Genomic DNA, 140912 nt, shown 5'->3' with positions numbered 1-140912 from the left:
GGCAGCAGGTACCATGTTATTTGTTTATATGAATTACTTTTTAACAAGGAATGATTCCTATTCATTAAATAAATTCAGCATTTTCCCTGTAAAAACAATAGTTTCAGAACACGAACTATAGAGAAGCATATGTATATATGTATAATGTACATAACTGTTACATTTGTAAAGAAAGTATAAAAATGTAGCTACAGAACAGGAATTGCTTATACTGCTCTGGGTTGTTGGATGACATCTCTTTTTGTCACGGTTAGAGAATGTGATTGACCAATGCATATTCTGCATTGAGTCCACAAATGGGACACAAACTCTTTGTAATTCTGCTAAATCTTTTATGAGGATTTATTTATGATCAGCCTATTAATTAAAAATATTTTGCTTGACAATATGGTTTGGTTGTTTTTTTAATTTTTGGTGTGGACTTTTTTTTTTGTATATAGTATATACTGAATTTACTTCTTGGGGGAGTGTAGTGATACTGCACTTTACTTAGTTATATAGATGAATCAATAAATTTTCATTAGTTTGTGGATATTACCAAGTACTTAATTCCATTTGTATCCTAAAGTGATGCTTTCAAAGTACATTAGTAAATATAACCTTGTTTTCATTTTTAAAAAAGTATATTTATAAGAAAATTTTATAAGCATATCAACTATGCTTTTTATTTAATTGACTTCAAGATTACCATCTTGAACTTTGCGAATGATTTTGTTGTGGTCCAAAAATCACTCATTCAATAATAGCATATTTCCCCAAAAACTGTATATCCACTAGAATATAAAAACAAATATTCATCCACATTACATAGAGAGAGCAAAAAAGCTCAAACAATATTATACTGAATGAGGCCGGCGCCGCAGCTCACTAGGCTAATCTCCACCTTGCGGCGCCGGCACACTGGGTTCTAGTCCCGGTCGGGGCGCCGGATTCTGGCCCGGTTGCCCCTCTTCCAGGCCAGCTCTCTGCTGTGGCCTGGGAGTGCAGTGGAGGATGGCCCAAGTCCTTGGGCCCTGCACCCCATGGGAGACCAGGATAAGTACCTGGCTCTTGCCATCGGATCAGCGCGGGGCACCGGCCGTGGCGGCCATTGGAGAGTGAACCAACGGCAAAGGAAGACCTTTCTCTCTGTCTCTCTCTCACTGTCCACTCTGCCTGTCAAAAAAAAAAAAATATTATACTGAATGAAAAATAAAATAATGTTTTAAAATAAAAAAAGGAATATAAAATGTAATTTTATGTTCTATACTGCAAAAGTCCCAATTAATGAACTTTGAAAGGAAAAGGACTCTTTGTGCGGTAAATAATTTTTACTGATTTTGTGAATCTATTTTCTTGGGATAAAGAAAAGTACTATCTCACACACCCTGATGGAAATGAGAATGACTCATCTTAAGTGACATTACTTACTATATAGAATCATGTCATCTGCCAATAGTGATAGTTTGACTTCCTCCCTCCCAATTTGTATCTAACATTGAAAAAGGAGAGAAAAAGTACCAACGTGATAACGTGCACGTAGAAAATGCCAAGAGGGACCTCAGACGCTACCTTTACGTATTCTATCGTGCTCTGTAGAAGACACAGTTTGTCCTAGTTCAAGCATGCTCCATCCGTTAAATGCAGGCCTAGACTGTGGAGGGCGGAGGTTGGGGAGCAGACCTGTGTTCAGTGGAGAACTCTGTAGATGTCTCAAATCCCTGTGCGAGTGGGTACCCAAGTGTCTGAATGAATAAACTACATTGATTTCCTCATACGTAAGTCATAGATAATACCACACGGAACGTTTCTAAGGCAGAAGAGAAAGAATGGGTACCAACACCTTTTCTAAGAGTGAGTTAAATTTCTTTTCAAATTCTGTGTTAATAGGGTAGGGTAATGCATAGAATATAAAATTCTAAATGAATTGTAGTAGTTGGCCTTGATGTAGTATTTTATTTATAGCTATGTCTTCCTTTTCTTAATTTTTTATTTTTTGTGAAGATCTTATTTATTTGAAATTCAGAGAGAGAGAGAGAGAGAGAATATCAAGATCGAGAGGTCTTCCATCTGCTGGTCTGCTACCCAATTGGCTGCAATGGGCGGGCCTGAGCAGATCTGAAGCCAGGAGCCAGGAGCCTCCCCCGGGGTCTCCTGCATGGGTGCAGGGGCCCAACCTTGGCCCCTCTTCTACTGCATTCCCAGACCACAGCAGAGAGCTGCACTGGAAGTGGAGCAGCTGGGACTCGAACCGGTGCCCATGTGGCTGCAGGTTCTGCGGGCAGTGGCTTTACCCACTCCCCCACAGCACCGGCCCCTCCTGGGAGCCTTTCCCCGTGGGATCCAGCTGTCTGCTGACATGCCTGGGAAAGCAGAGGGAGACGGCCCAAGGACTCAGGCCCCTGAACCCACAGTAGAGCACCGGATACAGTCCCCGGCTTCTGCTTCGGCCTGGGCCAGCCCCGGCCTTAGTAGCCACCTGGGGGTTGAACCCCCAGATGGACGATCCGTGAGAGAGAGCAAGAGGCAAGAGGGCTCGCGATGCCTGGTGCTCTGCTTCTCTCCCCAAGCGGCTTCAACGGCCAGCGCCGGGCCAGGCAGAAGCCAGGAGGCTTGACCTCCATTCAGGGTGCCCAGGAGGCAAGGAGGTGTGGTAGTCTTTCGGAAGCTGCCGAAGAAGTGGACCGTGCCTAAAAATTTCCAGAAGGGCAAGGTAACTGATGCAGCTGTCTCGGACTGCAGTGTCTCTGATTCAGGCCTGACCCCGGAGGCACTGGGTCTCACTCAGGCTCCGCCAGCAGCATCGAGGACGGCTCCTCAAGGCTTGAACAGGCTTTTGGGCAGGAACAGATGAGAAGCAGACTTCCATCTGAGGATGGCTGAGCAGGAGATGTACCTACGGGTACAATTCCTGGTCACAGTGCAGGGCGCAAATTCACTCCCCACAGGCGGCCGCCATGGGACACATCTGCATGCTGCTACGTCCAGTGTGGGGCACCCAAGAGCCGATTCCAATCCCGCTACTCCAGGTTGGGAACCAGGGAGGCAGCCGCTGATGGCCCAGGTACTTGGATCCTGCCTCCTTCCCTCCTGGGAGTCCTGAATGGAGTTCTTGCCTCCTGGCTTCTGCCTGGCCCAGCGCTGGCCTTTGAAGCCGCTTGGGGAGAGAAGCAGTGCATGGGGCATCGCAAGCACTCTTGCTCTCTCTGTGATCGCCCATCTGGTGGTTCACCCCCCTCCCAGGTGGCTACAAAGGCCAGGGCTGGGCCAGGCTGAAACAGAAGCCAGGGACTTTATCTGGTGCCCCATTCTGAGAACCTGCCACCGGGCCCCTGGCTCCTGAATACTGGCTCCGGATCTGCTCAGCTCCCATCATTGCGCCAATTTGGAGAGGACCTGCAGATGAAAGACTTACTTTCTCTTTCTCTCTCTCTCTGCATGTAACTCTGAATTTCAAATAAATGAATAAGAACTTTATAAGAAAAAAGGAAGGCATAGCTATAAATAAAATACTACATCACGGCCAACTACTAGAGTTTATATCGAACTTGATACTATATGCATCACCTGGCCTATTAACACAGAACTCCTGTGTGAAGGATAGTTAAAACCCGTGATTTGCAAACCCTTCCAAAAAGGAGACAAAGGGGAAAAATCTTCCATCTTATCCCATTGGACCAACTTTTTCCCAACATCCAAAAAAAATGCATCAAAAAGAAAACGGCACATACGTATCTGTCATGACTGCGCTGTCACATTCCTCAACAAAATATTACCAAACGCGCTCCTGAAGCACAACCAAAGCTTAGCACGCTGGGTGCAACTGAGAGGTACTCCAGGAATGCAAGGATGGCTACCATACCCAATCAATATATCACAGAACAGAATAAACATGGGGAAAGCCCACAAAGTATCCCTATAGACACAGAAAACCTAGTTCACAAAAACTCCCACCACTTTGGCCATATCAAAATAAAAAGGAATCATCAAATCAGGAACAGAAGCTAAACCTCGGCTTGACAATGGCCTCTTACTGAAAACCCACAGAGCGCTAACATCACACCAAATGCCAGTTAACCGGAAACTGTCCTCCTAGACCAGGAAACAGACGAGCGTTTTCACTCTTATTCCTCCCCGTCAACAGTCTCAGGGGTCTCGAGCAGGGCGGCTGGGCCATCAAAACGCAAACAGATGGGAACGCGGGGCCGCTCCGGGAGGAGACGGAGCCCCCTCTGCTCTGGCACAGCTGCTCGCACACTGGGGAAAGTTCCAGACCGACCGTCCGCACAGCAAGACCACGACTCCACCCGCGCCTTCGGGACCCGAGAGCAACAGGCACGCCGGCAGCGAAGACTCGCAGCGGGAAACCCCAACAGCCCCCGCATCACTCACCGCCAAGGGGGCCCGGTCTGCTGGCGGCACAGGGGCCCGCGAAGGCCGCTGCTTCCACGAGGGGCCGAAGAAGAGAACCGCGCCCGGGAAACGGCGCGGCAGCCTCGGGCCGCAGCCTCTCTGAGCCCGGCCTGACCCCGGAGGCGCTGGGTCTCCCGCAGGCTCCGCCGGCAGCGTCCAGGACGGCTCCCGACGGCTCGCGCGGGCTCTCCGGCAGCAGCGGACGGGACCCGCGAGGACTCCTACCTGAGCGCCGCGGGCCACAAGGGGCCACTTCCGGGGCACAAGGGGCCACTTCCGGGGCACAGCGCCGGGCGCAGGCGCACTCCCCGTGGGCGGCCGCCGTGGCGCCACGGGACGCACCTGCGCGCTGCCTGCCGCGTCCAGCGTCCGACGCCCCAGGGCCGCTGGCAGTGCAGCCTCTCCAGGCTGTGACCTAGGGACGCCGGTTCGAGTCCCGGCTGCTCCACTGGCGATGCTTCTCCACAGCCGCCGTCTGTCCTGTAGGGTGCCTGGTGAAGCTGAGCTCAGCTCCAGTCTCCTTGCCCCAGAGGGAAGGGACTCGGCAGCCTGGGCCATGGCATAGCTGGGGACACCTCTGGCTCCTCCTGCATAGCCCCACGGGCTGCACAGGCCCTGATGCCTGCCTCACTCTCCCATCTCTGGGGACCACTGGCACCAACTCCGGGTCCCATGCTGTTCCTGTCACCTACCCCACCTGACTTCCTGACCCTAATGGTGCATTGGCTGGAGCCGGCGCTGTGGCACAGTAGGCTAATCCTCTGCCTGCGCTGCCCGATCCCATGTGGGTGCCGGCTCTAGTCCTGGAGGCTCCTCTTCCAATCCAGCTCTCTGCTGTCGGCTTGGAAAGCAGTAGAAGATGGCCCAAGTGCTTGGGTCCCTCATCTGCATGGGGAACCAGGAAGAAGCACCTGGCTCCTGGCTTCTGATCGCTGTAGCTCCGGCCATTGTGGCCATTTGGGGAAATGAACCAATGGATGGAAGACCTTTCTCTCTGTCTCTCCCTCTCACCCTAACTCTACTCTCAAATAAATAAATAATAAAATAAAATAAAAAATAGTGCATTGGCTGATTACCAGCATCTTAGTCCCTCCTTAATGGCTGGAATGGATCCTCACCTAAGGTGATGGTGAGGGCTGGGGCTGTGGGGCAGACATGAAGTCTGGGCCAGGCACTCGGGGACAAGGAGTGCTGTTTCTAAAGAGGTGGCAGGGGTGCCCTGTGTTTCCTGTCCCTGGGCCACTGGCCCCTTCCCCATGAGATTCGGCTGTCCCGATTCTGTCCCATGAGCATCCAGGGGAGGCAGCAGCTGGAAGCACAGTGCAGCCTCCCCAGAGCTTGAACAGCCTGCACCTGGGCCTCCACTGCGAGCCTCTAGAGCTGAGACAAACCCATCTCTGCTCTGCATGGGGACCCAGGTGCTCATGTATGGCAGTCACAGCAGGGGATGAGAACAGGACCCCCCCCCCCACCAGAGCCCACAGGTAACAATGCTCTGGGTCCTGCTGCCCCTCTGTTGGCCCGAGGCTAGGACTGCAAAACCCCACACTCACTTGCACTTGAGTTCTGCCCCTGGGACCTCCAGAACCTGCCTCTGCACCCACCCCTACTCACAGGAGTCAACCCGGCCCCCACAAATGGGCTCAGGGCACCTGGGCCTTCCAGGTGTCCTCAGATCCAATGCCCGGCTGGCTTTGGCCTTCACTGTGCAGGGTCTCCCACAGCCCCACCTCCCTATAGCCCTGCCCTTATACAGGTGGGAGCCCCGCCCCCCAGTCCTATGAGGGTCTTGTCTGAAGACAGCTGTGGTCATCAGGCCAGGAGCCTGTGTGGGGTCATTCAGGGAGAGGCCCCCTGGGCAGGCAGGGATGCAGCTCATCTTGCCAGAGTGGGGGGGTCCAGCTGTGCTCTGGGCTCCTGGAGCCAGAGCCACATGCAGGGCCCTGAGGACAGCTCCACAGCCTGGCCCAAGAGTCATGGCGGTTGAGCCAACACCCGCCCCCATCCCACAGGAGGATTTAAGGAAGCTCCAGTCGGCTGGTGCCGTGGCTCACTAAGCTAATCCTCCACCTGCGGTGCTGGCATGCCGGGTTCTAGTCCCGGTCGGGTTGCCAGATTCTGTCCTGGTTGCACCTCTCCCAGTCCAGCTCTCTGCTGTGGCCCAGGAAAGCAGTGGAGGATGGCCCAAGTGCTTGGGCCCTACACCTGCATGGAAAGCCCAGGGGGAAGCACCTGGCTCCCAGCTTCAGATCAGCACAGCGCGCCGACCGTGACAGCCATTTAGGGGGCAAACCAAAGGAAGGAAGACCTTTCTCTCTGTCTCTCTCTCTCTCTCACTAACTCTGCCTGTCAAAAAAATAAAAAAATTAAATATGGCCAAATGAGCCACTGGGCCAGAGCATTTCCCAACCCTAGAGACCCACCGGCTCTTTCCCCTAAATGTTGCCAGAAGGGCCATTGAGGAATGGACTGTCCTCTTGCCCATCCTAATTGAGTCAGTAGGCCATCCACCCCACCTATGCCCTGGGTTGACCTTTTAGGGCTAGCTGTTGAGGACTGAAGGAGCCTGGACTCCTACCACCAAACTATGGCCATCACTCCATGGGAGGAAGCCCAGGTTAACTGTGATGTCCTCTGTTAACTGAGCTGTCCTCAGAGCCCTGAGGTAGGCCAATTACATTTTTATTGACATGGGGGCAACCTTCTCAGTCCTGACCCAGTATTGGGGACCCACCTCTGTTGCCTCAACCTCCATGGCTTCAGCATGGCCCAGCCTGACATTGTGGCAATATGGTGAGTGAACCAGTTGGTAAAAGATTCTCTTTCTCCCCATCTCCCTCCCGCTCCCTCCTGCTCTGTTCCTCTCCCTCCCTCTCTCCCTCTCCCTCTCTCCCTCTCCCTCTCTCCCTCTCTCTCACTCTTAACTCTGCCTGTTAAATAAATAATCTTTTTGAAAATATTAAAGCAGTCAAATAATTGCCACATATTTGTTATATACCAGGTAGTTCCATTTTCAAAAAATTATGAAATAAATGGGGATTAATGGAGAGAGTCAATGATTTGCTGTGCGAACATAAGACAGAGAATTCAGAAACCTAGCAAGGAGCAGAGGTGTGTTGGTGTCATCAACTGATTCTCTAGGGTTAACAAAAAGTTCTGACTTGTGGCATTTAGCAACTTACGTGGCATGAATATGAACAGATGGATGTGGTTTGAAGCTACCAACTGGACACATGGAATTGCCCACAACTATTGCTCTTGATGCTTGTGAGCCCCCTCTGGCATGTCATTGTTAAGTCCCTGCCAAACAATGACTTTCTAGGGCCACCCTAAAAGCCTTTTTATGATTCCACAGGAAGAAGCATGGGGGCTTGAATAGCTGTGCAGTGGCTTATAGTTCCCACAGATACCTTTATCTATTTCTCCAGTAACTGCATCTCACGTGTATGGATGGCAAGCATCCACCCCCACACCCTGTCTCACTTCAGCACCTGCCCTCTGCTACCAGAGAGAGAAAAACAGCTTCCACCGCAGGAAACTGACACTGAGCTGCTTCAGCAAAAGGTTTCACCGTTTCGTTACACACAGTGTTGAAAAGATGCAGACTCAGAGATGAAATTTAGTAAAGTTAATGACTATTTCTACTTTGTAGAGGATATACTTTTGTTTTTTAGCTCTTGTTTATACTCCTGTGGAACTGTGGTCTTTCTACTTTTTACTTGTTCTATATTATGGTTAGTGGTGCATTAAGCCTGTGATTATAAAATGTATTAAAATTATGTTTTTGCAAAAATTAGCAAAAAAGGAAGAAAGGAAGAGGATTGAGGGAGGGAGGAAGGGAGGGAAGCAAATCCCCAGAACCATGACTCCTGTGCCATCAGTGTACCTGTGAAAACAATGTAAAGGGCACCTAATGTCTTAGTATTATGAGGGAAGTAATTTTTACCTGTAGACCCTATTAAAGGATCTATACAACCATTAGGGCCCACAGGCAGCACTCTAAGAACTATTGCCCTAGTCCAAAGTCACAAGTGTTCTTTTTCTGGTTATTGCAAACTGTTCAAATCTTTACTGAGTATATACTAAGTTGATGTTCTGTATATAAAGATCATTGAAAATGAATATTAATGTTTAAAAAAGATGTATTTATGTATTTATTTATTAGACAGACAGAGTTACAGAGAGAGAGAGAGAGAGACATCTTCCATCTGCTGGTTCGCTCCCCCAGGGGCCACAATGGCCGGAGCTGGGCCAATCTGAAACCAGGAGCTTCTTCCAGGTTTCCCATGAAAGTGCAGAGGCCCAAACACTTGGGCCATCTTCTGCTGCTTTCCCAAGTCATAGCAGAGAGCTGGATTGGAAGTGGAGCAGCCAGGTCTCAAACCGGCATCCATATGGGATGCTGGTACTGTAGGAGGCAGCTTTACTGCTATGCCACAGTGCCAGCCCCCAGATGCTCCACTTCTGAACCAGCTCCCTGCTAATGGCCTGAAAAGCAGCGGAAGATGGCCCAAGTATTTGGGCCCATGCACCCACATAGGAAACTTGGAAGAAGTTCTTGGCTCCTGGCTTTGGCCTGGCCCAACACCAAGCATTGTAGCCATCTGGGGAGTTAATCAGTGGATGGAAGTGCGCTCTCTCTCTCTCTCTCTTTTTCTCTTTCTCTCTCTCCCTCCCTCACTCCTTCCCTCTCTCTGTAACTCTGACTCTCAAATAAATAAATATTTTTTAAAATTAAAAAAAGATAATTAAAGCCAGACCTGCATGGCTACCTTAAAATTAGAATTCAGGGCCAGAATTATGGGTCAATGGGTTAAGCTACTGCCTGTGACAACGATGCCCCATGCATGAGTGACCATTCAAATGCCAACTGCTCTCTTTGATCGAGCTCCTTGGTAGTGTGACTGCAAAAGCCACTGGAGGATGACCAAAGTGCTTGGGCCCCTGCCAACTACTTGGGAGACTGGATGGATCTCCTTGCTCCTGGCTTCAGCCTGGTCCAGCTCTTGCCCCTGCAGCCATTTGGGGATTGAAGGAGCAGATGTCTCCCTGTCTCTGTCTCCCTGTCTCTGTCACACTGACTTCCTAATAAGTAAGATAAATCTTTTGATACTTGATGATAATAATCAAGGCTTTCTTACAGTGATAATTTTGTTGTGCCCAAATCTCTCTTTTCTGTAAGAGGACAACAGTAGCAGGTGGTTCCTAAATTCTTCATTCAAAGAGATTTCAGACAATCTATAGTCATGTCCAACAAATAACTGAAATCAGGCACTAGGCAGAGTTAGTCTTAAGCACTGCCTTCCACTACCCTTTGCTCACTCCTTTTATTCTGTCATTTATTCCTGCATCCCAGTAAAAAACATGGAATTCTTACTCAAGCTTGAGTCAAGTCTGTAACTTATTGATTTTCTGGGAAAAAAATTATTATGCTCCCAAGTTCAATGACATAGTAAGTCTCTCATCTCCAGAAAATAATGTGACACTCTTTCTGTTCAAGAAAAATGAGCCAGAAATTAAGTAAAACCAGGAAAGCTTAGTGCTCTTCTTTAGATTATAGCCATTACAGCTTGCATGTGCCTACTGTCAAATGACAACCTGCTGGTGACTGGCACAGTAGCCTAAAATGGAATCGTTGGAAAGTATAACCCTTAGTATTAATTTCTTACTCAGTTCAATCAAAGACACAAATGTTCCAAGACTTCCTGAAATATGCTTATAGATATTCTCCGTTAGTTTTTTTCAGGATAAAACTGGTGCATCTTACATGATTATGTGTATGGACAATTCATAGAAAGTTACGGAGCTCAGGATCGGTTGGTACTGAAAACTGAAAGTTTTGGCTAAATTGCTAAATATTTGGTCTTCAATGCCTCACCTACATTTATAAACAAATATGAGACATTGTTTCCTGCAATATTTCTTTCTAAGCCAGAGTTTATTTAAAACAAAACAAAACAAACAAAAAAAAAAGGGTAACCACTGCAGTGAAGTATGTCTGCACTGATGTGCAAATACGTTTTTTCTTTGTACTCATCTTTGTGAATGTATGAAACCTAACATTTATTATATTGTGCTTGAAAAGAAGACAGATTGAAATGCAGCTTTAGAAAGAAAAGATGGTGCTGAGGCAAGCTCTAATTTCACTGATGTACCGCAACTGCATCAGCAAGAGCATGAGACTAAATGCATTCTCAGCGGAAGTGAGAAACGGCCTGGACACCGCCGGTACTGTGCCGTCGCATTCAGGTGGAAGCAGTCATTGATTCAGACTGCGATTGAGAAAGGAATCCCAGATGGAACCATCCGGAGCCGGAGGCTCCTATCTGAGAGTCGGCAGTCCTGTGTGTAAACCAAGAAATCAGGAGACGGCTGAATGCTGAAAGGAAGCAAGCACCGGAGTCCCAGCTCTCTCAACGTGAGACCATCACGGGAATCTCAGTCCTCTGCAGCAGCTAAGGGACATGGCTATGTAAGGGCTTGCTAGTTAGCTACATCCATCCATGTTTCCTGTTTCTAGGTTTCCTTTGTATGTGTATTACTTAATTTCTGGTTAACCACTCAACTGATGAGTCACATAGTTCACAGGGCCATCCTAGTGCCTTCAAGGAAACTTATATTCACCAAAGCTGTACAATGGAATCACTCGTCCATAGGGTGTCCTGGGCCACTTCCTTAGTCACCTGGATGTGGGCTGCATGATTTTTGGATGTCTTTGGTTTAGCTGTCCTTCCTTCCATTAGCCTTGACCTATCAATAATCAGTACCTTCTCTGGAACTAGGGGAAGGGGAAGGTAAGACCTCAGATTTATTGCAGTCATGGTAGTGATTACTGAAAGATTTTGCAAAGGATACAGAAAATAAGAAATTGCTGCCAAAAGTGAGTGTTGCACATTGCTAATTAATTTTTCATATTATAAGTTATCATTTTCTTTAGAACAATGCTGTAATGGAACTTTGTGTTTCTGAAAACATGCTGTAGGTGTACAATTGAGTAACTGAGTTTTCAATTCTCTATCATTTTAATCAATTTAAATTTAAACTCAACTGATCACCTGTAGCTAAACACCATCACACTGGTCAGCCCAGACCAGCAACATAGCTCCTCAGTTAGTATATCTTGCTGTACAATATAATTTCATTAACTCCAAATCCATGAATTCAGAAATTATGAGCACCTGACATAGATTGAATGACTCTGCCATTGACTTTTGCACTGTGATGAAAATATCAACTAATCTCATTCATAAGGTTAAAAGGATTATAGATCAACAGTTTGACTCTCCTAGTGGCACAAACTAGTTATGAGAACTAGTTTAGAATTATTTAGCCACTAATATATTGAAAATAAATGTGTTAGATGATGAATTATTTTTTAATTGTTTCTTATTTTTAAATTAGTTATGACAAGCAAGTCTAAAGAAAACTTTACTAGGAAACAAGTGCTCACAAGGTGTACCAGACACTGGACTGGTCCTGGAGACTATTTTAAAATGAGTTTTGGACCTGCACCCCACATCAGAGTCCCTGGGTACACTGTCTACTCTGGCTCCAGACTCCAGTTCTGCCCACATAAATAGATTCAGCTTGTGATACAGAGAGGGAGATGAATGTAGCCAGGTTTTGCTCTCTTTGTCCCATCTGATAACCTTCCTTGAAGGGTACACCTGGGTTCGGGGTTGGCACATACTTTTTTTTTTTTTTTTTTGACAGGCAGAGTGGACAGTGAGAGAGAGAGACAGAGAGAAAGGTCTTCCTTTGCCGTTGGTTCACCCTCCAATGGCCACCGCGGCCGGCATGCTGCCGCCGGCGCACCGCGCTGATCCGATGGCAGGAGCCAGGTGCTTCTCCTGGTCTCCCATGGGGTGCAGGGCCCAAGCACTTGAGCCATCCTCCACTGCACTCCCTGGCCACAGCAGAGAGCTGGCCTGGAAGAGGGGCAACCAGGACAGAATCCGACGCCCCGACCAGGACTAGAAAAACATGAGTGTTTTTGAACGGAGGGTCCAATCTTCCTACTGAGGTGTGTGAATGCTGATCTTGCTTCTTAAAAAAAAAAAAAAGTTGTCTGTTGTCTTCCTTTGCTTTGTCCTCAGCCTCATGACCCTGTCATGCAGGAAGTTGTAATTTTCATATGGCATTTTTGCAATGTCCTTATTTTGAGAGCAGAAGTACATCTGCAGTTGTATGTTGCACAACGTGTACATTGACAACATATCAAAAGTGATTCGAGTGCCACACTTTAAGCAAATTCCCACTTGGCAAAATGTAAGGCATTCCTCACTGCATAGAAGCACAGAAGTCCTAGGTCCACGTTGTCACACAGCTGGTTAAGCCACCACCTGTGGTGCAGACATCCCATATGGGCACCTGTTCGAGTCCCTGCTGCTCCACTTCCTATCCAGATCCAAGCTAATGTGCCTCCAACAGTGGAAGATGGTCCAGTTGTTTGGGCCCCTGCATCCACATCTCCTGGGGATTGAACCAGCTAAGGGAGGATCTCTCCCTTTCTCTCTCTAACTCTACCTTTTAAATAACTAAATAAATCTTTTTTTTTTTTTTTTGGACAGGCAGAGTGGACAGTGAGAGAGAGAGAGAGAGAGAAAGGTCCTCCTTTTCCATTGGTTCACCCTCCAATGGCTGCTGTGGCCTGCACGCTGCAGCCGGTGCACTGTGCTGATCTGAAGGCAGGAGCCAGGTGCTTCTCCTGGTCTCCCATGGGGTGCAGGGCCCAAGTACTTGGGCCATCCTCCACTGCACTCCTGGGCCATAGCAGAGAGCTGGACTGGAAGAGGGGCAACCGGGACAGAATCCGGTGCCCCGACCAGGACTAGAACCCAGGGTGCTGGTGCTGCAGGTGGAGGATTAGCCTAGTGAGCCGCGGCGCTGGCCAATAAATCTTTTTAAAAAGGAAAAAAATTGGGGCAGCACTGTTGTTTGGCAGGTGAAGCTGCTGCCTGTAGCACTGGCTTCTCACGTGGGTGTTGGTTCCAGTCCCGGCTGCTCCCTGCTAATGTACCTGGAAAAGCAGCAGAAGATGGTCCCTGTCCATGGGTCTCTGCACCAATGTGGGAGACCTGGAAGAAGCTCCTTGCTCCTAGCTTTGAATCTGCCCAGCTCCAGCTGTTGTGGCTATTTGGGAAGTGGACCAGCAGACGGAAGATCTCTCTTTCTGTCTGTCTCTTTTTCTCTCTCTGTCTTTCAAAATATAAAAAATTTAAAAAAAGTTTTCCTATCCCCTACTGTAAGAGTTTATCTTGCCTGCACTGAACAATTGCCCTACTGTAGGAACTTCAGTTTCTCCAGAATGTTACATTTGTATGCAAATAACTACAACCAATAAAAAGCAACCAATAAAAGAGAATGTGAAACAACTTATTAAATTCTATCAGATTTCTTTAAATGATTTATTTTATTTATTTGAAAGGCAGAGTGACAGAGAAAGAGGAAGAGAGAGATCTTGGTTCACTTGGCACATGATCACATTGGTCAGAGTTGGGTCAGGCTGAAGCCAGGTGCCTGGGACTCTATCCAGGTCTCCCATGGGGGTGCAGGGTCCCTAGTACTTGAACCATTTTCTGCTGTTTTCCTAGACTCATTAGCGGGGAGCTGGATCAGAGGCAGAGCAGACAGGACACAAACAGATGCTGTGCTATTGGGTGCTGCCTGACAGATGGTGGCCTAACTCGCTGCACCACAACACCCACCTGGTATCAGGTTTTGTTTTGTTTTGTTTTTTGTTTTTTGACAGGCAGAGTGGACAGTGAGAGAGAGAGACAGAGAGAAAGGTCTTCCTTTGCCATTGGTTCACCCTCCAATGGCCGCCGCGGCCGGCACGCTGCAGCCGGCACACCATGCTGATCTGATGGCGGGAGCCAGGTGCTTCCTCCTGGTCTCCCATGGGGTGCAGGGCCCAAGCACTTGGGCCATCCCTCACTGCACTCCCGGGCCACAGCAGAGAGCTGGCCTGGAAGAGGGGCAACTAGGATAGAATCCGGCGCCCTGACCGGGACTAGAACCCGGTGTGCCCATGCCACTAGGCGGAGGATTAACCTAGTGAGCTGCGACTCCGGTCTGGTATCAGGTTTTAAAATGACCATTTTGTTTCCTGATTTGCTACCGGTATGGTGATTACTAGTCTCCTGAAACACAGACTTTTTTTTTCGGGTGCTAATTAAAGAAAAAAAAAGATGTATTTATTTGAAAGGCAGAGTTAGAGAAAGAGAGGTAGCCTGATATAAATTATTTCCATTTTTAATGAAGAATGGGATGGGAGAGGGAGTAGGAGGTGGGGTGGGAGTGCGGGTGGGAGCGCAGGTGTGAGGGGAAGAACCACTATGTTCCTAAAGTTGTACCTATGAAATCTGCATTCATTAAATAAAAGCTTTTTAAAAAATGATTGTTAACTCCCAAGCAATAGATTAAAGTAATGTGCATAAATCTCATAACTTCCTCATCTTAAGGTCTCCAAAGAAAGGGGTAATTGGTGTTGATGTTTTATTTCAACATAATATATTTCCTGCCCTCCATAAATTACAAGACCATATAAACTCTTCTGAGAACTAAGGTATGCAAAATACACAAGAATGACTCTATTCAAATGATAAAATCCACCTGGATGGAAACTCTGCCAGTGTTTTCCCACAGTCTTTTTTCTAATCTTTTCTTTGCTATGCAAATACTGTTGCTAGTTTTTTATTTTATTTTATTTTATTTATTTATTTATTTATTCATTTTGACAGGCAGAGTGGACAGTGAGAGACAGAGAGAAAGGTCCTCCTTTTTGCCATTGATTCACCCACCAATGGCCGCCACGCCACAGCCAGCGCACCACGCTGATCTGAAGCCAGGAGCCAGGTGCTTCTCCTGGTCTCCCATGCAGGTGCAGGGCCCAAGTACTTGGGCCATCCTCCACTGCACTCCCGGGCCACAGCAGAGAGCTGGCCTGGAAGAGGGGAACCGGGACAGAATCTGGTGCCCTGACCGGGACTAGAACCCGGGGTGCCGGCACCACAGGTGGAGGATTAGCCTAGTGAGCCGCAGTGCCGGCCCTGTTGCTAGTGTTTAAATCATTACTTATCTATGCTCCAAAATTTAAATCTGTTGGTTACCCTGTTATCTTCTTCTTGGTTATTTTTACTTGTGCAAAGATAATTTTCTTACCTGTACAAAATTAATTTGATTTCTATAACTGACAATCAGACAAATGAATATCAAGGACATTAATGAGAGGGAAAACAAAAAGGCAAATTTCAGAAAATATTTCAGTTTCATAAGATTCTAAATTCTAGATAGTTTGAACTTTGCTGAAAACTCTACTGAAAGCAACCCATCAGAAAATGTGATAGGAAAACAAATTAATGATAAGTTCAAGGCTGGTGCCGCGGCTCACTAGGCTAATCCTCTGCTTTGCAGCGCCAGCACACCAGGTTCTAGTCCCGGTCGGGGCGCCAAATTCTGTCCCAGTTGCCCCTCTTCCAGGCCAGCTTTCTGTTGTGGCCAGGGAGTGCAGTGGAGGATGGCCCAAGTGCTTGGGCCCTGCACCCCATGGGAGACCAGGAGAAGCACCTGGCTCCTGCCATCGGATCAGCGCACGGTGTGCCAGCCGCAGCGCACTGGCCGCGGCGGCCATTGGAGGGTGAACCAACGGCAAAGGAAGATCTTTCTCTCTGTGTCTCTCTCTCACTGTCCACTCTGCCTGTAAAAAAAAATAAAAAATAAAAAAAAATCCAACTGAGCCTTATAATGGCATAAAGATGATAATAATAAAACACTATTTCCTGGGGCCAGCACTGTGGCATAACAGGTAAAGCCACCGCCTGCAGTGCCAGTATCCCATATGGGCACCAGTTCAAGTCCTGGCTGCTTCACTTCCAGTCCAGCTCTCTGCTGTGGCCTGGGAAAGCAGTAGAAGATGGCCCAAGTCCTTGGGCCTCTGCACCCACATGGGAAACCTGGAAGAAACTCCTGGCTCCTGGCTTCAGATTGGCACACCTCCAGCCGTTGCGGCCAATGGGAAGTACAGCAGAAGATGGAAGACACCTATCTCTCTCTCTTTCTCTCTCTCTCTGCCTCTCCTTCTCTTGGTGTGTAACTCTGACATTCAAATAAATAAATAAATCTTTTTTGTTTGGTGTTTGTTTTTTAATGACAGATAGAGTTAGACAGTGAGAGAGAGAGAGAGAGAGAGAGAGAGAGGTCTTCCTGGTTTCCCATGCAGGTGCAGGGCCCAAGCACTTGGGCCATCCTCCTATGCCTTCCCCGACCACAGCAGAGAGCTGGACTGGAAGAGGAGCAACCAGGACAGAATCCGGCGCCCCGACCAGGACTAGAACCTGGGGTGCCGGAGCCGCAGGTGGATGATTAGTCTAATGAGCCACGGAGCTGGCCAACAGTATTTTTTTTTAAGATTTATTTATTTATGGGCCTGCGCCATGGCTCACTTGGTTAATCCTCTGCCTGTGGTGCCAGCATCCCATATGGGCGCTCTTTCTAGTCCCAGGTGCTCCTCTTCCAGTCCAGCTCTCTGCATGGGAGACTAGGAAGAAGCACCTGGCTCCTGGCTTCGGGTCGGCTGAGTTCTGAGTGTAGCAGCCATTTGTGGAGTGAACCTGTAGGACCCCAAAAGCGGTGTCCTCTTGTGACGACCCCAGAAACACAGATTCCGGACCAGACGATGCAATAGAACAGGAGGTAATTTATTTCATTTGTACAAATGGGCCCTCTACTGCTGCAAGCAGCAAGCAAGCGAGAGGAGCCCCGAGCAGCTATCTCACACAGCTTTTAAAGGGCAAAACCACAAAATTAACATATTATAGGCTGGCGTAAGTTCATTGGATAATTTTCAGTAGCGGGCCTTGTATGGCAGTCTAAAAGTGGTAATGTCGGTGGAAAAGTACTAGGTCAAAGGGATACATTAGGGGAGGGGGTCTCTAGGAGAGAGGAATAGGTTGCTACGTGCCTTGCAGCTTTCTTTGTTAACCTTGAGCAAGCGTAGGGAAGGGGCTTATCTACAAGGCAGGTGTTCTGTGTATCTCTGGTTAGTAGCTGACTGCTTTCTCTGTGAACCGGTTTACTCCCCATTTTCCAAGGCCGTCTCTGGAACAGTTTGTCTCAGGAGTCTTATTATTTTATTTTTAAGAGGCTATTTGTATGGTGGCTCACAGCCGCCTCTTTCATTCCCCCATTTTCTCTTTGAACTAATTTTAATCCTAAAATTGTGTGCCGTTAATGAGGGGTTTCAATACGGTCACTGGTGGCCAGGGCTTGATACTGTTGCATGAGGACTAATGCCAATGATCAGCAAGCCAGGCCTTAGCATGTGGGCCCATGGCCAGCCATGGGTTTTTATATATATTTTTTTTTTATTAAATTGAGAATGGCCTCTGTCTTAGGTTGCCCTCAGTCATCTCTGTCCTTACCCGTCATCGGTAACTCTGGCAGCTTGGCCTAGAGCCCTGTCTTAGGTTGGTACAGGATGCTGAGCGTCTTACCCATCTTTGAGTACCATTCCAGCCCAACATTAGGTGAGAGATGAAACATACAGCCAAATATCAATTATTTTGATTACAAAGGAGGCTTGGTACGAAGTTTTAAATGATGAATCTCAGTCCATTCATACTGTAGCGAAGTCAGCATAAAATGCAGAACACACAGAATACATCCCATACAAAGCAGGAAAAGCAGTAGCAGTCCAGCCAACATTAATAACCAATGAATCCATTGAAACCCTTCAAATGAATAGTGGGTTAGTAATAAACATATGTTGCATTTTACTCTTAAGTTTATCAATAACAGACTCTATATATGGCACTGTTAGTAATGTTAAAGCAATATCCCCCAGGTACAGGTTTACAACTTAAATGATCTTTTTAACAGCAAGTAATTGTTAGCTGCATGGCTTAAAAGCACTCCTGAGTGAACTTGATCCAATTCTTTGGCTATATTGGATAGCACAGTAGCAGTAAGATTGATTGCTTTGGTCACCAAACATGTAAGCCTTCATAGTCCACGATTATTTCCAAAAGCCAGTCCAGGAACACTTACTACTGATGCAGCCATGGCAAGGGCAGTGTCCTCTCCTATTAGGATGACGTTGTTATTGTAGTCTTCAGGTAAAGCACGCCACTGACGTACTCTATCTGCTGCTGTAAATACAGATGTTAGCATCAGGGCCACACGGCCCAGGGAGCAATTGCAGAAGTTATCAGAGGCTAATGATGTAAAGGCATGTTGGTTACATAGAAAAACCCATCCCTTAGGAGCCCTTGTCCCATACCAGTACTGGATCAGGTCCATTCCATTGATTGGTGATAGGATCCCTCCATTTCACCACTGCTCTTTTTACAGCTGTTTTTAAGCAGTTAGAATTTAACAGAGACATCAAGAGAACATAATAGATTACTTTAACTCATTGCTTTAACAGAGAATCAGATTTTGATTTTATGTCAAAGAAAATAACCAAAGATTTTTTTTTATAATATTTTGTGACTTTTTTACACCTTCTGTAACTTGCTCAAACCTTTCTCTTTTCTCCCCCCCCCTTTTTTTCATTCCAGTATAAACCAGCCATTAAGATAAACAATTTTTACAAATCATATTTTTTTAAAAGTATCTCTTTTTTTAATTTTTCTTATCAAGAACACGCTTTTATGTTTGTGACCTTTTACATTAAAATGATGGTATCTGGGACTGTAGCAGTCAATGGGAGAGTAACTTTGTTTAATTCCCTGTAATCCACAGTCATTTTTCAGGTTTTATCTGATTTCTTAACATGCCAAATTAGATAATTCTTTTTAGTAATTATGGGAATCATCACTCCAGCACTAAGATAATTTTTTACTGTTTTAGATTTTTTTTTTATATCCATCTGGAATTCTGTATTGTTTACACTGAATAACCTTAGTTGGCCCTGGCAGCAGTACAGGAGCTTGATATAATTTTTTTACCACTACCTAGCAGTTTGACTCCAAAGGGCAGCATTTTTTTTTCCAATTTACATTTATCTTATACTGTTTTTTCCAATTGCTTACACATGCATCAGTATGCAGATAACAAAATCCATTCTCACCTCCCCAAAGCCTATAGTTTATCCCCCTTTTCTACCGGCACTGATAGCAAAACCTCAATAACTTGTGGAGGCTGTGCACTCCGTAACTTGCCATCCCAATTCTCACTCGATTCTGAGCAGAGAGCCCATTCCTTCACCAAAGAGGCGAACTGAAGGTCTTTTCAGCCAGGAACATCACAGGTTACACATGCAACTTCAGTTTTTCTTTTAAAGAAAGGCATTGCTTTGCATACTTGCAGATCCCGCCAACTACGCCAATTTGTGACAGTAAATTACTTTTTAGCTGTCTGCTGTGCAGACTTAGTTACTTTTAATCTGCAAGAAATACGCTGCAAGCCTTGTAGTGCACACTAAAATTATTTACAGGAAAGATGGTAAAGGAGCATAGATTAACAGAATGTTGCAATAAACATGGCTCCATTGCTTTAATGATACTATGGCAAGATGGTCCACTGATCCCTGTAGGGAGGGCCTGAGGCTAGCCCCGCTTCCAGTTTCCTGAACTCTTTTTTAATGAATTACCTTCCTTATCAGTTTTGGAGTGACATTTATTGGCCCAATGCCTTCCCCTTTAGCACTGGAAGCAAATCCCAGGAAGAGCCTTATTTTGATTTTTGACTTCTGGACAATTTTTGTACATGTCCCTGTTGCCCACATTTATAGCACCCTCATTTATCAGGCATAGCCCTCCTTGATGATTTTTGTAATGACATACCAAGCAGAGCGTCAGGTCCTGAATGTCCTGTTATTAATCCATTTTGTTAATTTTTCATTAAAGGGACTGTCACAGAACACCTCAATCACAGTAGCCAATTGATCATGTCCACGTTGTACTTATGTTTTGTAGAATTTACAGTACTGTGGGCATCACTAGGCAATCTTCACACAGCTCCGGAGAAGGATCCATACTGAGGATTAAACATTATTAGTAATCATCACGGGCACATTTAACATTCAGCTTGACTGCGTGTTCCCCCCGAAACGAAACAGCAGCAACAGAGGCTTGCTCCGTCTCCCCCTAAAAGCCCCCAAGGACAAGGGTGGCTCATTGCCAAGATGTTAGGCAAGCAGTGCGTCCCATCTCGGGTCTTGGCCAGAGAGCCGAGACATGAAGCATGCCCACCTGTTTATCAGAAAACATTCCTTTATCCTCCTCCCTGGGAGCTGGCCAGGCTCCCAAGGAGCAGGAGAAGGTCATTCGGCAGCAAAGTTTCTTGGTTACCAGAGCCAAATCTAGGTACAAGCCTCTCCAGCCCAAAAATTTGTCCTTACATTTGGCCCTAGAGTTGCATTGAGAGGTAGACATAATTAACATATTATAAGAATACAATACACATTTTTCATACAAGTATACATCTAGCAATCAAACACAACAATAAAAACAGATGGGGGAGACAGTAAGAGATAAAGGACAACAAAAACAGTGACACACAGAACACAAATCACAAGCCGCGCGGCAACAGACCGAGACAAAACCGAAACTATCAGAAGGGAGCGGCAGTCTAGCCAGGCTCTCCCCTGGAAGAAAGGAAATTCCCTCTTTCCCAGGGGTCTCAGGACACGTCTGAAATCACAAGCCGCGCAGCAACAGACCGAGACAAAACCAAAACCAGAATTTCAGAAGGGAGCGGCCGTTTGGCCAGGCTCTCCCTTTGAAGAAGGGAAACACTCTCTTTCCCTCCTTCCCAGACCACCACTGGAGCGTCCTCCAGGGTTGGACCAGGGGCCTCACGACACGTCTGTCTCCCCTTTGGTCCAGTCAGTACTGAGCCTGTACAGGTGCCCCAGGACGGATTCCACGTCGTCCTGGCAGACAAGGACAAACAGTACAAACCACAGTTACAATAATACACAAGTAAGCAAACTTACCTCCGTCTGGCCGATGGAGTGTGGGAGTCTGGGGTCCCCCAAATCCCGGACGAGCCCCCATATGTAGGACCCCAAAAGCGGTGTCCTCTTGTGACGACCCCAGAAACACAGACTCCGGACCAGACGATGCAATAGAACAGGAGGTAATTTATTTCATTTGTACAAATGGGCCCTCTACTGCTGCAAGCAGCAAGCAAGCGAGAGGAGCCCCGAGCAGCTATCTCACACAGCTTTTAAAGGGCAAAACCACAAAATTAACATATTATAGGCTGGCGTAAGTTCATTGGATAATTTTCAGTAGCGGGCCTTGTATGGCAGTCTAAAAGTGGTAATGTCGGTGGAAAAGTACTAGGTCAAAGGGATACATTAGGGGAGGGGGTCTCTAGGAGAGAGGAATAGGTTGCTACGTGCCTTGCAGCTTTCTTTGTTAACCTTGAGCAAGCGTAGGGAAGGGGCTTATCTACAAGGCAGGTGTTCTGTGTATCTCTGGTTAGTAGCTGACTGCTTTCTCTGTGAACCGGTTTACTCCCCATTTTCCAAGGCCGTCTCTGGAACAGTTTGTCTCAGGAGTCTTATTATTTTATTTTTAAGAGGCTATTTTTATGGTGGCTCACAGCCGCCTCTTTCAAACCAACGGAAAGGAAGACCTCTCTCTCTCTCTCTCTCTCTCTCTCTCTAACTCTGCCTATCAAAAAAAAAATACTGTTTCCTGTTAAAGGCTTTGGTGTCTCATCTCTGTTCATGAATTCTGCTACAGTAAGACACTGAGGGACATTCTCTGTCTCTTTGAGTTTTAGATGTCTCATCTACAGAATTATTTGCCAGTTTTATACATGGAAATAATAAAAAAAATATAGCATGGAGTACATGCTAAGTGCTCCAGAAATAGGAACAATTATTATTTTTACCACAGGATTTCTCCTTATTTTGAAAGGAAACATGTGCTACTAATTATGGTGGTTTGTGTAGTTTTTTCTTTTGTGCCTAATGCTCACATAGCAGAACTATAGCTATGCCTGTTGTGTCTATATTATATGTGCGTGTTGTTTGCAGACACGAGGAGTCCATCTCCAGCTTCAAGCTGGATTTTCTCAAAGGAAAACTTAATTCGATTCACTTCACTTCAATTACCACTTTACCTGGTAAAGGCCAGGTAAAGGGGACAGCTAAGGGACAGTGCCCTAAAGAAACTTTACCCCTGAGAAGCAGTTTGCCAGGGTTTTTACAGCAAAGGTTAGGAAAGAGTCCAGGAGGTAGAAAAAGGCACCAGGAGGGCCCTTCCTGCTGAAGCAATTTCCATCTCCATGGATGCTATCATTACAACTCAGACTCAGCCTGGTTTCTTGCAGCTTTCCTTCTTTGTGGTGGTCTGGCCCACTGTGAGTACAATGTTGCAAAATCGGCTTGCCTGCACACCAGTGAAAAACAACCTCTGCTGACTAAATGTTTCAGGAATTCTGGCTCCTCTATTTGTGCCTCCCTCTTGCCTAAGACAAATTCTTCCTTGGAATATCAACTCTCAGAATGTCTGCATTGGGAAGGCCAGTGTTGTGGTGCAGTGGGTTAAACCACTGCCTGTGATGCCAGCATCCCATTTTGGAACACCTGTTGGAGTCCCAGCTGCTCTGTTTCTGATACAGCTTCTTGCTAATGTGCCTGGGAAAGAAGCAGAGGATGGCCCAAGTACTTTCACTCCTACCACCCATATGGCAGACTCAGATGGAGTTCCTGGCTCCTGGCTCCAGCCTGGCCCAGCACCAGCCATTGTGGCCATCTGAGTGAACCAGCAGATGGAAGATCTCTCTCTCTCTCTAACTGCCTTTCAAATAAATACATCTTTTTTTAAAGTCTGTATTTTGTGCTTAGAAAGAACTCATATACTTTCAGCCACTATAATTTTTTGTTGTTTTATCCTGATTGACCAATTACAACAGCACCACAATGCGGAGCATACATGTGAACATGCACACACATGTGCACACCCTCAGGCATGCACACACAGAAGAAATGGTACCTAAGGTTAGTGCAAATTTTTTTTTCTTTTCACAGGCAGAGTTAGCGAGAGAGAGAGAGAGAGAGAGAGAAAGGTCTTCCTTCCATTGGTTCACCCCCCAAATGGCTGCTATGGCCAGTGCTGCACTGATCCGAAGCCAGGAGCCAGGTGCTTCCTCCTGCTCTCCCATGCTGGTGCAGGGCCCAAGCACTCAGGCCATCCTCCACTGCACTCCCGGCACACAGCAGAGAGCTGGCCTGGAAGAGGAGCAACCGAGACAGAATCCGGCGCCCCAACTGGGACTAGAACCCGGTGTGCCGGCACCACAGGTGGAGGATTAGCCTATTGAGCCACCACGCCAGCCCCTAGCTTTTTTATTAGCTTAGAACAATGGAAGTGTTTACGTGGTACCACCCCCACATCCCAGGTGAGAGGAGGTACTTCCTGGGGAGGGGTCTCCTGATTGACAAGTAGGTGAACATGGCAGCACATAGCAAAGGAGGTGCAGATTCCAGCTCATGAACTTAAAATGATCTCTCTAAGTTGTTCTACATCATAACAGTTTAAGGGAGTCAAAGAGACTAAAACCATATACAAAGAAGTACCTCTCTTTTTGGGGCTCAGGATTCTGGCTAAGAAATTCCACATGGGCCTTATGCCAGTATAAAAGACTATTTCCTGGCCAGCGCCGTAGCTCACTAGGCTAATCCTCCGCTTTGCAGCGCCGGCACACCGGGTCCTAATCCCGGTCGGGGCGCCGGATTCTGGCCTGGTTGCCCCTCTTCCAGGCCAGCTCTCTGCTGTGGCTAGGGAAGGGAGTGCAGTGGAGGATGGCCCAAGTGCTTGGGCCCTGCACCCCATGGGAGACCAGGAGAACTGCCTGGCTCCTGGCGGCGGCCATTGGAGGGTGATCCAACGGCAAAAAGGAAGACCTTTCTCTCTGTCTCTCTCTCTCACTGTCCACTCTGCCTGTCAAAAAAAAAAAAAAAAGACTATTTCCTGTTAAAAGTACCTTGTCTTGATACACAAATCTTGCTACAACCTAGGTTCAGGAATATGAGCAGTTAGGAATAGAGATGGCATTTGGATTAAATTTGCACAGTATAGAACTGGGATTCCGCATGATACAGTTTCTGAAAGGAATCGCAAAGATAATGTGACTGATTTTGATAAATAATACGTTGCTATTATGAGCTTCCTATAATTCCTCTCCATATATCTTCTGTCTCCAAAGTTACCTACTCATAATAGCTGCTGAAATCCTCCTTCTCTTCTTTGAATCCCATAGCTCTCTGCGTTGTTCTTTCCTGGTTTGGCTTCTGCCCGTTCTCTCCCTTCCCCTCACACGGTATGTAAGTGAGATCTTCTTTTACCCCTGCCCCAAAACCACACATAACATTATAGAACTTGAGCTCCATGAAACTTGAGGTGGGAAAGCGTTATTTTTTTTTTTTAAGAAGCTCCCAGTTCCATCCCTCTTCTTGTGACCCATTAGAATGTTTATTTCTTACTTCCTGAATGTTTTTCTCATGATACATTTTATCACAGAGAATTCCTGGGGAATAACATTCTCTACTTTGTTATATTTAAAATTAAAGGAGAAAAAAAATTACATGAGTTTATGTCCCTCTCTACTTCTGATTGCAGCTTCCTGTTATTGCACATCCTTCAGGAGGCATGTAACAGCCCAAGTACTTGGGTCCCTGCTACCCCCATAGAAGACCCAGAGTTGAGTTCTGGTCTTCTGGCATTGGCTTGGACCAGCCCCGGCTGCTGTGGGCATTTGGGAAGTAAACCAGATTTGCTAAATGGGGGTGGGATCTCATAGGAAAAAGTTCTCTCTAAAATAATGTTTTCTGGGAGCCAGATTTGTGGCAGAGAGTGTGAGCTGCTGCTTGTAATACCAGCATCACTATTGGAGTGCTGGTTTGAGTCGCTGGTGCTCACGCTAATGCTCCTGGGAAAGCAGTGGAAGATGGCCTAAGTACTTGGGCCCCTGCCACCCATGTGGGAGACTCAGATGGAGTTCCAGGCTCCTGCTTCTATCTGGCCCAGCCCTGGTCATTGGGGCAGTTTGGGGACTGAACCAGCAAATAGCAGATCTCTCTATCTGTCCCTCCCTCTCTCCCTCTCTAACTCTGTCTTTCAAATATATATATAAAATCCTTTTTTGAAAAAGAAAAAGTGTTTTTCAAAGACATGGTGAATCAACCAGCAAAATAGAGAAAATCAAATTCCATATTTGAGTTTAACACAGAGAAAATGAAAGACCACACAGGAAAGATATTTAAAATTATAATGCCAGAAAAGTTGGATATTCCTTTAAAAACTTTGAGGCCATTGATAAAAATGTTTATAATTACTCAACATATCAAACTAAATGAAATCCAAATATCAAGTAGAATCACTGATTATAGAAAATGTAACTGAAGGAAACTCTGAGAGCATGCTGTGGAACTTCCCTCTCACTGTGGGATGCCTTTTCCAGTAATCCCAGCATAAGTAAATCCATCTTATGCTTCAACATATCTCATGTGTCAAAAAACAATAGACTTGGCCGGCGCCGTGGCTCACTAGGCTAATCCTCCACCTGTGGTCCTGGCATCCCGGGTTCTAGTCCCGGTTGGGGTGCCAGTTCTGTCCCGGTTGCCCCTCTTCCAGTCCAGCTCTCTGCTGTGGCCCGGGAAGGCAGTGGAGGATGGCCCAAGTGCTTGGGCCCTGCACCCACATGGGAGACCAGGAGAAGTACCTGGCTCCTGGCTTCGGATCAGCGCAGCGCCAGCCATAGCGGCCATTGGAGGGTGAACCAACAGTAAAGGAAGACCTTTCTCTCTGTCTCTCTCTCACACTGTTCACTCTGCCTGTCCAAAAAACAAAAATAGACTTCACCACCACTCCTCAGTAGATAAGATTCCAAAATTTAAAGACATTTATCATTTTCCAGTGGTTTTCTCTTTAATACAAATTCCCCAATTTCTTAACACTTCTCAGATCACAAGCTTATTCTTAAAATATGTTTAAACTTTAAAAAACATGTATTTCAGAGACAGACTAAGAGAGGTGGAGATGGGGGGCAGAAAGAGAAATCTCCCATCTGCTGGTTAACTCCCCAATTGCCCACAGCATCCAGAACTGGGCCAAGCCAGAGCTAGGAGCCCAGAACTCAATCTAGGTTTCCTGTGTAGGTGGCAAGGACCCGACCACCTGAGCCATTCTCTGGCTATATCTTAGAGTATGCTTTAGCACAAGGCTATAATCAGAAGCAGAACCAAAACTTGAACTCAGGCAGTCTGATATGGTACGTACATGTCCTAAGAGGTATCTTAAGTGCTACACCAAATGCCTGCCCCTATTCTATTTTTAACTGATGAATAATACTTGTATGCATTTATGGGGACAATGTGATGTTTTCATATATGTTTACATGTAATCTTACTAAGGCAAGCTAATTAACAAATCTTTCACCTCACAGGCTTGTCATTTTTTGTAGTAAAATTATGTGGACAAAGGTGTATTAATTTTGCTCAAGGTTCTTTTTTTTAAAAAAAAGATTTATTTTATTTATTTGACAGGTAGAGCTACAGAAAGAGGTAGAGACAGAGAGAGAGGTCTTCCATCTGCTGGTTTACTCCCCAGATGGCTGCAATGGCCAGAGCTGCACCGATCCAAAGCCAGGAGCCAAGAGCTTCCTCCGGGTCTCCCACATGGGTGGAGGGGCCCACAGACTTGTGCCATCTTCTACTGCTATCCCAGGCCATAACAGAGAGCTGGATCAGAAGAGGAGCAGCCGGGACTAGAACTGGCACCCATACGGGATGCCAGTGCTTCAGGCCAGGGTGATAACCCCCTGCACCACAGCGCCAGCCCCTGCTCAAGGTTCTTGTCTCACACACAGACAAGCATTCTAAGTGCAGACACATATAAAGTGCACAAAGTGGTAACAAAATGTATTCAAAAGTTGAGAAAATGAATACACATACACACGAGTGTGGATTGCCCCATTTGGAAAAATACTCATCATGAGTGACCAGGGGATTTCCGGAAGGGAAGAGGGGTGGGGAAGGGGAGAGAGAAAAAGCAACTGTGTAGCACCTCTAGATGTGGTCATGGCCAAAGAAGACAGAGAGGGAGATCCTCATATTGGCCCCTTGTATGGCAGCGGGTAAGGAGCGGCACCTCTACAGACATGAAGTCACTTGGGAATGTTGTGATACCTACACAAGTTCCTCATGGAGCTTGATCTTCATAGTGGCCCCCCTTAGGTCCCAGATGAAGCCAGGGCATCCTAAGAAAGGGGCTTTCGGATTGACAAGTAGAAGGATAGAATTACATTTGGAGCCTTACAGCAACTTCCAGCTCTTGTGGGCCTATCTAGCTGCCTCTCTATTCACCCCACCTCAAAACAATTACACTTTACTGTTTTGGCCGGTGCCGTGGCTCAATAGGCTAATCCTCCACCTGTGGCACTGGCACCCCAGGTTCTAGTCCCGGTCGGGGCGCCAGATTCTGGCCCGGTCACTCCTCTTCCAGGCCAGCTCTCTGCTGTGGCCCGGGAGTGCAGTGGAGGATGGCCCAAGTCCTTGGGCCCTGCACCCCATGGGAGACCAGGGGAAGCACCTGGCTCCTGCCTTCGGATCAGCTCAGCGTGCTGGCCGCAGCGGCCACTGGGGGGTGAACCAACAGTAAAGGAAGACCTTCCTCTCTGTCTCTCTCTCACTGTCCACTCTGCCTATCAAAAAAAAAAAATCTACTGTTTTATCAACTTGGATATATACAATACATTGTTCCTTATTAGTCCCTAAGCTTACTCCTCCTAACTGAAACTTTGCACCCCTGACCAACACTTCCTCTCTCCTCCATTCACCTCCTTCCCCCAGCCTTCTGTTCTCTACTCCTATGAGTTTGACACATGTGAGATCATACAATACTTGTCTTCCTGTGTGGCTTACCTCTTTTAACATAATGTCCTGCTGTCCTATTCACATTGCTGCAAATCACAGAAATGCGCTTCCTTTTTAAGGTTGAATCACATTCCATTATCACATGTGATAATGGGCTCTTAGGTTGGTTTCCTGCCTTAACTATTGTGAACAAGGCTGTAATAAACTTGAGAACGCAGGTCTCTCTTTGACAGACTGATTTTAGTTTTTGGATATATACCAGTAGTGGAATTGCTGGGTCATGTGCTAATTTTATTTTTAATTTCTGTGGATTCTCCACACTGTTTTCCATAATGGCTGTGTGAATTTACATTCTCAACCACAGGCATAAGAATTCCCTTTTCTCTGCACTCTTACCAACAGTTGCTATCTTTCATCTTTTTGCTAACTGCCACTAGAACAGGTGTGTGATGCTATCTCATTGTGGTTTTAATTTGCATTTCTCTGGTGATTAGTGGTGGTGCGAATTTTTTCATACATCGGTTGGCCATTTGGATGTCTTGTTTTGATAAATGCCTATTTAGTTCCTTTGCCCATTTCAAGATTGGATTATTTGTTTTCAGGCTATAGAGTTGATTGAGTTCCTTACGTACTTTGGATAGTAACCCTCTATCAGATGTGTAGTTCGCATGTATCTTCTGCAAGCCTGTGGCTTGTCTCTTCACTCTATTAATTGCTTCCTTTGTAGCACAGATGCCCTTTAGTTTAATGCAATCCCATTTGCTTATTGTTGCTTTTGTTGCCATATCCCAAAAAAACCTTTCCCAAATTATTATGGAGCTTTCTCCTTGTGTTCCAGCTGTAGGTCTTACTTCTGTCTTTAACCCCCTTTGTCTGACTTGTGTACATGAAGCACCACAAGGTTTTTTTTTTTGTTTTGTTTTGTTTTGTTTTGTTTTGTTTTGTTTTGTTTTGTTTTTGACAGGCAGAGTGGACAGTGAGAGAGAGAGACAGAGAGAAAGCTCTTCCTTTACCGTTGGTTCACCCTCCAATGGCCACCGCGGCTGGCGCACCGCACTGACCCGATGGCAGGAGCCAGGTACTTCTCCTGGTCTCCCATGGGGTGGGTGCAGGGCCCAAGCACTTAGGCCATCCTCCACTGCACTCCCGGGCCACAGCAGAGAGCTGGCCTGGAAGAGGGGCAACTGGGACAGAATCCGGCGCCCTGACCAGGACTAGAATCTGGTGTGCCAGCGCCGCAAGGCAGAGGATTAGCCTAGTGAGCTGCGGCGCCGGCCACCACAAGGTTTTTAAACAGCTTACTTCCTAGCAGGGCTCCAGCTTCTCAGTATCAGTTCAAACTTGTCCTAACTGAAGCAGTATGCTAATTTATTTTTTAGTTTGGGTTTTTTTTTTTTTTTGAGGATCTGTGCTTCACAATTCACAATTTTTAATTTTGAAGTTTCTCAGGTAGTAAAATAAAAAATTAACCAAGTCCTGTTATACAGGACTTTTAGCATACATAGCTTTGTCAGTAAAAATGGTGACTTTCTGGAGCAACTTCTCCTGCTTCCAGCAGATGGCACTGGAGATCACGCACAGTAATTTAATCTACGCGGCCGCTTTCCATCTCCTCAATGTCATAGCATAGCCAGAAAATAGGGGCATTTTTAAGGGGCCAAAAGATAAGAATGCTTATCTGAGGATGGCGTAAGGACCCCTTCCTTCAGCTGTCCTGAGGCCCAAAGGAGCTTGCCAGTTTGCCACGTCTTCCAGAGAATTATCTACACCGTGCCCTGGGAGGGTGCTGCCCCAATCTCGGGCACTTCTGATTCACTTGGAGCCTATTGTAAATGTACATTTTGAAAATATATTTCACAAACATTGGTCCCAACATCTGTGTCAGTGAAAGAGCATCGAGAACGTTTGTGGCAACAAGAACAGTGATTTGAAGAAGATGAAAAAAGCAGAGATTTCAACACAGAAATTTATACTAAATATGCAGTAAAATGAGATACACCACCCAGGGTGAGGTAGCAACAATTCTGAAGGCATAGAGGGAATCATGCTCTTTGTGAAAATGTTTTGGACTGAACTGCTCCCCCTCCCCCTGAAATTCAAATGGAAAAGTCCTAAGTCCCCAAGTAACTCTATTGGAGGAGATAAGGCCTTTGAGGAGCTGATTAAGGACAAACGGAGACAGAAGAGTGAAGACCTGATCCAACAGCATGGACTCCCTTACACAAACGACACCAGAAACCTTGCTGTCTCTTTTGCCCTGCCATATGAGGACTGTCTGCAAGCTCTCACGAGAACCCCAACCATCCTGAAACTCTAACCTTGGGCTTCCAGCCTCTCGAATTGTGGGAAAATCCATTTCTACGGTTTATGCCACCCAGTCTATAGCAGTCCTAGCAGATGAATTTACCATTTTCCTATAGCACATCATAATAGGCAGAAAAGTAACTGACAAAGTGGAAGCACTGTAAAATATGTGACTAGAAGATCAATGTTAATACCAGGCACCCATTAACCCTTAGGACAAGTTCAAGTATATTAAAGGCATATGAAAATACTGTTGCATAAAAAGCCAGGGAAATGGTAGGTACATTTTTTTTTCTTTTTGACAGGCAGAGTTGGACAGTGAGAGAGAGACAGAGAGAAAGGACAGGTCTTCCTTCTGTTGGTTCACCACCCCCCCCCAAATGGCCTCCAGAGCCAGCGCGCTGCGCGGATCCGAAGCCAGGAGCCAGGCACTTCACCCTGGTCTGCCATGCGGGTGCAGGGCTCAAGCACCTGGGCCATCCTCCACTGCCTTCCCAGGCCACAGCAGAGAGCTGGACTGGAAGAGGAGCAACCGGGACAGAATCCGGCGCCCCGACCAGGACTAGAACCCAGGGTGCCGGTGCTGCAGGCGGAGGATTAGCCCAGCGAGCTGCGGCACCGGCTGGGAAGTACATTTTATTTATTTGAGAGGCAGTGTGACAGAGAAAAGGGGGAGGTGACATCTCCCGTCCTCTGGTTCACTCTCCAAATGCCTGTGACAACTGGGGTGGGGCAGGCTGAAATTAGCAGCAAGGAACTCATCTAGGTCTCCTAAAGGTGTCAGGAATCCAAGTACTTACGCTATCACCTGCTGCCTCCCACGGTGCAGATCAACAGGAAATGGAATAAGGAACAGAACCAGGGCTTGAATTTAGGTGTGTGTGTGTGTGTGTGTGTGTTGCTTACTCTCTGTACATAACTGTGCCTTTCAAATAGAAAAATCAATCTTTTTTAAAAAGAGATAATCTAAATTCACTTCTCCCAAATAACCTCAGAAGCCAGAGAAAACACACAAAACCTGAAGAATACAGGAAACATATTTGCTCTTTATGATGTCACTGGTGCTCAGGTGCACAAATATGTATCTGCGTGCTTAAACAACACTGCTGATCACCACTCCTACTCGCCAGTGTATGGAGCTTAGAAGAAGCTCTTATTCAGGCTAACAATCCGCTTTTCCGGAATGTGTGGTCCAACACTGTTACCATGATTATATTCATTTTACAAAGTGAAAATATGTTGCTGTGGGTGCTTTATTTTACATTTGGTTTCAAGATGATTTTCCATCTTGATTCCCTCATTTTTTATTATTAAGTATTTTATTATTAAGCATTGAGTATTAAGTATTAAGTATTATATTATTAAGTATTAAGTAGTTTATTATTACGTATTTTACTATTAAGTATTAGGTATTTATTATTAAGTAATCACATACTTGTATTTCACATACAGTATATCAAACAACGTATAATTCACTTTACCAAATGTAAGATTTATTTCTATAAGCAATTCATGCAACATGTTAAAATGAGACACTGTTTAAAAATCAAACCAAATTCACTTTGTTAGATGTATTCATACTGAAGTTTTGACAATAGAAAAATTTCAGCTTATGTCTGTATTTAAATTAAGGAAATGATCTAAGTAAGACATATTTATAATCTGAAATCATGTTTAAAGCACAATGAAAATAAAACAAGAAAAAACAGTCTCACCATGGGAAAAACTGCATGTGACAGCAGCTGCTATCTGTGAGGACACGACCCACCCTGTCAGACGTCTTTCTCACAAAACAGTGTATGTTCTTCATCTCCACAGCAATGGAAAGTGCTCCAATGAATGGGAATGGGGCACAGCCCAGAAACTGTCATGTTTTGTTACTCCTTTTGCTCAGAATTTTGGTGATATAGATTATATTTATTAGGCAAAGTTTCACATCAAAACAATTGCACCTTGAAAGATGAAATAATAAAGACGAATGTGAAAAAGCAGCACAGAGGACCACCTGAGTTTCAAGAAAATCAAACATCGGTTCAGAACTCGAGTTCACTTGTGGCAATCATTTTTATCCCTCACATACCTTTAAAAGTTGTCGCTGATTTGAAGAAAATGGACATGTACCACAGACATAAAAGTGCGTCTGTGTGGACTTGAGCAACAAAATGTTATGAGGCCCAGCGAACCTGAGATTCTGATTTGGACTCAGCTAGAAGTCTCTCTGAGCTACAAGTCTCTGAAAGTTTCTGCCTTCTAATGTGGGAACCAAGAAGTTTAGATACTTAAAGATTCTTCCAATGCCAATTTTCTGGACTAGCATATTCAATATTATTGTTTTTCCAATTTGTGTGCAATGTCAAAAGAACCAGCTCATTTAAAATTCTTAAATCTAGCATTTGCTAACAAGATCCGGAAACCAATTAGTAAAATCACCTGCAGATGGGCTCTGCTTTTAGCTCATCTAAGGTCATAATTTTAGAGATAAGCTTTGATGTATACAAACTGGTAGTGAATTTTAAAAAGATTCAGCACTCATCTGATTAGCATGGTAATCTCTACAGTTGTCTCCACGGCTACAGCTACCATCAAGCAAATCGTGAACAGCTGGAATGTATCTAAAATATCAAGTCCTTACACAATAAAGCTGCGTGGCTCTGCTTTACTGTGTAATATTTTAATGGACTATTGAGAGATGATATAAGCAGTATCACTGACTTACCTGATTTTCATCTACAGAATAGTAGTGCACATTCCCTCATCAATCAAGATTAGCAAACACACTGTAGTTCACAGGTCTACTTGAGTATGCTTGCTCTCTTTATGTATCATAGCAAGTGTTATTTTTCATTTTTTAAACTTTTATTTAATAACTAAATTTTGAAAGTACAACTTCTGGATTACAGCGGACCCTCCCCTCACAACCTCCCTCCCACCCACAACCACCCCATCTCCCACTCCCTCTCCCATCCCATTCTTCATCAAGATTCATTTTCCATTATCTTTATATACAGGAGATCAACTTGGTATATACTAAGTACAGGTAGGTATGGATGTAAAGGGAGACACTTTCCCCACATCCAAAGATTTTACACTTCCTATTCCTCAAAGGAAAATCATCAAATCAGCATTCTTTATGATCTGCCCACCTGCTAATGCCTAAAAGTCAATTCAACATTGATGGGGCCAGCGCTGTGGTGCAGCGGCTAAAGCCTCCACCTGCAGTGCTGGCATCCCATATGGGTGCTGGTTCACTTCTGATCTGGCTCCGCTTTGGCCTAGGAAAGCAGTAGAAGATGGCCCAAGTCCTTGGTCCCCTGCACCAGCATGGGAGACCCAGAAGAAGCTCCTGGCTTCAGATCGGTGAGGCTCTGGCCATTGCGGCCATCTGGGGAGTGAACCAGAGGATAGAAGATCTCTCTATACCTCTGTCAGTCTCTCTCTCTCTCTCTCTCTGCCTCTGCCTCTCTGTAACTCTGCCTTTCAAATAAATAATAAATCTTTTAAAAAACATACATTGATAATATCAGTAATTAGGACTGGCATTGTGACACATGGATAAAGCTGCCACCTGTGATGCTGGCATCCCATATGGGCACCAGCTTGAGTCCCAGCTGTTCCACTTCCAACCCTGCTGATGGGAAACCTATGGCACAAGGCATAAAGATGCTCAAAATGGTGGGAGTCAGTAGACACTAAATCATTGTTCTTTTTTTTTTTTTTAATTTATTTGACAGGTGGTGTTATAGACAGAGAGAGACAGAGAGAAAGGTCTTCCTTCCATTGGTTCACTCCCCAAATGGCCACTACGGCCGGTGCTATGCCGATCCGAAGCCAGGAGCCAGGTGCTTCCTCCTGGTCTCCCATGCGGGTGCAGGAGCCCAAGCACTTGGGCCACCCTCCACTGCATACACTCCATACACTCTTAGTGACCAGAGAAAAACCATATCCTGGAATCCAGAGCCCAGCACCTTGCATAGAAACTGTCACCTGACAACTCCACAATCAAGCAGCTGTGCTAACTGAAATCACAGTACCCATACAGTTTACTCATAACTCTTTGGCAGCCCCATCACACCCCTCAGGGCAAATCCAAGCCCCTCATCTGTCCCTCTCCAAGACACCCCTACGCCCACCCATGACAGGCTGGCCTCCCGGCAGCCCCAACCTGCCGCCACCGCTGACCGGAGGCCCTCACCTTGTCGGCAGTCTCAGCAGCCTTGGTGAACGTTGCAGGGGCATCCCCATGGAGAAAACAGGGGCTGCTCCCACAGTCCAGGCTCCATTAAAAATTGTGGCAGTATCCTCCCAGTCCTGGGGGTGTGACCACTCTAGGCAAGGTGTTCTCTCTGTTCAGCACACACATGGGGTGCAGATGCCCATCAAGTTGAACCCTGGGGATGACAGGGCAGACCCTGGGATGCGGCCAAGATGTGTGGCCAGCCGGGGTGGGGGGGAGACATGTAGGTACAGGACAGGAGGGAGCGGCCACCATCATGAGGGAAGGGTCAACCAGGGGTGGCAGAGGCGCCCTCTGTTGCTGCTGCAGGTCAAGAAGACAATATTGATCCTGTGGCTCCAGAGAGGGCTGATGGCAGTGGCAGCAGTGGAGGGGTTACCTGAGGACCAAAGCTGGTCACTGCCGGGAAGAGCACTAAAACCTATCGTCCAGGCTATCGTCCAGGTGCCAGCGCTGCAAGGTTTCAGCCATGCTCCACAGACCCTTGGGCTCGGGAGAAGGGGGTGGTGGATTCTGGACTGCAGCCTCAACTGGCATGCACAGCTCTCCCTGCCTCACTGCGCCTCCGCCCTGCTTGCCCAGGTGGCCAGGTCATTGCAATCCTGTTTGGCCAAGATCCAGGTCGCAGAGTGGACCCAAAAGTGTGCTGCCCAGGCCAGAGTGTTGGCCCAACCTGGGGCATGGCACTGCAACTCTGCCCTCTGGTGGTGGGTGCCAGGCATGCAGTGCCCTAATGGGACCTGGGCTCTGTCCCTGCAAGGCTCCTGGCTCCCAACCTCCCCCTGTAAGGCACGGGACTGCCCTGGCTCCGGATGCAAGAGGCAATCCCTATGGTGCCAGTGCAGGGGCCTGGCTTGGCAGCCTCTTGCCCACAGGCAGCACCACTACTGCCCGAGGTCTGGCTACTCCCACGTCTTCACAGGTCCCGCGTCATCCCTCCTGCATCACCAACCCATGCCTTTTTTTCTGTGTTGCACCCTTCAAGATTCAAGAAAGGATTACCAATTTCAGTCTTTGCTAATTTCTTCTTACCATCACTCGGGCTGCAGACAAGTAAAACACAAAACAAAAATTAGAAAAGAGGGTCACTATCTACTACAGATCTTCAGAATACTGGCTCATTTGCCTAGCATGGAAGGAGCTGAAGAAAAATATCCAAGACATTGCCCACTGCTCTGTAAAGACGTTGTTTTTTCACTAACATATCATCCATTCCCCAAATTCTAACACGGTGCTTGTGTGGAGCAGGAAGTGAATGAATGTGCTTGTGTAAATACAAGGGTACTTCAAAAAGCTCATGGAAATGAATTCCTTGGGGCAAATAATTTTGAAATCCATGCACAGTTTTTTTTTTTTTTTAAAGCTATATGTTCATGAGTAAACCTTGTATACATGGATTCAGAATTTCGGTGCTGGTAGCATGGGTGTGTTTTCTTTCCGGAATAGCATAATTCATCCCAAGGGCCTTTATTTTGTTGATGGAAATGTTTAATCTTATCACATCACTAAGCATAGACTGCTGATTATACTATCTTTCTCACAGCTACCATAAAGATGATAAACTGAAAAACTCATTGCCTTCTAGTCACTGTAAGTCAGTACAAGAGTTGTGCCCTTTTACAGTTGTTCAGGCCCTAGGATCTTTCTCCAAAATGAAGATGTAAGTTACTTTCCTCAAGTCTCTACTGTGTGAGTGCTGAGAGAAAACTATTAACTGTTTCCCTATAGCAAGAATCGTGCCCATGAGTTGCATTTGACAAATTCCTTGAATCTCAGATTTTCTTTACCTCCTTTTCTGTCCCTTCTTTTGCAACTGGAAGGATTGACTTTAGGGTATTTCTTTCCTGATTCAAAACCTAGATGCATTGTGAAGGCATATATTTTTGTCCCTTTTATCCTGCAATTGTTGTCATCTCAGATTTTTCACACAACCATGCAGTCATCTCTAATGAGAAGAGATCCCATTAGTATCCTTCACTTTAGCATCATGAATGGAAATGCTTCATGTATTTCAGAATTTCAAAATAATGCTGCAATTAATCTAAAACATCATGCATCAAATGGATGTCTTACTGCTACCCTCTGAAATCCCATATGTGCTCTCTTATCTCTTCAACTTTCAAATGTAAAGATATTACCAACACATATGAAATCCTTTTATTCCAAGAACTATGCACATCTTCATTCCCCCATAGATAGCTGTCCCTCAGCATCTGTGGGGAATTGATTCCATGATCCCAAAAGATAACAAAATCCACAGATGCTCCTACCCCAATATCAAGTAGAACTGTATTTGCATATAATTTATGCCACCCTCACATATCCTTTTAAGTGACCTCTACATCTCCTACACTACCTCCTACAAATTAACTGTTCTGTAAGGAATGGAACTTATACTTCAGAGAATAATGATAACGAGAAACTTTGCATCTTATATTCTCTTTCTGGATTTGGCTGAAACCACAGGATATGAAGAGCTGCCTGTACATTTTAGTGGGCATTAAGCAGAATAGAACTACCACAAAACATGATCATTTACCACAGAATTTAAAATTTTCCAGAGAATACTGAAAGCACCAGTGTAATTCCAGGTAGTGGAAAAAATATAGGAGCCAAGGTCTAGTGAGCCCAAGTGTTTATCTGTAATAGGGAATAATCAGATGGAGCTGCAATATAGGAAAACTTTATGAAATTTGTGTGAGAAAAGATCTCCAATCTCCCCCCTGGTATATGGCTATGTAGCAATCAAAGGAAGCTGAGAAATACACAGTTGTCTTCTGGCCCCCGAGTGACCCAGTGAGACCAGAAGAATGACCCAACTGAGCTGGGCCTCCCTCAAAGCCTTAATCATGTACAAATGACTATCGAAGCCAAGAAGTCACAGCGTAATTCTTTAGGTGAACAAAGATAGAAGTGCACAGATCACTGGGTATGTCTTCTATAAACTAAGCAAAGTAATGTGCTCTGCGTGTGAGAACAAGATTTTACATCATTCACTGGATTTACAGATTCACTAATATGGGCCGTCAGTAAAATATGTTTAAAACAATAGAGATTTCCAATGAGAGACCTGAGCCTGGATCAAGGTGCAGCTAGTTTAGAGTAGGCCTCCATCTCGTAACTCGGGCCTGAACCCTAAGCCAAAAGCTCCTGAAAAGAGAATAAACTTCCCCTGCGATAAACTCCCCTAGCAACAGCCAATCAGCAGATAGCAGGGAAATGCCTAAAGTTCCAGGTGTCTTTTCAGGCAGTTAAGGTGCTTGATGACATCCCGAAACCCTGCGGTTTGCCACCTACACCCAAGCGGCTCAGACCCTATACTTTAGCCAATCATTTTAAAAAGCATCAACCCCAAAGCCATCTTACCACCTTTACTAGGTCCATTCCCACCCTTGGATGCACTAATCAATCAGAGAATTTATGGTGACTTAAGAATATTTCAGATGATTTTGCTTACAAAATTGTTGATGGAGCTCAGATGTTCTGAAAATTCCCATTGAGTTCTGGAATGTGATTTGCATATTGAAGGTTTATGGGCATCATTCGAAGGACTGTAGTACTGAATTTTTCCTAAATGACTTCGCATTGATGAAAATAAGATAGGAATTAAAATCGAGAAGACATATATGGAAAGATGCTATGATTCACGTTTTGCTCTGGACACAGTATAATGCCAAATTTTCCTACATAACAAATTAGTGGAGTGTGATCATGGCACTCTACAGTCAGGTAACTGAGCTTACTCTCTTTTAAAAGTGGGTGGGAACTGAGAATCACTTATGTTCTTTATGTCTTCAAGTTATAATATTTCATTATTAATGTATGATTTTCTGAAGATTCTTATAAAAGTAATATATGGTATAATGAACATCATCTTCAGGATATCCAGAATATTTTTTTTTATTTTTTTTTATTTTTGACAGGCAGAGTGGACAGTGAGAGAGAGAGACAGAGAGAGAAAGGTCTTCCTTTGCCGTTGGTTCACCCTCCAATGGCCGCCGCTGCAGCCGGCGCACCGCACTGATCCGATGGCAGGAGCCAGGAGCCAGGTGCTTTTCCTGGTCTCCCATGGGGTGCAGGGCCCAAGCACCTGGGCCATCCTCCACTGCACTCCCTGGCCATAGCAGAGAGCTGGCCTGGAAGAGGGGCAACCGGGACAGAATCCGGTGCCCTGACCGGGACTAGAACCCGGTGTGCCGGCGCCGCAAGGGGGAGGATTAGCCTATTGAGCCACGGCGCCGGCTCAGGATATCCAGAATATTGAAAATAGTTATTTGTCCAGGAGACATCAACCATTTCATAAATGGTATAAAAACATAAATGTCAAAATAGGAAAAAAATGAATAATTACAAAACAAAAAATAAAAAGATATAAAAAGAACAAAAGCCCCTCAAAATGAAAAATGAGAACATAAAACTCAAAAAACATAGGGACTGGCACTGTGATCCAATGGGTTAACGCCCTGGCCTGAAGTGCCAGCATCCCAAATGGGCACCAGTTCAAGACCTGGCTGCTCCACTTTTGATCCAGCTCTCCACTATGGCCTGGGAAAGCAGTAGAAGATGGCCCAAGTGCTTGGGCCCCTGCACCTGTGTGGGAGACACAGGAAAAGCTCCTGGCTTCAGATCAGCACAGCTCCGGCCATTGCAGCCAATTGGGGAGCGAACCACCAGATGGAAGACCTCTCTCTGCCTCTCCTCTCTCTGTGTAACTCTGACTTTCAAGTAAATAAGTAAATCTTTAAAAAACTCAAAAAAATAGATGGAATTAAAATGTGATTTGGTATGAACACGATTTTAAATCCATTCAAAGGATTTTATGGTATGCATCTTTATCAAATTTTGATGAGATTTCAGAATATGCGCTTTCATGAACTTTCTGTGACTTCATGATGGAAAAAAAAATGTATGAAAATGCTACCATGAAAAAAACTATGTGTGGGTTTAAATTTTTTGTGTCAATATCAGCTCATATTTTCATTCTGTTTTTATATATTTCACTGTATTCTTAAATACTGATTTTATAGTAACTGTTGCATGTCCCCTTGAACAATGGAATTGGAAATTCAAGACTGAAATGGGTTGAGCTGAAATTTTGGAATCAGATCATTCCATATTCCTTTTTGAATAATTTTGTGAAGTGTGAAGTGTACAACATGATTTCCCCCAGTAAGAAAACATGACATGACTCCTTTGAAGTCAGTTGCAAGCCAATTTGTTTATTTCTGGACAGAAAGAAAAATCTGTCAATTTTTTTTCTAAAAACACTCTTAGCTTCATGGTAGAGTGTAGGGAAATTAGTGATGTCCAGCTGTGAATATGCTACCACTAAATGAAATAAAATGATTCATTTTGGAGAGTTGGGCGGCCCCCTACTAGATGTGAGTTTTGCAGCTTGCTTTATATGGTCGATTACTGTTGTTCCAAAGCACCAGATATGATGAGATGGTTCCATTTCTGTTGAAAAAAAAAAGTGAAATAATATTCTCAGATTCTGGAGATATCCCAATTCCTGATTAAAGAACTGCCCTCAAGATTTCCCCTAAGAAATGAGGTAAACATCATTAAACCAAAAGACACACATGGGAAGGAACTGATAATACATGTCTCCAGGTTATGAACCAAACTTCACCCTGTAAAAAAATTGCCTTTTGCCAATAATAACCTAGGTTTGCAGAGTGCTTGCTGGCACTACTGAGGAGAAGTTAAGAGGAAGCCCTGAGAAACCATGCCAATGGAGCTCTTGAGTAACAGCGGACAGAGGACACAGCTGTGCCCTGGAATCCTCTTCCAATGCAGGATTCCGGTCAATCGCCCTACTTGACATGGGGTCAGATTCCAGGAGTGGCATTATTTATTTCACTGAAGATAAAACCTAAGTTTTCTTAGGACATATTCATAAAGTAAACTCAGTATGAGAGAGAGAGTGGCAAAAAAAGTACTTTAAAGCCAAGTGTCACACACTCATAAAGGAGTGTTTTCATGAGGTTTCTGAGACTTCATGCAGACAATTTAAGGAAAATATGTGTTATGAAAAAACCATAGATATTATACTTTCTGAACCCAACAAATCCCCACTCTTCATTTTTAGAAGATTTACCTTTATCTTTGAATACTCTTTGTGTACAAAGCATTGGAATTAACCCCTGATGAAGCAAAAGAATAAGGGCAGGTAAACTGAAAGGACCTGGTAGCTTGGAAAGTGTCCATTCAGTGTGCAACTGCGAACACACATGGAACCACTTGATGCACAATGGTTGTCTTGGTGTAGGTGCCTCTTGGGCAATTTTCTACTCAGGAATTCCATCCATTCTTGGACAGAAATTGAATGTGTCAAGCAAAAACAGAAAACTTGTGCAAGCAGTCCTTCCTGTGAGGTTAAATGAAGTGCATGGGGAAAAAAATCCTAAGCAGTCATGGTAACTGTGCTCTTCTGTAACTCAGAAGTCAGAGGACAGTGCACTGGATGGGCCCATACCAAGCGCAGGCTTGGCATCCTCTCCGGCTGGAGAATTCACTTGGTCATTATAGTGGACACTGGTCTGGTCTGCAGTAGCAGGGTAATTTGTTCTGCTGAAGAAACACCAGGGAGCAGGAAAAATAATGTTAGGTGAGAGCATGATACACTCATGGTGTGGATTTCAGGAGGTTTGAGACAGCTTAGAGATAAGCTTATGAAAAGATACAACTGATGAGCAAATTGATACCTAGAGTAATTGCTTTGTTGGACCAAAACAACTTCCTATTGTACCTTGATTCTTATATTTTAGTTTTTGTCTTTGAATACCAAATTGTCTTGCAGCATTAGAACTACTTTTAATGAAGGCAAAGAAAAAAATGAAACAAACTTGTAGCTTGGAAAATGTGAATTCAGTGTTGTACTGCCAACAAGTGTGAAGAAAACATGAAGACTATGTGGTCTTAGTTTATGGGCCTCATGGGCAATTCTCTACCAAGGAACTTCACCCACCAGGGGAAGAAACTGAAGATATTTCAAGCAAAGTTTAAAAACAAACATTTTGAAACAGTAGTCCTTAGTCTTATGTTAAGTAAAATACAGAGAAAAGAAAAGAAAATCTTAAGGAAAAGAGATCCTAACTCAGCTTTCCAGCCACTTGGAATGCAGAGGACAGAAGACATAGGTGGGCCCATCTAGGCTCAGGCGTGGCATCCTGTGCCATTTCGAGATTTTGGCCATTCACCCTACCTGGTATTGTGTCAACAGCAGCGGTAGCATCAAAGCACCTGTAGAATGACAAACAAAAGTTGTCAAGATATTTCAGACAACAGACCCATCTCAACATCTGATGGCAGCAAAAAAATTTGAAATCCAAGCAAATTGGCTCCTATTGTGGACTTGAATGAGTTTTCTGATACATCATTAAAATCAGTTTCTTAAAGTATGGATAATGAAAAAAAGCTCATAGTTTAATAATTTTAGAACAAAATTCTTGTTTAAATTCATTTTTAGTTTTTTTCCCCTTTTATCCTTGACTATTATTTGTATCTTAACAATCGCAACTACTCTTTCAGAAGACAAAAAGATTATGATAAAAATCAAAGGTCTGGTAACTTGGAAAGTGCCCATTTGGTGTTTCTCTAGGAGTCGAGGATAGAATAGGAGGAATACAAAATGGAGTAGATGAGGTTAAGTGCCCCACGGGAAATTCCCTGGCAAGGAACTCCATGCTTCCTGCACAGGATCGGAAGAGTCCAAGCCAAGTTAGAAAACTTCTACAAACATTTCTGCACAATAGTTCTTAGTGTAAAGTTTAAAGATTTGTACAGAAAGATAAAATCCTGGTGCTTTGGCACAGTAGGTTAACCCTCCACCTGCGGCACCAGCATCTCATATAGGTACCGGTCCTAGTCCCAGTTGCTTCTCTTCTGGTCCAGCCCTCCACCATGGCCTGGGAAAGCAGTAGAAGTTGGCCCAAGTGCTCTAGCCCCTGCACCCATGTGGAAGGCCTGGAAGAAGCTCTTGTCTGCTGGCTTTGGACCGGTGCAGCTCTGGCTAGTGTGGTCATTTGGGGAGTGAACCAACAGATGGAAGACCTTTCTCTGTCTGTCACTGTCTGTAATTCTACCTCTCAAATAAATTTAAAAAATCTTTAAAATAAAGAGAGAAAACCCCAAGGAATCAGGCCAGCTGTCCTCATAAGTAAGAAAAAGAGGAGAGAAAACATCAGTAGGCCCACTGCAAGGTTAGGCCTGATATCCTCTCCCAGTGGAAGATTTTTGTCAGTCACCATATTTGACACTGGGTGGGCTTCCCCTGGAGTGTCATTCATTCCGTTGCAGAAAAAAATAAAGCTCTCTTAAAACATTTTCATAAGACAGACTCATCTCAGTACCAGATAGTAATAACAAATTACTTTAAATACCAGCATCCTACACTTACAATGGGGATTTTCATGAGGTTTCTGAGACTTCATGTAGAAAAGCTAAGGAAAATATATGTTCTGGATTCATTTTTAGGTGTCTAATTTTACCTTTGAACACTATTTGTGTAGAAAGCACTGAAATTACCCTGCATTATGGCAAAGGCATAAGGAGATACTGATACTATCTGGTAACATGAAAAGTGTCCATGCAGCGTGCAACTGTGAGGCAACGATAGAATAACAATGCAAAACACTTTTCTTATTTTAGGTGCCTCTTGGGCAGTTCTCTACCCAGGAATTCCATCCATTCTTCATGCACAGAAACTGAGGATGTCAAACAACATTAGAAAACATGCGCAAGCATTCTAGAAAATGTAGTTCATACTGTGAGGTGAAATGAAGTTTATCGGGAAAAAATATCCTAAGGGATCATGTCAACTGTGCTCTCCAGTAACTCAGAAGACAGAGTACAGTAGACACGGGTGGTCCCATAGAAGGTCAGACTTCTCACCTTCTACCACTGGAGGATTTTGGTCAGTGAATATACGTGACACTGTTCTGGTTTGGAGTGGTGGGGGAAATTTCTTATGTTGAAGAAAAACCAGGAGTTATCTTAGTATATTTGAAGACAACATATTCATTTCAACATGGAGCAACAGTAAAAGAAAAAATATACTGAAACATAATACACCCATGATGTGGACTTCATGAGGCTTCTAAGAGGTAAGTTTATGTAAATACAATGAATGAAAACTTGATGCACAGGTTTAACAATCTGGGGGAGCAAAACAAGTCCTCATGCTAACTTCCTTCTTACATTGTTTAATTTTTGCCTTTGAATGCATTGTGTACTGACCGTTACACTACCCCTTGGTAAAGCCAAAGGAAAAGGATGGAAAAAAATGAAAGCAACTGGCAAGTTGGAACATTCCCACTCAGTGTACTCCAGCAAACAAATGATAGAAAAACAAGAAGCAAAACACTAGTCTTAGTTTAGATACCTCAATGACAATTCTCTACTAAAGTACTCCTTCCTGTGAGGAAACTAAGGTTTTCAAGCAAAGTGAGAAAACTCAAAGATATTTTTGAAAAGTAGTCCCTAGTGTTAGGTTAAAGGAAGTGCATAGAAATGAAGAAAAATACTAAGGAATGATGCTAACTCAACTCTCAGTAACTCAGAATGCAGAGGACAGAAGGCTTCAGCTGCCATTGAAAATTTTTTTTACTCTGTCATCATACCTTACACTGATTCGTACTCCAGGGTAGCATTAAATCACCTGTGGAAGGTAAATCAAAAGTTTTCTTAGGATATTTTCAGAACACAATCATTTTATCAACTGACAACAGGAAAACATTATTTGAACCCATAGAAATACATGCTCAAAATGTGGATTTTCATGAGTTTTCTGACACAAGATAAACATAGGTTTATTTTTGTTTATTTATTTATATATTTTTGACAGGCAGAGTGGACAGTGAGAGAGAGGCAGAGAAAGGTCTTCCCTTGCCGTTGGTTCACCCTCCAACGGCTGCTGCGGCCGGCGCACCTCAGTGATCCTATGGCAGGAGCCAGGTACTTCTCCTGGTCTCCCAAGGAGTGCAGGGCCCAAGCACTTGGGCCATCCTCCACTGCACTCCCTTCCCTAGCCACAGCAGAGAGCTGGCCTGGAAGAGGGGCAACCGGGACAGAATCCGGCACCCTGACCAGGACTAGAACCCGGTGTGCCGGCACTGCAAGGGGGAGGATTAGCCTAGGGAGCCGCGGCGCCGGCCAGACATAGGTTTATAAAGATAGGTACAATGAGAAAGCGGCTCATAGATTTAATAATTCAGCGACAAAAATGCCAATTTCAAATATATCCTTAGATTCCTTATTTTTATCCTTAAATATCGTTTGTGACTTACCAATTGCAAACACCCCTCAATAAAGAAAAAGCCAGGTATAGACAAAAGGAAAGGATACGGTAACTTGGAAAGTGCCCATTCCGTGTTCTGCTGGGAGCCACACAGAGAACAACATGAAACAAAAGCTTTGCCTTAGATTAGAGCCCTCAAGGACAATCTCTGCTGAGCAATTCCATCCTTCCTGGAGAACAACCGAAGAGACCGAGTCAAGTTAGTGGTCACATGAACATTCTGAAAATGGATTCTTTGTGTAAACTTAAAGAAACTGTATGGAAGTAAGAAGAAATCCTAAGGAAATACACCAAAGTGCTTTTCAGTAACTAAGAAGATAAAGTGCAAAAGGAAAGTGTGGTCCCACTCTAGATTCGGACTGAATATTCACACAGTGAAGATCATGGTCAGTCACACACCTTGACACTGATTGGATTTCCATTGTGGTGTTACTTATTCTGTTGATGGAAAGAACTAAGGCTGTCTAATGATGTTTTCAGAAAACAGACCCATATCAATACGCACATGGTGTAAAATAAATTATTTTACATCCCACCATGTTTAATTCATAATGATGATTGTCATGAACTTTATGGTACCCCAAAACAGAAGTAAAGGAAAATGCATGAGAACAAAACAGATAGATAGGAGAGTTGTTAAACAATTCCTATTTTAAATTTCTTCAAGATGTTTTATTTGTATTTGAACAGCAGCTGAGAACAAAGCATCAGATGACCTTAGGCTATAGCAAAGGGGTAAAGATAGACAATCGCCAAGTTTCTGGTAACTTGCAAAGTGCCCATAGAATGTGCAGCTGTTGGCCAGTGAGAGATGATGCGCTTCCACATGACGGTCTTGTACAGGTGTCACATGGGCAAATCTCTATCGAGGAAATACGTCCTTCCGTGGCAGAAACTAAAGGTTTCAGGAACATTAAGAAAACATAGCCAAACATTCTGGGAAAAGCAGCTCTCAGCATTATCTTGAAAGCATGGCAGACATACTGAAGAGGAGTTCTCAGAACTTATGCCACGTGAAATCTTCAGCATCTCATAGATCAGAGGACATAAAACATATGGACCCCTACTGAGCTGAGGCATGGTATCATTTGCCACTGGAAGGCTCTGCTCAGTCACCACGCCTGATTCTGGGTTTGACTCCAGTGAGACTATCATACTTCCTGTGGAAGAAAAAACAAAAGTTGCCTAAGCAGATTTTCAGATGCAGATCCAACTCCATGTCAGAAAGCAGGAACAGAAGTGATCTCCAACCCAAACAACACATTCTCATAATGTGGATGTGCACAAGTTTTCTGAGACATAATAAGGGTAAGTCTACAAAAATCCAAATTAGGAGAAAATGGGGAGATGTTGTCATGTTTTGAGAGAAAAACAACTGGCAAGGTGAAAATCATTCTTAGAGGTTTATGTCCTTGGCAATCATTTGAGTTTAAAGAATTTCCCTTCCACTTGGAGAAAATGAGACAACAGTCATAGATGAAAAGAAAGGATCCAGTAATTCAGAAAGTGCTCTCTCCATGTCCCAGTGGGAGCCACGAAAGAACAATATGATGCACAACCCACTGTCCTAGTACAGGAGCCACATGGATAACTCCATCAGGGATCGGGTCCCTCCTGGACAGCAACTGAAGACTTAAATTCAACATGACAAAGTCATGCAAATATTTAGGCAAGTTTATCCTTCATGGAGGGCTCCAGAAATGTAGATAGGATGCGACAAGCTACTAAGCAACCATGCCGACTCTTCAGTAAAGCAATAGACAGAATACAAATGACACGGTTGACACATGCCAAGCTCAGGCATGCCCTTCTCTTCGCATGGAGGATTTGGACCAGGTATATGTGTGGCAATGGTTAGGATTTCCAAGTTGGTTAGATTGACTCCGCTGCAGATGTACCTAAAAGTGTCTTCGGATAGGTTGAGAAAACACACTCAACCTGCTATTACAAGCAAATCAATGATTTGACATCCCAGCAAATGGCACTCAAAATCAACACTTTCTGGAGGTTTCTGAGACATCATAAACTAAGAATCAACTACATATCAGAAGTACCAAATGCAAAGCTAGAATACTACAAGGAAAAAAGTGTGTGGCACGTGGTGGTATAGAACTTGTGTACCAAGCATTGCAGTGACCATAAACAGCTGCAAAAGCATAAGGAGAGAGAAACTGAACATCTTTGTGATCTTGGGAAGCGCATACTGAGTGTAGAGCCACAGGAAGCAAACTGGCTGTCTCAGTAAATGTGCCCCAGGGGCAGTGTTGTACCTAGGAACTCTATCCTTCCAGGCCAGAACATCAAAGGTTTCCAGCAACCTAAGAAACACAAAGGAAAAATTGAAAAAGCAACCCCTAGTGTTCAGAGAAAGGATCAGCAGAGAATATCAAAGAAACTTGTAAGGCATTCTGGTATTTGAGCACATCAAGTGCTCAAGAGAACAGAGGTTAGAACAGAAGTGTACCCAAAGGGAGACTGGTGCTAGCATCATTGGACACATTTGGAGTTTGATCAGTTATCAGACCATCCTAAATGTCAGATTCCCATGTAATCATCAGGTCTTTCGGTAAGGGAAAGAAAATAAGTCCTCGGTGATTTTTCACATCAGAGAGGAATAAAATCAGTATTTCTGAAACACAGAGATGAACACACTCACAATGGATGTTCCTGACAATTCTGACTCATGTTCCTGTACATGCAAACATACATTATGGGAAATGGCTCATGGATTTCAAACAGCTAGAGTAAAATCATTTCCTGCGCTCCACTCATTCTTAAAGGTTTTCTTTCTGTCCAGGGACATATCTTGATACTCCTAATTGCAAAGACAATTCCAGACAGCCAAAGAATAGAGAAAGATGTAATGAGAGATCTGGTAACATACAAATGGCACAAATGGTGTCTACCTGGGAGACAAGTAAAGTCACAGGTAGTCCAAGAGTGTTTTTTAGTTTGGTACCATCTCAGACAATATCTGAAAAATTTTCTACTATATTTACAAATGTTCGAATGGGGAACACAGGAATGGAACAACATGCAAATATAGGTGCAGGTTGGCTCCACTGCACACTGGAGCATTAGGTTCAGCGAGAAGACTTGACACTTGATTAGAGTTCTGCTATTATTTCATCCATGGAAGGATCCAGGCATACTGAACTGAGTGACTGAGAAGACAGATTTCATTCAGCATTAGTATAGAGTAACAAAAAATAACTTCCTAACTAAAGAGTAAGGAAGAAAAACTAAAAGGCTCTGCGAACATTCAAAAATGCCGAGTCGTTATGCAGCAGTGTTCAGCCAATGATAGGACTCACGAGGACAAAAGGCAGTCATGGAGGACACGACTTGCACACGAGCACTTCTACACTGAAGAAACGCATCCATGTTAAGCAGAAGGATGAAGATTCCAAAACAGGTAGAAAACACAGACATATTTTCAGAAAAGGAGACACTTAGCAATAACATTCCACCACAAAAATGTCACGTCAAAAAGGAACAACAGCAGTAACTCTAAAGCACAAACCACACATGAGCCAAACAGATTGTTCCTAAGTTCAAATGGGGGCGCTACAAGTTTGGGGACAACGATCTGTAACAAGATTACAGAGACCACAGAACCTACAAAAAACCAGAATGAAACAGAAAATCTTGGATTCACAGAAAGAGGTCACTGAGAAAAATGTCCTGAATCATGGCAAATTACAGGAAACAAAGTACATATTACAGTGCAAAGGCAAAATGGGCACAGAGAGACAGAGAAAACTGTACCACTCAGAGACAAAAAAAAAAAAAAAAAAAGGGAAACCTTTAAGGAAGGTGAAGAAAATCGAAGCAAAACAGACTGAAAAAGCAGCGTTAAAGGCAGTTCAAACACTGGAGGAAAAAATGAAAGATCTATGTAATCAAAAGACAGAGAAATCCTAGGTCACAGGACACCTTCTGGTAACAAGGAAGCACTTTGCAGAAGCTTCCCAGTCCCGGAGGCAATAGGAAAGCCCGTTCTCGCTCAAGGAGCCCCGGCAACCCAGCGGGCTCCCAGGGGCAGAGGACACAAGGCACACGGGCCCCTACCGTGGTCGTGGTCGTGGTCGTGGTCAGCCTCCTCGGTGCTGGGAGTCATGGTTGGGAGCGGCACGTCCGGAACAGGTTCCCGGGTGCCGGGCTCGGCGTCTGCGGAAGAAGAAGAGACATCACGCACTTGGCCTGAGTGAGGGTCTCTGCCGACAACACACCTGCCTCCGCCTAGGAAACCAGGCAGAGCAATGTTCTCCCGGCCCCACACCTCCCGACGCCTCATGTGGGTGGGTGCCTAGGTCAGTGCGGAGACAGCACGGGCGCCTGCCTGCCTAGGCCACAAAGAATCCCGGCCAAGGGAAACTGGTGGCACCGGGGCCAGGGCGAGGGCCCGCAGCAGGGCGCGCCGTCCCCCCTTGTGCGTTGGGCCGCGCAAGGCCTTGGTGCCACCCCACCCTCCGAGTGGGTTCCCCTCCTTGGCCAGGGCTGGCGGGCTAAGAGCGGCCCTTCCCTTCCACACGGCAAGGCGACGAGGAAGGGGAAGTGAAAGGATCCAGGAACCAGGCAAGGGCCACCTCCGGGTTCCAGGGGCAGCCAAGAAAGAACCTGACGGCACCCAGCCCCCTGTCTCAGGGGAGGGGCCTGGTGGGCACACCTCGAGCAATCCTCTGGGCCCTCCAGGACGGCAACGGAGCACCGTGTCCGGCACGGGCTCAGTCCAGCCAGGCCTCGCTGGACGGCTCCCCGCATGGGGGCGAGAGGGGAGAAAAGCGGACGGAGCAACCGCGCCCTCTCTCATCTGCGCCCACTCAGGGCACGCAGGACAGACGGGCCCGCGTGGCTGGCTCCACACACCAGCCCGGGTCTGGTCTGGGCCACGAGCGCACGACTGGGAACTGGCCCATCCAGGACACTGGGTCAGATTCTCCTGGTGGCCCGCCGCACTACAAGGCAGACAACTCCCCAGCTGCCTGGGGGCACGGCACGGGTCCAGAACACGCTCGTGCCAGCGTCAGAGGGCACATCGAGGACTTGTCCTCAGGCAGCGGCCACGCCTCCTGGACGCTGTCCCGGGAGCTCGGAGACCAGCCAACGCCAAGAGGAAGGCAAGGACGTCTCAGGAGAGGCAGAGGCACAGAGCACCACCCTCGCGGAGCCCAGCGTGCCCGCGCCTAAGTCCGCTGCGCACACTGGGCCACCAGGGGCAGTGGGGCACTCCACGCCGGGTCCCATGAGGCTTCTGCACTCGCAGCCTCCGTGGCCACGCCAGGCATGCGGGCTGGGAGTGCTGCACCAGACCCCCGGGGTGGGTCATGGCGGGAGCAGACGTGGGGGGCGGGGAAGCCTACGCCCCTCCCGCACGGGTCAGCAGACCACCACGCAGAGAAACGGACAACCTGCGGACAGGCCCAGGCAGCGTGCAGCCAACCAGAGCACCCGGGAGGACACACGGCCCCGTCTCGGAGCGCCTGACTCGCACCGCGGCCCCTCTCTCCCCAGGGAGCACATCCTTCCCGGGCAGAGCCCCGAGGACGTCCCCGCAGCTCCAGAGCACAGGCCAGCGTTTCGGGACAAGGAATCGCATGGCGACACCTTCCCGGTCCCGGAGGCAATAGGAAAGCCCGTTCTCGCTCAAGGAGCCCCGGCAACCCAGCGGGCTCCCAGGGGCAGAGGACACAAGGCACACGGGCCCCTACCGTGGTCGTGGTCGGGGTCGTGGTCGTGGTCGTGGTCAGCCTCCTCGGTGCTGGGAGTCATGGTTGGGAGCGGCACGTCCGGAACAGGTACCCGGGTGCCGGGCTCGGCGTCTGCGGAAGAAGAAGAGACATCACGCACTTGGCCTGAGTGAGGGTCTCTGCCGACAACACACCTGCCTCCGCCTAGGAAACCAGGCAGAGCAATGTTCTCCCGGCCCCACACCTCCCGACGCCTCATGTGGGTGGGTGCCTAGGTCAGTGCGGAGACAGCACGGGCGCCTGCCTGCCTAGGCCACAAAGAATCCCGGCCAAGGGAAACTGGTGGCACCGGGGCCAGAGCGAGGGCCCGCAGCAGGGCGCGCCGTCCCCCCCTTGTGCGTTGGGCCGCGCAAGGCCTTGGTGCCACCCCACCCTCCGAGTGGGTTCCCCTCCTTGGCCAGGGCTGGCGGGCTAAGAGCGGCCCTTCCCTTCCACACGGCAAGGCGACGAGGAAGGGGAAGTGAAAGGATCCAGGAACCAGGCAAGGGCCACCTCCGGGTTCCAGGGGCAGCCAAGAAAGAACCTGACGGCACCCAGCCCCCTGTCTCAGGGGAGGGGCCTGGTGGGCACACCTCGAGCAATCCTCTGGGCCCTCCAGGACGGCAACGGAGCACCGTGTCCGGCACGGGCTCAGTCCAGCCAGGCCTCGCTGGACGGCTCCCCGCATGGGGGCGAGAGGGGAGAAAAGCGGACGGAGCAACCGCGCCCTCTCTCATCTGCGCCCACTCAGGGCACGCAGGACAGACGGGCCCGCGTGGCTGGCTCCACACACCAGCCCGGGTCTGGTCTGGGCCACGAGCGCACGACTGGGAACTGGCCCATCCAGGACACTGGGTCAGATTCTCCTGGTGGCCCGCCGCACTACAAGGCAGACAACTCCCCAGCTGCCTGGGGGCACGGCACGGGTCCAGAACACGCTCGTGCCAGCGTCAGAGGGCAGGCACATCGAGGACTTGTCCTCAGGCAGCGGCCACGCCTCCTGGACGCTGTCCCGGGAGCTCGGAGACCAGCCAACGCCAAGAGGAAGGCAAGGACGTCTCAGGAGAGGCAGAGGCACAGAGCACCACCCTCGCGGAGCCCAGCGTGCCCGCGCCTAAGTCCGCTGCGCACACTGGGCCACCAGGGGCAGTGGGGCACTCCACGCCGGGTCCCATGAGGCTTCTGCACTCGCAGCCTCCGTGGCCACGCCAGGCATGCGGGCTGGGAGTGCTGCACCAGACCCCCGGGGTGGGTCATGGCGGGAGCAGACGTGGGGGGCGGGGAAGCCTACGCCCCTCCCGCACGGGTCAGCAGACCACCACGCAGAGAAACGGACAACCTGCGGACAGGCCCAGGCAGCGTGCAGCCAACCAGAGCACCCGGGAGGACACACGGCCCCGTCTCGGAGCGCCTGACTCGCACCGCGGCCCCTCTCTCCCCAGGGAGCACATCCTTCCCGGGCAGAGCCCCGAGGACGTCCCCGCAGCTCCAGAGCACAGGCCAGCGTTTCGGGACAAGGAATCGCATGGCGACACCTTCCCGGTCCCGGAGGCAATAGGAAAGCCCGTTCTCGCTCAAGGAGCCCCGGCAACCCAGCGGGCTCCCAGGGGCAGAGGACACAAGGCACACGGGCCCCTACCGTGGTCGTGGTCGGGGTCGTGGTCGTGGTCAGCCTCCTCGGTGCTGGGAGTCATGGTTGGGAGCGGCACGTCTGGAACAGGTACCCGGGTGCCGGGCTCGGCGTCTGCGGAAGAAGAAGAGACATCACGCACTTGGCCTGAGTGAGGGTCTCTGCCGACAACACACCTGCCTCCGCCTAGGAAACCAGGCAGAGCAATGTTCTCCCGGCCCCACACCTCCCGACGCCTCATGTGGGTGGGTGCCTAGGTCAGTGCGGAGACAGCACGGGTGCCTGCCTGCCTAGGCCACAAAGAATCCCGGCCAAGGGAAACTGGTGGCACCGGGGCCAGAGCGAGGGCCCGCAGCAGGGCGCGCCGTCCCCCCCTTGTGCGTTGGGCCGCGCAAGGCCTTGGTGCCACCCCACCCTCCGAGTGGGTTCCCCTCCTTGGCCAGGGCTGGCGGGCTAAGAGCGGCCCTTCCCTTCCACACGGCAAGGCGACGAGGAAGGGGAAGTGAAAGGATCCAGGAACCAGGCAAGGGCCACCTCCGGGTTCCAGGGGCAGCCAAGAAAGAACCTGACGGCACCCAGCCCCCTGTCTCAGGGGAGGGGCCTGGTGGGCACACCTCGAGCAATCCTCTGGGCCCTCCAGGACGGCAACGGAGCACCGTGTCCGGCACGGGCTCAGTCCAGCCAGGCCTCGCTGGACGGCTCCCCGCATGGGGGCGAGAGGGGAGAAAAGCGGACGGAGCAACCGCGCCCTCTCTCATCTGCGCCCACTCAGGGCACGCAGGACAGACGGGCCCGCGTGGCTGGCTCCACACACCAGCCCGGGTCTGGTCTGGGCCACGAGCGCACGACTGGGAACTGGCCCATCCAGGACACTGGGTCAGATTCTCCTGGTGGCCCGCCGCACTACAAGGCAGACAACTCCCCAGCTGCCTGGGGGCACGGCACGGGTCCAGAACACGCTCGTGCCAGCGTCAGAGGGCAGGCACATCGAGGACTTGTCCTCAGGCAGCGGCCACGCCTCCTGGACGCTGTCCCGGGAGCTCGGAGACCAGCCAACGCCAAGAGGAAGGCAAGGACGTCTCAGGAGAGGCAGAGGCACAGAGCACCACCCTCGCGGAGCCCAGCGTGCCCGCGCCTAAGTCCGCTGCGCACACTGGGCCACCAGGGGCAGTGGGGCACTCCACGCCGGGTCCCATGAGGCTTCTGCACTCGCAGCCTCCGTGGCCACGCCAGGCATGCGGGCTGGGAGTGCTGCACCAGACCCCCGGGGTGGGTCATGGCGGGAGCAGACGTGGGGGGCGGGGAAGCCTACGCCCCTCCCGCACGGGTCAGCAGACCACCACGCAGAGAAACGGACAACCTGCGGACAGGCCCAGGCAGCGTGCAGCCAACCAGAGCACCCGGGAGGACACACGGCCCCGTCTCGGAGCGCCTGACTCGCACCGCGGCCCCTCTCTCCCCAGGGAGCACATCCTTCCCGGGCAGAGCCCCGAGGACGTCCCCGCAGCTCCAGAGCACAGGCCAGCGTTTCGGGACAAGGAATCGCATGGCGACACCTTCCCGGTCCCGGAGGCAATAGGAAAGCCCGTTCTCGCTCAAGGAGCCCCGGCAACCCAGCGGGCTCCCAGGGGCAGAGGACACAAGGCACACGGGCCCCTACCGTGGTCGTGGTCGTGGTCGGGGTCATGGTCGTGGTCGTGGTCAGCCTCCTCGGTGCTGGGAGTCATGGTTGGGAGCGGCACGTCCGGAACAAGTTCCCGGGTGCCGGGCTCGGCGTCTGCGGAAGAAGAAGAGACATCACGCACTTGGCCTGAGTGAGGGTCTCTGCCGACAACACACCTGCCTCCGCCTAGGAAACCAGGCAGAGCAATGTTCTCCCGGCCCCACACCTCCCGACGCCTCATGTGGGTGGGTGCCTAGGTCAGTGCGGAGACAGCACGGGCGCCTGCCTGCCTAGGCCACAAAGAATCCCGGCCAAGGGAAACTGGTGGCACCGGGGCCAGGGCGAGGGCCCGCAGCAGGGCGCGCCGTCCCCCCTTGTGCGTTGGGCCGCGCAAGGCCTTGGTGCCACCCCACCCTCCGAGTGGGTTCCCCTCCTTGGCCAGGGCTGGCGGGCTAAGAGCGGCCCTTCCCTTCCACACGGCAAGGCGACGAGGAAGGGGAAGTGAAAGGATCCAGGAACCAGGCAAGGGCCACCTCCGGGTTCCAGGGGCAGCCAAGAAAGAACCTGACGGCACCCAGCCCCCTGTCTCAGGGGAGGGGCCTGGTGGGCACACCTCGAGCAATCCTCTGGGCCCTCCAGGACGGCAACGGAGCACCGTGTCCGGCACGGGCTCAGTCCAGCCAGGCCTCGCTGGACGGCTCCCCGCATGGGGGCGAGAGGGGAGAAAAGCGGACGGAGCAACCGCGCCCTCTCTCATCTGCGCCCACTCAGGGCACGCAGGACAGACGGGCCCGCGTGGCTGGCTCCACACACCAGCCCGGGTCTGGTCTGGGCCACGAGCGCACGACTGGGAACTGGCCCATCCAGGACACTGGGTCAGATTCTCCTGGTGGCCCGCCGCACTACAAGGCAGACAACTCCCCAGCTGCCTGGGGGCACAGCACGGGTCCAGAACACGCTCGTGCCAGCGTCAGAGGGCAGGCACATCGAGGACTTGTCCTCAGGCAGCGGCCACGCCTCCTGGACGCTGTCCCGGGAGCTCGGAGACCAGCCAACGCCAAGAGGAAGGCAAGGACGTCTCAGGAGAGGCAGAGGCACAGAGCACCACCCTCGCGGAGCCCAGCGTGCCCGCGCCTAAGTCCGCTGCGCACACTGGGCCACCAGGGGCAGTGGGGCACTCCACGCCGGGTCCCATGAGGCTTCTGCACTCGCAGCCTCCGTGGCCACGCCAGGCATGCGGGCTGGGAGTGCTGCACCAGACCCCCGGGGTGGGTCATGGCGGGAGCAGACGTGGGGGGCGGGGAAGCCTACGCCCCTCCCGCACGGGTCAGCAGACCACCACGCAGAGAAACGGACAACCTGCGGACAGGCCCAGGCAGCGTGCAGCCAACCAGAGCACCCGGGAGGACACACGGCCCCGTCTCGGAGCGCCTGACTCGCACCGCGGCCCCTCTCTCCCCAGGGAGCACATCCTTCCCGGGCAGAGCCCCGAGGACGTCCCCGCAGCTCCAGAGCACAGGCCAGCGTTTCGGGACAAGGAATCGCATGGCGACACCTTCCCGGTCCCGGAGGCAATAGGAAAGCCCGTTCTCGCTCAAGGAGCCCCGGCAACCCAGCGGGCTCCCAGGGGCAGAGGACACAAGGCACACGGGCCCCTACCGTGGTCGTGGTCGTGGTCGTGGTCAGCCTCCTCGGTGCTGGGAGTCATGGTTGGGAGCGGCACGTCCGGAACAGGTTCCCGGGTGCCGGGCTCGGCGTCTGCGGAAGAAGAAGAGACATCACGCACTTGGCCTGAGTGAGGGTCTCTGCCGACAACACACCTGCCTCCGCCTAGGAAACCAGGCAGAGCAATGTTCTCCCGGCCCCACACCTCCCGACGCCTCATGTGGGTGGGTGCCTAGGTCAGTGCGGAGACAGCACGGGCGCCTGCCTGCCTAGGCCACAAAGAATCCCGGCCAAGGGAAACTGGTGGCACCGGGGCCAGGGCGAGGGCCCGCAGCAGGGCGCGCCGTCCCCCCTTGTGCGTTGGGCCGCGCAAGGCCTTGGTGCCACCCCACCCTCCGAGTGGGTTCCCCTCCTTGGCCAGGGCTGGCGGGCTAAGAGCGGCCCTTCCCTTCCACACGGCAAGGCGACGAGGAAGGGGAAGTGAAAGGATCCAGGAACCAGGCAAGGGCCACCTCCGGGTTCCAGGGGCAGCCAAGAAAGAACCTGACGGCACCCAGCCCCCTGTCTCAGGGGAGGGGCCTGGTGGGCACACCTCGAGCAATCCTCTGGGCCCTCCAGGACGGCAACGGAGCACCGTGTCCGGCACGGGCTCAGTCCAGCCAGGCCTCGCTGGACGGCTCCCCGCATGGGGGCGAGAGGGGAGAAAAGCGGACGGAGCAACCGCGCCCTCTCTCATCTGCGCCCACTCAGGGCACGCAGGACAGACGGGCCCGCGTGGCTGGCTCCACACACCAGCCCGGGTCTGGTCTGGGCCACGAGCGCACGACTGGGAACTGGCCCATCCAGGACACTGGGTCAGATTCTCCTGGTGGCCCGCCGCACTACAAGGCAGACAACTCCCCAGCTGCCTGGGGGCACGGCACGGGTCCAGAACACGCTCGTGCCAGCGTCAGAGGGCAGGCACATCGAGGACTTGTCCTCAGGCAGCGGCCACGCCTCCTGGACGCTGTCCCGGGAGCTCGGAGACCAGCCAACGCCAAGAGGAAGGCAAGGACGTCTCAGGAGAGGCAGAGGCACAGAGCACCACCCTCGCGGAGCCCAGCGTGCCCGCGCCTAAGTCCGCTGCGCACACTGGGCCACCAGGGGCAGTGGGGCACTCCACGCCGGGTCCCATGAGGCTTCTGCACTCGCAGCCTCCGTGGCCACGCCAGGCATGCGGGCTGGGAGTGCTGCACCAGACCCCCGGGGTGGGTCATGGCGGGAGCAGACGTGGGGGGCGGGGAAGCCTACGCCCCTCCCGCACGGGTCAGCAGACCACCACGCAGAGAAACGGACAACCTGCGGACAGGCCCAGGCAGCGTGCAGCCAACCAGAGCACCCGGGAGGACACACGGCCCCGTCTCGGAGCGCCTGACTCGCACCGCGGCCCCTCTCTCCCCAGGGAGCACATCCTTCCCGGGCAGAGCCCCGAGGACGTCCCCGCAGCTCCAGAGCACAGGCCAGCGTTTCGGGACAAGGAATCGCATGGCGACACCTTCCCGGTCCCGGAGGCAATAGGAAAGCCCGTTCTCGCTCAAGGAGCCCCGGCAACCCAGCGGGCTCCCAGGGGCAGAGGACACAAGGCACACGGGCCCCTACCGTGGTCGTGGTCGTGGTCGTGGTCAGCCTCCTCGGTGCTGGGAGTCATGGTTGGGAGCGGCACGTCCGGAACAGGTTCCCGGGTGCCGGGCTCGGCGTCTGCGGAAGAAGAAGAGACATCACGCACTTGGCCTGAGTGAGGGTCTCTGCCGACAACACACCTGCCTCCGCCTAGGAAACCAGGCAGAGCAATGTTCTCCCGGCCCCACACCTCCCGACGCCTCATGTGGGTGGGTGCCTAGGTCAGTGCGGAGACAGCACGGGCGCCTGCCTGCCTAGGCCACAAAGAATCCCGGCCAAGGGAAACTGGTGGCACCGGGGCCAGGGCGAGGGCCCGCAGCAGGGCGCGCCGTCCCCCCTTGTGCGTTGGGCCGCGCAAGGCCTTGGTGCCACCCCACCCTCCGAGTGGGTTCCCCTCCTTGGCCAGGGCTGGCGGGCTAAGAGCGGCCCTTCCCTTCCACACGGCAAGGCGACGAGGAAGGGGAAGTGAAAGGATCCAGGAACCAGGCAAGGGCCACCTCCGGGTTCCAGGGGCAGCCAAGAAAGAACCTGACGGCACCCAGCCCCCTGTCTCAGGGGAGGGGCCTGGTGGGCACACCTCGAGCAATCCTCTGGGCCCTCCAGGACGGCAACGGAGCACCGTGTCCGGCACGGGCTCAGTCCAGCCAGGCCTCGCTGGACGGCTCCCCGCATGGGGGCGAGAGGGGAGAAAAGCGGACGGAGCAACCGCGCCCTCTCTCATCTGCGCCCACTCAGGGCACGCAGGACAGACGGGCCCGCGTGGCTGGCTCCACACACCAGCCCGGGTCTGGTCTGGGCCACGAGCGCACGACTGGGAACTGGCCCATCCAGGACACTGGGTCAGATTCTCCTGGTGGCCCGCCGCACTACAAGGCAGACAACTCCCCAGCTGCCTGGGGGCACGGCACGGGTCCAGAACACGCTCGTGCCAGCGTCAGAGGGCACATCGAGGACTTGTCCTCAGGCAGCGGCCACGCCTCCTGGACGCTGTCCCGGGAGCTCGGAGACCAGCCAACGCCAAGAGGAAGGCAAGGACGTCTCAGGAGAGGCAGAGGCACAGAGCACCACCCTCGCGGAGCCCAGCGTGCCCGCGCCTAAGTCCGCTGCGCACACTGGGCCACCAGGGGCAGTGGGGCACTCCACGCCGGGTCCCATGAGGCTTCTGCACTCGCAGCCTCCGTGGCCACGCCAGGCATGCGGGCTGGGAGTGCTGCACCAGACCCCCGGGGTGGGTCATGGCGGGAGCAGACGTGGGGGGCGGGGAAGCCTACGCCCCTCCCGCACGGGTCAGCAGACCACCACGCAGAGAAACGGACAACCTGCGGACAGGCCCAGGCAGCGTGCAGCCAACCAGAGCACCCGGGAGGACACACGGCCCCGTCTCGGAGCGCCTGACTCGCACCGCGGCCCCTCTCTCCCCAGGGAGCACATCCTTCCCGGGCAGAGCCCCGAGGACGTCCCCGCAGCTCCAGAGCACAGGCCAGCGTTTCGGGACAAGGAATCGCATGGCGACACCTTCCCGGTCCCGGAGGCAATAGGAAAGCCCGTTCTCGCTCAAGGAGCCCCGGCAACCCAGCGGGCTCCCAGGGGCAGAGGACACAAGGCACACGGGCCCCTACCGTGGTCGTGGTCGTGGTCAGCCTCCTCGGTGCTGGGAGTCATGGTTGGGAGCGGCACGTCCGGAACAGGTTCCCGGGTGCCGGGCTCGGCGTCTGCGGAAGAAGAAGAGACATCACACACTTGGCCTGAGTGAGGGTCTCTGCCGACAACACACCTGCCTCCGCCTAGGAAACCAGGCAGAGCAATGTTCTCCCGGCCCCACACCTCCCGACGCCTCATGTGGGTGGGTGCCTAGGTCAGTGCGGAGACAGCACGGGTGCCTGCCTGCCTAGGCCACAAAGAATCCCGGCCAAGGGAAACTGGTGGCACCGGGGCCAGGGCGAGGGCCCGCAGCAGGGCGCGCCGTCCCCCCTTGTGCGTTGGGCCGCGCAAGGCCTTGGTGCCACCCCACCCTCCGAGTGGGTTCCCCTCCTTGGCCAGGGCTGGCGGGCTAAGAGCGGCCCTTCCCTTCCACACGGCAAGGCGACGAGGAAGGGGAAGTGAAAGGATCCAGGAACCAGGCAAGGGCCAACTCCGGGTTCCAGGGGCAGCCAAGAAAGAACCTGACGGCACCCAGCCCCCTGTCTCAGGGGAGGGGCCTGGTGGGCACACCTCGAGCAATCCTCTGGGCCCTCCAGGACGGCAACGGAGCACCGTGTCCGGCACGGGCTCAGTCCAGCCAGGCCTCGCTGGACGGCTCCCCGCATGGGGGCGAGAGGGGAGAAAAGCGGACGGAGCAACCGCGCCCTCTCTCATCTGCGCCCACTCAGGGCACGCAGGACAGACGGGCCCGCGTGGCTGGCTCCACACACCAGCCCGGGTCTGGTCTGGGCCACGAGCGCACGACTGGGAACTGGCCCATCCAGGACACTGGGTCAGATTCTCCTGGTGGCCCGCCGCACTACAAGGCAGACAACTCCCCAGCTGCCTGGGGGCACGGCACGGGTCCAGAACACGCTCGTGCCAGCGTCAGAGGGCAGGCACATCGAGGACTTGTCCTCAGGCAGCGGCCACGCCTCCTGGACGCTGTCCCGGGAGCTCGGAGACCAGCCAACGCCAAGAGGAAGGCAAGGACGTCTCAGGAGAGGCAGAGGCACAGAGCACCACCCTCGCGGAGCCCAGCGTGCCCGCGCCTAAGTCCGCTGCGCACACTGGGCCACCAGGGGCAGTGGGGCACTCCACGCCGGGTCCCATGAGGCTTCTGCACTCGCAGCCTCCGTGGCCACGCCAGGCATGCGGGCTGGGAGTGCTGCACCAGACCCCCGGGGTGGGTCATGGCGGGAGCAGACGTGGGGGGCGGGGAAGCCTACGCCCCTCCCGCACGGGTCAGCAGACCACCACGCAGAGAAACGGACAACCTGCGGACAGGCCCAGGCAGCGTGCAGCCAACCAGAGCACCCGGGAGGACACACGGCCCCGTCTCGGAGCGCCTGACTCGCACCGCGGCCCCTCTCTCCCCAGGGAGCACATCCTTCCCGGGCAGAGCCCCGAGGACGTCCCCGCAGCTCCAGAGCACAGGCCAGCGTTTCGGGACAAGGAATCGCATGGCGACACCTTCCCGGTCCCGGAGGCAATAGGAAAGCCCGTTCTCGCTCAAGGAGCCCCGGCAACCCAGCGGGCTCCCAGGGGCAGAGGACACAAGGCACACGGGCCCCTACCGTGGTCGTGGTCGGGGTCGTGGTCGTGGTCGTGGTCAGCCTCCTCGGTGCTGGGAGTCATGGTTGGGAGCGGCACGACCGGAACAGGTACCCGGGTGCCGGGCTCGGCGTCTGCGGAAGAAGAAGAGACATCACGCACTTGGCCTGAGTGAGGGTCTCTGCCGACAACACACCTGCCTCCGCCTAGGAAACCAGGCAGAGCAATGTTCTCCCGGCCCCACACCTCCCGACGCCTCATGTGGGTGGGTGCCTAGGTCAGTGCGGAGACAGCACGGGCGCCTGCCTGCCTAGGCCACAAAGAATCCCGGCCAAGGGAAACTGGTGGCACCGGGGCCAGAGCGAGGGCCCGCAGCAGGGCGCGCCGTCCCCCCCTTGTGCGTTGGGCCGCGCAAGGCCTTGGTGCCACCCCACCCTCCGAGTGGGTTCCCCTCCTTGGCCAGGGCTGGCGGGCTAAGAGCGGCCCTTCCCTTCCACACGGCAAGGCGACGAGGAAGGGGAAGTGAAAGGATCCAGGAACCAGGCAAGGGCCACCTCCGGGTTCCAGGGGCAGCCAAGAAAGAACCTGACGGCACCCAGCCCCCTGTCTCAGGGGAGGGGCCTGGTGGGCACACCTCGAGCAATCCTCTGGGCCCTCCAGGACGGCAACGGAGCACCGTGTCCGGCACGGGCTCAGTCCAGCCAGGCCTCGCTGGACGGCTCCCCGCATGGGGGCGAGAGGGGAGAAAAGCGGACGGAGCAACCGCGCCCTCTCTCATCTGCGCCCACTCAGGGCACGCAGGACAGACGGGCCCGCGTGGCTGGCTCCACACACCAGCCCGGGTCTGGTCTGGGCCACGAGCGCACGACTGGGAACTGGCCCATCCAGGACACTGGGTCAGATTCTCCTGGTGGCCCGCCGCACTACAAGGCAGACAACTCCCCAGCTGCCTGGGGGCACGGCACGGGTCCAGAACACGCTCGTGCCAGCGTCAGAGGGCAGGCACATCGAGGACTTGTCCTCAGGCAGCGGCCACGCCTCCTGGACGCTGTCCCGGGAGCTCGGAGACCAGCCAACGCCAAGAGGAAGGCAAGGACGTCTCAGGAGAGGCAGAGGCACAGAGCACCACCCTCGCGGAGCCCAGCGTGCCCGCGCCTAAGTCCGCTGCGCACACTGGGCCACCAGGGGCAGTGGGGCACTCCACGCCGGGTCCCATGAGGCTTCTGCACTCGCAGCCTCCGTGGCCACGCCAGGCATGCGGGCTGGGAGTGCTGCACCAGACCCCCGGGGTGGGTCATGGCGGGAGCAGACGTGGGGGGCGGGGAAGCCTACGCCCCTCCCGCACGGGTCAGCAGACCACCACGCAGAGAAACGGACAACCTGCGGACAGGCCCAGGCAGCGTGCAGCCAACCAGAGCACCCGGGAGGACACACGGCCCCGTCTCGGAGCGCCTGACTCGCACCGCGGCCCCTCTCTCCCCAGGGAGCACATCCTTCCCGGGCAGAGCCCCGAGGACGTCCCCGCAGCTCCAGAGCACAGGCCAGCGTTTCGGGACAAGGAATCGCATGGCGACACCTTCCCGGTCCCGGAGGCAATAGGAAAGCCCGTTCTCGCTCAAGGAGCCCCGGCAACCCAGCGGGCTCCCAGGGGCAGAGGACACAAGGCACACGGGCCCCTACCGTGGTCGTGGTCGTGGTCGGGGTCAGCCTCCTCGGTGCTGGGAGTCATGGTTGGGAGCGGCACGTCCGGAACAGGTTCCCGGGTGCCGGGCTCGGCGTCTGCGGAAGAAGAAGAGACATCACGCACTTGGCCTGAGTGAGGGTCTCTGCCGACAACACACCTGCCTCCGCCTAGGAAACCAGGCAGAGCAATGTTCTCCCGGCCCCACACCTCCCGACGCCTCATGTGGGTGGGTGCCTAGGTCAGTGCGGAGACAGCACGGGCGCCTGCCTGCCTAGGCCACAAAGAATCCCGGCCAAGGGAAACTGGTGGCACCGGGGCCAGGGCGAGGGCCCGCAGCAGGGCGCGCCGTCCCCCCTTGTGCGTTGGGCCGCGCAAGGCCTTGGTGCCACCCCACCCTCCGAGTGGGTTCCCCTCCTTGGCCAGGGCTGGCGGGCTAAGAGCGGCCCTTCCCTTCCACACGGCAAGGCGACGAGGAAGGGGAAGTGAAAGGATCCAGGAACCAGGCAAGGGCCACCTCCGGGTTCCAGGGGCAGCCAAGAAAGAACCTGACGGCACCCAGCCCCCTGTCTCAGGGGAGGGGCCTGGTGGGCACACCTCGAGCAATCCTCTGGGCCCTCCAGGACGGCAACGGAGCACCGTGTCCGGCACGGGCTCAGTCCAGCCAGGCCTCGCTGGACGGCTCCCCGCATGGGGGCGAGAGGGGAGAAAAGCGGACGGAGCAACCGCGCCCTCTCTCATCTGCGCCCACTCAGGGCACGCAGGACAGACGGGCCCGCGTGGCTGGCTCCACACACCAGCCCGGGTCTGGTCTGGGCCACGAGCGCACGACTGGGAACTGGCCCATCCAGGACACTGGGTCAGATTCTCCTGGTGGCCCGCCGCACTACAAGGCAGACAACTCCCCAGCTGCCTGGGGGCACGGCACGGGTCCAGAACACGCTCGTGCCAGCGTCAGAGGGCAGGCACATCGAGGACTTGTCCTCAGGCAGCGGCCACGCCTCCTGGACGCTGTCCCGGGAGCTCAGAGACCAGCCAACGCCAAGAGGAAGGCAAGGACGTCTCAGGAGAGGCAGAGGCACAGAGCACCACCCTCGCGGAGCCCAGCGTGCCCGCGCCTAAGTCCGCTGCGCACACTGGGCCACCAGGGGCAGTGGGGCACTCCACGCCGGGTCCCATGAGGCTTCTGCACTCGCAGCCTCCGTGGCCACGCCAGGCATGCGGGCTGGGAGTGCTGCACCAGACCCCCGGGGTGGGTCATGGCGGGAGCAGACGTGGGGGGCGGGGAAGCCTACGCCCCTCCCGCACGGGTCAGCAGACCACCACGCAGAGAAACGGACAACCTGCGGACAGGCCCAGGCAGCGTGCAGCCAACCAGAGCACCCGGGAGGACACACGGCCCCGTCTCGGAGCGCCTGACTCGCACCGCGGCCCCTCTCTCCCCAGGGAGCACATCCTTCCCGGGCAGAGCCCCGAGGACGTCCCCGCAGCTCCAGAGCACAGGCCAGCGTTTCGGGACAAGGAATCGCATGGCGACACCTTCCCGGTCCCGGAGGCAATAGGAAAGCCCGTTCTCGCTCAAGGAGCCCCGGCAACCCAGCGGGCTCCCAGGGGCAGAGGACACAAGGCACACGGGCCCCTACCGTGGTCGTGGTCGTGGTCGTGGTCAGCCTCCTCGGTGCTGGGAGTCATGGTTGGGAGCGGCACGTCCGGAACAGGTTCCCGGGTGCCGGGCTCGGCGTCTGCGGAAGAAGAAGAGACATCACGCACTTGGCCTGAGTGAGGGTCTCTGCCGACAACACACCTGCCTCCGCCTAGGAAACCAGGCAGAGCAATGTTCTCCCGGCCCCACACCTCCCGACGCCTCATGTGGGTGGGTGCCTAGGTCAGTGCGGAGACAGCACGGGCGCCTGCCTGCCTAGGCCACAAAGAATCCCGGCCAAGGGAAACTGGTGGCACCGGGGCCAGGGCGAGGGCCCGCAGCAGGGCGCGCCGTCCCCCCTTGTGCGTTGGGCCGCGCAAGGCCTTGGTGCCACCCCACCCTCCGAGTGGGTTCCCCTCCTTGGCCAGGGCTGGCGGGCTAAGAGCGGCCCTTCCCTTCCACACGGCAAGGCGACGAGGAAGGGGAAGTGAAAGGATCCAGGAACCAGGCAAGGGCCACCTCCGGGTTCCAGGGGCAGCCAAGAAAGAACCTGACGGCACCCAGCCCCCTGTCTCAGGGGAGGGGCCTGGTGGGCACACCTCGAGCAATCCTCTGGGCCCTCCAGGACGGCAACGGAGCACCGTGTCCGGCACGGGCTCAGTCCAGCCAGGCCTCGCTGGACGGCTCCCCGCATGGGGGCGAGAGGGGAGAAAAGCGGACGGAGCAACCGCGCCCTCTCTCATCTGCGCCCACTCAGGGCACGCAGGACAGACGGGCCCGCGTGGCTGGCTCCACACACCAGCCCGGGTCTGGTCTGGGCCACGAGCGCACGACTGGGAACTGGCCCATCCAGGACACTGGGTCAGATTCTCCTGGTGGCCCGCCGCACTACAAGGCAGACAACTCCCCAGCTGCCTGGGGGCACGGCACGGGTCCAGAACACGCTCGTGCCAGCGTCAGAGGGCACATCGAGGACTTGTCCTCAGGCAGCGGCCACGCCTCCTGGACGCTGTCCCGGGAGCTCGGAGACCAGCCAACGCCAAGAGGAAGGCAAGGACGTCTCAGGAGAGGCAGAGGCACAGAGCACCACCCTCGCGGAGCCCAGCGTGCCCGCGCCTAAGTCCGCTGCGCACACTGGGCCACCAGGGGCAGTGGGGCACTCCACGCCGGGTCCCATGAGGCTTCTGCACTCGCAGCCTCCGTGGCCACGCCAGGCATGCGGGCTGGGAGTGCTGCACCAGACCCCCGGGGTGGGTCATGGCGGGAGCAGACGTGGGGGGCGGGGAAGCCTACGCCCCTCCCGCACGGGTCAGCAGACCACCACGCAGAGAAACGGACAACCTGCGGACAGGCCCAGGCAGCGTGCAGCCAACCAGAGCACCCGGGAGGACACACGGCCCCGTCTCGGAGCGCCTGACTCGCACCGCGGCCCCTCTCTCCCCAGGGAGCACATCCTTCCCGGGCAGAGCCCCGAGGACGTCCCCGCAGCTCCAGAGCACAGGCCAGCGTTTCGGGACAAGGAATCGCATGGCGACACCTTCCCGGTCCCGGAGGCAATAGGAAAGCCCGTTCTCGCTCAAGGAGCCCCGGCAACCCAGCGGGCTCCCAGGGGCAGAGGACACAAGGCACACGGGCCCCTACCGTGGTCGTGGTCGTGGTCAGCCTCCTCGGTGCTGGGAGTCATGGTTGGGAGCGGCACGTCCGGAACAGGTTCCCGGGTGCCGGGCTCGGCGTCTGCGGAAGAAGAAGAGACATCACACACTTGGCCTGAGTGAGGGTCTCTGCCGACAACACACCTGCCTCCGCCTAGGAAACCAGGCAGAGCAATGTTCTCCCGGCCCCACACCTCCCGACGCCTCATGTGGGTGGGTGCCTAGGTCAGTGCGGAGACAGCACGGGCGCCTGCCTGCCTAGGCCACAAAGAATCCCGGCCAAGGGAAACTGGTGGCACCGGGGCCAGGGCGAGGGCCCGCAGCAGGGCGCGCCGTCCCCCCTTGTGCGTTGGGCCGCGCAAGGCCTTGGTGCCACCCCACCCTCCGAGTGGGTTCCCCTCCTTGGCCAGGGCTGGCGGGCTAAGAGCGGCCCTTCCCTTCCACACGGCAAGGCGACGAGGAAGGGGAAGTGAAAGGATCCAGGAACCAGGCAAGGGCCACCTCCGGGTTCCAGGGGCAGCCAAGAAAGAACCTGACGGCACCCAGCCCCCTGTCTCAGGGGAGGGGCCTGGTGGGCACACCTCGAGCAATCCTCTGGGCCCTCCAGGACGGCAACGGAGCACCGTGTCCGGCACGGGCTCAGTCCAGCCAGGCCTCGCTGGACGGCTCCCCGCATGGGGGCGAGAGGGGAGAAAAGCGGACGGAGCAACCGCGCCCTCTCTCATCTGCGCCCACTCAGGGCACGCAGGACAGACGGGCCCGCGTGGCTGGCTCCACACACCAGCCCGGGTCTGGTCTGGGCCACGAGCGCACGACTGGGAACTGGCCCATCCAGGACACTGGGTCAGATTCTCCTGGTGGCCCGCCGCACTACAAGGCAGACAACTCCCCAGCTGCCTGGGGGCACGGCACGGGTCCAGAACACGCTCGTGCCAGCGTCAGAGGGCAGGCACATCGAGGACTTGTCCTCAGGCAGCGGCCACGCCTCCTGGACGCTGTCCCGGGAGCTCGGAGACCAGCCAACGCCAAGAGGAAGGCAAGGACGTCTCAGGAGAGGCAGAGGCACAGAGCACCACCCTCGCGGAGCCCAGCGTGCCCGCGCCTAAGTCCGCTGCGCACACTGGGCCACCAGGGGCAGTGGGGCACTCCACGCCGGGTCCCATGAGGCTTCTGCACTCGCAGCCTCCGTGGCCACGCCAGGCATGCGGGCTGGGAGTGCTGCACCAGACCCCCGGGGTGGGTCATGGCGGGAGCAGACGTGGGGGGCGGGGAAGCCTACGCCCCTCCCGCACGGGTCAGCAGACCACCACGCAGAGAAACGGACAACCTGCGGACAGGCCCAGGCAGCGTGCAGCTAACCAGAGCACCCGGGAGGACACACGGCCCCGTCTCGGAGCGCCTGACTCGCACCGCGGCCCCTCTCTCCCCAGGGAGCACATCCTTCCCGGGCAGAGCCCCGAGGACGTCCCCGCAGCTCCAGAGCACAGGCCAGCGTTTCGGGACAAGGAATCGCATGGCGACACCTTCCCGGTCCCGGAGGCAATAGGAAAGCCCGTTCTCGCTCAAGGAGCCCCGGCAACCCAGCGGGCTCCCAGGGGCAGAGGACACAAGGCACACGGGCCCCTACCGTGGTCGTGGTCGTGGTCAGCCTCCTCGGTGCTGGGAGTCATGGTTGGGAGCGGCACGTCCGGAACAGGTTCCCGGGTGCCGGGCTCGGCGTCTGCGGAAGAAGAAGAGACATCACACACTTGGCCTGAGTGAGGGTCTCTGCCGACAACACACCTGCCTCCGCCTAGGAAACCAGGCAGAGCAATGTTCTCCCGGCCCCACACCTCCCGACGCCTCATGTGGGTGGGTGCCTAGGTCAGTGCGGAGACAGCACGGGCGCCTGCCTGCCTAGGCCACAAAGAATCCCGGCCAAGGGAAACTGGTGGCACCGGGGCCAGGGCGAGGGCCCGCAGCAGGGCGCGCCGTCCCCCCTTGTGCGTTGGGCCGCGCAAGGCCTTGGTGCCACCCCACCCTCCGAGTGGGTTCCCCTCCTTGGCCAGGGCTGGCGGGCTAAGAGCGGCCCTTCCCTTCCACACGGCAAGGCGACGAGGAAGGGGAAGTGAAAGGATCCAGGAACCAGGCAAGGGCCAACTCCGGGTTCCAGGGGCAGCCAAGAAAGAACCTGACGGCACCCAGCCCCCTGTCTCAGGGGAGGGGCCTGGTGGGCACACCTCGAGCAATCCTCTGGGCCCTCCAGGACGGCAACGGAGCACCGTGTCCGGCACGGGCTCAGTCCAGCCAGGCCTCGCTGGACGGCTCCCCGCATGGGGGCGAGAGGGGAGAAAAGCGGACGGAGCAACCGCGCCCTCTCTCATCTGCGCCCACTCAGGGCACGCAGGACAGACGGGCCCGCGTGGCTGGCTCCACACACCAGCCCGGGTCTGGTCTGGGCCACGAGCGCACGACTGGGAACTGGCCCATCCAGGACACTGGGTCAGATTCTCCTGGTGGCCCGCCGCACTACAAGGCAGACAACTCCCCAGCTGCCTGGGGGCACGGCACGGGTCCAGAACACGCTCGTGCCAGCGTCAGAGGGCAGGCACATCGAGGACTTGTCCTCAGGCAGCGGCCACGCCTCCTGGACGCTGTCCCGGGAGCTCGGAGACCAGCCAACGCCAAGAGGAAGGCAAGGACGTCTCAGGAGAGGCAGAGGCACAGAGCACCACCCTCGCGGAGCCCAGCGTGCCCGCGCCTAAGTCCGCTGCGCACACTGGGCCACCAGGGGCAGTGGGGCACTCCACGCCGGGTCCCATGAGGCTTCTGCACTCGCAGCCTCCGTGGCCACGCCAGGCATGCGGGCTGGGAGTGCTGCACCAGACCCCCGGGGTGGGTCATGGCGGGAGCAGACGTGGGGGGCGGGGAAGCCTACGCCCCTCCCGCACGGGTCAGCAGACCACCACGCAGAGAAACGGACAACCTGCGGACAGGCCCAGGCAGCGTGCAGCCAACCAGAGCACCCGGGAGGACACACGGCCCCGTCTCGGAGCGCCTGACTCGCACCGCGGCCCCTCTCTCCCCAGGGAGCACATCCTTCCCGGGCAGAGCCCCGAGGACGTCCCCGCAGCTCCAGAGCACAGGCCAGCGTTTCGGGACAAGGAATCGCATGGCGACACCTTCCCGGTCCCGGAGGCAATAGGAAAGCCCGTTCTCGCTCAAGGAGCCCCGGCAACCCAGCGGGCTCCCAGGGGCAGAGGACACAAGGCACACGGGCCCCTACCGTGGTCGTGGTCGTGGTCGGGGTCATGGTCGTGGTCGTGGTCAGCCTCCTCGGTGCTGGGAGTCATGGTTGGGAGCGGCACGTCCGGAACAAGTTCCCGGGTGCCGGGCTCGGCGTCTGCGGAAGAAGAAGAGACATCACGCACTTGGCCTGAGTGAGGGTCTCTGCCGACAACACACCTGCCTCCGCCTAGGAAACCAGGCAGAGCAATGTTCTCCCGGCCCCACACCTCCCGACGCCTCATGTGGGTGGGTGCCTAGGTCAGTGCGGAGACAGCACGGGCGCCTGCCTGCCTAGGCCACAAAGAATCCCGGCCAAGGGAAACTGGTGGCACCGGGGCCAGGGCGAGGGCCCGCAGCAGGGCGCGCCGTCCCCCCTTGTGCGTTGGGCCGCGCAAGGCCTTGGTGCCACCCCACCCTCCGAGTGGGTTCCCCTCCTTGGCCAGGGCTGGCGGGCTAAGAGCGGCCCTTCCCTTCCACACGGCAAGGCGACGAGGAAGGGGAAGTGAAAGGATCCAGGAACCAGGCAAGGGCCACCTCCGGGTTCCAGGGGCAGCCAAGAAAGAACCTGACGGCACCCAGCCCCCTGTCTCAGGGGAGGGGCCTGGTGGGCACACCTCGAGCAATCCTCTGGGCCCTCCAGGACGGCAATGGAGCACCGTGTCCGGCACGGGCTCAGTCCAGCCAGGCCTCGCTGGACGGCTCCCCGCATGGGGGCGAGAGGGGAGAAAAGCGGACGGAGCAACCGCGCCCTCTCTCATCTGCGCCCACTCAGGGCACGCAGGACAGACGGGCCCGCGTGGCTGGCTCCACACACCAGCCCGGGTCTGGTCTGGGCCACGAGCGCACGACTGGGAACTGGCCCATCCAGGACACTGGGTCAGATTCTCCTGGTGGCCCGCCGCACTACAAGGCAGACAACTCCCCAGCTGCCTGGGGGCACGGCACGGGTCCAGAACACGCTCGTGCCAGCGTCAGAGGGCAGGCACATCGAGGACTTGTCCTCAGGCAGCGGCCACGCCTCCTGGATGCTGTCCCGGGAGCTCGGAGACCAGCCAACGCCAAGAGGAAGGCAAGGACGTCTCAGGAGAGGCAGAGGCACAGAGCACCACCCTCGCGGAGCCCAGCGTGCCCGCGCCTAAGTCCGCTGCGCACACTGGGCCACCAGGGGCAGTGGGGCACTCCACGCCGGGTCCCATGAGGCTTCTGCACTCGCAGCCTCCGTGGCCACGCCAGGCATGCGGGCTGGGAGTGCTGCACCAGACCCCCGGGGTGGGTCATGGCGGGAGCAGACGTGGGGGGCGGGGAAGCCTACGCCCCTCCCGCACGGGTCAGCAGACCACCACGCAGAGAAACGGACAACCTGCGGACAGGCCCAGGCAGCGTGCAGCCAACCAGAGCACCCGGGAGGACACACGGCCCCGTCTCGGAGCGCCTGACTCGCACCGCGGCCCCTCTCTCCCCAGGGAGCACATCCTTCCCGGGCAGAGCCCCGAGGACGTCCCCGCAGCTCCAGAGCACAGGCCAGCGTTTCGGGACAAGGAATCGCATGGCGACACCTTCCCGGTCCCGGAGGCAATAGGAAAGCCCGTTCTCGCTCAAGGAGCCCCGGCAACCCAGCGGGCTCCCAGGGGCAGAGGACACAAGGCACACGGGCCCCTACCGTGGTCGTGGTCGTGGTCGTGGTCGTGGTCGTGGTCAGCCTCCTCGGTGCTGGGAGTCATGGTTGGGAGCGGCACGTCCGGAACAGGTTCCCGGGTGCCGGGCTCGGCGTCTGCGGAAGAAGAAGAGACATCACGCACTTGGCCTGAGTGAGGGTCTCTGCCGACAACACACCTGCCTCCGCCTAGGAAACCAGGCAGAGCAATGTTCTCCCGGCCCCACACCTCCCGACGCCTCATGTGGGTGGGTGCCTAGGTCAGTGCGGAGACAGCACGGGCGCCTGCCTGCCTAGGCCACAAAGAATCCCGGCCAAGGGAAACTGGTGGCACCGGGGCCAGGGCGAGGGCCCGCAGCAGGGCGCGCCGTCCCCCCTTGTGCGTTGGGCCGCGCAAGGCCTTGGTGCCACCCCACCCTCCGAGTGGGTTCCCCTCCTTGGCCAGGGCTGGCGGGCTAAGAGCGGCCCTTCCCTTCCACACGGCAAGGCGACGAGGAAGGGGAAGTGAAAGGATCCAGGAACCAGGCAAGGGCCACCTCCGGGTTCCAGGGGCAGCCAAGAAAGAACCTGACGGCACCCAGCCCCCTGTCTCAGGGGAGGGGCCTGGTGGGCACACCTCGAGCAATCCTCTGGGCCCTCCAGGACGGCAACGGAGCACCGTGTCCGGCACGGGCTCAGTCCAGCCAGGCCTCGCTGGACGGCTCCCCGCATGGGGGCGAGAGGGGAGAAAAGCGGACGGAGCAACCGCGCCCTCTCTCATCTGCGCCCACTCAGGGCACGCAGGACAGACGGGCCCGCGTGGCTGGCTCCACACACCAGCCCGGGTCTGGTCTGGGCCACGAGCGCACGACTGGGAACTGGCCCATCCAGGACACTGGGTCAGATTCTCCTGGTGGCCCGCCGCACTACAAGGCAGACAACTCCCCAGCTGCCTGGGGGCACGGCACGGGTCCAGAACACGCTCGTGCCAGCGTCAGAGGGCAGGCACATCGAGGACTTGTCCTCAGGCAGCGGCCACGCCTCCTGGACGCTGTCCCGGGAGCTCGGAGACCAGCCAACGCCAAGAGGAAGGCAAGGACGTCTCAGGAGAGGCAGAGGCACAGAGCACCACCCTCGCGGAGCCCAGCGTGCCCGCGCCTAAGTCCGCTGCGCACACTGGGCCACCAGGGGCAGTGGGGCACTCCACGCCGGGTCCCATGAGGCTTCTGCACTCGCAGCCTCCGTGGCCACGCCAGGCATGCGGGCTGGGAGTGCTGCACCAGACCCCCGGGGTGGGTCATGGCGGGAGCAGACGTGGGGGGCGGGGAAGCCTACGCCCCTCCCGCACGGGTTAGCAGACCACCACGCAGAGAAACGGACAACCTGCGGACAGGCCCAGGCAGCGTGCAGCCAACCAGAGCACCCGGGAGGACACACGGCCCCGTCTCGGAGCGCCTGACTCGCACCGCGGCCCCTCTCTCCCCAGGGAGCACATCCTTCCCGGGCAGAGCCCCGAGGACGTCCCCGCAGCTCCAGAGCACAGGCCAGCGTTTCGGGACAAGGAATCCCATGGCGACACCTTCCCGGTCCCGGAGGCAATAGGAAAGCCCGTTCTCGCTCAAGGAGCCCCGGCAACCCAGCGGGCTCCCAGGGGCAGAGGACACAAGGCACACGGGCCCCTACCGTGGTCGTGGTCGTGGTCGTGGTCAGCCTCCTCGGTGCTGGGAGTCATGGTTGGGAGCGGCACGTCCGGAACAGGTTCCCGGGTGCCGGGCTCGGCGTCTGCGGAAGAAGAAGAGACATCACGCACTTGGCCTGAGTGAGGGTCTCTGCCGACAACACACCTGCCTCCGCCTAGGAAACCAGGCAGAGCAATGTTCTCCCGGCCCCACACCTCCCGACGCCTCATGTGGGTGGGTGCCTAGGTCAGTGCGGAGACAGCACGGGCGCCTGCCTGCCTAGGCCACAAAGAATCCCGGCCAAGGGAAACTGGTGGCACCGGGGCCAGGGCGAGGGCCCGCAGCAGGGCGCGCCGTCCCCCCTTGTGCGTTGGGCCGCGCAAGGCCTTGGTGCCACCCCACCCTCCGAGTGGGTTCCCCTCCTTGGCCAGGGCTGGCGGGCTAAGAGCGGCCCTTCCCTTCCACACGGCAAGGCGACGAGGAAGGGGAAGTGAAAGGATCCAGGAACCAGGCAAGGGCCACCTCCGGGTTCCAGGGGCAGCCAAGAAAGAACCTGACGGCACCCAGCCCCCTGTCTCAGGGGAGGGGCCTGGTGGGCACACCTCGAGCAATCCTCTGGGCCCTCCAGGACGGCAACGGAGCACCGTGTCCGGCACGGGCTCAGTCCAGCCAGGCCTCGCTGGACGGCTCCCCGCATGGGGGCGAGAGGGGAGAAAAGCGGACGGAGCAACCGCGCCCTCTCTCATCTGCGCCCACTCAGGGCACGCAGGACAGACGGGCCCGCGTGGCTGGCTCCACACACCAGCCCGGGTCTGGTCTGGGCCACGAGCGCACGACTGGGAACTGGCCCATCCAGGACACTGGGTCAGATTCTCCTGGTGGCCCGCCGCACTACAAGGCAGACAACTCCCCAGCTGCCTGGGGGCACGGCACGGGTCCAGAACACGCTCGTGCCAGCGTCAGAGGGCAGGCACATCGAGGACTTGTCCTCAGGCAGCGGCCACGCCTCCTGGACGCTGTCCCGGGAGCTCGGAGACCAGCCAACGCCAAGAGGAAGGCAAGGACGTCTCAGGAGAGGCAGAGGCACAGAGCACCACCCTCGCGGAGCCCAGCGTGCCCGCGCCTAAGTCCGCTGCGCACACTGGGCCACCAGGGGCAGTGGGGCACTCCACGCCGGGTCCCATGAGGCTTCTGCACTCGCAGCCTCCGTGGCCACGCCAGGCATGCGGGCTGGGAGTGCTGCACCAGACCCCCGGGGTGGGTCATGGCGGGAGCAGACGTGGGGGGCGGGGAAGCCTACGCCCCTCCCGCACGGGTCAGCAGACCACCACGCAGAGAAACGGACAACCTGCGGACAGGCCCAGGCAGCGTGCAGCCAACCAGAGCACCCGGGAGGACACACGGCCCCGTCTCGGAGCGCCTGACTCGCACCGCGGCCCCTCTCTCCCCAGGGAGCACATCCTTCCCGGGCAGAGCCCCGAGGACGTCCCCGCAGCTCCAGAGCACAGGCCAGCGTTTCGGGACAAGGAATCGCATGGCGACACCTTCCCGGTCCCGGAGGCAATAGGAAAGCCCGTTCTCGCTCAAGGAGCCCCGGCAACCCAGCGGGCTCCCAGGGGCAGAGGACACAAGGCACACGGGCCCCTACCGTGGTCGTGGTCGTGGTCAGCCTCCTCGGTGCTGGGAGTCATGGTTGGGAGCGGCACGTCCGGAACAGGTTCCCGGGTGCCGGGCTCGGCGTCTGCGGAAGAAGAAGAGACATCACACACTTGGCCTGAGTGAGGGTCTTTGCCGACAACACACCTGCCTCCGCCTAGGAAACCAGGCAGAGCAATGTTCTCCCGGCCCCACACCTCCCGACGCCTCATGTGGGTGGGTGCCTAGGTCAGTGCGGAGACAGCACGGGCGCCTGCCTGCCTAGGCCACAAAGAATCCCGGCCAAGGGAAACTGGTGGCACCGGGGCCAGGGCGAGGGCCCGCAGCAGGGCGCGCCGTCCCCCCTTGTGCGTTGGGCCGCGCAAGGCCTTGGTGCCACCCCACCCTCCGAGTGGGTTCCCCTCCTTGGCCAGGGCTGGCGGGCTAAGAGCGGCCCTTCCCTTCCACACGGCAAGGCGACGAGGAAGGGGAAGTGAAAGGATCCAGGAACCAGGCAAGGGCCACCTCCGGGTTCCAGGGGCAGCCAAGAAAGAACCTGACGGCACCCAGCCCCCTGTCTCAGGGGAGGGGCCTGGTGGGCACACCTCGAGCAATCCTCTGGGCCCTCCAGGACGGCAACGGAGCACCGTGTCCGGCACGGGCTCAGTCCAGCCAGGCCTCGCTGGACGGCTCCCCGCATGGGGGCGAGAGGGGAGAAAAGCGGACGGAGCAACCGCGCCCTCTCTCATCTGCGCCCACTCAGGGCACGCAGGACAGACGGGCCCGCGTGGCTGGCTCCACACACCAGCCCGGGTCTGGTCTGGGCCACGAGCGCACGACTGGGAACTGGCCCATCCAGGACACTGGGTCAGATTCTCCTGGTGGCCCGCCGCACTACAAGGCAGACAACTCCCCAGCTGCCTGGGGGCACGGCACGGGTCCAGAACACGCTCGTGCCAGCGTCAGAGGGCAGGCACATCGAGGACTTGTCCTCAGGCAGCGGCCACGCCTCCTGGACGCTGTCCCGGGAGCTCGGAGACCAGCCAACGCCAAGAGGAAGGCAAGGACGTCTCAGGAGAGGCAGAGGCACAGAGCACCACCCTCGCGGAGCCCAGCGTGCCCGCGCCTAAGTCCGCTGCGCACACTGGGCCACCAGGGGCAGTGGGGCACTCCACGCCGGGTCCCATGAGGCTTCTGCACTCGCAGCCTCCGTGGCCACGCCAGGCATGCGGGCTGGGAGTGCTGCACCAGACCCCCGGGGTGGGTCATGGCGGGAGCAGACGTGGGGGGCGGGGAAGCCTACGCCCCTCCCGCACGGGTCAGCAGACCACCACGCAGAGAAACGGACAACCTGCGGACAGGCCCAGGCAGCGTGCAGCCAACCAGAGCACCCGGGAGGACACACGGCCCCGTCTCGGAGCGCCTGACTCGCACCGCGGCCCCTCTCTCCCCAGGGAGCACATCCTTCCCGGGCAGAGCCCCGAGGACGTCCCCGCAGCTCCAGAGCACAGGCCAGCGTTTCGGGACAAGGAATCGCATGGCGACACCTTCCCGGTCCCGGAGGCAATAGGAAAGCCCGTTCTCGCTCAAGGAGCCCCGGCAACCCAGCGGGCTCCCAGGGGCAGAGGACACAAGGCACACGGGCCCCTACCGTGGTCGTGGTCGTGGTCGTGGTCGTGGTCGTGGTCAGCCTCCTCGGTGCTGGGAGTCATGGTTGGGAGCGGCACGTCCGGAACAGGTTCCCGGGTGCCGGGCTCGGCGTCTGCGGAAGAAGAAGAGACATCACGCACTTGGCCTGAGTGAGGGTCTCTGCCGACAACACACCTGCCTCCGCCTAGGAAACCAGGCAGAGCAATGTTCTCCCGGCCCCACACCTCCCGACGCCTCATGTGGGTGGGTGCCTAGGTCAGTGCGGAGACAGCACGGGCGCCTGCCTGCCTAGGCCACAAAGAATCCCGGCCAAGGGAAACTGGTGGCACCGGGGCCAGGGCGAGGGCCCGCAGCAGGGCGCGCCGTCCCCCCTTGTGCGTTGGGCCGCGCAAGGCCTTGGTGCCACCCCACCCTCCGAGTGGGTTCCCCTCCTTGGCCAGGGCTGGCGGGCTAAGAGCGGCCCTTCCCTTCCACACGGCAAGGCGACGAGGAAGGGGAAGTGAAAGGATCCAGGAACCAGGCAAGGGCCACCTCCGGGTTCCAGGGGCAGCCAAGAAAGAACCTGACGGCACCCAGCCCCCTGTCTCAGGGGAGGGGCCTGGTGGGCACACCTCGAGCAATCCTCTGGGCCCTCCAGGACGGCAACGGAGCACCGTGTCCGGCACGGGCTCAGTCCAGCCAGGCCTCGCTGGACGGCTCCCCGCATGGGGGCGAGAGGGGAGAAAAGCGGACGGAGCAACCGCGCCCTCTCTCATCTGCGCCCACTCAGGGCACGCAGGACAGACGGGCCCGCGTGGCTGGCTCCACACACCAGCCCGGGTCTGGTCTGGGCCACGAGCGCACGACTGGGAACTGGCCCATCCAGGACACTGGGTCAGATTCTCCTGGTGGCCCGCCGCACTACAAGGCAGACAACTCCCCAGCTGCCTGGGGGCACGGCACGGGTCCAGAACACGCTCGTGCCAGCGTCAGAGGGCAGGCACATCGAGGACTTGTCCTCAGGCAGCGGCCACGCCTCCTGGACGCTGTCCCGGGAGCTCGGAGACCAGCCAACGCCAAGAGGAAGGCAAGGACGTCTCAGGAGAGGCAGAGGCACAGAGCACCACCCTCGCGGAGCCCAGCGTGCCCGCGCCTAAGTCCGCTGCGCACACTGGGCCACCAGGGGCAGTGGGGCACTCCACGCCGGGTCCCATGAGGCTTCTGCACTCGCAGCCTCCGTGGCCACGCCAGGCATGCGGGCTGGGAGTGCTGCACCAGACCCCCGGGGTGGGTCATGGCGGGAGCAGACGTGGGGGGCGGGGAAGCCTACGCCCCTCCCGCACGGGTTAGCAGACCACCACGCAGAGAAACGGACAACCTGCGGACAGGCCCAGGCAGCGTGCAGCCAACCAGAGCACCCGGGAGGACACACGGCCCCGTCTCGGAGCGCCTGACTCGCACCGCGGCCCCTCTCTCCCCAGGGAGCACATCCTTCCCGGGCAGAGCCCCGAGGACGTCCCCGCAGCTCCAGAGCACAGGCCAGCGTTTCGGGACAAGGAATCCCATGGCGACACCTTCCCGGTCCCGGAGGCAATAGGAAAGCCCGTTCTCGCTCAAGGAGCCCCGGCAACCCAGCGGGCTCCCAGGGGCAGAGGACACAAGGCACACGGGCCCCTACCGTGGTCGTGGTCGTGGTCGTGGTCAGCCTCCTCGGTGCTGGGAGTCATGGTTGGGAGCGGCACGTCCGGAACAGGTTCCCGGGTGCCGGGCTCGGCGTCTGCGGAAGAAGAAGAGACATCACGCACTTGGCCTGAGTGAGGGTCTCTGCCGACAACACACCTGCCTCCGCCTAGGAAACCAGGCAGAGCAATGTTCTCCCGGCCCCACACCTCCCGACGCCTCATGTGGGTGGGTGCCTAGGTCAGTGCGGAGACAGCACGGGCGCCTGCCTGCCTAGGCCACAAAGAATCCCGGCCAAGGGAAACTGGTGGCACCGGGGCCAGGGCGAGGGCCCGCAGCAGGGCGCGCCGTCCCCCCTTGTGCGTTGGGCCGCGCAAGGCCTTGGTGCCACCCCACCCTCCGAGTGGGTTCCCCTCCTTGGCCAGGGCTGGCGGGCTAAGAGCGGCCCTTCCCTTCCACACGGCAAGGCGACGAGGAAGGGGAAGTGAAAGGATCCAGGAACCAGGCAAGGGCCACCTCCGGGTTCCAGGGGCAGCCAAGAAAGAACCTGACGGCACCCAGCCCCCTGTCTCAGGGGAGGGGCCTGGTGGGCACACCTCGAGCAATCCTCTGGGCCCTCCAGGACGGCAACGGAGCACCGTGTCCGGCACGGGCTCAGTCCAGCCAGGCCTCGCTGGACGGCTCCCCGCATGGGGGCGAGAGGGGAGAAAAGCGGACGGAGCAACCGCGCCCTCTCTCATCTGCGCCCACTCAGGGCACGCAGGACAGACGGGCCCGCGTGGCTGGCTCCACACACCAGCCCGGGTCTGGTCTGGGCCACGAGCGCACGACTGGGAACTGGCCCATCCAGGACACTGGGTCAGATTCTCCTGGTGGCCCGCCGCACTACAAGGCAGACAACTCCCCAGCTGCCTGGGGGCACGGCACGGGTCCAGAACACGCTCGTGCCAGCGTCAGAGGGCAGGCACATCGAGGACTTGTCCTCAGGCAGCGGCCACGCCTCCTGGACGCTGTCCCGGGAGCTCGGAGACCAGCCAACGCCAAGAGGAAGGCAAGGACGTCTCAGGAGAGGCAGAGGCACAGAGCACCACCCTCGCGGAGCCCAGCGTGCCCGCGCCTAAGTCCGCTGCGCACACTGGGCCACCAGGGGCAGTGGGGCACTCCACGCCGGGTCCCATGAGGCTTCTGCACTCGCAGCCTCCGTGGCCACGCCAGGCATGCGGGCTGGGAGTGCTGCACCAGACCCCCGGGGTGGGTCATGGCGGGAGCAGACGTGGGGGGCGGGGAAGCCTACGCCCCTCCCGCACGGGTCAGCAGACCACCACGCAGAGAAACGGACAACCTGCGGACAGGCCCAGGCAGCGTGCAGCTAACCAGAGCACCCGGGAGGACACACGGCCCCGTCTCGGAGCGCCTGACTCGCACCGCGGCCCCTCTCTCCCCAGGGAGCACATCCTTCCCGGGCAGAGCCCCGAGGACGTCCCCGCAGCTCCAGAGCACAGGCCAGCGTTTCGGGACAAGGAATCGCATGGCGACACCTTCCCGGTCCCGGAGGCAATAGGAAAGCCCGTTCTCGCTCAAGGAGCCCCGGCAACCCAGCGGGCTCCCAGGGGCAGAGGACACAAGGCACACGGGCCCCTACCGTGGTCGTGGTCGTGGTCGTGGTCAGCCTCCTCGGTGCTGGGAGTCATGGTTGGGAGCGGCACGTCCGGAACAGGTTCCCGGGTGCCGGGCTCGGCGTCTGCGGAAGAAGAAGAGACATCACACACTTGGCCTGAGTGAGGGTCTCTGCCGACAACACACCTGCCTCCGCCTAGGAAACCAGGCAGAGCAATGTTCTCCCGGCCCCACACCTCCCGACGCCTCATGTGGGTGGGTGCCTAGGTCAGTGCGGAGACAGCACGGGCGCCTGCCTGCCTAGGCCACAAAGAATCCCGGCCAAGGGAAACTGGTGGCACCGGGGCCAGGGCGAGGGCCCGCAGCAGGGCGCGCCGTCCCCCCTTGTGCGTTGGGCCGCGCAAGGCCTTGGTGCCACCCCACCCTCCGAGTGGGTTCCCCTCCTTGGCCAGGGCTGGCGGGCTAAGAGCGGCCCTTCCCTTCCACACGGCAAGGCGACGAGGAAGGGGAAGTGAAAGGATCCAGGAACCAGGCAAGGGCCACCTCCGGGTTCCAGGGGCAGCCAAGAAAGAACCTGACGGCACCCAGCCCCCTGTCTCAGGGGAGGGGCCTGGTGGGCACACCTCGAGCAATCCTCTGGGCCCTCCAGGACGGCAACGGAGCACCGTGTCCGGCACGGGCTCAGTCCAGCCAGGCCTCGCTGGACGGCTCCCCGCATGGGGGCGAGAGGGGAGAAAAGCGGACGGAGCAACCGCGCCCTCTCTCATCTGCGCCCACTCAGGGCACGCAGGACAGACGGGCCCGCGTGGCTGGCTCCACACACCAGCCCGGGTCTGGTCTGGGCCACGAGCGCACGACTGGGAACTGGCCCATCCAGGACACTGGGTCAGATTCTCCTGGTGGCCCGCCGCACTACAAGGCAGACAACTCCCCAGCTGCCTGGGGGCACGGCACGGGTCCAGAACACGCTCGTGCCAGCGTCAGAGGGCAGGCACATCGAGGACTTGTCCTCAGGCAGCGGCCACGCCTCCTGGACGCTGTCCCGGGAGCTCGGAGACCAGCCAACGCCAAGAGGAAGGCAAGGACGTCTCAGGAGAGGCAGAGGCACAGAGCACCACCCTCGCGGAGCCCAGCGTGCCCGCGCCTAAGTCCGCTGCGCACACTGGGCCACCAGGGGCAGTGGGGCACTCCACGCCGGGTCCCATGAGGCTTCTGCACTCGCAGCCTCCGTGGCCACGCCAGGCATGCGGGCTGGGAGTGCTGCACCAGACCCCCGGGGTGGGTCATGGCGGGAGCAGACGTGGGGGGCGGGGAAGCCTACGCCCCTCCCGCACGGGTCAGCAGACCACCACGCAGAGAAACGGACAACCTGCGGACAGGCCCAGGCAGCGTGCAGCCAACCAGAGCACCCGGGAGGACACACGGCCCCGTCTCGGAGCGCCTGACTCGCACCGCGGCCCCTCTCTCCCCAGGGAGCACATCCTTCCCGGGCAGAGCCCCGAGGACGTCCCCGCAGCTCCAGAGCACAGGCCAGCGTTTCGGGACAAGGAATCGCATGGCGACACCTTCCCGGTCCCGGAGGCAATAGGAAAGCCCGTTCTCGCTCAAGGAGCCCCGGCAACCCAGCGGGCTCCCAGGGGCAGAGGACACAAGGCACACGGGCCCCTACCGTGGTCGTGGTCGTGGTCGGGGTCATGGTCGTGGTCGTGGTCAGCCTCCTCGGTGCTGGGAGTCATGGTTGGGAGCGGCACGTCCGGAACAGGTTCCCGGGTGCCGGGCTCGGCGTCTGCGGAAGAAGAAGAGACATCACGCACTTGGCCTGAGTGAGGGTCTCTGCCGACAACACACCTGCCTCCGCCTAGGAAACCAGGCAGAGCAATGTTCTCCCGGCCCCACACCTCCCGACGCCTCATGTGGGTGGGTGCCTAGGTCAGTGCGGAGACAGCACGGGCGCCTGCCTGCCTAGGCCACAAAGAATCCCGGCCAAGGGAAACTGGTGGCACCGGGGCCAGGGCGAGGGCCCGCAGCAGGGCGCGCCGTCCCCCCTTGTGCGTTGGGCCGCGCAAGGCCTTGGTGCCACCCCACCCTCCGAGTGGGTTCCCCTCCTTGGCCAGGGCTGGCGGGCTAAGAGCGGCCCTTCCCTTCCACACGGCAAGGCGACGAGGAAGGGGAAGTGAAAGGATCCAGGAACCAGGCAAGGGCCACCTCCGGGTTCCAGGGGCAGCCAAGAAAGAACCTGACGGCACCCAGCCCCCTGTCTCAGGGGAGGGGCCTGGTGGGCACACCTCGAGCAATCCTCTGGGCCCTCCAGGACGGCAATGGAGCACCGTGTCCGGCACGGGCTCAGTCCAGCCAGGCCTCGCTGGACGGCTCCCCGCATGGGGGCGAGAGGGGAGAAAAGCGGACGGAGCAACCGTGCCCTCTCTCATCTGCGCCCACTCAGGGCACGCAGGACAGACGGGCCCGCGTGGCTGGCTCCACACACCAGCCCGGGTCTGGTCTGGGCCACGAGCGCACGACTGGGAACTGGCCCATCCAGGACACTGGGTCAGATTCTCCTGGTGGCCCGCCGCACTACAAGGCAGACAACTCCCCAGCTGCCTGGGGGCACGGCACGGGTCCAGAACACGCTCGTGCCAGCGTCAGAGGGCAGGCACATCGAGGACTTGTCCTCAGGCAGCGGCCACGCCTCCTGGACGCTGTCCCGGGAGCTCGGAGACCAGCCAACGCCAAGAGGAAGGCAAGGACGTCTCAGGAGAGGCAGAGGCACAGAGCACCACCCTCGCGGAGCCCAGCGTGCCCGCGCCTAAGTCCGCTGCGCACACTGGGCCACCAGGGGCAGTGGGGCACTCCACGCCGGGTCCCATGAGGCTTCTGCACTCGCAGCCTCCGTGGCAACGCCAGGCATGCGGGCTGGGAGTGCTGCACCAGACCCCCGGGGTGGGTCATGGCGGGAGCAGACGTGGGGGGCGGGGAAGCCTACGCCCCTCCCGCACGGGTCAGCAGACCACCACGCAGAGAAACGGACAACCTGCGGACAGGCCCAGGCAGCGTGCAGCCAACCAGAGCACCCGGGAGGACACACGGCCCCGTCTCGGAGCGCCTGACTCGCACCGCGGCCCCTCTCTCCCCAGGGAGCACATCCTTCCCGGGCAGAGCCCCGAGGACGTCCCCGCAGCTCCAGAGCACAGGCCAGCGTTTCGGGACAAGGAATCGCATGGCGACACCTTCCCGGTCCCGGAGGCAATAGGAAAGCCCGTTCTCGCTCAAGGAGCCCCGGCAACCCAGCGGGCTCCCAGGGGCAGAGGACACAAGGCACACGGGCCCCTACCGTGGTCGTGGTCGTGGTCGTGGTCGTGGTCGTGGTCGTGGTCGTGGTCAGCCTCCTCGGTGCTGGGAGTCATGGTTGGGAGCGGCACGTCCGGAACAGGTTCCCGGGTGCCGGGCTCGGCGTCTGCGGAAGAAGAAGAGACATCACGCACTTGGCCTGAGTGAGGGTCTCTGCCGACAACACACCTGCCTCCGCCTAGGAAACCAGGCAGAGCAATGTTCTCCCGGCCCCACACCTCCCGACGCCTCATGTGGGTGGGTGCCTAGGTCAGTGCGGAGACAGCACGGGCGCCTGCCTGCCTAGGCCACAAAGAATCCCGGCCAAGGGAAACTGGTGGCACCGGGGCCAGGGCGAGGGCCCGCAGCAGGGCGCGCCGTCCCCCCTTGTGCGTTGGGCCGCGCAAGGCCTTGGTGCCACCCCACCCTCCGAGTGGGTTCCCCTCCTTGGCCAGGGCTGGCGGGCTAAGAGCGGCCCTTCCCTTCCACACGGCAAGGCGACGAGGAAGGGGAAGTGAAAGGATCCAGGAACCAGGCAAGGGCCACCTCCGGGTTCCAGGGGCAGCCAAGAAAGAACCTGACGGCACCCAGCCCCCTGTCTCAGGGGAGGGGCCTGGTGGGCACACCTCGAGCAATCCTCTGGGCCCTCCAGGACGGCAACGGAGCACCGTGTCCGGCACGGGCTCAGTCCAGCCAGGCCTCGCTGGACGGCTCCCCGCATGGGGGCGAGAGGGGAGAAAAGCGGACGGAGCAACCGCGCCCTCTCTCATCTGCGCCCACTCAGGGCACGCAGGACAGACGGGCCCGCGTGGCTGGCTCCACACACCAGCCCGGGTCTGGTCTGGGCCACGAGCGCACGACTGGGAACTGGCCCATCCAGGACACTGGGTCAGATTCTCCTGGTGGCCCGCCGCACTACAAGGCAGACAACTCCCCAGCTGCCTGGGGGCACGGCACGGGTCCAGAACACGCTCGTGCCAGCGTCAGAGGGCAGGCACATCGAGGACTTGTCCTCAGGCAGCGGCCACGCCTCCTGGACGCTGTCCCGGGAGCTCGGAGACCAGCCAACGCCAAGAGGAAGGCAAGGACGTCTCAGGAGAGGCAGAGGCACAGAGCACCACCCTCGCGGAGCCCAGCGTGCCCGCGCCTAAGTCCGCTGCGCACACTGGGCCACCAGGGGCAGTGGGGCACTCCACGCCGGGTCCCATGAGGCTTCTGCACTCGCAGCCTCCGTGGCCACGCCAGGCATGCGGGCTGGGAGTGCTGCACCAGACCCCCGGGGTGGGTCATGGCGGGAGCAGACGTGGGGGGGGGGGAAGCCTACGCCCCTCCCGCACGGGTTAGCAGACCACCACGCAGAGAAACGGACAACCTGCGGACAGGCCCAGGCAGCGTGCAGCCAACCAGAGCACCCGGGAGGACACACGGCCCCGTCTCGGAGCGCCTGACTCGCACCGCGGCCCCTCTCTCCCCAGGGAGCACATCCTTCCCGGGCAGAGCCCCGAGGACGTCCCCGCAGCTCCAGAGCACAGGCCAGCGTTTCGGGACAAGGAATCCCATGGCGACACCTTCCCGGTCCCGGAGGCAATAGGAAAGCCCGTTCTCGCTCAAGGAGCCCCGGCAACCCAGCGGGCTCCCAGGGGCAGAGGACACAAGGCACACGGGCCCCTACCGTGGTCGTGGTCGTGGTCGTGGTCGTGGTCGTGCTCGGGGTCGTGGTCGGGGTCGTGGTCGTGGTCGTGGTCAGCCTCCTCGGTGCTGGGAGTCATGGTTGGGAGCGGCACGTCCGGAACAGGTTCCCGGGTGCCGGGCTCGGCGTCTGCGGAAGAAGAAGAGACATCACGCACTTGGCCTCAGTGAGGGTCTCTGCCGACAACACACCTGCCTCCGCCTAGGAAACCAGGCAGAGCAATGTTCTCCCGGCCCCACACCTCCCGACGCCTCATGTGGGTGGGTGCCTAGGTCAGTGCGGAGACAGCACGGGCGCCTGCCTGCCTAGGCCACAAAGAATCCCGGCCAAGGGAAACTGGTGGCACCGGGGCCAGGGCGAGGGCCCGCAGCAGGGCGCGCCGTCCCCCCTTGTGCGTTGGGCCGCGCAAGGCCTTGGTGCCACCCCACCCTCCGAGTGGGTTCCCCTCCTTGGCCAGGGCTGGCGGGCTAAGAGCGGCCCTTCCCTTCCACACGGCAAGGCGACGAGGAAGGGGAAGTGAAAGGATCCAGGAACCAGGCAAGGGCCACCTCCGGGTTCCAGGGGCAGCCAAGAAAGAACCTGACGGCACCCAGCCCCCTGTCTCAGGGGAGGGGCCTGGTGGGCACACCTCGAGCAATCCTCTGGGCCCTCCAGGACGGCAACGGAGCACCGTGTCCGGCACGGGCTCAGTCCAGCCAGGCCTCGCTGGACGGCTCCCCGCATGGGGGCGAGAGGGGAGAAAAGCGGACGGAGCAACCGCGCCCTCTCTCATCTGCGCCCACTCAGGGCACGCAGGACAGACGGGCCCGCGTGGCTGGCTCCACACACCAGCCCGGGTCTGGTCTGGGCCACGAGCGCACGACTGGGAACTGGCCCATCCAGGACACTGGGTCAGATTCTCCTGGTGGCCCGCCGCACTACAAGGCAGACAACTCCCCAGCTGCCTGGGGGCACGGCACGGGTCCAGAACACGCTCGTGCCAGCGTCAGAGGGCAGGCACATCGAGGACTTGTCCTCAGGCAGCGGCCACGCCTCCTGGACGCTGTCCCGGGAGCTCGGAGACCAGCCAACGCCAAGAGGAAGGCAAGGACGTCTCAGGAGAGGCAGAGGCACAGAGCACCACCCTCGCGGAGCCCAGCGTGCCCGCGCCTAAGTCCGCTGCGCACACTGGGCCACCAGGGGCAGTGGGGCACTCCACGCCGGGTCCCATGAGGCTTCTGCACTCGCAGCCTCCGTGGCCACGCCAGGCATGCGGGCTGGGAGTGCTGCACCAGACCCCCGGGGTGGGTCATGGCGGGAGCAGACGTGGGGGGCGGGGAAGCCTACGCCCCTCCCGCACGGGTCAGCAGACCACCACGCAGAGAAACGGACAACCTGCGGACAGGCCCAGGCAGCGTGCAGCCAACCAGAGCACCCGGGAGGACACACGGCCCCGTCTCGGAGCGCCTGACTCGCACCGCGGCCCCTCTCTCCCCAGGGAGCACATCCTTCCCGGGCAGAGCCCCGAGGACGTCCCCGCAGCTCCAGAGCACAGGCCAGCGTTTCGGGACAAGGAATCGCATGGCGACACCTTCCCGGTCCCGGAGGCAATAGGAAAGCCCGTTCTCGCTCAAGGAGCCCCGGCAACCCAGCGGGCTCCCAGGGGCAGAGGACACAAGGCACACGGGCCCCTACCGTGGTCGTGGTCGTGGTCGGGGTCAGCCTCCTCGGTGCTGGGAGTCATGGTTGGGAGCGGCACGTCCGGAACAGGTTCCCGGGTGCCGGGCTCGGCGTCTGCGGAAGAAGAAGAGACATCACGCACTTGGCCTGAGTGAGGGTCTCTGCCGACAACACACCTGCCTCCGCCTAGGAAACCAGGCAGAGCAATGTTCTCCCGGCCCCACACCTCCCGACGCCTCATGTGGGTGGGTGCCTAGGTCAGTGCGGAGACAGCACGGGCGCCTGCCTGCCTAGGCCACAAAGAATCCCGGCCAAGGGAAACTGGTGGCACCGGGGCCAGGGCGAGGGCCCGCAGCAGGGCGCGCCGTCCCCCCTTGTGCGTTGGGCCGCGCAAGGCCTTGGTGCCACCCCACCCTCCGAGTGGGTTCCCCTCCTTGGCCAGGGCTGGCGGGCTAAGAGCGGCCCTTCCCTTCCACACGGCAAGGCGACGAGGAAGGGGAAGTGAAAGGATCCAGGAACCAGGCAAGGGCCACCTCCGGGTTCCAGGGGCAGCCAAGAAAGAACCTGACGGCACCCAGCCCCCTGTCTCAGGGGAGGGGCCTGGTGGGCACACCTCGAGCAATCCTCTGGGCCCTCCAGGACGGCAACGGAGCACCGTGTCCGGCACGGGCTCAGTCCAGCCAGGCCTCGCTGGACGGCTCCCCGCATGGGGGCGAGAGGGGAGAAAAGCGGACGGAGCAACCGCGCCCTCTCTCATCTGCGCCCACTCAGGGCACGCAGGACAGACGGGCCCGCGTGGCTGGCTCCACACACCAGCCCGGGTCTGGTCTGGGCCACGAGCGCACGACTGGGAACTGGCCCATCCAGGACACTGGGTCAGATTCTCCTGGTGGCCCGCCGCACTACAAGGCAGACAACTCCCCAGCTGCCTGGGGGCACGGCACGGGTCCAGAACACGCTCGTGCCAGCGTCAGAGGGCAGGCACATCGAGGACTTGTCCTCAGGCAGCGGCCACGCCTCCTGGACGCTGTCCCGGGAGCTCGGAGACCAGCCAACGCCAAGAGGAAGGCAAGGACGTCTCAGGAGAGGCAGAGGCACAGAGCACCACCCTCGCGGAGCCCAGCGTGCCCGCGCCTAAGTCCGCTGCGCACACTGGGCCACCAGGGGCAGTGGGGCACTCCACGCCGGGTCCCATGAGGCTTCTGCACTCGCAGCCTCCGTGGCAACGCCAGGCATGCGGGCTGGGAGTGCTGCACCAGACCCCCGGGGTGGGTCATGGCGGGAGCAGACGTGGGGGGCGGGGAAGCCTACGCCCCTCCCGCACGGGTCAGCAGACCACCACGCAGAGAAACGGACAACCTGCGGACAGGCCCAGGCAGCGTGCAGCCAACCAGAGCACCCGGGAGGACACACGGCCCCGTCTCGGAGCGCCTGACTCGCACCGCGGCCCCTCTCTCCCCAGGGAGCACATCCTTCCCGGGCAGAGCCCCGAGGACGTCCCCGCAGCTCCAGAGCACAGGCCAGCGTTTCGGGACAAGGAATCGCATGGCGACACCTTCCCGGTCCCGGAGGCAATAGGAAAGCCCGTTCTCGCTCAAGGAGCCCCGGCAACCCAGCGGGCTCCCAGGGGCAGAGGACACAAGGCACACGGGCCCCTACCGTGGTCGTGGTCGTGGTCGGGGTCAGCCTCCTCGGTGCTGGGAGTCATGGTTGGGAGCGGCACGTCCGGAACAGGTTCCCGGGTGCCGGGCTCGGCGTCTGCGGAAGAAGAAGAGACATCACGCACTTGGCCTGAGTGAGGGTCTCTGCCGACAACACACCTGCCTCCGCCTAGGAAACCAGGCAGAGCAATGTTCTCCCGGCCCCACACCTCCCGACGCCTCATGTGGGTGGGTGCCTAGGTCAGTGCGGAGACAGCACGGGCGCCTGCCTGCCTAGGCCACAAAGAATCCCGGCCAAGGAAAACTGGTGGCACCGGGGCCAGAGCGAGGGCCCGCAGCAGGGCGCGCCGTCCCCCCTTGTGCATTGGGCCGCGGAAGGCCTTGGTGCCACCCCACCCTCCGAGTGGGTTCCCCTCCTTGGCCAGGGCTGGCGGGCTAAGAGCGGCCCTTCCCTTCCACATGGCAAGGCGACGAGGAAGGGGAAGTGAAAGGATCCAGGAACCAGGCAAGGGCCACCTCCGGGTTCCAGGGGCAGCCAAGAAAGAACCTGACGGCACCCAGCCCCCTGTCTCAGGGGAGGGGCCTGGTGGGCACACCTCGAGCAATCCTCTGGGCCCTCCAGGACGGCAACGGAGCACCGTGTCCGGCACGGGCTCAGTCCAGCCAGGCCTCGCTGGACGGCTCCCCGCATGGGGGCGAGAGGGGAGAAAAGCGGACGGAGCAACCGCGCCCTCTCTCATCTGCGCCCACTCAGGGCACGCAGGACAGACGGGCCCGCGTGGCTGGCTCCACACACCAGCCCGGGTCTGGTCTGGGCCACGAGCGCACGACTGGGAACTGGCCCATCCAGGACACTGGGTCAGATTCTCCTGGTGGCCCGCCGCACTACAAGGCAGACAACTCCCCAGCTGCCTGGGGGCACGGCACGGGTCCAGAACACGCTCGTGCCAGCGTCAGAGGGCACATCGAGGACTTGTCCTCAGGCAGCGGCCACGCCTCCTGGACGCTGTCCCGGGAGCTCGGAGACCAGCCAACGCCAAGAGGAAGGCAAGGACGTCTCAGGAGAGGCAGAGGCACAGAGCACCACCCTCGCGGAGCCCAGCGTGCCCGCGCCTAAGTCCGCTGCGCACACTGGGCCACCAGGGGCAGTGGGGCACTCCACGCCGGGTCCCATGAGGCTTCTGCACTCGCAGCCTCCGTGGCGACGCCAGGCATGCGGGCTGGGAGTGCTGCACCAGACCCCCGGGGTGGGTCATGGCGGGAGCAGACGTGGGGGGCGGGGAAGCCTACGCCCCTCCCACACGGGTCAGCAGACCACCACGCAGAGAAACGGACAACCTGCGGACAGGCCCAGGCAGCGTGCAGCCAACCAGAGCACCCGGGAGGACACACGGCCCCGTCTCGGAGCGCCTGACTCGCACCGCGGCCCCTCTCTCCCCAGGGAGCACATCCTTCCCGGGCAGAGCCCCGAGGACGTCCCCGCAGCTCCAGAGCACAGGCCAGCGTTTCGGGACAAGGAATCGCATGGCGACACCTTCCCGGTCCCGGAGGCAATAGGAAAGCCCGTTCTCGCTCAAGGAGCCCCGGCAACCCAGCGGGCTCCCAGGGGCAGAGGACACAAGGCACACGGGCCCCTACCGTGGTCGTGGTCGTGGTCGGGGTCATGGTCGTGGTCGTGGTCAGCCTCCTCGGTGCTGGGAGTCATGGTTGGGAGCGGCACGTCCGGAACAAGTTCCCGGGTGCCGGGCTCGGCGTCTGCGGAAGAAGAAGAGACATCACGCACTTGGCCTGAGTGAGGGTCTCTGCCGACAACACACCTGCCTCCGCCTAGGAAACCAGGCAGAGCAATGTTCTCCCGGCCCCACACCTCCCGACGCCTCATGTGGGTGGGTGCCTAGGTCAGTGCGGAGACAGCACGGGCGCCTGCCTGCCTAGGCCACAAAGAATCCCGGCCAAGGGAAACTGGTGGCACCGGGGCCAGGGCGAGGGCCCGCAGCAGGGCGCGCCGTCCCCCCTTGTGCGTTGGGCCGCGCAAGGCCTTGGTGCCACCCCACCCTCCGAGTGGGTTCCCCTCCTTGGCCAGGGCTGGCGGGCTAAGAGCGGCCCTTCCCTTCCACACGGCAAGGCGACGAGGAAGGGGAAGTGAAAGGATCCAGGAACCAGGCAAGGGCCACCTCCGGGTTCCAGGGGCAGCCAAGAAAGAACCTGACGGCACCCAGCCCCCTGTCTCAGGGGAGGGGCCTGGTGGGCACACCTCGAGCAATCCTCTGGGCCCTCCAGGACGGCAACGGAGCACCGTGTCCGGCACGGGCTCAGTCCAGCCAGGCCTCGCTGGACGGCTCCCCGCATGGGGGCGAGAGGGGAGAAAAGCGGACGGAGCAACCGCGCCCTCTCTCATCTGCGCCCACTCAGGGCACGCAGGACAGACGGGCCCGCGTGGCTGGCTCCACACACCAGCCCGGGTCTGGTCTGGGCCACGAGCGCACGACTGGGAACTGGCCCATCCAGGACACTGGGTCAGATTCTCCTGGTGGCCCGCCGCACTACAAGGCAGACAACTCCCCAGCTGCCTGGGGGCACGGCACGGGTCCAGAACACGCTCGTGCCAGCGTCAGAGGGCAGGCACATCGAGGACTTGTCCTCAGGCAGCGGCCACGCCTCCTGGACGCTGTCCCGGGAGCTCGGAGACCAGCCAACGCCAAGAGGAAGGCAAGGACGTCTCAGGAGAGGCAGAGGCACAGAGCACCACCCTCGCGGAGCCCAGCGTGCCCGCGCCTAAGTCCGCTGCGCACACTGGGCCACCAGGGGCAGTGGGGCACTCCACGCCGGGTCCCATGAGGCTTCTGCACTCGCAGCCTCCGTGGCCACGCCAGGCATGCGGGCTGGGAGTGCTGCACCAGACCCCCGGGGTGGGTCATGGCGGGAGCAGACGTGGGGGGCGGGGAAGCCTACGCCCCTCCCGCACGGGTCAGCAGACCACCACGCAGAGAAACGGACAACCTGCGGACAGGCCCAGGCAGCGTGCAGCCAACCAGAGCACCCGGGAGGACACACGGCCCCGTCTCGGAGCGCCTGACTCGCACCGCGGCCCCTCTCTCCCCAGGGAGCACATCCTTCCCGGGCAGAGCCCCGAGGACGTCCCCGCAGCTCCAGAGCACAGGCCAGCGTTTCGGGACAAGGAATCGCATGGCGACACCTTCCCGGTCCCGGAGGCAATAGGAAAGCCCGTTCTCGCTCAAGGAGCCCCGGCAACCCAGCGGGCTCCCAGGGGCAGAGGACACAAGGCACACGGGCCCCTACCGTGGTCGTGGTCGTGGTCAGCCTCCTCGGTGCTGGGAGTCATGGTTGGGAGCGGCACGTCCGGAACAGGTTCCCGGGTGCCGGGCTCGGCGTCTGCGGAAGAAGAAGAGACATCACGCACTTGGCCTGAGTGAGGGTCTCTGCCGACAACACACCTGCCTCCGCCTAGGAAACCAGGCAGAGCAATGTTCTCCCGGCCCCACACCTCCCGACGCCTCATGTGGGTGGGTGCCTAGGTCAGTGCGGAGACAGCACGGGCGCCTGCCTGCCTAGGCCACAAAGAATCCCGGCCAAGGGAAACTGGTGGCACCGGGGCCAGGGCGAGGGCCCGCAGCAGGGCGCGCCGTCCCCCCTTGTGCGTTGGGCCGCGCAAGGCCTTGGTGCCACCCCACCCTCCGAGTGGGTTCCCCTCCTTGGCCAGGGCTGGCGGGCTAAGAGCGGCCCTTCCCTTCCACACGGCAAGGCGACGAGGAAGGGGAAGTGAAAGGATCCAGGAACCAGGCAAGGGCCACCTCCGGGTTCCAGGGGCAGCCAAGAAAGAACCTGACGGCACCCAGCCCCCTGTCTCAGGGGAGGGGCCTGGTGGGCACACCTCGAGCAATCCTCTGGGCCCTCCAGGACGGCAACGGAGCACCGTGTCCGGCACGGGCTCAGTCCAGCCAGGCCTCGCTGGACGGCTCCCCGCATGGGGGCGAGAGGGGAGAAAAGCGGACGGAGCAACCGCGCCCTCTCTCATCTGCGCCCACTCAGGGCACGCAGGACAGACGGGCCCGCGTGGCTGGCTCCACACACCAGCCCGGGTCTGGTCTGGGCCACGAGCGCACGACTGGGAACTGGCCCATCCAGGACACTGGGTCAGATTCTCCTGGTGGCCCGCCGCACTACAAGGCAGACAACTCCCCAGCTGCCTGGGGGCACGGCACGGGTCCAGAACACGCTCGTGCCAGCGTCAGAGGGCAGGCACATCGAGGACTTGTCCTCAGGCAGCGGCCACGCCTCCTGGACGCTGTCCCGGGAGCTCGGAGACCAGCCAACGCCAAGAGGAAGGCAAGGACGTCTCAGGAGAGGCAGAGGCACAGAGCACCACCCTCGCGGAGCCCAGCGTGCCCGCGCCTAAGTCCGCTGCGCACACTGGGCCACCAGGGGCAGTGGGGCACTCCACGCCGGGTCCCATGAGGCTTCTGCACTCGCAGCCTCCGTGGCCACGCCAGGCATGCGGGCTGGGAGTGCTGCACCAGACCCCCGGGGTGGGTCATGGCGGGAGCAGACGTGGGGGGCGGGGAAGCCTACGCCCCTCCCACACGGGTCAGCAGACCACCACGCAGAGAAACGGACAACCTGCGGACAGGCCCAGGCAGCGTGCAGCCAACCAGAGCACCCGGGAGGACACACGGCCCCGTCTCGGAGCGCCTGACTCGCACCGCGGCCCCTCTCTCCCCAGGGAGCACATCCTTCCCGGGCAGAGCCCCGAGGACGTCCCCGCAGCTCCAGAGCACAGGCCAGCGTTTCGGGACAAGGAATCGCATGGCGACACCTTCCCGGTCCCGGAGGCAATAGGAAAGCCCGTTCTCGCTCAAGGAGCCCCGGCAACCCAGCGGGCTCCCAGGGGCAGAGGACACAAGGCACACGGGCCCCTACCGTGGTCGTGGTCGTGGTCGGGGTCAGCCTCCTCGGTGCTGGGAGTCATGGTTGGGAGCGGCACGTCCGGAACAGGTTCCCGGGTGCCGGGCTCGGCGTCTGCGGAAGAAGAAGAGACATCACGCACTTGGCCTGAGTGAGGGTCTCTGCCGACAACACACCTGCCTCCGCCTAGGAAACCAGGCAGAGCAATGTTCTCCCGGCCCCACACCTCCCGACGCCTCATGTGGGTGGGTGCCTAGGTCAGTGCGGAGACAGCACGGGCGCCTGCCTGCCTAGGCCACAAAGAATCCCGGCCAAGGGAAACTGGTGGCACCGGGGCCAGGGCGAGGGCCCGCAGCAGGGCGCGCCGTCCCCCCTTGTGCGTTGGGCCGCGCAAGGCCTTGGTGCCACCCCACCCTCCGAGTGGGTTCCCCTCCTTGGCCAGGGCTGGCGGGCTAAGAGCGGCCCTTCCCTTCCACACGGCAAGGCGACGAGGAAGGGGAAGTGAAAGGATCCAGGAACCAGGCAAGGGCCACCTCCGGGTTCCAGGGGCAGCCAAGAAAGAACCTGACGGCACCCAGCCCCCTGTCTCAGGGGAGGGGCCTGGTGGGCACACCTCGAGCAATCCTCTGGGCCCTCCAGGACGGCAACGGAGCACCGTGTCCGGCACGGGCTCAGTCCAGCCAGGCCTCGCTGGACGGCTCCCCGCATGGGGGCGAGAGGGGAGAAAAGCGGACGGAGCAACCGCGCCCTCTCTCATCTGCGCCCACTCAGGGCACGCAGGACAGACGGGCCCGCGTGGCTGGCTCCACACACCAGCCCGGGTCTGGTCTGGGCCACGAGCGCACGACTGGGAACTGGCCCATCCAGGACACTGGGTCAGATTCTCCTGGTGGCCCGCCGCACTACAAGGCAGACAACTCCCCAGCTGCCTGGGGGCACGGCACGGGTCCAGAACACGCTCGTGCCAGCGTCAGAGGGCAGGCACATCGAGGACTTGTCCTCAGGCAGCGGCCACGCCTCCTGGACGCTGTCCCGGGAGCTCGGAGACCAGCCAACGCCAAGAGGAAGGCAAGGACGTCTCAGGAGAGGCAGAGGCACAGAGCACCACCCTCGCGGAGCCCAGCGTGCCCGCGCCTAAGTCCGCTGCGCACACTGGGCCACCAGGGGCAGTGGGGCACTCCACGCCGGGTCCCATGAGGCTTCTGCACTCGCAGCCTCCGTGGCCACGCCAGGCATGCGGGCTGGGAGTGCTGCACCAGACCCCCGGGGTGGGTCATGGCGGGAGCAGACGTGGGGGGCGGGGAAGCCTACGCCCCTCCCGCACGGGTCAGCAGACCACCACGCAGAGAAACGGACAACCTGCGGACAGGCCCAGGCAGCGTGCAGCCAACCAGAGCACCCGGGAGGACACACGGCCCCGTCTCGGAGCGCCTGACTCGCACCGCGGCCCCTCTCTCCCCAGGGAGCACATCCTTCCCGGGCAGAGCCCCGAGGACGTCCCCGCAGCTCCAGAGCACAGGCCAGCGTTTCGGGACAAGGAATCGCATGGCGACACCTTCCCGGTCCCGGAGGCAATAGGAAAGCCCGTTCTCGCTCAAGGAGCCCCGGCAACCCAGCGGGCTCCCAGGGGCAGAGGACACAAGGCACACGGGCCCCTACCGTGGTCGTGGTCGTGGTCGGGGTCAGCCTCCTCGGTGCTGGGAGTCATGGTTGGGAGCGGCACGTCCGGAACAGGTTCCCGGGTGCCGGGCTCGGCGTCTGCGGAAGAAGAAGAGACATCACGCACTTGGCCTGAGTGAGGGTCTCTGCCGACAACACACCTGCCTCCGCCTAGGAAACCAGGCAGAGCAATGTTCTCCCGGCCCCACACCTCCCGACGCCTCATGTGGGTGGGTGCCTAGGTCAGTGCGGAGACAGCACGGGCGCCTGCCTGCCTAGGCCACAAAGAATCCCGGCCAAGGAAAACTGGTGGCACCGGGGCCAGGGCGAGGGCCCGCAGCAGGGCGCGCCGTCCCCCCTTGTGCATTGGGCCGCGGAAGGCCTTGGTGCCACCCCACCCTCCGAGTGGGTTCCCCTCCTTGGCCAGGGCTGGCGGGCTAAGAGCGGCCCTTCCCTTCCACACGGCAAGGCGACGAGGAAGGGGAAGTGAAAGGATCCAGGAACCAGGCAAGGGCCACCTCCGGGTTCCAGGGGCAGCCAAGAAAGAACCTGACGGCACCCAGCCCCCTGTCTCAGGGGAGGGGCCTGGTGGGCACACCTCGAGCAATCCTCTGGGCCCTCCAGGACGGCAACGGAGCACCGTGTCCGGCACGGGCTCAGTCCAGCCAGGCCTCGCTGGACGGCTCCCCGCATGGGGGCGAGAGGGGAGAAAAGCGGACGGAGCAACCGCGCCCTCTCTCATCTGCGCCCACTCAGGGCACGCAGGACAGACGGGCCCGCGTGGCTGGCTCCACACACCAGCCCGGGTCTGGTCTGGGCCACGAGCGCACGACTGGGAACTGGCCCATCCAGGACACTGGGTCAGATTCTCCTGGTGGCCCGCCGCACTACAAGGCAGACAACTCCCCAGCTGCCTGGGGGCACGGCACGGGTCCAGAACACGCTCGTGCCAGCGTCAGAGGGCACATCGAGGACTTGTCCTCAGGCAGCGGCCACGCCTCCTGGACGCTGTCCCGGGAGCTCGGAGACCAGCCAACGCCAAGAGGAAGGCAAGGACGTCTCAGGAGAGGCAGAGGCACAGAGCACCACCCTCGCGGAGCCCAGCGTGCCCGCGCCTAAGTCCGCTGCGCACACTGGGCCACCAGGGGCAGTGGGGCACTCCACGCCGGGTCCCATGAGGCTTCTGCACTCGCAGCCTCCGTGGCCACGCCAGGCATGCGGGCTGGGAGTGCTGCACCAGACCCCCGGGGTGGGTCATGGCGGGAGCAGACGTGGGGGGCGGGGAAGCCTACGCCCCTCCCGCACGGGTCAGCAGACCACCACGCAGAGAAACGGACAACCTGCGGACAGGCCCAGGCAGCGTGCAGCCAACCAGAGCACCCGGGAGGACACACGGCCCCGTCTCGGAGCGCCTGACTCGCACCGCGGCCCCTCTCTCCCCAGGGAGCACATCCTTCCCGGGCAGAGCCCCGAGGACGTCCCCGCAGCTCCAGAGCACAGGCCAGCGTTTCGGGACAAGGAATCGCATGGCGACACCTTCCCGGTCCCGGAGGCAATAGGAAAGCCCGTTCTCGCTCAAGGAGCCCCGGCAACCCAGCGGGCTCCCAGGGGCAGAGGACACAAGGCACACGGGCCCCTACCGTGGTCGTGGTCGTGTTCGGGGTCATGGTCGTGGTCGTGGTCAGCCTCCTCGGTGCTGGGAGTCATGGTTGGGAGCGGCACGTCCGGAACAAGTTCCCGGGTGCCGGGCTCGGCGTCTGCGGAAGAAGAAGAGACATCACGCACTTGGCCTGAGTGAGGGTCTCTGCCGACAACACACCTGCCTCCGCCTAGGAAACCAGGCAGAGCAATGTTCTCCCGGCCCCACACCTCCCGACGCCTCATGTGGGTGGGTGCCTAGGTCAGTGCGGAGACAGCACGGGCGCCTGCCTGCCTAGGCCACAAAGAATCCCGGCCAAGGGAAACGGGTGGCACCGGGGCCAGGGCGAGGGCCCGCAGCAGGGCGCGCCGTCCCCCCTTGTGCGTTGGGCCGCGCAAGGCCTTGGTGCCACCCCACCCTCCGAGTGGGTTCCCCTCCTTGGCCAGGGCTGGCGGGCTAAGAGCGGCCCTTCCCTTCCACACGGCAAGGCGACGAGGAAGGGGAAGTGAAAGGATCCAGGAACCAGGCAAGGGCCACCTCCGGGTTCCAGGGGCAGCCAAGAAAGAACCTGACGGCACCCAGCCCCCTGTCTCAGGGGAGGGGCCTGGTGGGCACACCTCGAGCAATCCTCTGGGCCCTCCAGGACGGCAACGGAGCACCGTGTCCGGCACGGGCTCAGTCCAGCCAGGCCTCGCTGGACGGCTCCCCGCATGGAGGCGAGAGGGGAGAAAAGCGGACGGAGCAACCGCGCCCTCTCTCATCTGCGCCCACTCAGGGCACGCAGGACAGACGGGCCCGCGTGGCTGGCTCCACACACCAGCCCGGGTCTGGTCTGGGCCACGAGCGCACGACTGGGAACTGGCCCATCCAGGACACTGGGTCAGATTCTCCTGGTGGCCCGCCGCACTACAAGGCAGACAACTCCCCAGCTGCCTGGGGGCACGGCACGGGTCCAGAACACGCTCGTGCCAGCGTCAGAGGGCAGGCACATCGAGGACTTGTCCTCAGGCAGCGGCCACGCCTCCTGGACGCTGTCCCGGGAGCTCGGAGACCAGCCAACGCCAAGAGGAAGGCAAGGACGTCTCAGGAGAGGCAGAGGCACAGAGCACCACCCTCGCGGAGCCCAGCGTGCCCGCGCCTAAGTCCGCTGCGCACACTGGGCCACCAGGGGCAGTGGGGCACTCCACGCCGGGTCCCATGAGGCTTCTGCACTCGCAGCCTCCGTGGCCACGCCAGGCATGCGGGCTGGGAGTGCTGCACCAGACCCCCGGGGTGGGTCATGGCGGGAGCAGACGTGGGGGGCGGGGAAGCCTACGCCCCTCCCGCACGGGTCAGCAGACCACCACGCAGAGAAACGGACAACCTGAGGACAGGCCCAGGCAGCGTGCAGCCAACCAGAGCACCCGGGAGGACACACGGCCCCGTCTCGGAGCGCCTGACTCGCACCGCGGCCCCTCTCTCCCCAGGGAGCACATCCTTCCCGGGCAGAGCCCCGAGGACGTCCCCGCAGCTCCAGAGCACAGGCCAGCGTTTCGGGACAAGGAATCGCATGGCGACACCTTCCCGGTCCCGGAGGCAATAGGAAAGCCCGTTCTCGCTCAAGGAGCCCCGGCAACCCAGCGGGCTCCCAGGGGCAGAGGACACAAGGCCCACGGGCCCCTACCGTGGTCGTGGTCGTGGTCGTGGTCGTGGTCGGGGTCGTGGTCGTGGTCGTGGTCGTGGTCGTGGTCAGCCTCCTCGGTGCTGGGAGTCATGGTTGGGAGCGGCACGTCCCGAACAGGTTCCCGGGTGCCGGGCTCGGCGTCTGCGGAAGAAGAAGAGACATCACGCACTTGGCCTGAGTGAGGGTCTCTGCCGACAACACACCTGCCTCCGCCTAGGAAACCAGGCAGAGCAATGTTCTCCCGGCCCCACACCTCCCGACGCCTCATGTGGGTGGGTGCCTAGGTCAGTGCGGAGACAGCACGGGCGCCTGCCTGCCTAGGCCACAAAGAATCCCGGCCAAGGGAAACTGGTGGCACCGGGGCCAGGGCGAGGGCCAGCAGCAGGGCGCGCCGTCCCCCCTTGTGCATTGGGCCGCGGAAGGCCTTGGTGCCACCCCACCCTCCGAGTGGGTTCCCCTCCTTGGCCAGGGCTGGCGGGCTAAGAGCGGCCCTTCCCTTCCACACGGCAAGGCGACGAGGAAGGGGAAGTGAAAGGATCCAGGAACCAGGCAAGGGCCACCTCCGGGTTCCAGGGGCAGCCAAGAAAGAACCTGACGGCACCCAGCCCCCTGTCTCAGGGGAGGGGCCTGGTGGGCACACCTCGAGCAATCCTCTGGGCCCTCCAGGACGGCAACGGAGCACCGTGTCCGGCACGGGCTCAGTCCAGCCAGGCCTCGCTGGACGGCTCCCCGCATGGGGGCGAGAGGGGAGAAAAGCGGACGGAGCAACCGCGCCCTCTCTCATCTGCGCCCACTCAGGGCACGCAGGACAGACGGGCCCGCGTGGCTGGCTCCACACACCAGCCCGGGTCTGGTCTGGGCCACGAGCGCACGACTGGGAACTGGCCCATCCAGGACACTGGGTCAGATTCTCCTGGTGGCCCGCCGCACTACAAGGCAGACAACTCCCCAGCTGCCTGGGGGCACGGCACGGGTCCAGAACACGCTCGTGCCAGCGTCAGAGGGCAGGCACATCGAGGACTTGTCCTCAGGCAGCGGCCACGCCTCCTGGACGCTGTCCCGGGAGCTCGGAGACCAGCCAACGCCAAGAGGAAGGCAAGGACGTCTCAGGAGAGGCAGAGGCACAGAGCACCACCCTCGCGGAGCCCAGCGTGCCCGCGCCTAAGTCCGCTGCGCACACTGGGCCACCAGGGGCAGTGGGGCACTCCACGCCGGGTCCCATGAGGCTTCTGCACTCGCAGCCTCCGTGGCGACGCCAGGCATGCGGGCTGGGAGTGCTGCACCAGACCCCCGGGGTGGGTCATGGCGGGAGCAGACGTGGGGGGCGGGGAAGCCTACGCCCCTCCCACACGGGTCAGCAGACCACCACGCAGAGAAACGGACAACCTGCGGACAGGCCCAGGCAGCGTGCAGCCAACCAGAGCACCCGGGAGGACACACGGCCCCGTCTCGGAGCGCCTGACTCGCACCGCGGCCCCTCTCTCCCCAGGGAGCACATCCTTCCCGGGCAGAGCCCCGAGGACGTCCCCGCAGCTCCAGAGCACAGGCCAGCGTTTCGGGACAAGGAATCGCATGGCGACACCTTCCCGGTCCCGGAGGCAATAGGAAAGCCCGTTCTCGCTCAAGGAGCCCCGGCAACCCAGCGGGCTCCCAGGGGCAGAGGACACAAGGCACACGGGCCCCTACCGTGGTCGTGGTCGTGGTCGGGGTCAGCCTCCTCGGTGCTGGGAGTCATGGTTGGGAGCGGCACGTCCGGAACAGGTTCCCGGGTGCCGGGCTCGGCGTCTGCGGAAGAAGAAGAGACATCACGCACTTGGCCTGAGTGAGGGTCTCTGCCGACAACACACCTGCCTCCGCCTAGGAAACCAGGCAGAGCAATGTTCTCCCGGCCCCACACCTCCCGACGCCTCATGTGGGTGGGTGCCTAGGTCAGTGCGGAGACAGCACGGGCGCCTGCCTGCCTAGGCCACAAAGAATCCCGGCCAAGGAAAACTGGTGGCACCGGGGCCAGGGCGAGGGCCCGCAGCAGGGCGCGCCGTCCCCCCTTGTGCATTGGGCCGCGGAAGGCCTTGGTGCCACCCCACCCTCCGAGTGGGTTCCCCTCCTTGGCCAGGGCTGGCGGGCTAAGAGCGGCCCTTCCCTTCCACACGGCAAGGCGACGAGGAAGGGGAAGTGAAAGGATCCAGGAACCAGGCAAGGGCCACCTCCGGGTTCCAGGGGCAGCCAAGAAAGAACCTGACGGCACCCAGCCCCCTGTCTCAGGGGAGGGGCCTGGTGGGCACACCTCGAGCAATCCTCTGGGCCCTCCAGGACGGCAACGGAGCACCGTGTCCGGCACGGGCTCAGTCCAGCCAGGCCTCGCTGGACGGCTCCCCGCATGGGGGCGAGAGGGGAGAAAAGCGGACGGAGCAACCGCGCCCTCTCTCATCTGCGCCCACTCAGGGCACGCAGGACAGACGGGCCCGCGTGGCTGGCTCCACACACCAGCCCGGGTCTGGTCTGGGCCACGAGCGCACGACTGGGAACTGGCCCATCCAGGACACTGGGTCAGATTCTCCTGGTGGCCCGCCGCACTACAAGGCAGACAACTCCCCAGCTGCCTGGGGGCACGGCACGGGTCCAGAACACGCTCGTGCCAGCGTCAGAGGGCACATCGAGGACTTGTCCTCAGGCAGCGGCCACGCCTCCTGGACGCTGTCCCGGGAGCTCGGAGACCAGCCAACGCCAAGAGGAAGGCAAGGACGTCTCAGGAGAGGCAGAGGCACAGAGCACCACCCTCGCGGAGCCCAGCGTGCCCGCGCCTAAGTCCGCTGCGCACACTGGGCCACCAGGGGCAGTGGGGCACTCCACGCCGGGTCCCATGAGGCTTCTGCACTCGCAGCCTCCGTGGCCACGCCAGGCATGCGGGCTGGGAGTGCTGCACCAGACCCCCGGGGTGGGTCATGGCGGGAGCAGACGTGGGGGGCGGGGAAGCCTACGCCCCTCCCGCACGGGTCAGCAGACCACCACGCAGAGAAACGGACAACCTGCGGACAGGCCCAGGCAGCGTGCAGCTAACCAGAGCACCCGGGAGGACACACGGCCCCGTCTCGGAGCGCCTGACTCGCACCGCGGCCCCTCTCTCCCCAGGGAGCACATCCTTCCCGGGCAGAGCCCCGAGGACGTCCCCGCAGCTCCAGAGCACAGGCCAGCGTTTCGGGACAAGGAATCGCATGGCGACACCTTCCCGGTCCCGGAGGCAATAGGAAAGCCCGTTCTCGCTCAAGGAGCCCCGGCAACCCAGCGGGCTCCCAGGGGCAGAGGACACAAGGCACACGGGCCCCTACCGTGGTCGTGGTCGTGGTCAGCCTCCTCGGTGCTGGGAGTCATGGTTGGGAGCGGCACGTCCGGAACAGGTTCCCGGGTGCCGGGCTCGGCGTCTGCGGAAGAAGAAGAGACATCACACACTTGGCCTGAGTGAGGGTCTCTGCCGACAACACACCTGCCTCCGCCTAGGAAACCAGGCAGAGCAATGTTCTCCCGGCCCCACACCTCCCGACGCCTCATGTGGGTGGGTGCCTAGGTCAGTGCGGAGACAGCACGGGCGCCTGCCTGCCTAGGCCACAAAGAATCCCGGCCAAGGGAAACTGGTGGCACCGGGGCCAGGGCGAGGGCCCGCAGCAGGGCGCGCCGTCCCCCCTTGTGCGTTGGGCCGCGCAAGGCCTTGGTGCCACCCCACCCTCCGAGTGGGTTCCCCTCCTTGGCCAGGGCTGGCGGGCTAAGAGCGGCCCTTCCCTTCCACACGGCAAGGCGACGAGGAAGGGGAAGTGAAAGGATCCAGGAACCAGGCAAGGGCCACCTCCGGGTTCCAGGGGCAGCCAAGAAAGAACCTGACGGCACCCAGCCCCCTGTCTCAGGGGAGGGGCCTGGTGGGCACACCTCGAGCAATCCTCTGGGCCCTCCAGGACGGCAACGGAGCACCGTGTCCGGCACGGGCTCAGTCCAGCCAGGCCTCGCTGGACGGCTCCCCGCATGGGGGCGAGAGGGGAGAAAAGCGGACGGAGCAACCGCGCCCTCTCTCATCTGCGCCCACTCAGGGCACGCAGGACAGACGGGCCCGCGTGGCTGGCTCCACACACCAGCCCGGGTCTGGTCTGGGCCACGAGCGCATGACTGGGAACTGGCCCATCCAGGACACTGGGTCAGATTCTCCTGGTGGCCCGCCGCACTACAAGGCAGACAACTCCCCAGCTGCCTGGGGGCACGGCACGGGTCCAGAACACGCTCGTGCCAGCGTCAGAGGGCAGGCACATCGAGGACTTGTCCTCAGGCAGCGGCCACGCCTCCTGGACGCTGTCCCGGGAGCTCGGAGACCAGCCAACGCCAAGAGGAAGGCAAGGACGTCTCAGGAGAGGCAGAGGCACAGAGCACCACCCTCGCGGAGCCCAGCGTGCCCGCGCCTAAGTCCGCTGCGCACACTGGGCCACCAGGGGCAGTGGGGCACTCCACGCCGGGTCCCATGAGGCTTCTGCACTCGCAGCCTCCGTGGCCACGCCAGGCATGCGGGCTGGGAGTGCTGCACCAGACCCCCGGGGTGGGTCATGGCGGGAGCAGACGTGGGGGGCGGGGAAGCCTACGCCCCTCCCGCACGGGTCAGCAGACCACCACGCAGAGAAACGGACAACCTGCGGACAGGCCCAGGCAGCGTGCAGCCAACCAGAGCACCCGGGAGGACACACGGCCCCGTCTCGGAGCGCCTGACTCGCACCGCGGCCCCTCTCTCCCCAGGGAGCACATCCTTCCCGGGCAGAGCCCCGAGGACGTCCCCGCAGCTCCAGAGCACAGGCCAGCGTTTCGGGACAAGGAATCGCATGGCGACACCTTCCCGGTCCCGGAGGCAATAGGAAAGCCCGTTCTCGCTCAAGGAGCCCCGGCAACCCAGCGGGCTCCCAGGGGCAGAGGACACAAGGCCCACGGGCCCCTACCGTGGTCGTGGTCGTGGTCGGGGTCATGGTCGTGGTCGTGGTCAGCCTCCTCGGTGCTGGGAGTCATGGTTGGGAGCGGCACGTCCGGAACAAGTTCCCGGGTGCCGGGCTCGGCGTCTGCGGAAGAAGAAGAGACATCACGCACTTGGCCTGAGTGAGGGTCTCTGCCGACAACACACCTGCCTCCGCCTAGGAAACCAGGCAGAGCAATGTTCTCCCGGCCCCACACCTCCCGACGCCTCATGTGGGTGGGTGCCTAGGTCAGTGCGGAGACAGCACGGGCGCCTGCCTGCCTAGGCCACAAAGAATCCCGGCCAAGGGAAACTGGTGGCACCGGGGCCAGGGCGAGGGCCCGCAGCAGGGCGCGCCGTCCCCCCTTGTGCGTTGGGCCGCGCAAGGCCTTGGTGCCACCCCACCCTCCGAGTGGGTTCCCCTCCTTGGCCAGGGCTGGCGGGCTAAGAGCGGCCCTTCCCTTCCACACGGCAAGGCGACGAGGAAGGGGAAGTGAAAGGATCCAGGAACCAGGCAAGGGCCACCTCCGGGTTCCAGGGGCAGCCAAGAAAGAACCTGACGGCACCCAGCCCCCTGTCTCAGGGGAGGGGCCTGGTGGGCACACCTCGAGCAATCCTCTGGGCCCTCCAGGACGGCAACGGAGCACCGTGTCCGGCACGGGCTCAGTCCAGCCAGGCCTCGCTGGACGGCTCCCCGCATGGGGGCGAGAGGGGAGAAAAGCGGACGGAGCAACCGCGCCCTCTCTCATCTGCGCCCACTCAGGGCACGCAGGACAGACGGGCCCGCGTGGCTGGCTCCACACACCAGCCCGGGTCTGGTCTGGGCCACGAGCGCACGACTGGGAACTGGCCCATCCAGGACACTGGGTCAGATTCTCCTGGTGGCCCGCCGCACTACAAGGCAGACAACTCCCCAGCTGCCTGGGGGCACGGCACGGGTCCAGAACACGCTCGTGCCAGCGTCAGAGGGCAGGCACATCGAGGACTTGTCCTCAGGCAGCGGCCACGCCTCCTGGACGCTGTCCCGGGAGCTCGGAGACCAGCCAACGCCAAGAGGAAGGCAAGGACGTCTCAGGAGAGGCAGAGGCACAGAGCACCACCCTCGCGGAGCCCAGCGTGCCCGCGCCTAAGTCCGCTGCGCACACTGGGCCACCAGGGGCAGTGGGGCACTCCACGCCGGGTCCCATGAGGCTTCTGCACTCGCAGCCTCCGTGGCCACGCCAGGCATGCGGGCTGGGAGTGCTGCACCAGACCCCCGGGGTGGGTCATGGCGGGAGCAGACGTGGGGGGCGGGGAAGCCTACGCCCCTCCCGCACGGGTCAGCAGACCACCACGCAGAGAAACGGACAACCTGAGGACAGGCCCAGGCAGCGTGCAGCCAACCAGAGCACCCGGGAGGACACACGGCCCCGTCTCGGAGCGCCTGACTCGCACCGCGGCCCCTCTCTCCCCAGGGAGCACATCCTTCCCGGGCAGAGCCCCGAGGACGTCCCCGCAGCTCCAGAGCACAGGCCAGCGTTTCGGGACAAGGAATCGCATGGCGACACCTTCCCGGTCCCGGAGGCAATAGGAAAGCCCGTTCTCGCTCAAGGAGCCCCGGCAACCCAGCGGGCTCCCAGGGGCAGAGGACACAAGGCCCACGGGCCCCTACCGTGGTCGTGGTCGTGGTCGGGGTCGTGCTCGGGGTCGTGGTCGTGGTCGTGGTCGGGGTCAGCCTCCTCGGTGCTGGGAGTCATGGTTGGGAGCGGCACGTCCGGAACAGGTTCCCGGGTGCCGGGCTCGGCGTCTGCGGAAGAAGAAGAGACATCACGCAATTGGCCTGAGTGAGGGTCTCTGCCGACAACACACCTGCCTCCGCCTAGGAAACCAGGCAGAGCAATGTTCTCCCGGCCCCACACCTCCCGACGCCTCATGTGGGTGGGTGCCTAGGTCAGTGCGGAGACAGCACGGGCGCCTGCCTGCCTAGGCCACAAAGAATCCCGGCCAAGGGAAACTGGTGGCACCGGGGCCAGGGCGAGGGCCCGCAGCAGGGCGCGCCGTCCCCCCTTGTGCATTGGGCCGCGGAAGGCCTTGGTGCCACCCCACCCTCCGAGTGGGTTCCCCTCCTTGGCCAGGGCTGGCGGGCTAAGAGCGGCCCTTCCCTTCCACACGGCAAGGCGACGAGGAAGGGGAAGTGAAAGGATCCAGGAACCAGGCAAGGGCCACCTCCGGGTTCCAGGGGCAGCCAAGAAAGAACCTGACGGCACCCAGCCCCCTGTCTCAGGGGAGGGGCCTGGTGGGCACACCTCGAGCAATCCTCTGGGCCCTCCAGGACGGCAACGGAGCACCGTGTCCGGCACGGGCTCAGTCCAGCCAGGCCTCGCTGGACGGCTCCCCGCATGGGGGCGAGAGGGGAGAAAAGCGGACGGAGCAACCGCGCCCTCTCTCATCTGCGCCCACTCAGGGCACGCAGGACAGACGGGCCCGCGTGGCTGGCTCCACACACCAGCCCGGGTCTGGTCTGGGCCACGAGCGCACGACTGGGAACTGGCCCATCCAGGACACTGGGTCAGATTCTCCTGGTGGCCCGCCGCACTACAAGGCAGACAACTCCCCAGCTGCCTGGGGGCACGGCACGGGTCCAGAACACGCTCGTGCCAGCGTCAGAGGGCACATCGAGGACTTGTCCTCAGGCAGCGGCCACGCCTCCTGGACGCTGTCCCGGGAGCTCGGAGACCAGCCAACGCCAAGAGGAAGGCAAGGACGTCTCAGGAGAGGCAGAGGCACAGAGCACCACCCTCGCGGAGCCCAGCGTGCCCGCGCCTAAGTCCGCTGCACACACTGGGCCACCAGGGGCAGTGGGGCACTCCACGCCGGGTCCCATGAGGCTTCTGCACTCGCAGCCTCCGTGGCCACGCCAGGCATGCGGGCTGGGAGTGCTGCACCAGACCCCCGGGGTGGGTCATGGCGGGAGCAGACGTGGGGGGCGGGGAAGCCTACGCCCCTCCCGCACGGGTTAGCAGACCACCACGCAGAGAAACGGACAACCTGCGGACAGGCCCAGGCAGCGTGCAGCCAACCAGAGCACCCGGGAGGACACACGGCCCCGTCTCGGAGCGCCTGACTCGCACCGCGGCCCCTCTCTCCCCAGGGAGCACATCCTTCCCGGGCAGAGCCCCGAGGACGTCCCCGCAGCTCCAGAGCACAGGCCAGCGTTTCGGGACAAGGAATCCCATGGCGACACCTTCCCGGTCCCGGAGGCAATAGGAAAGCCCGTTCTCGCTCAAGGAGCCCCGGCAACCCAGCGGGCTCCCAGGGGCAGAGGACACAAGGCACACGGGCCCCTACCGTGGTCGTGGTCGTGGTCGTGGTCGTGGTCGTGGTCGTGGTCAGCCTCCTCGGTGCTGGGAGTCATGGTTGGGAGCGGCACGTCCGGAACAGGTTCCCGGGTGCCGGGCTCGGCGTCTGCGGAAGAAGAAGAGACATCACGCACTTGGCCTGAGTGAGGGTCTCTGCCGACAACACACCTGCCTCCGCCTAGGAAACCAGGCAGAGCAATGTTCTCCCGGCCCCACACCTCCCGACGCCTCATGTGGGTGGGTGCCTAGGTCAGTGCGGAGACAGCACGGGCGCCTGCCTGCCTAGGCCACAAAGAATCCCGGCCAAGGGAAACTGGTGGCACCGGGGCCAGGGCGAGGGCCCGCAGCAGGGCGCGCCGTCCCCCCCTTGTGCGTTGGGCCGCGCAAGGCCTTGGTGCCACCCCACCCTCTGAGTGGGTTCCCCTCCTTGGCCAGGGCTGGCGGGCTAAGAGCGGCACTTCCCTTCCACACGGCAAGGCGACGAGGAAGGGGAAGTGAAAGGATCCAGGAACCAGGCAAGGGCCACCTCCGGGTTCCAGGGGCAGCCAAGAAAGAACCTGACGGCACCCAGCCCCCTGTCTCAGGGGAGGGGCCTGGTGGGCACACCTCGAGCAATCCTCTGGGCCCTCCAGGACGGCAACGGAGCACCGTGTCCGGCACGGGCTCAGTCCAGCCAGGCCTCGCTGGACGGCTCCCCGCATGGGGGCGAGAGGGGAGAAAAGCGGACGGAGCAACCGCGCCCTCTCTCATCTGCGCCCACTCAGGGCACGGAGGACAGACGGGCCAGCGTGGCTGGCTCCACACACCAGCCCGGGTCTGGTCTGGGCCACGAGCGCACGACTGGGAACTGGCCCATCCAGGACACTGGGTCAGATTCTCCTGGTGGCCCGCCGCACTACAAGGCAGACAACTCCCCAGCTGCCTGGGGGCACGGCACGGGTCCAGAACACGCTCGTGCCAGCGTCAGAGGGCACATCGAGGACTTGTCCTCAGGCAGCGGCCACGCCTCCTGGACGCTGTCCCGGGAGCTCGGAGACCAGCCAACGCCAAGAGGAAGGCAAGGACGTCTCAGGAGAGGCAGAGGCACAGAGCACCACCCTCGCGGAGCCCAGCGTGCCCGCGCCTAAGTCCGCTGCACACACTGGGCCACCAGGGGCAGTGGGGCACTCCACGCCGGGTCCCATGAGGCTTCTGCACTCGCAGCCTCCGTGGCCACGCCAGGCATGCGGGCTGGGAGTGCTGCACCAGACCCCCGGGGTGGGTCATGGCGGGAGCAGACGTGGGGGGCGGGGAAGCCTACGCCCCTCCCGCACGGGTTAGCAGACCACCACGCAGAGAAACGGACAACCTGCGGACAGGCCCAGGCAGCGTGCAGCCAACCAGAGCACCCGGGAGGACACACGGCCCCGTCTCGGAGCGCCTGACTCGCACCGCGGCCCCTCTCTCCCCAGGGAGCACATCCTTCCCGGGCAGAGCCCCGAGGACGTCCCCGCAGCTCCAGAGCACAGGCCAGCGTTTCGGGACAAGGAATCGCATGGCGACACCTTCCCGGTCCCGGAGGCAATAGGAAAGCCCGTTCTCGCTCAAGGAGCCCCGGCAACCCAGCGGGCTCCCAGGGGCAGAGGACACAAGGCACACGGGCCCCTACCGTGGTCGTGGTCGTGGTCGGGGTCGGGGTCGTGGTCGTGGTCAGCCTCCTCGGTGCTGGGAGTCATGGTTGGGAGCGGCACGTCCGGAACAGGTTCCCGGGTGCCGGGCTCGGCGTCTGCGGAAGAAGAAGAGACATCACGCACTTGGCCTGAGTGAGGGTCTCTGCCGACAACACACCTGCCTCCGCCTAGGAAACCAGGCAGAGCAATGTTCTCCCGGCCCCACACCTCCCGACGCCTCATGTGGGTGGGTGCCTAGGTCAGTGCGGAGACAGCACGGGCGCCTGCCTGCCTAGGCCACAAAGAATCCCGGCCAAGGGAAACTGGTGGCACCGGGGCCAGGGCGAGGGCCCGCAGCAGGGCGCGCCGTCCCCCCTTGTGCGTTGGGCCGCGCAAGGCCTTGGTGCCACCCCACCCTCCGAGTGGGTTCCCCTCCTTGGCCAGGGCTGGCGGGCTAAGAGCGGCCCTTCCCTTCCACACGGCAAGGCGACGAGGAAGGGGAAGTGAAAGGATCCAGGAACCAGGCAAGGGCCACCTCCGGGTTCCAGGGGCAGCCAAGAAAGAACCTGACGGCACCCAGCCCCCTGTCTCAGGGGAGGGGCCTGGTGGGCACACCTCGAGCAATCCTCTGGGCCCTCCAGGACGGCAACGGAGCACCGTGTCCGGCACGGGCTCAGTCCAGCCAGGCCTCGCTGGACGGCTCCCCGCATGGGGGCGAGAGGGGAGAAAAGCGGATGGAGCAACCGCGCCCTCTCTCATCTGCGCCCACTCAGGGCACGGAGGACAGGCGGGCCCGCGTGGCTGGCTCCACACACCAGCCCCGGTCTGGTCTGGGCCACGAGCGCACGACTGGGAACTGGCCCATCCAGGACACTGGGTCAGATTCTCCTGGTGGCCCGCCGCACTACAAGGCAGACAACTCCCCAGCTGCCTGGGGGCACGGCACGGGTCCAGAACACGCTCGTGCCAGCGTCAGAGGGCACATCGAGGACTTGTCCTCAGGCAGCGGCCACGCCTCCTGGACGCTGTCCCGGGAGCTCGGAGACCAGCCAACGCCAAGAGGAAGGCAAGGACGTCTCAGGAGAGGCAGAGGCACAGAGCACCACCCTCGCGGAGCCCAGCGTGCCCGCGCCTAAGTCCGCTGCGCACACTGGGCCACCAGGGGCAGTGGGGCACTCCACGCCGGGTCCCATGAGGCTTCTGCACTCGCAGCCTCCGTGGCCACGCCAGGCATGCGGGCTGGGAGTGCTGCACCAGACCCCCGGGGTGGGTCATGGCGGGAGCAGACGTGGGGGGCGGGGAAGCCTACGCCCCTCCCGCACGGGTTAGCAGACCACCACGCAGAGAAACGGACAACCTGCGGACAGGCCCAGGCAGCGTGCAGCCAACCAGAGCACCCGGGAGGACACACGGCCCCGTCTCGGAGCGCCTGACTCGCACCGCGGCCCCTCTCTCCCCAGGGAGCACATCCTTCCCGGGCAGAGCCCCGAGGACGTCCCCGCAGCTCCAGAGCACAGGCCAGCGTTTCGGGACAAGGAATCCCATGGCGACACCTTCCCGGTCCCGGAGGCAATAGGAAAGCCCGTTCTCGCTCAAGGAGCCCCGGCAACCCAGCGGGCTCCCAGGGGCAGAGGACACAAGGCACACGGGCCCCTACCGTGGTCGTGGTCGTGGTCGGGGTCAGCCTCCTCGGTGCTGGGAGTCATGGTTGGGAGCGGCACGTCCGGAACAGGTTCCCGGGTGCCGGGCTCGGCGTCTGCGGAAGAAGAAGAGACATCACGCACTTGGCCTGAGTGAGGGTCTCTGCCGACAACACACCTGCCTCCGCCTAGGAAACCAGGCAGAGCAATGTTCTCCCGGCCCCACACCTCCCGACGCCTCATGTGGGTGGGTGCCTAGGTCAGTGCGGAGACAGCACGGGCGCCTGCCTGCCTAGGCCACAAAGAATCCCGGCCAAGGGAAACTGGTGGCACCGGGGCCAGGGCGAGGGCCCGCAGCAGGGCGCGCCGTCCCCCCTTGTGCGTTGGGCCGCGCAAGGCCTTGGTGCCACCCCACCCTCCGAGTGGGTTCCCCTCCTTGGCCAGGGCTGGCGGGCTAAGAGCGGCCCTTCCCTTCCACACGGCAAGGCGACGAGGAAGGGGAAGTGAAAGGATCCAGGAACCAGGCAAGGGCCACCTCCGGGTTCCAGGGGCAGCCAAGAAAGAACCTGACGGCACCCAGCCCCCTGTCTCAGGGGAGGGGCCTGGTGGGCACACCTCGAGCAATCCTCTGGGCCCTCCAGGACGGCAACGGAGCACCGTGTCCGGCACGGGCTCAGTCCAGCCAGGCCTCGCTGGACGGCTCCCCGCATGGGGGCGAGAGGGGAGAAAAGCGGATGGAGCAACCGCGCCCTCTCTCATCTGCGCCCACTCAGGGCACGGAGGACAGGCGGGCCCGCGTGGCTGGCTCCACACACCAGCCCCGGTCTGGTCTGGGCCACGAGCGCACGACTGGGAACTGGCCCATCCAGGACACTGGGTCAGATTCTCCTGGTGGCCCGCCGCACTACAAGGCAGACAACTCCCCAGCTGCCTGGGGGCACGGCACGGGTCCAGAACACGCTCGTGCCAGCGTCAGAGGGCACATCGAGGACTTGTCCTCAGGCAGCGGCCACGCCTCCTGGACGCTGTCCCGGGAGCTCGGAGACCAGCCAACGCCAAGAGGAAGGCAAGGACGTCTCAGGAGAGGCAGAGGCACAGAGCACCACCCTCGCGGAGCCCAGCGTGCCCGCGCCTAAGTCCGCTGCGCACACTGGGCCACCAGGGGCAGTGGGGCACTCCACGCCGGGTCCCATGAGGCTTCTGCACTCGCAGCCTCCGTGGCCACGCCAGGCATGCGGGCTGGGAGTGCTGCACCAGACCCCCGGGGTGGGTCATGGCGGGAGCAGACGTGGGGGGCGGGGAAGCCTACGCCCCTCCCGCACGGGTTAGCAGACCACCACGCAGAGAAACGGACAACCTGCGGACAGGCCCAGGCAGCGTGCAGCCAACCAGAGCACCCGGGAGGACACACGGCCCCGTCTCGGAGCGCCTGACTCGCACCGCGGCCCCTCTCTCCCCAGGGAGCACATCCTTCCCGGGCAGAGCCCCGAGGACGTCCCCGCAGCTCCAGAGCACAGGCCAGCGTTTCGGGACAAGGAATCCCATGGCGACACCTTCCCGGTCCCGGAGGCAATAGGAAAGCCCGTTCTCGCTCAAGGAGCCCCGGCAACCCAGCGGGCTCCCAGGGGCAGAGGACACAAGGCACACGGGCCCCTACCGTGGTCGTGGTCGTGGTCGTGGTCAGCCTCCTCGGTGCTGGGAGTCATGGTTGGGAGCGGCACGTCCGGAACAGGTTCCCGGGTGCCGGGCTCGGCGTCTGCGGAAGAAGAGACATCACGCACTTGGCCTCAGTGAGGGTCTCTGCCGACAACACACCTGCCTCCGCCTAGGAAACCAGGCAGAGCAATGTTCTCCCGGCCCCACACCTCCCGACGCCTCATGTGGGTGGGTGCCTAGGTCAGTGCGGAGACAGCACGGGCGCCTGCCTGCCTAGGCCACAAAGAATCCCGGCCAAGGGAAACTGGTGGCACCGGGGCCAGGGCGAGGGCCCGCAGCAGGGCGCGCCGTCCCCCCTTGTGCATTGGGCCGCGGAAGGCCTTGGTGCCACCCCACCCTCCGAGTGGGTTCCCCTCCTTGGCCAGGGCTGGCGGGCTAAGAGCGGCCCTTCCCTTCCACACGGCAAGGCGACGAGGAAGGGGAAGTGAAAGGATCCAGGAACCAGGCAAGGGCCACCTCCGGGTTCCAGGGGCAGCCAAGAAAGAACCTGACGGCACCCAGCCCCCTGTCTCAGGGGAGGGGCCTGGTGGGCACACCTCGAGCAATCCTCTGGGCCCTCCAGGACGGCAACGGAGCACCGTGTCCGGCACGGGCTCAGTCCAGCCAGGCCTCGCTGGACGGCTCCCCGCATGGAGGCGAGAGGGGAGAAAAGCGGACGGAGCAACCGCGCCCTCTCTCATCTGCGCCCACTCAGGGCACGCAGGACAGACGGGCCCGCGTGGCTGGCTCCACACACCAGCCCGGGTCTGGTCTGGGCCACGAGCGCACGACTGGGAACTGGCCCATCCAGGACACTGGGTCAGATTCTCCTGGTGGCCCGCCGCACTACAAGGCAGACAACTCCCCAGCTGCCTGGGGGCACGGCACGGGTCCAGAACACGCTCGTGCCAGCGTCAGAGGGCACATCGAGGACTTGTCCTCAGGCAGCGGCCACGCCTCCTGGACGCTGTCCCGGGAGCTCGGAGACCAGCCAACGCCAAGAGGAAGGCAAGGACGTCTCAGGAGAGGCAGAGGCACAGAGCACCACCATCGCGGAGCCCAGCGTGCCCGTGCCTAAGTCCGCTGCGCACACTGGGCCACCAGGGGCAGTGGGGCACTCCACGCCGGGTCCCATGAGGCTTCTGCACTCGCAGCCTCCGTGGCCACGCCAGGCATGCGGGCTGGGAGTGCTGCACCAGACCCCCGGGGTGGGTCATGGCGGGAGCAGACGTGGGGGGCGGGGAAGCCTACGCCCCTCCCGCACGGGTTAGCAGACCACCACGCAGAGAAACGGACAACCTGCGGACAGGCCCAGGCAGCGTGCAGCCAACCAGAGCACCCGGGAGGACACACGGCCCCGTCTCGGAGCGCCTGACTCGCACCGCGGCCCCTCTCTCCCCAGGGAGCACATCCTTCCCGGGCAGAGCCCCGAGGACGTCCCCGCAGCTCCAGAGCACAGGCCAGCGTTTCGGGACAAGGAATCCCATGGCGACACCTTCCCGGTCCCGGAGGCAATAGGAAAGCCCGTTCTCGCTCAAGGAGCCCCGGCAACCCAGCGGGCTCCCAGGGGCAGAGGACACAAGGCACACGGGCCCCTACCGTGGTCGTGGTCGTGGTCGTGGTCGTGCTCGGGGTCGGGGTCGTGGTCGTGGTCGTGGTCGTGGTCAGCCTCCTCGGTGCTGGGAGTCATGGTTGGGAGCGGCACGTCCGGAACAGGTTCCCGGGTGCCGGGCTCGGCGTCTGCGGAAGAAGAAGAGACATCACGCACTTGGCCTGAGTGAGGGTCTCTGCCGACAACACACCTGCCTCCGCCTAGGAAACCAGGCAGAGCAATGTTCTCCCGGCCCCACACCTCCCGACGCCTCATGTGGGTGGGTGCCTAGGTCAGTGCGGAGACAGCACGGGCGCCTGCCTGCCTAGGCCACAAAGAATCCCGGCCAAGGGAAACTGGTGGCACCGGGGCCAGGGCGAGGGCCCGCAGCAGGGCGCGCCGTCCCCCCTTGTGCATTGGGCCGCGGAAGGCCTTGGTGCCACCCCACCCTCCGAGTGGGTTCCCCTCCTTGGCCAGGGCTGGCGGGCTAAGAGCGGCCCTTCCCTTCCACACGGCAAGGCGACGAGGAAGGGGAAGTGAAAGGATCCAGGAACCAGGCAAGGGCCACCTCCGGGTTCCAGGGGCAGCCAAGAAAGAACCTGACGGCACCCAGCCCCCTGTCTCAGGGGAGGGGCCTGGTGGGCACACCTCGAGCAATCCTCTGGGCCCTCCAGGACGGCAACGGAGCACCGTGTCCGGCACGGGCTCAGTCCAGCCAGGCCTCGCTGGACGGCTCCCCGCATGGGGGCGAGAGGGGAGAAAAGCGGACGGAGCAACCGCGCCCTCTCTCATCTGCGCCCACTCAGGGCACGCAGGACAGACGGGCCCGCGTGGCTGGCTCCACACACCAGCCCGGGTCTGGTCTGGGCCACGAGCGCACGACTGGGAACTGGCCCATCTAGGACACTGGGTCAGATTCTCCTGGTGGCCCGCCGCACTACAAGGCAGACAACTCCCCAGCTGCCTGGGGGCACGGCACGGGTCCAGAACACGCTCGTGCCAGCGTCAGAGGGCAGGCACATCGAGGACTTGTCCTCAGGCAGCGGCCACGCCTCCTGGACGCTGTCCCGGGAGCTCGGAGACCAGCCAACGCCAAGAGGAAGGCAAGGACGTCTCAGGAGAGGCAGAGGCACAGAGCACCACCCTCGCGGAGCCCAGCGTGCCCGCGCCTAAGTCCGCTGCGCACACTGGGCCACCAGGGGCAGTGGGGCACTCCACGCCGGGTCCCATGAGGCTTCTGCACTCGCAGCCTCCGTGGCCACGCCAGGCATGCGGGCTGGGAGTGCTGCACCAGACCCCCGGGGTGGGTCATGGCGGGAGCAGACGTGGGGGGCGGGGAAGCCTACGCCCCTCCCGCACGGGTCAGCAGACCACCACGCAGAGAAACGGACAACCTGAGGACAGGCCCAGGCAGCGTGCAGCCAACCAGAGCACCCGGGAGGACACACGGCCCCGTCTCGGAGCGCCTGACTCGCACCGCGGCCCCTCTCTCCCCAGGGAGCACATCCTTCCCGGGCAGAGCCCCGAGGACGTCCCCGCAGCTCCAGAGCACAGGCCAGCGTTTCGGGACAAGGAATCGCATGGCGACATCTTCCCGGTCCCGGAGGCAATAGGAAAGCCCGTTCTCGCTCAAGGAGCCCCGGCAACCCAGCGGGCTCCCAGGGGCAGAGGACACAAGGCCCACGGGCCCCTACCGTGGTCGTGGTCGTGGTCGGGGTCGTGCTCGGGGTCGGGGTCGTGGTCGTGGTCGTGGTCGTGGTCAGCCTCCTCGGTGCTGGGAGTCATGGTTGGGAGCGGCACGTCCGGAACAGGTTCCCGGGTGCCGGGCTCGGCGTCTGCGGAAGAAGAAGAGACATCACGCACTTGGCCTGAGTGAGGGTCTCTGCCGACAACACACCTGCCTCCGCCTAGGAAACCAGGCAGAGCAATGTTCTCCCGGCCCCACACCTCCCGACGCCTCATGTGGGTGTGTGCCTAGGTCAGTGCGGAGACAGCACAGGCGCCTGCCTGCCTAGGCCACAAAGAATCCCGGCCAAGGGAAACTGGTGGCACCGGGGCCAGGGCGAGGGCCCGCAGCAGGGCGCGCCGTCCCCCCTTGTGCATTGGGCCGCGGAAGGCCTTGGTGCCACCCCACCCTCCGAGTGGGTTCCCCTCCTTGGCCAGGGCTGGCGGGCTAAGAGCGGCCCTTCCCTTCCACACGGCAAGGCGACGAGGAAGGGGAAGTGAAAGGATCCAGGAACCAGGCAAGGGCCACCTCCGGGTTCCAGGGGCAGCCAAGAAAGAACCTGACGGCACCCAGCCCCCTGTCTCAGGGGAGGGGCCTGGTGGGCACACCTCGAGCAATCCTCTGGGCCCTCCAGGACGGCAACGGAGCACCGTGTCCGGCACGGGCTCAGTCCAGCCAGGCCTCGCTGGACGGCTCCCCGCATGGGGGCGAGAGGGGAGAAAAGCGGACGGAGCAACCGCGCCCTCTCTCATCTGCGCCCACTCAGGGCACGCAGGACAGACGGGCCCGCGTGGCTGGCTCCACACACCAGCCCGGGTCTGGTCTGGGCCACGAGCGCACGACTGGGAACTGGCCCATCCAGGACACTGGGTCAGATTCTCCTGGTGGCCCGCCGCACTACAAGGCAGACAACTCCCCAGCTGCCTGGGGGCACGGCACGGGTCCAGAACACGCTCGTGCCAGCGTCAGAGGGCACATCGAGGACTTGTCCTCAGGCAGCGGCCACGCCTCCTGGACGCTGTCCCGGGAGCTCGGAGACCAGCCAACGCCAAGAGGAAGGCAAGGACGTCTCAGGAGAGGCAGAGGCACAGAGCACCACCCTCGCGGAGCCCAGCGTGCCCGCGCCTAAGTCCGCTGCACACACTGGGCCACCAGGGGCAGTGGGGCACTCCACGCCGGGTCCCATGAGGCTTCTGCACTCGCAGCCTCCGTGGCCACGCCAGGCATGCGGGCTGGGAGTGCTGCACCAGACCCCCGGGGTGGGTCATGGCGGGAGCAGACGTGGGGGGCGGGGAAGCCTACGCCCCTCCCGCACGGGTTAGCAGACCACCACGCAGAGAAACGGACAACCTGCGGACAGGCCCAGGCAGCGTGCAGCCAACCAGAGCACCCGGGAGGACACACGGCCCCGTCTCGGAGCGCCTGACTCGCACCGCGGCCCCTCTCTCCCCAGGGAGCACATCCTTCCCGGGCAGAGCCCCGAGGACGTCCCCGCAGCTCCAGAGCACAGGCCAGCGTTTCGGGACAAGGAATCGCATGGCGACACCTTCCCGGTCCCGGAGGCAATAGGAAAGCCCGTTCTCGCTCAAGGAGCCCCGGCAACCCAGCGGGCTCCCAGGGGCAGAGGACACAAGGCACACGGGCCCCTACCGTGGTCGTGGTCGTGGTCGTGGTCGTGGTCGTGGTCGTGGTCAGCCTCCTCGGTGCTGGGAGTCATGGTTGGGAGCGGCACATCCGGAACAGGTTCCCGGGTGCCGGGCTCGGCGTCTGCGGAAGAAGAAGAGACATCACGCACTTGGCCTGAGTGAGGGTCTCTGCCGACAACACACCTGCCTCCGCCTAGGAAACCAGGCAGAGCAATGTTCTCCCGGCCCCACACCTCCCGACGCCTCATGTGGGTGGGTGCCTAGGTCAGTGCGGAGACAGCACGGGCGCCTGCCTGCCTAGGCCACAAAGAATCCCGGCCAAGGGAAACTGGTGGCACCGGGGCCAGGGCGAGGGCCCGCAGCAGGGCGCGCCGTCCCCCCCTTGTGCGTTGGGCCGCGCAAGGCCTTGGTGCCACCCCACCCTCCGAGTGGGTTCCCCTCCTTGGCCAGGGCTGGCGGGCTAAGAGCGGCCCTTCCCTTCCACACGGCAAGGCGACGAGGAAGGGGAAGTGAAAGGATCCAGGAACCAGGCAAGGGCCACCTCCGGGTTCCAGGGGCAGCCAAGAAAGAACCTGACGGCACCCAGCCCCCTGTCTCAGGGGAGGGGCCTGGTGGGCACACCTCGAGCAATCCTCTGGGCCCTCCAGGACGGCAACGGAGCACCGTGTCCGGCACGGGCTCAGTCCAGCCAGGCCTCGCTGGACGGCTCCCCGCATGGGGGCGAGAGGGGAGAAAAGCGGACGGAGCAACCGCGCCCTCTCTCATCTGCGCCCACTCAGGGCACGGAGGACAGACGGGCCAGCGTGGCTGGCTCCACACACCAGCCCGGGTCTGGTCTGGGCCACGAGCGCACGACTGGGAACTGGCCCATCCAGGACACTGGGTCAGATTCTCCTGGTGGCCCGCCGCACTACAAGGCAGACAACTCCCCAGCTGCCTGGGGGCACGGCACGGGTCCAGAACACGCTCGTGCCAGCGTCAGAGGGCACATCGAGGACTTGTCCTCAGGCAGCGGCCACGCCTCCTGGACGCTGTCCCGGGAGCTCGGAGACCAGCCAACGCCAAGAGGAAGGCAAGGACGTCTCAGGAGAGGCAGAGGCACAGAGCACCACCCTCGCGGAGCCCAGCGTGCCCGCGCCTAAGTCCGCTGCACACACTGGGCCACCAGGGGCAGTGGGGCACTCCACGCCGGGTCCCATGAGGCTTCTGCACTCGCAGCCTCCGTGGCCACGCCAGGCATGCGGGCTGGGAGTGCTGCACCAGACCCCCGGGGTGGGTCATGGCGGGAGCAGACGTGGGGGGCGGGGAAGCCTACGCCCCTCCCGCACGGGTTAGCAGACCACCACGCAGAGAAACGGACAACCTGCGGACAGGCCCAGGCAGCGTGCAGCCAACCAGAGCACCCGGGAGGACACACGGCCCCGTCTCGGAGCGCCTGACTCGCACCGCGGCCCCTCTCTCCCCAGGGAGCACATCCTTCCCGGGCAGAGCCCCGAGGACGTCCCCGCAGCTCCAGAGCACAGGCCAGCGTTTCGGGACAAGGAATCGCATGGCGACACCTTCCCGGTCCCGGAGGCAATAGGAAAGCCCGTTCTCGCTCAAGGAGCCCCGGCAACCCAGCGGGCTCCCAGGGGCAGAGGACACAAGGCACACGGGCCCCTACCGTGGTCGTGGTCGTGGTCGGGGTCGGGGTCGTGGTCGTGGTCAGCCTCCTCGGTGCTGGGAGTCATGGTTGGGAGCGGCACGTCCGGAACAGGTTCCCGGGTGCCGGGCTCGGCGTCTGCGGAAGAAGAAGAGACATCACGCACTTGGCCTGAGTGAGGGTCTCTGCCGACAACACACCTGCCTCCGCCTAGGAAACCAGGCAGAGCAATGTTCTCCCGGCCCCACACCTCCCGACGCCTCATGTGGGTGGGTGCCTAGGTCAGTGCGGAGACAGCACGGGCGCCTGCCTGCCTAGGCCACAAAGAATCCCGGCCAAGGGAAACTGGTGGCACCGGGGCCAGAGCGAGGGCCCGCAGCAGGGCGCGCCGTCCCCCCCTTGTGCGTTGGGCCGCGCAAGGCCTTGGTGCCACCCCACCCTCCGAGTGGGTTCCCCTCCTTGGCCAGGGCTGGCGGGCTAAGAGCGGCACTTCCCTTCCACACGGCAAGGCGACGAGGAAGGGGAAGTGAAAGGATCCAGGAACCAGGCAAGGGCCACCTCCGGGTTCCAGGGGCAGCCAAGAAAGAACCTGACGGCACCCAGCCCCCTGTCTCAGGGGAGGGGCCTGGTGGGCACACCTCGAGCAATCCTCTGGGCCCTCCAGGACGGCAACGGAGCACCGTGTCCGGCACGGGCTCAGTCCAGCCAGGCCTCGCTGGACGGTTCCCCGCATGGGGGCGAGAGGGGAGAAAAGCGGACGGAGCAACCGCGCCCTCTCTCATCTGCGCCCACTCAGGGCACGCAGGACAGACGTGCCCGCGTGGCTGGCTCCACACACCAGCCCCGGTCTGGTCTGGGCCACGAGCGCACGACTGGGAACTGGCCCATCCAGGACACTGGGTCAGATTCTCCTGGTGGCCCGCCGCACTACAAGGCAGACAACTCCCCAGCTGCCTGGGGGCACGGCACGGGTCCAGAACACGCTCGTGCCAGCGTCAGAGGGCAGGCACATCGAGGACTTGTCCTCAGGCAGCGGCCACGCCTCCTGGACGCTGTCCCGGGAGCTCGGAGACCAGCCAACGCCAAGAGGAAGGCAAGGACGTCTCAGGAGAGGCAGAGGCACAGAGCACCACCCTCGCGGAGCCCAGCGTGCCCGCGCCTAAGTCCGCTGCGCACACTGGGCCACCAGGGGCAGTGGGGCACTCCACGCCGGGTCCCATGAGGCTTCTGCACTCGCAGCCTCCGTGGGAATGCCAGGCATGCGGGCTGGGAGTGCTGCACCAGACCCCCGGGGTGGGTCATGGCGGGAGCAGACGTGGGGGGCGGGGAAGCCTACGCCCCTCCCGCACGGGTTAGCAGACCACCACGCAGAGAAACGGACAACCTGCGGACAGGCCCAGGCAGCGTGCAGCCAACCAGAGCACCCGGGAGGACACACGGCCCCGTCTCGGAGCGCCTGACTCGCACCGCGGCCCCTCTCTCCCCAGGGAGCACATCCTTCCCGGGCAGAGCCCCGAGGACGTCCCCGCAGCTCCAGAGCACAGGCCAGCGTTTCGGGACAAGGAATCGCATGGCGACACCTTCCCGGTCCCGGAGGCAATAGGAAAGCCCGTTCTCGCTCAAGGAGCCCCGGCAACCCAGCGGGCTCCCAGGGGCAGAGGACACAAGGCACACGGGCCCCTACCGTGGTCGTGGTCGTGGTCGTGGTCAGCCTCCTCGGTGCTGGGAGTCATGGTTGGGAGCGGCACGTCCGGAACAGGTTCCCGGGTGCCGGGCTCGGCGTCTGCGGAAGAAGAAGAGACATCACGCACTTGGCCTGAGTGAGGGTCTCTGCCGACAACACACCTGCCTCCGCCTAGGAAACCAGGCAGAGCAATGTTCTCCCGGCCCCACACCTCCCGACGCCTCATGTGGGTGGGTGCCTAGGTCAGTGCGGAGACAGCACGGGCGCCTGCCTGCCTAGGCCACAAAGAATCCCGGCCAAGGGAAACTGGTGGCACCGGGGCCAGGGCGAGGGCCCGCAGCAGGGCGCGCCGTCCCCCCCTTGTGCGTTGGGCCGCGCAAGGCCTTGGTGCCACCCCACCCTCCGAGTGGGTTCCCCTCCTTGGCCAGGGCTGGCGGGCTAAGAGCGGCCCTTCCCTTCCACACGGCAAGGCGACGAGGAAGGGGAAGTGAAAGGATCCAGGAACCAGGCAAGGGCCACCTCCGGGTTCCAGGGGCAGCCAAGAAAGAACCTGACGGCACCCAGCCCCCTGTCTCAGGGGAGGGGCCTGGTGGGCACACCTCGAGCAATCCTCTGGGCCCTCCAGGACGGCAACGGAGCACCGTGTCCGGCACGGGCTCAGTCCAGCCAGGCCTCGCTGGACGGCTCCCCGCATGGGGGCGAGAGGGGAGAAAAGCGGACGGAGCAACCGCGCCCTCTCTCATCTGCGCCCACTCAGGGCACGGAGGACAGGCGGGCCCGCGTGGCTGGCTCCACACACCAGCCCCGGTCTGGTCTGGGCCACGAGCGCACGACTGGGAACTGGCCCATCCAGGACACTGGGTCAGATTCTCCTGGTGGCCCGCCGCACTACAAGGCAGACAACTCCCCAGCTGCCTGGGGGCACGGCACGGGTCCAGAACACGCTCGTGCCAGCGTCAGAGGGCAGGCACATCGAGGACTTGTCCTCAGGCAGCGGCCACGCCTCCTGGACGCTGTCCCGGGAGCTCGGAGACCAGCCAACGCCAAGAGGAAGGCAAGGACGTCTCAGGAGAGGCAGAGGCACAGAGCACCACCCTCGCGGAGCCCAGCGTGCCCGCGCCTAAGTCCGCTGCGCACACTGGGCCACCAGGGGCAGTGGGGCACTCCACGCCGGGTCCCATGAGGCTTCTGCACTCGCAGCCTCCGTGGCCACGCCAGGCATGCGGGCTGGGAGTGCTGCACCAGACCCCCGGGGTGGGTCATGGCGGGAGCAGACGTGGGGGGCGGGGAAGCCTACGCCCCTCCCGCACGGGTTAGCAGACCACCACGCAGAGAAACGGACAACCTGCGGACAGGCCCAGGCAGCGTGCAGCCAACCAGAGCACCCGGGAGGACACACGGCCCCGTCTCGGAGCGCCTGACTCGCACCGCGGCCCCTCTCTCCCCAGGGAGCACATCCTTCCCGGGCAGAGCCCCGAGGACGTCCCCGCAGCTCCAGAGCACAGGCCAGCGTTTCGGGACAAGGAATCCCATGGCGACACCTTCCCGGTCCCGGAGGCAATAGGAAAGCCCGTTCTCGCTCAAGGAGCCCCGGCAACCCAGCGGGCTCCCAGGGGCAGAGGACACAAGGCACACGGGCCCCTACCGTGGTCGTGGTCGTGGTCGGGGTCGGGGTCGTGGTCGTGGTCAGCCTCCTCGGTGCTGGGAGTCATGGTTGGGAGCGGCACGTCCGGAACAGGTTCCCGGGTGCCGGGCTCGGCGTCTGCGGAAGAAGAAGAGACATCACGCACTTGGCCTGAGTGAGGGTCTCTGCCGACAACACACCTGCCTCCGCCTAGGAAACCAGGCAGAGCAATGTTCTCCCGGCCCCACACCTCCCGACGCCTCATGTGGGTGGGTGCCTAGGTCAGTGCGGAGACAGCACGGGCGCCTGCCTGCCTAGGCCACAAAGAATCCCGGCCAAGGGAAACTGGTGGCACCGGGGCCAGGGCGAGGGCCCGCAGCAGGGCGCGCCGTCCCCCCTTGTGCGTTGGGCCGCGCAAGGCCTTGGTGCCACCCCACCCTCCGAGTGGGTTCCCCTCCTTGGCCAGGGCTGGCGGGCTAAGAGCGGCCCTTCCCTTCCACACGGCAAGGCGACGAGGAAGGGGAAGTGAAAGGATCCAGGAACCAGGCAAGGGCCACCTCCGGGTTCCAGGGGCAGCCAAGAAAGAACCTGACGGCACCCAGCCCCCTGTCTCAGGGGAGGGGCCTGGTGGGCACACCTCGAGCAATCCTCTGGGCCCTCCAGGACGGCAACGGAGCACCGTGTCCGGCACGGGCTCAGTCCAGCCAGGCCTCGCTGGACGGCTCCCCGCATGGGGGCGAGAGGGGAGAAAAGCGGACGGAGCAACCGCGCCCTCTCTCATCTGCGCCCACTCAGGGCACGCAGGACAGACGGGCCCGCGTGGCTGGCTCCACACACCAGCCCGGGTCTGGTCTGGGCCACGAGCGCACGACTGGGAACTGGCCCATCCAGGACACTGGGTCAGATTCTCCTGGTGGCCCGCCGCACTACAAGGCAGACAACTCCCCAGCTGCCTGGGGGCACGGCACGGGTCCAGAACACGCTCGTGCCAGCGTCAGAGGGCAGGCACATCGAGGACTTGTCCTCAGGCAGCGGCCACGCCTCCTGGACGCTGTCCCGGGAGCTCGGAGACCAGCCAACGCCAAGAGGAAGGCAAGGACGTCTCAGGAGAGGCAGAGGCACAGAGCACCACCCTCGCGGAGCCCAGCGTGCCCGCGCCTAAGTCCGCTGCGCACACTGGGCCACCAGGGGCAGTGGGGCACTCCACGCCGGGTCCCATGAGGCTTCTGCACTCGCAGCCTCCGTGGCCACGCCAGGCATGCGGGCTGGGAGTGCTGCACCAGACCCCCGGGGTGGGTCATGGCGGGAGCAGACGTGGAGGGCGGGGAAGCCTACGCCCCTCCCGCACGGGTTAGCAGACCACCACGCAGAGAAACGGACAACCTGCGGACAGGCCCAGGCAGCGTGCAGCCAACCAGAGCACCCGGGAGGACACACGGCCCCGTCTCGGAGCGCCTGACTCGCACCGCGGCCCCTCTCTCCCCAGGGAGCACATCCTTCCCGGGCAGAGCCCCGAGGACGTCCCCGCAGCTCCAGAGCACAGGCCAGCGTTTCGGGACAAGGAATCGCATGGCGACACCTTCCCGGTCCCGGAGGCAATAGGAAAGCCCGTTCTCGCTCAAGGAGCCCCGGCAACCCAGCGGGCTCCCAGGGGCAGAGGACACAAGGCACACGGGCCCCTACCGTGGTCGTGGTCGTGGTCGTGTTCGGGGTCGTGGTCGTGGTCGTGGTCGTGGTCGTGGTCGTGGTCGTGGTCAGCCTCCTCGGTGCTGGGAGTCATGGTTGGGAGCGGCACGTCCGGAACAGGTTCCCGGGTGCCGGGCTCGGCGTCTGCGGAAGAAGAAGAGACATCACGCACTTGGCCTGAGTGAGGGTCTCTGCCGACAACACACCTGCCTCCGCCTAGGAAACCAGGCAGAGCAATGTTCTCCCGGCCCCACACCTCCCGACGCCTCATGTGGGTGGGTGCCTAGGTCAGTGCGGAGACAGCACGGGCGCCTGCCTGCCTAGGCCACAAAGAATCCCGGCCAAGGGAAACTGGTGGCACCGGGGCCAGGGCGAGGGCCCGCAGCAGGGCGCGCCGTCCCCCCTTGTGCGTTGGGCCGCGCAAGGCCTTGGTGCCACCCCACCCTCCGAGTGGGTTCCCCTCCTTGGCCAGGGCTGGCGGGCTAAGAGCAGCCCTTCCCTTCCACACGGCAAGGCGACGAGGAAGGGGAAGTGAAAGGATCCAGGAACCAGGCAAGGGCCACCTCCGGGTTCCAGGGGCAGCCAAGAAAGAACCTGACGGCACCCAGCCCCCTGTCTCAGGGGAGGGGCCTGGTGGGCACACCTCGAGCAATCCTCTGGGCCCTCCAGGACGGCAACGGAGCACCGTGTCCGGCACGGGCTCAGTCCAGCCAGGCCTCGCTGGACGGCTCCCCGCATGGGGGCGAGAGGGGAGAAAAGCGGACGGAGCAACCGCGCCCTCTCTCATCTGCGCCCACTCAGGGCACGGAGGACAGGCGGGCCCGCGTGGCTGGCTCCACACACCAGCCCCGGTCTGGTCTGGGCCACGAGCGCACGACTGGGAACTGGCCCATCCAGGACACTGGGTCAGATTCTCCTGGTGGCCCGCCGCACTACAAGGCAGACAACTCCCCAGCTGCCTGGGGGCACGGCACGGGTCCAGAACACGCTCGTGCCAGCGTCAGAGGGCACATCGAGGACTTGTCCTCAGGCAGCGGCCACGCCTCCTGGACGCTGTCCCGGGAGCTCGGAGACCAGCCAACACCAAGAGGAAGGCAAGGACGTCTCAGGAGAGGCAGAGGCACAGAGCACCACCCTCGCGGAGCCCAGCGTGCCCGCGCCTAAGTCCGCTGCGCACACTGGGCCACCAGGGGCAGTGGGGCACTCCACGCCGGGTCCCATGAGGCTTCTGCACTCGCAGCCTCCGTGGGAATGCCAGGCATGCGGGCTGGGAGTGCTGCACCAGACCCCCGGGGTGGGTCATGGCGGGAGCAGACGTGGGGGGCGGGGAAGCCTACGCCCCTCCCGCACGGGTTAGCAGACCACCACGCAGAGAAACGGACAACCTGCGGACAGGCCCAGGCAGCGTGCAGCCAACCAGAGCACCCGGGAGGACACACGGCCCCGTCTCGGAGCGCCTGACTCGCACCGCGGCCCCTCTCTCCCCAGGGAGCACATCCTTCCCGGGCAGAGCCCCGAGGACGTCCCCGCAGCTCCAGAGCACAGGCCAGCGTTTCGGGACAAGGAATCGCATGGCGACACCTTCCCGGTCCCGGAGGCAATAGGAAAGCCCGTTCTCGCTCAAGGAGCCCCGGCAACCCAGCGGGCTCCCAGGGGCAGAGGACACAAGGCACACGGGCCCCTACCGTGGTCGTGGTCGTGGTCGTGGTCAGCCTCCTCGGTGCTGGGAGTCATGGTTGGGAGCGGCACGTCCGGAACAGGTTCCCGGGTGCCGGGCTCGGCGTCTGCGGAAGAAGAAGAGACATCACGCACTTGGCCTGAGTGAGGGTCTCTGCCGACAACACACCTGCCTCCGCCTAGGAAACCAGGCAGAGCAATGTTCTCCCGGCCCCACACCTCCCGACGCCTCATGTGGGTGGGTGCCTAGGTCAGTGCGGAGACAGCACGGGCGCCTGCCTGCCTAGGCCACAAAGAATCCCGGCCAAGGGAAACTGGTGGCACCGGGGCCAGGGCGAGGGCCCGCAGCAGGGCGCGCCGTCCCCCCTTGTGCATTGGGCCGCGGAAGGCCTTGGTGCCACCCCACCCTCCGAGTGGGTTCCCCTCCTTGGCCAGGGCTGGCGGGCTAAGAGCGGCCCTTCCCTTCCACACGGCAAGGCGACGAGGAAGGGGAAGTGAAAGGATCCAGGAACCAGGCAAGGGCCACCTCCGGGTTCCAGGGGCAGCCAAGAAAGAACCTGACGGCACCCAGCCCCCTGTCTCAGGGGAGGGGCCTGGTGGGCACACCTCGAGCAATCCTCTGGGCCCTCCAGGACGGCAACGGAGCACCGTGTCCGGCACGGGCTCAGTCCAGCCAGGCCTCGCTGGACGGCTCCCCGCATGGAGGCGAGAGGGGAGAAAAGCGGACGGAGCAACCGCGCCCTCTCTCATCTGCGCCCACTCAGGGCACGCAGGACAGACGGGCCCGCGTGGCTGGCTCCACACACCAGCCCGGGTCTGGTCTGGGCCACGAGCGCACGACTGGGAACTGGCCCATCCAGGACACTGGGTCAGATTCTCCTGGTGGCCCGCCGCACTACAAGGCAGACAACTCCCCAGCTGCCTGGGGGCACGGCACGGGTCCAGAACACGCTCGTGCCAGCGTCAGAGGGCACATCGAGGACTTGTCCTCAGGCAGCGGCCACGCCTCCTGGACGCTGTCCCGGGAGCTCGGAGACCAGCCAACGCCAAGAGGAAGGCAAGGACGTCTCAGGAGAGGCAGAGGCACAGAGCACCACCCTCGCGGAGCCCAGCGTGCCCGCGCCTAAGTCCGCTGCGCACACTGGGCCACCAGGGGCAGTGGGGCACTCCACGCCGGGTCCCATGAGGCTTCTGCACTCGCAGCCTCCGTGGCCACGCCAGGCATGCGGGCTGGGAGTGCTGCACCAGACCCCCGGGGTGGGTCATGGCGGGAGCAGACGTGGAGGGCGGGGAAGCCTACGCCCCTCCCGCACGGGTTAGCAGACCACCACGCAGAGAAACGGACAACCTGCGGACAGGCCCAGGCAGCGTGCAGCCAACCAGAGCACCCGGGAGGACACACGGCCCCGTCTCGGAGCGCCTGACTCGCACCGCGGCCCCTCTCTCCCCAGGGAGCACATCCTTCCCGGGCAGAGCCCCGAGGACGTCCCCGCAGCTCCAGAGCACAGGCCAGCGTTTCGGGACAAGGAATCGCATGGCGACACCTTCCCGGTCCCGGAGGCAATAGGAAAGCCCGTTCTCGCTCAAGGAGCCCCGGCAACCCAGCGGGCTCCCAGGGGCAGAGGACACAAGGCACACGGGCCCCTACCGTGGTCGTGGTCGTGGTCGGGGTCGGGGTCGTGGTCGTGGTCAGCCTCCTCGGTGCTGGGAGTCATGGTTGGGAGCGGCACGTCCGGAACAGGTTCCCGGGTGCCGGGCTCGGCGTCTGCGGAAGAAGAAGAGACATCACGCACTTGGCCTGAGTGAGGGTCTCTGCCGACAACACACCTGCCTCCGCCTAGGAAACCAGGCAGAGCAATGTTCTCCCGGCCCCACACCTCCCGACGCCTCATGTGGGTGGGTGCCTAGGTCAGTGCGGAGACAGCACGGGCGCCTGCCTGCCTAGGCCACAAAGAATCCCGGCCAAGGGAAACTGGTGGCACCGGGGCCAGAGCGAGGGCCCGCAGCAGGGCGCGCCGTCCCCCCCTTGTGCGTTGGGCCGCGCAAGGCCTTGGTGCCACCCCACCCTCCGAGTGGGTTCCCCTCCTTGGCCAGGGCTGGCGGGCTAAGAGCGGCACTTCCCTTCCACACGGCAAGGCGACGAGGAAGGGGAAGTGAAAGGATCCAGGAACCAGGCAAGGGCCACCTCCGGGTTCCAGGGGCAGCCAAGAAAGAACCTGACGGCACCCAGCCCCCTGTCTCAGGGGAGGGGCCTGGTGGGCACACCTCGAGCAATCCTCTGGGCCCTCCAGGACGGCAACGGAGCACCGTGTCCGGCACGGGCTCAGTCCAGCCAGGCCTCGCTGGACGGTTCCCCGCATGGGGGCGAGAGGGGAGAAAAGCGGACGGAGCAACCGCGCCCTCTCTCATCTGCGCCCACTCAGGGCACGCAGGACAGACGTGCCCGCGTGGCTGGCTCCACACACCAGCCCCGGTCTGGTCTGGGCCACGAGCGCACGACTGGGAACTGGCCCATCCAGGACACTGGGTCAGATTCTCCTGGTGGCCCGCCGCACTACAAGGCAGACAACTCCCCAGCTGCCTGGGGGCACGGCACGGGTCCAGAACACGCTCGTGCCAGCGTCAGAGGGCAGGCACATCGAGGACTTGTCCTCAGGCAGCGGCCACGCCTCCTGGACGCTGTCCCGGGAGCTCGGAGACCAGCCAACGCCAAGAGGAAGGCAAGGACGTCTCAGGAGAGGCAGAGGCACAGAGCACCACCCTCGCGGAGCCCAGCGTGCCCGCGCCTAAGTCCGCTGCGCACACTGGGCCACCAGGGGCAGTGGGGCACTCCACGCCGGGTCCCATGAGGCTTCTGCACTCGCAGCCTCCGTGGGAATGCCAGGCATGCGGGCTGGGAGTGCTGCACCAGACCCCCGGGGTGGGTCATGGCGGGAGCAGACGTGGGGGGCGGGGAAGCCTACGCCCCTCCCGCACGGGTTAGCAGACCACCACGCAGAGAAACGGACAACCTGCGGACAGGCCCAGGCAGCGTGCAGCCAACCAGAGCACCCGGGAGGACACACGGCCCCGTCTCGGAGCGCCTGACTCGCACCGCGGCCCCTCTCTCCCCAGGGAGCACATCCTTCCCGGGCAGAGCCCCGAGGACGTCCCCGCAGCTCCAGAGCACAGGCCAGCGTTTCGGGACAAGGAATCGCATGGCGACACCTTCCCGGTCCCGGAGGCAATAGGAAAGCCCGTTCTCGCTCAAGGAGCCCCGGCAACCCAGCGGGCTCCCAGGGGCAGAGGACACAAGGCACACGGGCCCCTACCGTGGTCGTGGTCGTGGTCGTGGTCAGCCTCCTCGGTGCTGGGAGTCATGGTTGGGAGCGGCACGTCCGGAACAGGTTCCCGGGTGCCGGGCTCGGCGTCTGCGGAAGAAGAAGAGACATCACGCACTTGGCCTGAGTGAGGGTCTCTGCCGACAACACACCTGCCTCCGCCTAGGAAACCAGGCAGAGCAATGTTCTCCCGGCCCCACACCTCCCGACGCCTCATGTGGGTGGGTGCCTAGGTCAGTGCGGAGACAGCACGGGCGCCTGCCTGCCTAGGCCACAAAGAATCCCGGCCAAGGGAAACTGGTGGCACCGGGGCCAGGGCGAGGGCCCGCAGCAGGGCGCGCCGTCCCCCCCTTGTGCGTTGGGCCGCGCAAGGCCTTGGTGCCACCCCACCCTCCGAGTGGGTTCCCCTCCTTGGCCAGGGCTGGCGGGCTAAGAGCGGCCCTTCCCTTCCACACGGCAAGGCGACGAGGAAGGGGAAGTGAAAGGATCCAGGAACCAGGCAAGGGCCACCTCCGGGTTCCAGGGGCAGCCAAGAAAGAACCTGACGGCACCCAGCCCCCTGTCTCAGGGGAGGGGCCTGGTGGGCACACCTCGAGCAATCCTCTGGGCCCTCCAGGACGGCAACGGAGCACCGTGTCCGGCACGGGCTCAGTCCAGCCAGGCCTCGCTGGACGGCTCCCCGCATGGGGGCGAGAGGGGAGAAAAGCGGACGGAGCAACCGCGCCCTCTCTCATCTGCGCCCACTCAGGGCACGGAGGACAGGCGGGCCCGCGTGGCTGGCTCCACACACCAGCCCCGGTCTGGTCTGGGCCACGAGCGCACGACTGGGAACTGGCCCATCCAGGACACTGGGTCAGATTCTCCTGGTGGCCCGCCGCACTACAAGGCAGACAACTCCCCAGCTGCCTGGGGGCACGGCACGGGTCCAGAACACGCTCGTGCCAGCGTCAGAGGGCAGGCACATCGAGGACTTGTCCTCAGGCAGCGGCCACGCCTCCTGGACGCTGTCCCGGGAGCTCGGAGACCAGCCAACGCCAAGAGGAAGGCAAGGACGTCTCAGGAGAGGCAGAGGCACAGAGCACCACCCTCGCGGAGCCCAGCGTGCCCGCGCCTAAGTCCGCTGCGCACACTGGGCCACCAGGGGCAGTGGGGCACTCCACGCCGGGTCCCATGAGGCTTCTGCACTCGCAGCCTCCGTGGCCACGCCAGGCATGCGGGCTGGGAGTGCTGCACCAGACCCCCGGGGTGGGTCATGGCGGGAGCAGACGTGGGGGGCGGGGAAGCCTACGCCCCTCCCGCACGGGTTAGCAGACCACCACGCAGAGAAACGGACAACCTGCGGACAGGCCCAGGCAGCGTGCAGCCAACCAGAGCACCCGGGAGGACACACGGCCCCGTCTCGGAGCGCCTGACTCGCACCGCGGCCCCTCTCTCCCCAGGGAGCACATCCTTCCCGGGCAGAGCCCCGAGGACGTCCCCGCAGCTCCAGAGCACAGGCCAGCGTTTCGGGACAAGGAATCCCATGGCGACACCTTCCCGGTCCCGGAGGCAATAGGAAAGCCCGTTCTCGCTCAAGGAGCCCCGGCAACCCAGCGGGCTCCCAGGGGCAGAGGACACAAGGCACACGGGCCCCTACCGTGGTCGTGGTCGTGGTCGGGGTCGGGGTCGTGGTCGTGGTCAGCCTCCTCGGTGCTGGGAGTCATGGTTGGGAGCGGCACGTCCGGAACAGGTTCCCGGGTGCCGGGCTCGGCGTCTGCGGAAGAAGAAGAGACATCACGCACTTGGCCTGAGTGAGGGTCTCTGCCGACAACACACCTGCCTCCGCCTAGGAAACCAGGCAGAGCAATGTTCTCCCGGCCCCACACCTCCCGACGCCTCATGTGGGTGGGTGCCTAGGTCAGTGCGGAGACAGCACGGGCGCCTGCCTGCCTAGGCCACAAAGAATCCCAGCCAAGGAAAACTGGTGGCACCGGGGCCAGGGCGAGGGCCCGCAGCAGGGCGCGCCGTCCCCCCTTGTGCATTGGGCCGCGGAAGGCCTTGGTGCCACCCCACCCTCCGAGTGGGTTCCCCTCCTTGGCCAGGGCTGGCGGGCTAAGAGCGGCCCTTCCCTTCCACACGGCAAGGCGACGAGGAAGGGGAAGTGAAAGGATCCAGGAACCAGGCAAGGGCGACCTCCGGGTTCCAGGGGCAGCCAAGAAAGAACCTGACGGCACCCAGCCCCCTGTCTCAGGGGAGGGGCCTGGTGGGCACACCTCGAGCAATCCTCTGGGCCCTCCAGGACGGCAACGGAGCACCGTGTCCGGCACGGGCTCAGTCCAGCCAGGCCTCGCTGGACGGCTCCCCGCATGGGGGCGAGAGGGGAGAAAAGCGGACGGAGCAACCGCGCCCTCTCTCATCTGCGCCCACTCAGGGCACGCAGGACAGACGGGCCCGCGTGGCTGGCTCCACACACCAGCCCGGGTCTGGTCTGGGCCACGAGCGCACGACTGGGAACTGGCCCATCCAGGACACTGGGTCAGATTCTCCTGGTGGCCCGCCGCACTACAAGGCAGACAACTCCCCAGCTGCCTGGGGGCACGGCACGGGTCCAGAACACGCTCGTGCCAGCGTCAGAGGGCACATCGAGGACTTGTCCTCAGGCAGCGGCCACGCCTCCTGGACGCTGTCCCGGGAGCTCGGAGACCAGCCAACGCCAAGAGGAAGGCAAGGACGTCTCAGGAGAGGCAGAGGCACAGAGCACCACCCTCGCGGAGCCCAGCGTGCCCGCGCCTAAGTCCGCTGCGCACACTGGGCCACCAGGGGCAGTGGGGCACTCCACGCCGGGTCCCATGAGGCTTCTGCACTCGCAGCCTCCGTGGCCACGCCAGGCATGCGGGCTGGGAGTGCTGCACCAGACCCCCGGGGTGGGTCATGGCGGGAGCAGACGTGGAGGGCGGGGAAGCCTACGCCCCTCCCGCACGGGTTAGCAGACCACCACGCAGAGAAACGGACAACCTGCGGACAGGCCCAGGCAGCGTGCAGCCAACCAGAGCACCCGGGAGGACACACGGCCCCGTCTCGGAGCGCCTGACTCGCACCGCGGCCCCTCTCTCCCCAGGGAGCACATCCTTCCCGGGCAGAGCCCCGAGGACGTCCCCGCAGCTCCAGAGCACAGGCCAGCGTTTCGGGACAAGGAATCGCATGGCGACACCTTCCCGGTCCCGGAGGCAATAGGAAAGCCCGTTCTCGCTCAAGGAGCCCCGGCAACCCAGCGGGCTCCCAGGGGCAGAGGACACAAGGCACACGGGCCCCTACCGTGGTCGTGGTCGTGGTCGTGTTCGGGGTCGTGGTCGTGGTCGTGGTCGTGGTCGTGGTCGTGGTCGTGGTCAGCCTCCTCGGTGCTGGGAGTCATGGTTGGGAGCGGCACGTCCGGAACAGGTTCCCGGGTGCCGGGCTCGGCGTCTGCGGAAGAAGAAGAGACATCACGCACTTGGCCTGAGTGAGGGTCTCTGCCGACAACACACCTGCCTCCGCCTAGGAAACCAGGCAGAGCAATGTTCTCCCGGCCCCACACCTCCCGACGCCTCATGTGGGTGGGTGCCTAGGTCAGTGCGGAGACAGCACGGGCGCCTGCCTGCCTAGGCCACAAAGAATCCCGGCCAAGGGAAACTGGTGGCACCGGGGCCAGGGCGAGGGCCCGCAGCAGGGCGCGCCGTCCCCCCTTGTGCGTTGGGCCGCGCAAGGCCTTGGTGCCACCCCACCCTCCGAGTGGGTTCCCCTCCTTGGCCAGGGCTGGCGGGCTAAGAGCAGCCCTTCCCTTCCACACGGCAAGGCGACGAGGAAGGGGAAGTGAAAGGATCCAGGAACCAGGCAAGGGCCACCTCCGGGTTCCAGGGGCAGCCAAGAAAGAACCTGACGGCACCCAGCCCCCTGTCTCAGGGGAGGGGCCTGGTGGGCACACCTCGAGCAATCCTCTGGGCCCTCCAGGACGGCAACGGAGCACCGTGTCCGGCACGGGCTCAGTCCAGCCAGGCCTCGCTGGACGGCTCCCCGCATGGGGGCGAGAGGGGAGAAAAGCGGACGGAGCAACCGCGCCCTCTCTCATCTGCGCCCACTCAGGGCACGGAGGACAGGCGGGCCCGCGTGGCTGGCTCCACACACCAGCCCCGGTCTGGTCTGGGCCACGAGCGCACGACTGGGAACTGGCCCATCCAGGACACTGGGTCAGATTCTCCTGGTGGCCCGCCGCACTACAAGGCAGACAACTCCCCAGCTGCCTGGGGGCACGGCACGGGTCCAGAACACGCTCGTGCCAGCGTCAGAGGGCACATCGAGGACTTGTCCTCAGGCAGCGGCCACGCCTCCTGGACGCTGTCCCGGGAGCTCGGAGACCAGCCAACACCAAGAGGAAGGCAAGGACGTCTCAGGAGAGGCAGAGGCACAGAGCACCACCCTCGCGGAGCCCAGCGTGCCCGCGCCTAAGTCCGCTGCGCACACTGGGCCACCAGGGGCAGTGGGGCACTCCACGCCGGGTCCCATGAGGCTTCTGCACTCGCAGCCTCCGTGGGAATGCCAGGCATGCGGGCTGGGAGTGCTGCACCAGACCCCCGGGGTGGGTCATGGCGGGAGCAGACGTGGGGGGCGGGGAAGCCTACGCCCCTCCCGCACGGGTTAGCAGACCACCACGCAGAGAAACGGACAACCTGCGGACAGGCCCAGGCAGCGTGCAGCCAACCAGAGCACCCGGGAGGACACACGGCCCCGTCTCGGAGCGCCTGACTCGCACCGCGGCCCCTCTCTCCCCAGGGAGCACATCCTTCCCGGGCAGAGCCCCGAGGACGTCCCCGCAGCTCCAGAGCACAGGCCAGCGTTTCGGGACAAGGAATCCCATGGCGACACCTTCCCGGTCCCGGAGGCAATAGGAAAGCCCGTTCTCGCTCAAGGAGCCCCGGCAACCCAGCGGGCTCCCAGGGGCAGAGGACACAAGGCACACGGGCCCCTACCGTGGTCGTGGTCGTGGTCGTGGTCAGCCTCCTCGGTGCTGGGAGTCATGGTTGGGAGCGGCACGTCCGGAACAGGTTCCCGGGTGCCGGGCTCGGCGTCTGCGGAAGAAGAAGAGACATCACGCACTTGGCCTGAGTGAGGGTCTCTGCCGACAACACACCTGCCTCCGCCTAGGAAACCAGGCAGAGCAATGTTCTCCCGGCCCCACACCTCCCGACGCCTCATGTGGGTGGGTGCCTAGGTCAGTGCGGAGACAGCACGGGCGCCTGCCTGCCTAGGCCACAAAGAATCCCGGCCAAGGGAAACTGGTGGCACCGGGGCCAGGGCGAGGGCCCGCAGCAGGGCGCGCCGTCCCCCCTTGTGCATTGGGCCGCGGAAGGCCTTGGTGCCACCCCACCCTCCGAGTGGGTTCCCCTCCTTGGCCAGGGCTGGCGGGCTAAGAGCGGCCCTTCCCTTCCACACGGCAAGGCGACGAGGAAGGGGAAGTGAAAGGATCCAGGAACCAGGCAAGGGCCACCTCCGGGTTCCAGGGGCAGCCAAGAAAGAACCTGACGGCACCCAGCCCCCTGTCTCAGGGGAGGGGCCTGGTGGGCACACCTCGAGCAATCCTCTGGGCCCTCCAGGACGGCAACGGAGCACCGTGTCCGGCACGGGCTCAGTCCAGCCAGGCCTCGCTGGACGGCTCCCCGCATGGAGGCGAGAGGGGAGAAAAGCGGACGGAGCAACCGCGCCCTCTCTCATCTGCGCCCACTCAGGGCACGCAGGACAGACGGGCCCGCGTGGCTGGCTCCACACACCAGCCCGGGTCTGGTCTGGGCCACGAGCGCACGACTGGGAACTGGCCCATCCAGGACACTGGGTCAGATTCTCCTGGTGGCCCGCCGCACTACAAGGCAGACAACTCCCCAGCTGCCTGGGGGCACGGCACGGGTCCAGAACACGCTCGTGCCAGCGTCAGAGGGCACATCGAGGACTTGTCCTCAGGCAGCGGCCACGCCTCCTGGACGCTGTCCCGGGAGCTCGGAGACCAGCCAACGCCAAGAGGAAGGCAAGGACGTCTCAGGAGAGGCAGAGGCACAGAGCACCACCCTCGCGGAGCCCAGCGTGCCCGCGCCTAAGTCCGCTGCGCACACTGGGCCACCAGGGGCAGTGGGGCACTCCACGCCGGGTCCCATGAGGCTTCTGCACTCGCAGCCTCCGTGGCCACGCCAGGCATGCGGGCTGGGAGTGCTGCACCAGACCCCCGGGGTGGGTCATGGCGGGAGCAGACGTGGAGGGCGGGGAAGCCTACGCCCCTCCCGCACGGGTTAGCAGACCACCACGCAGAGAAACGGACAACCTGCGGACAGGCCCAGGCAGCGTGCAGCCAACCAGAGCACCCGGGAGGACACACGGCCCCGTCTCGGAGCGCCTGACTCGCACCGCGGCCCCTCTCTCCCCAGGGAGCACATCCTTCCCGGGCAGAGCCCCGAGGACGTCCCCGCAGCTCCAGAGCACAGGCCAGCGTTTCGGGACAAGGAATCGCATGGCGACACCTTCCCGGTCCCGGAGGCAATAGGAAAGCCCGTTCTCGCTCAAGGAGCCCCGGCAACCCAGCGGGCTCCCAGGGGCAGAGGACACAAGGCACACGGGCCCCTACCGTGGTCGTGGTCGTGGTCGTGTTTGGGGTCGTGGTCGTGGTCGTGGTCGTGGTCGTGGTCGTGGTCGTGGTCAGCCTCCTCGGTGCTGGGAGTCATGGTTGGGAGCGGCACGTCCGGAACAGGTTCCCGGGTGCCGGGCTCGGCGTCTGCGGAAGAAGAAGAGACATCACGCACTTGGCCTGAGTGAGGGTCTCTGCCGACAACACACCTGCCTCCGCCTAGGAAACCAGGCAGAGCAATGTTCTCCCGGCCCCACACCTCCCGACGCCTCATGTGGGTGGGTGCCTAGGTCAGTGCGGAGACAGCACGGGCGCCTGCCTGCCTAGGCCACAAAGAATCCCGGCCAAGGGAAACTGGTGGCACCGGGGCCAGGGCGAGGGCCCGCAGCAGGGCGCGCCGTCCCCCCTTGTGCGTTGGGCCGCGCAAGGCCTTGGTGCCACCCCACCCTCCGAGTGGGTTCCCCTCCTTGGCCAGGGCTGGCGGGCTAAGAGCAGCCCTTCCCTTCCACACGGCAAGGCGACGAGGAAGGGGAAGTGAAAGGATCCAGGAACCAGGCAAGGGCCACCTCCGGGTTCCAGGGGCAGCCAAGAAAGAACCTGACGGCACCCAGCCCCCTGTCTCAGGGGAGGGGCCTGGTGGGCACACCTCGAGCAATCCTCTGGGCCCTCCAGGACGGCAACGGAGCACCGTGTCCGGCACGGGCTCAGTCCAGCCAGGCCTCGCTGGACGGCTCCCCGCATGGGGGCGAGAGGGGAGAAAAGCGGACGGAGCAACCGCGCCCTCTCTCATCTGCGCCCACTCAGGGCACGGAGGACAGGCGGGCCCGCGTGGCTGGCTCCACACACCAGCCCCGGTCTGGTCTGGGCCACGAGCGCACGACTGGGAACTGGCCCATCCAGGACACTGGGTCAGATTCTCCTGGTGGCCCGCCGCACTACAAGGCAGACAACTCCCCAGCTGCCTGGGGGCACGGCACGGGTCCAGAACACGCTCGTGCCAGCGTCAGAGGGCACATCGAGGACTTGTCCTCAGGCAGCGGCCACGCCTCCTGGACGCTGTCCCGGGAGCTCGGAGACCAGCCAACACCAAGAGGAAGGCAAGGACGTCTCAGGAGAGGCAGAGGCACAGAGCACCACCCTCGCGGAGCCCAGCGTGCCCGCGCCTAAGTCCGCTGCGCACACTGGGCCACCAGGGGCAGTGGGGCACTCCACGCCGGGTCCCATGAGGCTTCTGCACTCGCAGCCTCTGTGGCCACGCCAGGCATGCGGGCTGGGAGTGCTGCACCAGACCCCCGGGGTGGGTCATGGCGGGAGCAGACGTGGGGGGCGGGGAAGCCTACGCCCCTCCCGCACGGGTTAGCAGACCACCACGCAGAGAAACGGACAACCTGCGGACAGGCCCAGGCAGCGTGCAGCCAACCAGAGCACCCGGGAGGACACACGGCCCCGTCTCGGAGCGCCTGACTCGCACCGCGGCCCCTCTCTCCCCAGGGAGCACATCCTTCCCGGGCAGAGCCCCGAGGACGTCCCCGCAGCTCCAGAGCACAGGCCAGCGTTTCGGGACAAGGAATCCCATGGCGACACCTTCCCGGTCCCGGAGGCAATAGGAAAGCCCGTTCTCGCTCAAGGAGCCCCGGCAACCCAGCGGGCTCCCAGGGGCAGAGGACACAAGGCACACGGGCCCCTACCGTGGTCGTGGTCGTGGTCGTGGTCAGCCTCCTCGGTGCTGGGAGTCATGGTTGGGAGCGGCACGTCCGGAACAGGTTCCCGGGTGCCGGGCTCGGCGTCTGCGGAAGAAGAAGAGACATCACGCACTTGGCCTGAGTGAGGGTCTCTGCCGACAACACACCTGCCTCCGCCTAGGAAACCAGGCAGAGCAATGTTCTCCCGGCCCCACACCTCCCGACGCCTCATGTGGGTGGGTGCCTAGGTCAGTGCGGAGACAGCACGGGCGCCTGCCTGCCTAGGCCACAAAGAATCCCGGCCAAGGGAAACTGGTGGCACCGGGGCCAGGGCGAGGGCCCGCAGCAGGGCGCGCCGTCCCCCCTTGTGCATTGGGCCGCGGAAGGCCTTGGTGCCACCCCACCCTCCGAGTGGGTTCCCCTCCTTGGCCAGGGCTGGCGGGCTAAGAGCGGCCCTTCCCTTCCACACGGCAAGGCGACGAGGAAGGGGAAGTGAAAGGATCCAGGAACCAGGCAAGGGCCACCTCCGGGTTCCAGGGGCAGCCAAGAAAGAACCTGACGGCACCCAGCCCCCTGTCTCAGGGGAGGGGCCTGGTGGGCACACCTCGAGCAATCCTCTGGGCCCTCCAGGACGGCAACGGAGCACCGTGTCCGGCACGGGCTCAGTCCAGCCAGGCCTCGCTGGACGGCTCCCCGCATGGAGGCGAGAGGGGAGAAAAGCGGACGGAGCAACCGCGCCCTCTCTCATCTGCGCCCACTCAGGGCACGCAGGACAGACGGGCCCGCGTGGCTGGCTCCACACACCAGCCCGGGTCTGGTCTGGGCCACGAGCGCACGACTGGGAACTGGCCCATCCAGGACACTGGGTCAGATTCTCCTGGTGGCCCGCCGCACTACAAGGCAGACAACTCCCCAGCTGCCTGGGGGCACGGCACGGGTCCAGAACACGCTCGTGCCAGCGTCAGAGGGCACATCGAGGACTTGTCCTCAGGCAGCGGCCACGCCTCCTGGACGCTGTCCCGGGAGCTCGGAGACCAGCCAACGCCAAGAGGAAGGCAAGGACGTCTCAGGAGAGGCAGAGGCACAGAGCACCACCCTCGCGGAGCCCAGCGTGCCCGCGCCTAAGTCCGCTGCGCACACTGGGCCACCAGGGGCAGTGGGGCACTCCACGCCGGGTCCCATGAGGCTTCTGCACTCGCAGCCTCCGTGGCCACGCCAGGCATGCGGGCTGGGAGTGCTGCACCAGACCCCCGGGGTGGGTCATGGCGGGAGCAGACGTGGGGGGCGGGGAAGCCTACGCCCCTCCCGCACGGGTTAGCAGACCACCACGCAGAGAAACGGACAACCTGCGGACAGGCCCAGGCAGCGTGCAGCCAACCAGAGCACCCGGGAGGACACACGGCCCCGTCTCGGAGCGCCTGACTCGCACCGCGGCCCCTCTCTCCCCAGGGAGCACATCCTTCCCGGGCAGAGCCCCGAGGACGTCCCCGCAGCTCCAGAGCACAGGCCAGCGTTTCGGGACAAGGAATCCCATGGCGACACCTTCCCGGTCCCGGAGGCAATAGGAAAGCCCGTTCTCGCTCAAGGAGCCCCGGCAACCCAGCGGGCTCCCAGGGGCAGAGGACACAAGGCACACGGGCCCCTACCGTGGTCGTGGTCGTGGTCGTGGTCAGCCTCCTCGGTGCTGGGAGTCATGGTTGGGAGCGGCACGTCCGGAACAGGTTCCCGGGTGCCGGGCTCGGCGTCTGCGGAAGAAGAAGAGACATCACGCACTTGGCCTGAGTGAGGGTCTCTGCCGACAACACACCTGCCTCCGCCTAGGAAACCAGGCAGAGCAATGTTCTCCCGGCCCCACACCTCCCGACGCCTCATGTGGGTGGGTGCCTAGGTCAGTGCGGAGACAGCACGGGCGCCTGCCTGCCTAGGCCACAAAGAATCCCGGCCAAGGGAAACTGGTGGCACCGGGGCCAGGGCGAGGGCCCGCAGCAGGGCGCGCCGTCCCCCCTTGTGCGTTGGGCCGCGCAAGGCCTTGGTGCCACCCCACCCTCCGAGTGGGTTCCCCTCCTTGGCCAGGGCTGGCGGGCTAAGAGCGGCCCTTCCCTTCCACACGGCAAGGCGACGAGGAAGGGGAAGTGAAAGGATCCAGGAACCAGGCAAGGGCCACCTCCGGGTTCCAGGGGCAGCCAAGAAAGAACCTGACGGCACCCAGCCCCCTGTCTCAGGGGAGGGGCCTGGTGGGCACACCTCGAGCAATCCTCTGGGCCCTCCAGGACGGCAACGGAGCACCGTGTCCGGCACGGGCTCAGTCCAGCCAGGCCTCGCTGGACGGCTCCCCGCATGGGGGCGAGAGGGGAGAAAAGCGGACGGAGCAACCGCGCCCTCTCTCATCTGCGCCCACTCAGGGCACGCAGGACAGACGGGCCCGCGTGGCTGGCTCCACACACCAGCCCGGGTCTGGTCTGGGCCACGAGCGCACGACTGGGAACTGGCCCATCCAGGACACTGGGTCAGATTCTCCTGGTGGCCCGCCGCACTACAAGGCAGACAACTCCCCAGCTGCCTGGGGGCACGGCACGGGTCCAGAACACGCTCGTGCCAGCGTCAGAGGGCACATCGAGGACTTGTCCTCAGGCAGCGGCCACGCCTCCTGGACGCTGTCCCGGGAGCTCGGAGACCAGCCAACGCCAAGAGGAAGGCAAGGACGTCTCAGGAGAGGCAGAGGCACAGAGCACCACCCTCGCGGAGCCCAGCGTGCCCGCGCCTAAGTCCGCTGCACACACTGGGCCACCAGGGGCAGTGGGGCACTCCACGCCGGGTCCCATGAGGCTTCTGCACTCGCAGCCTCCGTGGCCACGCCAGGCATGCGGGCTGGGAGTGCTGCACCAGACCCCCGGGGTGGGTCATGGCGGGAGCAGACGTGGGGGGCGGGGAAGCCTACGCCCCTCCCGCACGGGTTAGCAGACCACCACGCAGAGAAACGGACAACCTGCGGACAGGCCCAGGCAGCGTGCAGCCAACCAGAGCACCCGGGAGGACACACGGCCCCGTCTCGGAGCGCCTGACTCGCACCGCGGCCCCTCTCTCCCCAGGGAGCACATCCTTCCCGGGCAGAGCCCCGAGGACGTCCCCGCAGCTCCAGAGCACAGGCCAGCGTTTCGGGACAAGGAATCCCATGGCGACACCTTCCCGGTCCCGGAGGCAATAGGAAAGCCCGTTCTCGCTCAAGGAGCCCCGGCAACCCAGCGGGCTCCCAGGGGCAGAGGACACAAGGCACACGGGCCCCTACCGTGGTCGTGGTCGTGGTCGTGGTCGTGGTCGTGCTCGGGGTCGGGGTCGTGGTCGTGGTCGTGGTCGTGGTCAGCCTCCTCGGTGCTGGGAGTCATGGTTGGGAGCGGCACGTCCGGAACAGGTTCCCGGGTGCCGGGCTCGGCGTCTGCGGAAGAAGAAGAGACATCACGCACTTGGCCTGAGTGAGGGTCTCTGCCGACAACACACCTGCCTCCGCCTAGGAAACCAGGCAGAGCAATGTTCTCCCGGCCCCACACCTCCCGACGCCTCATGTGGGTGGGTGCCTAGGTCAGTGCGGAGACAGCACGGGCGCCTGCCTGCCTAGGCCACAAAGAATCCCGGCCAAGGGAAACTGGTGGCACCGGGGCCAGGGCGAGGGCCCGCAGCAGGGCGCGCCGTCCCCCCTTGTGCATTGGGCCGCGGAAGGCCTTGGTGCCACCCCACCCTCCGAGTGGGTTCCCCTCCTTGGCCAGGGCTGGCGGGCTAAGAGCGGCCCTTCCCTTCCACACGGCAAGGCGACGAGGAAGGGGAAGTGAAAGGATCCAGGAACCAGGCAAGGGCCACCTCCGGGTTCCAGGGGCAGCCAAGAAAGAACCTGACGGCACCCAGCCCCCTGTCTCAGGGGAGGGGCCTGGTGGGCACACCTCGAGCAATCCTCTGGGCCCTCCAGGACGGCAACGGAGCACCGTGTCCGGCACGGGCTCAGTCCAGCCAGGCCTCGCTGGACGGCTCCCCGCATGGGGGCGAGAGGGGAGAAAAGCGGACGGAGCAACCGCGCCCTCTCTCATCTGCGCCCACTCAGGGCACGCAGGACAGACGGGCCCGCGTGGCTGGCTCCACACACCAGCCCGGGTCTGGTCTGGGCCACGAGCGCACGACTGGGAACTGGCCCATCCAGGACACTGGGTCAGATTCTCCTGGTGGCCCGCCGCACTACAAGGCAGACAACTCCCCAGCTGCCTGGGGGCACGGCACGGGTCCAGAACACGCTCGTGCCAGCGTCAGAGGGCACATCGAGGACTTGTCCTCAGGCAGCGGCCACGCCTCCTGGACGCTGTCCCGGGAGCTCGGAGACCAGCCAACGCCAAGAGGAAGGCAAGGACGTCTCAGGAGAGGCAGAGGCACAGAGCACCACCCTCGCGGAGCCCAGCGTGCCCGCGCCTAAGTCCGCTGCGCACACTGGGCCACCAGGGGCAGTGGGGCACTCCACGCCGGGTCCCATGAGGCTTCTGCACTCGCAGCCTCCGTGGCCACGCCAGGCATGCGGGCTGGGAGTGCTGCACCAGACCCCCGGGGTGGGTCATGGCGGGAGCAGACGTGGGGGGCGGGGAAGCCTACGCCCCTCCCGCACGGGTTAGCAGACCACCACGCAGAGAAACGGACAACCTGCGGACAGGCCCAGGCAGCGTGCAGCCAACCAGAGCACCCGGGAGGACACACGGCCCCGTCTCGGAGCGCCTGACTCGCACCGCGGCCCCTCTCTCCCCAGGGAGCACATCCTTCCCGGGCAGAGCCCCGAGGACGTCCCCGCAGCTCCAGAGCACAGGCCAGCGTTTCGGGACAAGGAATCGCATGGCGACACCTTCCCGGTCCCGGAGGCAATAGGAAAGCCCGTTCTCGCTCAAGGAGCCCCGGCAACCCAGCGGGCTCCCAGGGGCAGAGGACACAAGGCACACGGGCCCCTACCGTGGTCGTGGTCGTGGTCGTGGTCGGGGTCGGGGTCGTGGTCGTGGTCGTGGTCGTGGTCGTGGTCGTGGTCAGCCTCCTCGGTGCTGGGAGTCATGGTTGGGAGCGGCACGTCCGGAACAGGTTCCCGGGTGCCGGGCTCGGCGTCTGCGGAAGAAGAAGAGACATCACGCACTTGGCCTGAGTGAGGGTCTCTGCCGACAACACACCTGCCTCCGCCTAGGAAACCAGGCAGAGCAATGTTCTCCCGGCCCCACACCTCCCGACGCCTCATGTGGGTGGGTGCCTAGGTCAGTGCGGAGACAGCACGGGCGCCTGCCTGCCTAGGCCACAAAGAATCCCGGCCAAGGGAAACTGGTGGCACCGGGGCCAGGGCGAGGGCCCGCAGCAGGGCGCGCCGTCCCCCCTTGTGCGTTGGGCCGCGCAAGGCCTTGGTGCCACCCCACCCTCCGAGTGGGTTCCCCTCCTTGGCCAGGGCTGGCGGGCTAAGAGCGGCCCTTCCCTTCCACACGGCAAGGCGACGAGGAAGGGGAAGTGAAAGGATCCAGGAACCAGGCAAGGGCCACCTCCGGGTTCCAGGGGCAGCCAAGAAAGAACCTGACGGCACCCAGCCCCCTGTCTCAGGGGAGGGGCCTGGTGGGCACACCTCGAGCAATCCTCTGGGCCCTCCAGGACGGCAACGGAGCACCGTGTCCGGCACGGGCTCAGTCCAGCCAGGCCTCGCTGGACGGCTCCCCGCATGGGGGCGAGAGGGGAGAAAAG

General features: G+C 60.4%; 2 protein-coding genes across 9 annotated transcripts; both read right to left on the bottom strand.

The window, feature by feature from the left end:
- Positions 1 to 39962: 39962 nt before the first annotated feature.
- Positions 39963 to 90499, bottom strand: LOC149124898 (uncharacterized). Of its 8 annotated transcripts, XM_089302131.1 has the most exons (7): positions 90396 to 90499; positions 88734 to 88850; positions 80428 to 80544; positions 68884 to 69000; positions 54083 to 54199; positions 52432 to 52536; positions 50695 to 50885 (listed from the first exon to the last, which is right to left on the bottom strand). In XM_089302131.1, exons 1-7 carry the CDS (start codon positions 90436 to 90438, stop codon positions 50710 to 50712), a joined length of 792 nt encoding a protein of 263 aa, XP_089158257.1. In that variant the 5' UTR covers positions 90439 to 90499; the 3' UTR covers positions 50695 to 50709. The 8 variants fall into 8 exon arrangements, 6 of the variants coding, with proteins under 6 accessions (XP_089158262.1, XP_089158261.1, XP_089158260.1 ...); XM_089302133.1 differs by lacking the exons at positions 52432 to 52536; positions 54083 to 54199 and adding an exon at positions 60667 to 60777 and having other exon boundaries at positions 50646 to 50885; XM_089302132.1 differs by lacking the exon at positions 52432 to 52536.
- A 4753-nt stretch (positions 90500 to 95252) lies between these two features.
- Positions 95253 to 138629, bottom strand: LOC149124897 (uncharacterized). The gene is made up of 3 exons (XM_089301752.1): positions 138463 to 138629; positions 101944 to 102060; positions 95253 to 95434 (listed from the first exon to the last, which is right to left on the bottom strand). Exons 1-3 carry the CDS (start codon positions 138557 to 138559, stop codon positions 95253 to 95255), a joined length of 396 nt encoding a protein of 131 aa, XP_089157878.1. The 5' UTR covers positions 138560 to 138629.
- Between the last annotated feature and the right edge of the window lie 2283 nt (positions 138630 to 140912).

This window comes from Oryctolagus cuniculus, chromosome 8 (assembly GCF_051225735.1).
Source record: "Oryctolagus cuniculus isolate XC-2025 breed Fujian yellow rabbit chromosome 8, ASM5122573v1, whole genome shotgun sequence".
NCBI classification, from domain to species: Eukaryota; Metazoa; Chordata; class Mammalia; order Lagomorpha; family Leporidae; genus Oryctolagus; species Oryctolagus cuniculus.
This window is presented reverse-complemented; position numbering and strand designations above follow the sequence as displayed.

Excerpts from the sequence above, each read along its gene's own strand:
- LOC149124897 (XM_089301752.1), bottom strand. The coding sequence starts at position 138,559 with ATGACTCCCAGCACCGAGGAGGCTGACCACGACCACGACCACGACCAC. Across the intron at positions 102,061-138,462 it reads CGACCACGACCACGACCACG|ACGCCGAGCCCGGCACCCGG; the intron begins GTAGGGGCCCGT and ends CTTCTTCCGCAG. Across the intron at positions 95,435-101,943 it reads CGACCACGACCACGACCACG|ACGCCGAGCCCGGCACCCGG; the intron begins GTAGGGGCCCGT and ends CTTCTTCCGCAG.
- LOC149124898 (XM_089302131.1), bottom strand. The coding sequence starts at position 90,438 with ATGACTCCCAGCACCGAGGAGGCTGACCACGACCACGACCACG. Across the intron at positions 52,537-54,082 it reads CGACCACGACCACGACCACG|ACGCCGAGCCCGGCACCCGG; the intron begins GTAGGGGCCCGT and ends CTTCTTCCGCAG. Across the intron at positions 50,886-52,431 it reads CGACCCCGACCACGACCACG|ACGCCGAGCCCGGCACCCGG; the intron begins GTAGGGGCCCGT and ends CTTCTTCCGCAG.